This window comes from Oncorhynchus gorbuscha, linkage group LG09, assembly GCF_021184085.1.
Source record: "Oncorhynchus gorbuscha isolate QuinsamMale2020 ecotype Even-year linkage group LG09, OgorEven_v1.0, whole genome shotgun sequence".
Classification (NCBI taxonomy): domain Eukaryota; kingdom Metazoa; phylum Chordata; class Actinopteri; order Salmoniformes; family Salmonidae; genus Oncorhynchus; species Oncorhynchus gorbuscha.
Window position 1 is genome coordinate 65,479,997 of NC_060181.1, and position 137,472 is coordinate 65,617,468.

The window sequence follows — 137,472 nt, forward strand, 5'->3', positions numbered from 1 at the left end:
AATTGCAAAGTTTAACCATCATAATGTGAAACACTTTTACTGCCGCTTATACTTTTTAAAGTAATACTTCCCTAAATCTTGATGCAGAGTTGCAGTGAAAAGATAAAGACAAGACAGATGCTGTGTTTTACTCTGAAGCCTGAAGGTTTATTATTATTATTTTTAAAGCAGTTGTGTGTTCTGTTCACATGTACGGGGCATGTTGAATCCCAACGAATCAATCCTGGATGCTCGCGTTGCAAAAATCGAAGAAAAAAAGAGCAGTGACAGCCGTGGCTAGTGGGAGGAGCTGAAGAACTGGAAAAGCCTCCCGCTTCATTTAAGTCTCATGTATGGGAGCATTTTGGCTTCCTGTCAAATATGATGACAAGAAGAAGGGTGGTGGACAATACTATTACGGTGTGTAGGCCTACTGCAGCCATTGTGCCACAAGAAAGCCGTATGATCATGGATATACATGGAGCATGGCCACACATTTAAAGCGTTATCACCCTGGTGTGTCAGTGACGGGAGCCAACTCAGCCAAGAGACAACTTCTCACTGCGACATTTAAGCCCTTTGCTGCAGAATCCGACCGGACTACAGCCATCACCAAATCTATTGGGACGTTTATCACCGCAGACATGAGGCCATACTCTGTTGTGGAAAACAAAGGGTTTAAAAATATGGTGAAAGTGCTTGAGCCACGCTACGAAATCCCCTCGCGCACCCACTTCAGTATGAAGATCGTGCAAGACCTTTATGAACAGGAAAATATCAAAATTGTCGACGAATTATCCAAGGCATCCTCTGTTAGCCTCACCACAGATGGGTGGACCTCCAGGGCAACGGAAAGTTACGTGACTGTTCACTACACCACAGAGGAGTGGACCTCCAGGGCAACGGAAAGCTACGTGACTGTTCACTACACCACAGAGGAGTGGACCTCCAGGGCAACGGAAAGCTACGTGGCTGTTCACTACACCACAGAGGAGTGGACCTCCAGGGTAACGGAAAGCTACGTGACTGTTCACTACACCACAGAGGAGTGGACCTCCAGGGCAACGGAAAGCTACGTGACTGTTCACTACACCACAGAGGAGTGGACCTCCAGGGTAACGGAAAGCTACGTGACTGTTCACTACACCACAGAGGAGTGGACCTCCAGGGCAACGGAAAGCTACGTGACTGTTCACTACACCACAGAGGAGTGGACCTCCAGGGTAACTGAAAGCTACGTGACTGTTCACTACACCACAGAGGAGTGGACCTCCAGGGTAACGGAAAGCTAAGTGACTGTTCACTACACCACAGAGGAGTGGACTTCCAGGGCAACGGAAAATTATACGACTGTTCACTGCACCACAGAGGAGTGGACCTCCAGGGTAACGGAAAGCTACGTGACTGTTCACTACACCACAGAGGAGTGGACTTCCAGGGCAACGGAAAATTATACGACTGTTCACTGCACCACAGAGGAGTGGACCTCCAGGGTAACGGAAAGCTACGTGACTGTTCACTACACCACAGAGTGGACTTCCAGGGCAACGGAATATTATACGACTGTTCACTGCACCACAGAGGAGTGGACCTCCAGGGTAACGGAAAGCTACGTGACTGCTCACTAAACCAGAAGAGTGGGAGATGCGAAGTCCGGTGCTACAGACACACCCCCTCTACGAGTCACACAGGCACAAATCTGGCGCAGGTACTTCTCGGAGCAGTAGCAGAGTGGAAGCTAGAGAGGCACAATAGCAATATCCCAACCACTACAGATAATGCCAGAACCAAGTAAATGCAGTGATAGAAGCTGGACTGGGGCCACAGATAGCTTGCTTTGCACATGTGATCAATTTAGCATCTCAAATGGGAATCTCAGTGAACCAGATGGACCGCCTCCTTGGGAGGATCAGGAAGGTGGTTTCCTTCTTCCACCGAAGAACAACAGCCGCTCATGTGCTTAAGACCAAGCAGGAAATGCTACAGCTACTGACCCACGAGCTCGTACACCATGTCACAACAAGATAGCTCTCCAACATAAGTGGAATTCCATCTTGAGCAGCAGGCAGCTGTATACTCTGCACTGACAGACAAGACCTTGAACAAAAAAATAAAGACACCGTCTCCTTGTCTGATGATGTGAAAGTGGCAGAGGAGGTCCTCAAACCTCTCAAAACGGTTACAACCCTATTGAGCACTGAAACTGCACCGTCTGTGTCCATGATCCTACCTCTGAAAACAAGGATTCTACAATCCATGGCCCCAAGTAAGGAAGACCGCACCATTACTAGAGATGTCAAGGCTGCCATTACAGAATTTGAAGTTATAAGCTCAGGTCTGCTTTCTTTCTTTCCTTTTGATGATGTGGACACAGGCAATTCTTTTTCATTCACTATTGTTCAAAGGAAGGAGGTATCATGTCTCATATTGCACTTTAATTTAACAATTGAGTATTGAATATTTTATTTTAAGATTTTATTTAAACATTGAAAAGTTCCTTGCTTTAAGTCTTCTTTAAGTAATAAATGGATAGCAAAGTTATATTTGTCTCTTATTTTTTTGCTGATCGGAAAAATAATCCGCTCTGCAACCCAAAACCGTGAGTTTTGTGATCTGTTGCACCACTAGTTATAACATTGCAAAAAAACTTTCAATTAACATAGTTGCCAGCAATTACAATCCATGAATGTGTGATTAGGACATTGAATGTGGAAAGAAAGAAAAAACACAATGAGTAAATGTTTTTCCTTATTATATCCTCTTTAATATATCTTAAAAAATGGATATACAATCTGAGAAAGAAAAGGAGGATTTAAACTGAGGAACAGACAGACCCTCCCGAGCCCCACAGAGAATTAGGCTAGCTGGACCAGTAAAATAAGGAGTGTGGGGCTAGGAACCAGAGCATGCTAAAAACAAGTCACATGAACCCCTGTCCATTTGAACACACACACACACACACACACACACACACACACACACACACACACACACACACACACACACACACACACACACACACACACACACACACACACACACACACACACACACACACACACACACACACACACACCTCTAACATACCTACTGTAAAATACACCACCTCCTGGCCACATACATTTTGCCTCATGCAAACATGTGAATACAATTTTTTAATACAGTGATGACACTGAATCTAACGTTCCAATATGCACACATACAGGCACAAAGCCAGCCCAGGCAAAGCGAAGCAACAAACCCACACACTCAAAGATCTACATATCTCTCAGAAACACACACACACACACATTCAGACATGCATACAGAGGAGACCCCACTCACTTGCCTCAAAACAGAGAACTCTCATACACTACCTAGCAGAGAAGAGAGCCCTCGTATTCCCTCTACCTCCATGGGGGCAGAGGAGTATGCATGAGGGTGGTGGGGCCTAAGGGAGTGGAAGGAGAAACGTCAGGATGGAGGGATGGAGCAAGACAGACAGACTATCAGAGGCACAGTGCCCTCTACGCTTGGCTTCCCCAGAGGTCAGAAGAGCTGAGATAAGGTCAAGGTTCAGGTGTGGTGGTAGAACTTGTACTGTGGTACAGCTTGAGTCTTTTCCTAGGAGCTTGATCTGGACAGTGTTACATTGTGTCTGGGGCACCGGTAAATTGTGTTCCCCCTGTGGATGAGTGAACAGAACTGACAGGAAGTGGGCGTGTCTGAAGTGGTACCCTATTCCCTATGTAGTGCACTACTTCTGACCAGGGCCTATAGGGCTCTTGTGAAAAGTAGGGTAATATAAAGGGGTGCCATTTCAGACGTACGCTGAGTGAAGTGGACAACAGAATGGGGACTGACTGGGTCGGTGGCACTTGTCATTCACATGCTGTCTGATGAGGTGGGTGTGGGCGGGGGAGTGCAGGCCTTGAATGAGTGACATAACAGAGATGTTGTTTTTCCAGCTGTGTGTGTTTTTGTGTGGCTGGGTGGGTGTGCTTGCACAACCAAGTGCTGTGTGTTGTGAGTTACTAGTTGAGTGCGTTTGCTTTGCAATGTGTGTGAAGGGATTCTGTGTGTGTGTGTGTGTGTGCTCGTGTGCATTTTCTTTGCAACCAGACATGGCAGGCACTAGAACTGAGAAACACTAACAGAATCTTTCTCTTTGATTCGTCAATTCTTAAATAACAGCTAAGTGGATTGGTTAAATCCCGGGTCCTCACTGCCACATGCGCTCACTATTATTGGCTCAGACGCACAGAGAGGGCCCGTCATTGGACAATCCCTGCGGTGACGCAGCATGATTACTCTAGGCCACTCAGGGCAATTAAAGCATAATCCCTCAAACTTTTAAAAAACAATTTTTCTTGTAAATCTTTTTTTTTTTCAGCGTCATTGTATTGCAGTCAGGGCGTGTCAGCAATGTGCAGCGGTTGGTTGGTTGACGAGACGTTGGGGGGCGGGGTTCAGCTGCGCAGTCGAAGAAAGGGGGGGTTGCAGGCAGCCGGCGCAGCTGACGCAGTCATCATCTGGCATAGTGCTTGATGTAATCTTGAACCTTATTACGGAAATCCTCCTAGAACAAGACACACAAACAACATCAGTGAGCTTTTCTGGATCTACTGTATATCCTTGTTTCATTTTTTACAAACATCTTACCTCCAACTGCTCTGAAAATCTTTAGGCCAATATACAGTGTGTTCATCAGTTTAAATGACTGAGCGAGACATTCAATAACAATGCAGTAAGCTGCATCAGGGGTTGACGGCAGTGATACAGTGGGATGAAAACATTACCAACAAACCCTGCGCACTTCCTGTCAAGCAAAACATGATACGACCACTGAGGGCACGGCTACAGCAAGAGCTATGAAAACATTACCCGCAGAGCGTCCGTCCGGCCAGGGAATACGGTCCCCATTGCCAGACTGTGGAGATGGAGGTAGATACAGAGGGCCATGCTGCACGGCTAAAGCTCTGGCTCCGGGTAAACAGCCTCCAACAACAAGATGCCTGAGAGGAACCCAGGAGGGCTCAGGATTCCTCAATTAGCTCTGCTGGCCTGTTGTTGTGTACCCGGTACCAGGCTGTAAATAACCCCAGTCTACAGGGAGTCTGGAGGAACACAGTGAACAACCCATCTTTGCCTGTCTGTGACAACCTCTGTTTCCCCAGCCGGTGTACACACAGTATCTGGGCCTAATTGATCCTTCTGAATGGTATGGAACACTATAGTGCAGTACCTCCACTACAGAACTGGAGAGTTAAAGCCTGGGCCAGAGTGTGTGTGTGTGTGTGTGTGTGTGTGTGTGTGTGTGTGTGTGTGTGTGTGTGTGTGTGTGTGTGTGTGTGTGTGTGTGTGTGTGTGTGTGTGTGTGTGTGTGTGTGTGTGTGTGTGTGTGTGTGTGTGTGTGTGTGTGTGTGTGTGTGTGTGTGTGAGAGAGAGTGTGTGTACTCTGTGCGTGGAGTTTAAATGAAATAAAGTCTAATTAAATTAATTCCCATGAGCCTGTCTGGGGACAGTTAGATGATTGAGAGGAGAAATGGAGCCAGGTTGGCATGGCAGCGTACGTAGCGGCACAGGTGGCAGGAGCAGCTCAAGGCGATTGATATCCTTGGCTCTGTTTGTCTCTCCTGGGTCAGCTTGCCCCCTGCCCTTTTCCTTTTTCAGGGCCAGCTTTATTAAACCACAGCAGCTCAGGTCATGCACAGCACAGCACAATACAGAGAGAGCAACAACAAACGCATCCAACAAAAGCCTATTTTCTTCTCTTCTCATTAGTGGTCCAGGAATTGGGTTCGATTGGGAATTGATGAGGGTAGAAGGGGGCGGAGTCCACTAAAAGACTACACAGCCCTGGTATCAGGAAACAAGGCAAGTGAAATAAGTAACTAAACTCTCCTCCAATCTGCACAGGGACATCCCATTGACATCAACACATTATTTACCCATCAAGCTCCAGTTTCAAAGATGAACGTTTCCCAAGATAGGATTAAGTCCTTTGAGAATAAGCTCAGAATGAGGCTTGGTCAGGGCTGGAAAAGGCCAGAAGAGTCTCAGACAACAACATCAACCATGCCAACAACAACTTATGGAGATAAGTGCGAGACATAATGCTTTAAAATGGTGACGACTTAAGGACAATGTGTGTGGCCGACTTACAATTGACATTTTAGTCATTTAGCAGACGATCTTATCCAGAGAGACTTACAATTAGTACAAGACTTAGTTCCTAGCATGCAATCTAAAAGAGCCTGTGCCTGCTACTCAATAGCTTACTTTACCCTCAGGGAAAAACAATTAGCTCTACAGATCTCGCTCTCTGTCTGACATTGCATGAAAGCTTGTATGTAAATGGGGATGAATATCACAATCAGACGGCTGGTGAGTAACCTGCTTTTTGAGTCTTAATCCATCCTACTGGGTCTCTACAGTCCAGAGGGCAGATGAAAGCCAGAGAGCAGATGACCTGGGGGGTAGATTATGACGTTGATCTTCTGTGACACTCCAAGGACGTGGGGAGGACAGAGACAGACACTGATATGAAGGAGGAAAGCAGTGCGGAAACCAACCAAACAAAGCCTGTAGTTGAAGCAGACACTGACTGACGGACTAGCGTTAGCGGCCATCCATTAGTGAACTGAACCATGTAACCTTTCCTACTGAATTAGCTCACATCCTCCCAGCAGGCAGGTACACCAGTGTTCAAAACACCTCTTCTGTTCAAAACACCTCTTCAAGAGGTAAATGAATTAATGCAAATGGCTGTACTTCGCCTTGGGAGGAATGTGCTCCAGCTTTACAGTCAGGCTATAGCGACAGAGCAAAGAAAACATCACTACGTTAAAGAGCCCTCAGCACAGCTAGGCAGACAGAACAGACTTAGAACGAACAGTTAGAACAGGGAGCCCGGAACACTCCAAGCTCAGACCTTGGGGATTCAACTGCTACACCCCCCCCACACACACACACACTTTACATAACTCTGCAGCTTGCTAAATATTTTGGCAGCGAGCTGAGCGCAGCACAGAGCTTGAAATAGCCCCCCCTACGTAGTTCTGCGTATTAATCTGCCCCATTATAACAATCTGAAGAGTTTGTGGTCGTGTGGGCCTTACCTTTTTTCCCTGGCTAAAAGCGTTTTGATATACCTCTGTATGCAGAATGTTACAAAGAAACAGATATTTGGGGGGAGATTTATATTAGGCTATACTACGACATGACATAACACAACATAACAATGGAGATGAATGATGACATCCAGAACAGTTCTTTGACAAACAAGTCAATGTCCTCAAACAAATTCAAAAGTAAAAGTGCAGATATACTCAACCTAGTCCTGCAGATTTATAAACCATTTTCCTCAGGGAATAGGTCAAAACTACATACTGTCCCTTCCCTGCGACAGCGATTACAGGAAAAGAGACAAGTTGAATTCCTGTCAGATCGCATCAATGTCACTGTTTTGACTCCCAGGGACATGTCTATTACACACGACTGGCAGAGACGACATGCACTCTGAAACCCTCAGTCACTCTTTGGTTTGGCCATTGTGACGACCCTCCCACTCTGTCTGCCGTATTCTGTCTTTGTTCTTGTTTCCTTATTAGGATGCCGGTGGGCGGAGTTGAGAGGGTCGTCAGCTACATGGGAAACACCTGGGCCAGGTGTCTCCCAGGATAAATAGACCTCTTCCACATTCATGGAGGAGACTCTCTCCATGCAGACACCCTTTGTAGATTGTGTTGTGGTTCTTGGTGGCCTTTTGTTTGTTTGCTTTGGCACCTTTCATCACCCTGCATTATCACATTCATGCAAAACACTCACTTACACTACTGACTACTGATTACACACACCATTGTATATTATACTTAGTTGCTTTAGTTAATAAATATATATTTTGCTACTCCTTATCTCCACGTTGTCTCCCTTTGTTACGGGCTTTGAGCCGGTTCGTGACAAGTGGGGGCTCATCCGGGATTTGGACCCGGGACCTCTCTATAGAGTTTCTTCAGAGAAACTACGTTGTCTGGATGCTGAGGTCAAGTACATGCTGGAGAGTAAGATAGCAGAGCCTTCTTTCTCCAGTTGGGCTTCTCCCTGTATCTTGGTCAGTAAACCGGATGGAACAAACCGTTTTTGTACGGACTACCGTAAGGTAAACAGTGTCACAAAGCCAGATTCATTTCCTCTTCCTCGGATGGAGGACTGTGTTGATCAAGTCGGTGCAGCTAAGTTTGTGAGCAAATTTGACCTGTTAAAAGGCTATTGGCAGGTGCCACTGACGAGTAGGGCACGTGAAATCTCTGCCTTTATTACACCCTTTGGTCTGTACTCGTATTCAGTTATGAGTTTCGGTCTGCGCAATGCACCTGCCACTTTTCAGCGACTTATGAACAGGGTTGTCGCCGGTCTGACCGGGTGCGCTGTTTATTTGGACGATGTAGTGATCTATGCAGATACTTGGGAAGAACATCTGTCCCGTATTCAAGCCTTGTTCGAACGTCTGGCTGCGGGTCGCCTCACAATCAATCTGGCAAAATGTGAGTTTGCTCAGGCGACCGTTACATACCTTGGAAAAGTGGTTGGGCAGGGTGAAGTGCGTCCTGTTCGGGCTAAAGTGGTGGCTATTGATGCTTTTCCACCACCAACTACTAAAAAGGAACTGATGCGTTTCTTGGGCATGATTGGTTATTACCGTAGTTTTTGTAATAACTTCTCTACTGTGGTCGCTCCTTGACAGATATGCTGAAAGCTAAGGCTGTTTACGTTTGGTCTACTCGTTGTCAACACGCTTTTGAAGATTCAAAGAGGTTGCTTACCTCAACTCCAGTGCTGGCTGCTCTTCGCATGGATTTGTCATTTACCTTGCAGGTGGATGCTAGTCATGTGGGGGCAGGTGCAGTTTTGCTGCAAGCAGATGTGTCTGGGATTGAGAGGCCTGTTAGTTTCTTTTCTAAAAAGTTTAACGATTATCAGTTGAACTATTCGGTTATTGAAAAGGAAGCGCTAGCACTCATTTGGGCGCTACAACACTTCGAAGTGTATGTCGGGTCGGGGTAGTACCTATTGTGGTCTACACCGACCATAACCCCCTCACTTTTTGAGGTCCATGATGTGTCCAAACCAGAGGATAATGCGATGGTGTTTATTTTTACAATCATTCCATCTCGATGTGAGGCACATCCGGGGACTGAAAACGTGATTGCTGATGCGCTCTCTCGTGCGCCCTGTTCCTAATGTTTACGTGACTGACCATTGTTTCGTATTGTCATGTTCTCTCTGTCCTGTCTGCTCCCTCCTGGTCTTGTTTTCTTTCCTCTTAAATGTTGCTTCCTGTGCGAAGGTTGCTGAGGTCTGGGGAGGAGGTTGGCTGGGGCAAATTGTAAGTGTGAACACGTAAACCCTCATCAATTTGGGGCACAGAGGCTGTGTCAATTTGGAACTTGGAGGCTGGGATTTTGTTCCGGGGTCCTTGTTGGTCCCCGGTTTTATGGGGGAATGTGACGACCCTCCCACTCTGTCTGCCGTATTCTGTCTTTGTTCTTGTTTCCTTATTAGGATGCCGGTGGGCGGAGTTGAGAGGGTCGTCAGCTACATGGGAAACACCTGGGCCAGGTGTCTCCCAGGATAAATAGACCTCTTCCACATTCATGGAGGAGACTCTCTCCATGCAGACACCCTTTGTAGATTGTGTTGTGGTTCTTGGTGGCCTTTTGTTTGTTTGCTTTGGCACCTTTCATCACCCTGCATTATCACATTCATGCAAAACACTCACTTACACTACTGACTACTGATTACACACACCATTGTATATTATACTTAGTTGCTTTAGTTAATAAATATATATTTTGCTACTCCTTATCTCCACGTTGTCTCCCTTTGTTACGGGCTTTGAGCCGGTTCGTGACAAGTGGGGGCTCATCCGGGATTTGGACCCGGGACCTCTCTATAGAGTTTCTTCAGAGAAACTACGTTGTCTGGATGCTGAGGTCAAGTACATGCTGGAGAGTAAGATAGCAGAGCCTTCTTTCTCCAGTTGGGCTTCTCCCTGTATCTTGGTCAGTAAACCGGATGGAACAAACCGTTTTTGTACGGACTACCGTAAGGTAAACAGTGTCACAAAGCCAGATTCATTTCCTCTTCCTCGGATGGAGGACTGTGTTGATCAAGTCGGTGCAGCTAAGTTTGTGAGCAAATTTGACCTGTTAAAAGGCTATTGGCAGGTGCCACTGACGAGTAGGGCACGTGAAATCTCTGCCTTTATTACACCCTTTGGTCTGTACTCGTATTCAGTTATGAGTTTCGGTCTGCGCAATGCACCTGCCACTTTTCAGCGACTTATGAACAGGGTTGTCGCCGGTCTGACCGGGTGCGCTGTTTATTTGGACGATGTAGTGATCTATGCAGATACTTGGGAAGAACATCTGTCCCGTATTCAAGCCTTGTTCGAACGTCTGGCTGCGGGTCGCCTCACAATCAATCTGGCAAAATGTGAGTTTGCTCAGGCGACCGTTACATACCTTGGAAAAGTGGTTGGGCAGGGTGAAGTGCGTCCTGTTCGGGCTAAAGTGGTGGCTATTGATGCTTTTCCACCACCAACTACTAAAAAGGAACTGATGCGTTTCTTGGGCATGATTGGTTATTACCGTAGTTTTTGTAATAACTTCTCTACTGTGGTCGCTCCCTTGACAGATATGCTGAAAGCTAAGGCTGTTTACGTTTGGTCTACTCGTTGTCAACACGCTTTTGAAGATTCAAAGAGGTTGCTTACCTCAACTCCAGTGCTGGCTGCTCTTCGCATGGATTTGTCATTTACCTTGCAGATGGATGCTAGTCATGTGGGGGCAGGTGCAGTTTTGCTGCAAGCAGATGTGTCTGGGATTGAGAGGCCTGTTAGTTTCTTTTCTAAAAAGTTTAACGATTATCAGTTGAACTATTCGGTTATTGAAAAGGAAGCGCTAGCACTCATTTGGGCGCTACAACACTTCGAAGTGTATGTCGGGTCGGGGGTAGTACCTATTGTGGTCTACACCGACCATAACCCCCTCACTTTTTTGAGGTCCATGATGTGTCCAAACCAGAGGATAATGCGATGGTGTTTATTTTTACAATCATTCCATCTCGATGTGAGGCACATCCGGGGGACTGAAAACGTGATTGCTGATGCGCTCTCTCGTGCGCCCTGTTCCTAATGTTTACGTGACTGACCATTGTTTCGTATTGTCATGTTCTCTCTGTCCTGTCTGCTCCCTCCTGGTCTTGTTTTCTTTCCTCTTAAATGTTGCTTCCTGTGCGAAGGTTGCTGAGGTCTGGGGAGGAGGTTGGCTGGGGCAAATTGTAAGTGTGAACACGTAAACCCTCATCAATTTGGGGCACAGAGGCTGTGTCAATTTGGAACTTGGAGGCTGGGATTTTGTTCCGGGGTCCTTGTTGGTCCCCGGTTTTATGGGGGGGAATGTGACGACCCTCCCACTCTGTCTGCCGTATTCTGTCTTTGTTCTTGTTTCCTTATTAGGATGCCGGTGGGCGGAGTTGAGAGGGTCGTCAGCTACATGGGAAACACCTGGGCCAGGTGTCTCCCAGGATAAATAGACCTCTTCCACATTCATGGAGGAGACTCTCTCCATGCAGACACCCTTTGTAGATTGTGTTGTGGTTCTTGGTGGCCTTTTGTTTGTTTGCTTTGGCACCTTTCATCACCCTGCATTATCACATTCATGCAAAACACTGACTTACACTACTGACTACTGATTACACACACCATTGTATATTATACTTAGTTGCTTTAGTTAATAAATATATATTTTGCTACTCCTTATCTCCACGTTGTCTCCCTTTGTTACGGGCTTTGAGTCGGTTCGTGACACCATTCAGACGTTTTCAGAAACCAAACTGACCAATCAATGGCCTTCAGTAACCCTGTGACATGATTTGTAACACCAAACAAGGTTACTTCAGAACACAGGGCTGCATGGCTCCTCTCCTCCATGTCCTTTACATTTACATAGTCATTTATAGCAGACACTCTTATCCAGAGTGACTTACAGTTAGTGCATTCATCTAAAGATTGCTAGGTGGGGCAACCACAATGCTTAGACACTACTGTGTCGGGACAGCACCTAAAGTGCTAGACCAGCTGCACACATCACCACTGCTACAGGTAGGGTAGGAGCAGCAGTCTAGCTATGTAAAAGGCAATCACATCCCCTGAACACCAACTCAGCAGACGCTGTCAGGGTAGACCGCAGGGGTGGGAGGGCGGAAGGGGTGGAGTGGTAGAAAACGAGACCTCCTGATGGCACTCATCTCACACTCTATCACTTCGAATCCCCCTCTTCCTCTTTCCTCCCCATCAGGACTAGGGATAGAACATTTCAGAGCCCTCTGGCTCACCTGGTAACGTGATCAGTTTGTACCGATTCAGGTCAGATCACGTCAGGTAGAACTAGCGCTGAAGGTGGCCCACAGCCAGCAAGGTGTTACAAATACTAGATAGTCTAACAGAAGATCACACAGAGGCCAGATGAGCTAGTGATTTCAAATAATTATTGACAGAAAGAAAGTTGACAAAACTACAACATTTCCATACCGTCAAAGTTTTCACTTCACAAAACTGACACGGTCTATACTAAGCGCTAAAGATCACCATGGTTCAACCATCCAGAACCATGTCGAGCCAGACCCAGTCACGTGGATGCTGGTTTTTTTCACGTGCAAACAAACAGCCAGTTGATTGGCTATTGATCCAGTGTGAGACAGATTGTTAGCACAGTAAAGATACTGGTCCTGTGGTGGTTGGAGAGCCATAGATCTGCATTAGAATGCAGTCAGAAGACCACAGGGTCCCTCAAGAGATCATTATGCAAGGCCTTCGTTAAACCATCGGACTGGGGCTCATCAATGGTGCAGTATGGCTGACCATGCTAGAATACCTGAGTGACTAATCATATCAGTCAAGTTTGCTGTGGCCAACCTTAAATCTACCATTTTCTGTGGCATTGCAATAGTTAATGTGATGTCCAAAAGTATTTGGACAGTGACACATTTTTTGTTGTTTTGGCTCTGTACTCCAGCAATTTGAATTTAAATGATACAATTACTAGGTTGTAGTAGAGGTGATCAGCTTTAATTTGAGGGTATTGTCATCTACATCAGGATCAAAATACAGTACTTTTGTACATAGCCCCCCCCCCATTTTATGGAAATAAAAGTATTTGGACAAATTCAGGTATACAGGGTATTCGGGAAGTATTTAGACCCCTTGACTTTTTCCACGTTGTCACAATACAGCCTTATTCTAAAATGGATTAAATATTTTTTTTTTCATCAGCAATCTACACACAATACCCCATACTGTTGCAAATGTATATAAAAAAAATCACATTTAGATAAGTATTCAGACCCTTTACTCAGTACTTTGTTAAAGCGATTACAGCATTGAGTATTCTTGGGTATGGCGCTACAAGCTTGGCACACCTGTATTTGGGGACTTTCTCCCATTCTTCTCTGCAGATCCTCTTAAGCTATTTTCAGATCCTTCCAGAGATGTTCAATCGGGTTCAAGTTCAGGCTGGGCCACTTGAGGACATTCAAAAACTTAGGGTCTGTGTGTTTAGGGTCGTTGTCCTGTTGGAAGTTCAACCTTCGCCCCAGTCTGAGGTACTGAGCGCTCTGGAGCAGGTTTTCATCAAGGATCTCTCTGTACTTTGCTCTGTTCATCTTTCCTTCAATCATCACTAGTCTCCCAGTCCCTGCCACTGAAAAACATCCCCTCAGCATGATGCTGCCACCACCATGCTTCACCGTGTGGATGGTGCCAGGTTTTCTCCAGACGTGACACTTGGCATTCAGGTAAACGAGTTCAATCTTGGATTCATCAGACCAGAGAATCTTGTTTCTCATGGTCAGAGTTCTTTAGGTGCCTTTTGGAAAACTCCAAGTGGGCCACTGTTCCTAGGCCGTCGTTGAAAATAATAATTCGTTCTTAACTGACTTGCCTAGTTAAATAAAGGTAAAATAAAATAAAAATATAGAAAAGGTGTGTGCCTTTCTAAATCATGTCCAATCAATTGAAATTACCACAGGTGGACTCTAATCAAGTTGTAGAAACATTAAGGATGATCAATGGAAACAGGATGCACTTGAGCTCAATTTCGAATCTCATAGCAAAGGGTCTGAATACTTATTTTGAATACATTTGCAAAAATATCTAAAAAACGTTTTTTGCTTTGTCATTAAGGGGCATTGTGTGTAGATTGATGAAAATCAATTTTAGAATAAGGCTGTAACGTAACAAAATGTGGAAAAAGTCAAGGGGTTCGAATAGTTTCCGAATGCACTGTATGTGCATTAAAGTCATCAAAAGTTTAGTATTTGGTCCGATATACATAACACACAATGACTACATCAAGCTTGTGACTCTACAAGACTTGGAATCATTTGCAGTTTGTTTTGGTTGTATTTCAGATTATGTTGTGCCCATTTGAAATGAATGGTAGGTAATTACTGTTCCATTTTAGAGACACTTATTGAAAAAAAAAAAAAAAGTGTTTTAATCTGAACACTTCTACATTCATGTGGATGGTACCATTATTACGGATAATCCTGAATGAATCGTGAATAATGAGTGAGAAAGTTAGAGGCACAAAGATCATACCCCCAAGACATGGTAACCTTTTACAATAACAGGGGAGGTCAGCATTTTTGTGGGGGTATGATATTTATGCCTTTCCCACTCATCATGCATTCATGATTATCCGTAATGTTCAGAAACATATTTCCTTATTTACAATAAAAGTGACTAAAATAACACACTCCATTATTTGCCATTGGGCACAACAATCTGAAACACCTCAAATGGGGGGACTACGTACAAAAAGTGCTGTAATTTCTAAACCGTTATGGATGAAAATACCCTCAAATTAAAGCTGACAGACTGCACTTTAACCTCATATGGTATTATTTCAAATCCAAGGTGCTGGAGTACAGAGCCAAAACAACAAAATGTGCCATTGTCCAAATACATTTGGACCTCACAATGACATGTACCACAATGACATGACAAAGTATAAGTCCAATATGCTTTTGTGTTGCTGACAAAGACATAAGATAAGGTCAAGAAAGTCATCATGCCTGGCTAATCATCGGCCTCTTTAGTTTTAAGGTCAACAGTCAAATGGCAGCCCCGTGTGGGTTCAGTCTGTTCCGTTCTGGTATGTTCCATCTTCCACAGCACTACTGTATGCCCCCCCCCTAACCCCTCCCAGCTGACAATAGAATAACAACGCAGTCAGAGAGCATTGAGCACTGGGGGAGTTCCACTTTAAGCCTACTCTCTCTACGGTTGTTGCTGAACCAACAATAAAGCTGGAAAAAGGGCTGTTTCTCAGTAGGAGGTCAGATCCATTTGACTGGGTGGCTGTTTTTCCTACTGTGGGATAGGGATTCTGCAACACCACTGCTGCAACATGACTCCGTTACTATTAAAAGCCCTAGTTTCCTCTCAGAGAGAGAGAGGGAGGGAGAGAGAGAGTTTGAGGCCAAGCTTCCTGTGACGACACAGTCAGCTGGGAGACCGCTGCATCAGTATGGTGATTACATGGTCATTTAGCATCAGTATGCTATGTGGAGGACGTGTGAGCCGTGGTTTCCCAGTACCCTCTGACACACATCTCACAGTTCCCTCCGCACAAAGACTTGATGTTCAGTCGGCATGCCACAAAGCTACAGAGTCAGGGGAGACCAAGAAATTGGACACTCACGAATGCCACGGCCCTCACGTCGAGAACCACAAACTGTGGACGTCACACTTGGCAGGGGCTTGCGAGAGGCAGCTGGGACAACTACTGTGCATATCTGTGTTAGTGTGAGGGAGTATGCAGAGTACATGAACCCCTGCTCCTTTGCTTTAAGTTCCTTGGCGTCCACATCACTAAGAATTTAACATGGTCCACACACCCGCATAATCGTGAGGAGGGCATGACAGCGCCTCTTCCCCCTCAGGAGGCTGAACATATTTGTCATGTTCCCTTGGCTCTTCAAAAAGTTATACAGCTGCACCATCTCGACTGGCTGCATCACCGCTTGTTATGGCAAATGTACCGTCCTTGACCTCAGTGCTAGAGGGTGGTGCATACAGCCCATTACACCATTGGGGCCGAACTCACTGCCATTATGCTGCAATAGTTTGTGTCTGGGGTCTAGGGTCAGTCTTATGTCTGGAGTATTGCTCCGGTCTTATCCGGTGTCCTGTGTGAATTTAAGTATGCTCCCTCTAATTCTCTCGCTCTCTCTCTCCTCCCAGAGAACCTGAGCCCTGGGACCATGCCTCAGGACTACCTGGCCTGATGACTGCTGTCCCCAGACCACCTGGTCGCGCTGCTGCTCCAGTTTAAACTGTTCTGCCTGAGGCTATGGGACCCTGACCTGTTCACCGGACGTGCTACCTTGTTCTGGACCTGCTGTTTTCGACTCTCTCTCTCTACCGCACCTGCTGTCTCTAACGCTGAATGCTCGGCTATGAAAAGCCAACTGACATTTACTCTGGAGGTGCTGACCTGTTGCACACTCTACAACCACTGTAATAATAATAATAATTATTTGACCCTGTTGGTCACCTATGAACGTTTGGACAGCTTGGCCATGTACTGTTATAACCTCAACCCGGCACAGCCAGAAGACCGGCCACATCTCAGATCCTGGTTCCTCTCTAGGTTCCTGCCTTTCTAGTAGAGGTCGACCGATTATGATTTTTCAACGCCGAAACCGATTATTGGAGGACCAAAAAAGTCGATACCGATTAAATCGGACGATTTTGTATCTATTTATTTGTAATAATGACAATTACAACAATACTGAATGAACACTTATTTTAACTTAATAGAATACATCAATAAAATCAATTTAGCCTCAAGTAAATAATGAAACATGTTCAATTTGGTTTAAATAATGCAAAAACAAAGTGTTGGAGAAGAAAATAAAAGTGTAATATGTGCTATGTAAGAAAGCTAACGTTTCAGTTCCTTGCTCAGAACATGAGCACATATGAAAGTTGGTGGTTTTCAATATTCCCAGGTAAGAAGTTTTAGGTTGTAGTTATTATAGGAATTATAGGACTATTTCCCTCTATACCATTTGTATTTCATTAACATTTGACTATTGGATGTTCTTATAGGCACTTTAGTATTGCCAGTGTAACAGTATAGCTTCCGTCCCTCTCCTCGCTCCTCCCTAGGCTCGAACCAGCAACACAACGACAACAGCCACCATCGAAGCAGCGTTACCCATGCAGAGCAAGGGGAACAACTACTAGAAGGCTCAGAGCGACTGACGTTTGAAACTTTATAAGCACGCCAACTAGCTAGCCACTTCACTTCGTTTACACCTGCCTCATCTCGGGAGTTGATAGGCTTGAAGTCATAAACAGCGCAATGCTTGACGCACAACGAAGAGCTGCTGGCAAAACGCGTCTGTTTCTACCCATCACCGCTCAGTCAGATATATATGCTGCTGCTACTCTGTTCTTTATTTTTAATGTTATTATTATCCATCCTTGATGCATAGTCACTTTACACTTTATATAATATATATATATAATATATATATATATTATATATATATATTATATATAATATTTTATATTATATATATATATTTTATTTTATATAATTTATTTTTATTTTTGATAATATATCAGAAATGGCCAGAAACAAAGAACTCTCATCAGTCAATTCTTGTTCTGAGAAATTATGGCTATTCCATGCGAGAAATTGCCAAGAAACTGAAGATCTCGTACAACGCTGTGTACTACTCCCTTCACAGAACAGTGCAAACTGGCGCTAACCAGAATAGAAAGAGGACTGGGAGGCCCTGGTGCACAACAGGTGCACAAGTACATTAGAGTGTCTAGTTTGTGATACAGATGCCTCACAAGTCCGCAACTGACAGCTTCATTAAATAGTACCCGTAAAACACCATTCTCAACGTCAACAGTGAAGAGGCGACTCCGGGATGCTGGCCTTCTAGGCAGAGTTCCTCTGTCCAGTGTCTGTTCTTTAGCCCATCTTAATCTGTTCTTTTTATTGGCCAGTCTGGGATATGGCTTTTTCTTTGCAACTCTGCCTAGAAGGCCAGCATCCCGGAGTCGCCTCTTCACTGTTGACATTGACTGGTGTTTTGCTGGTACTATTTAATGTCAAAGTGGAATTATGTTTTTTGAGATTTTTACAAATTAAAAATTAAACTCTGAAATACAGTGCCCTGCGAAAGTATTCGGCCCCCTTGAACTTTGCGACCTTTTGCCACATTTCAGGCTTCAAACAAAGATATAAAACTATTTTTGTTGTGAAGAATCAACAACAAGTGGGACACAATCATGAAGTGGAATGACATTTATTGGATATTTCAAACTTTTTTAACAAATCAAAAACTGAAAATTTGGGCGTGCAAAATTATTCAGCCCCCTTAAGTTATTACTTTGTAGCGCCACCTTTTGCTGCGATTACTGCTGTACGTCGCTTGGGGTATGTCTCTATCAGTTTTGCACATCGAGAGACTGAAATTTTTTCCCATTCCTCCTTGCAAAACAGCTCGAGCTCAGTGAGGTTGGATGGAGAGCATTTGTGAACAGCAGTTTTCAGTTCTTTCCACAGATTCTCGATTGGATTCAGGTCTGGACTTTGACTTGGCCATTCTAACACCTGGATATGTTTATTTTTGAACCATTCCATTGTAGATTTTGCTTTATGTTTTGGATCATTGTCTTGTTGGAAGACAAATCTCCATCCCAGTCACAGGTCTTTTGCAGACTCCATCAGGTTTTCTTCCAGAATGGTCCTGTATTTGGCTCCATCCATCTTCCCATCAATTTTAACCATCTTCCCTGTCCCTGCTGAAGAAAAGCAGGCCCAAACCATGATGTTGCCACCACCATGTTTGACAGTGGGGATGGTGTGTTCAGGGTGATGAGCTGTGTTGCTTTTACGCCAAACATAAAGTTTCGCATTGTTGCCAAAAAGTTCAATTTTGGTTTCATCTGACCAGAGCACCTTCTTCCACATGCTTGGTGTGTCTCCCAGGTGGCTTGTGGCGAACTTTAAATGACACTTTTTATGGATATCTTTAAGAAATGACTTTCTTCTTGCCACTCTTCCATAAAGGCCAGATTTGTGCAATATACGACTGATTGTTGTCCTATGGACAGAGTCTCCCACCTCAGCTGTAGATCTCTGCAGTTCATCCAGAGTGGTCATGGGCCTCTTGGCTGCATCTCTGATCAGTCTTCTCCGTGTATGAGCTGAAAGTTTAGAGGGACGGCCAGATCTTGGTAGATTTGCAGTGGTCTGATACTCCTTCCATTTCAATATTACCGCTTGCACAGTGCTCCTTGGGATGTTTAAAGCTTGGGAAATCTTTTTGTATCCAATTCCGGCTTTAAACTTCTTCACAACAGTATCTCGGACCTGCCTGGTGTGTTCCTTGTTCTTCATGATGCTCTCTGCGCTTTTAACGGACCTCTGAGACTATCACAGTGCAGGTGCATTTATACGGAGACTTGATTACACACAGGTGGATTGTATTTATCATCATTAGTCATTTAGGTCAACATTGGATCATTCAGCGATCCTCACTGAACTTCTGGAGACAGTTTGCTGCACTGAAAGTAAAGGGGCTGAATAATTTTGTACGCCCAATTTTTCAGTTTTTGATTTGTTAAAGTTTGAAATATCCAATAAATGTCGTTCCACTTCATGATTGTGTCCCACTTGTTGATTCTTCACAAAAAAAAACAGTTTTATATCTTTATGTTTGAAGCCTGAAATGTGGCAAAAGGTCGCAAAGTTCAAGGGGGCCGAATACTTTCGCAAGGCACTGTATCTTGAATCAATAAGTATTCTACCCCTTTGTTATGGGAAGTCAAAAGTTCAGGAGTAGACATTTGCTTAACAAGTAGCATAATAAGTTGCATGGACTATGTGCAATAATAGCGTTCATCATGATTTTTGAATGACTACCTTTTCTGTACCCCACACACACAATTATCTGTAAGGTCGAGAAGTGAATTTCAAACAGATTCAACCACAAAGAGCAAGGATGTTTTCCAATGCCTCGCAAAAGGCAACATTTAAAAAAATAAAAAGGTAGATATTGAATATCCCTTTGAACATGGTGAAGTTATTAATTACACTTTGGATGGTGTATCAATCACCCAGTCACTACAAAGATAGGCATCCTTCCTAACTCAGTGGCTGGAGGGGAAGGAAACCTCTCAATGATTTCTCCATGAGGCCAATGGTGACTTTAAAACAGTTACAGAGTTATTAAACTGTGATAGGAGAAAACTGAGGATGAATCAACAAAAGAAGGAAGCTTGTACAGAGTAAAAATATTCCACAACATGCACCCTGTTTGCAATAAGGAACTAAAGTAATACTGCAAAAAATGTGGCGGAGCAAGTACATTTTTGGGGCAAATCCAATACAACACATTACTGAGTAGCGCACTCTATATTTTCAAGCATGGTGGTGGCTGAATCATGTTATGGGTTATGCGTGTAATCATTAAGGACTGGGGAGTTACAGGGGAAAACATGTACCTTTCAGCAGGACAATAACCTAAAACACATGGCCAAATATACACTGGAATTGTTTACCAATAGTGGCCTAGTTACTGTTTTGAGTTAAATCGGCTTGAAAATCTATGGCAAGATTTGAAAATGGCTGTCAATGCTCAACAACCAACTTGACAAGAATAATGCTAAAATATTTTACAATTCAGGAGTGCAAAGCTCTTAGGGACTTACCCAGAAAGACTGTCATCACTGCCAAAGGTGATTCTAACATGTACTAACTCAGGGGTGTGAATATTTATGTAAATGACCTATTTCTGTCATTATGGCGTATTGTGTGTAGATGGGTAAGTTTTTATTGATTTTGAATACATTTTTAAATCAGACTGTAATACTGAAAGCACTGTAGGTACAGTGATACTATTAAGGGGAACCTGTTACAATAGTATTAATGGCAACTTAACTAAAGGTGGTCTGACACAGTGCTTCCTAAACTGTGGGTTATACAATCAGGTCCCTATTGATTTTATTAAAATGTTTTTTGCCATGTTTTTTGACATTTGCCATGTCAAAATGCGTACAATTCCCAGAAATTAACGTAAAGACATCAACATTTTCTCTCAGCTCCACAGCAAAATGTATAGAATTGCAGGGAATTCGCATTAAAACAACAACATCCTCTCTTCGCTGCAAAGATGATATTTTTAACTTATTATTTGGTCTGTTGATGTTTTTTCACCGCTCAACCATTATGGTTGGTCTCGACTCAAAAGGCAGCTCAATTGTTGGGTCACGAAGCAAAAACGTTTGGGAACCACTGTTCTAACACAAGAGGACATCTTTCTCCCTTCCTTTTATTTTAACTCACCTTTGCAACAAAAAAACATCCCAGTGTAGTTAAAAGGCAGTGACATGTTTCCCTGAGTGTTTGGAAGCCCACTGTGTCCACTACGCTCTCTGTAATTGGTCGGAAAGGCTCCTATGAACAACAACCAGGCGTCTGCATACTAGGTTTAGTTTGCTCCTAGCAGAACTTGGCAAGGCAAAGTGAACGTCTGTGCCTCTCATAGTAACTAAAATACCCTTTGTTTGGAAAAAATAAATAAAGGTCCCTCGAAACGCCATAGCCAGTACACACTTCGTCAAAACTATAAATCTGTAATTATTATAAGGAAGAGGAAAAGGAGAAAAAGAAGGGAAGGGAGGAGAAGGGAAAGGAGAAGGATAAGAAGAAAGGAGGAAAAGGAGGAGTAAGAAGGAGAAAAGAAAAAGAAAGAAAAGAAAATGGAAGACGAAAAAGCAGAATGAAAAGGAGGACGGAAGGAAGAAGACTGAAGGAGAGATTACTAGAAGTTTTCCCTTTTACCTGTGGATTCATTGTCGTAGTAGAGAACACACAATTTTATGTGTGACTCAAAATTCTACAAAGATCCGGGGGAAAAAGACCTTGTGCATTTCAGGTAAAATAACAACCCAATGTTTATATCCCAGGACAAATTAGCTAGCAACAGCAAGCTAGCTAAATGTCCATGAATGTTTCATGTGTTACGACTTGTCCCCAAATGAATATAGTTGGTTCACAGTTCGTTTTGATATTTCATGTCCTGATCACGTCTGGTGTAGACGGACAAAATCAACAATGCGCGTGTGCCCGGTGAAATCAGCATGTTAGAAGGAACACGGCTCAGGACTGAAGAGACCAGAGGAAACCATCCATTGAAATCAATACTTCCTGTAGGTCTTGCCTCATCTCCTCTCCAACATTAGTTTGGCCTATTCTGTCCTTCACTTACTTTCTCTGGCCTCTTTTCCTCTGGTTTATGTTCCGCTAGCCCAGTCTGGGTTTTTGGACGGGGCTTGGGGTGTTGGTGTGTGAAACCAACCAGAGTGACCATAATAGACTCCACTCTACACAGGCGAAGAGAAGAGGGTGCGCTGAAGACTGTGCAGATATCGACCCGCTGCGAGTGGCAAACAGTAATGAGGCATCAGGCATGAACTTAAATGTAAACCATAGCCCTGCTGTTGACATACTAAGTTGCTCTTGCTCTCTGAAGTTTAGCATACACTGTCTGTCTGGGGACTGGGGAGTACTGCAAGCCCCAGCCGAGCACCACTTGGGAGGGAGAGGTCCCAGAGAGGTCTGTCTCCTGCCGGGCATGGATAGCCCAGGCAGAATGAGACATAGCGTGAATCACAAATGGCACCCAATTCTCTATATAGGGCACTACTTAGACACACAGTGAGACAGACTACACAGTACACAGTACCCAATGATTGTGAACAAAGTGGTCATTAGTGAGTTCTACAGAATAGCCCCACATTCCACTTCTAGAGCTTTCAGACCTTCTAAACACGTCCTACTTACTGCTGCCCATGTAAGGTCATGGACAGGACATAGGGAAGATGACCTCCCTCCAGGTGGGCTGGTTGGTGTCGTTACCTTATCGCGCAGATGATGCTCGGCCGCGTCGATGTTCAATGGGTCATCGAAGTTCAGTAGATCCTGAATGAAATGAAAGAGAAAATGAGCTTGAGTCAGCAAAAGTTGACTAAAAACAGTTTAAGATAAACTAAAACCCGCTAACCCAGATGAAAACAACAAACGTAACAGTATCAGACAACATAATATAATAATAATATATGCCATTTAGCAGACGCTTTTATCAGACAAGTCATGTGTGCATACATTCTACGACCCGGGATAACAGCCACTGCTCTACCAACTGAGCTACAGAAGGACCACAACATGTGCCTGACTAACAGCCACTGGCAGTATGCAATGTCACCCTGGATTTAAATGAAAAGACAAAGTAGTGTAATTAGCCGGTTGCCGTAGAGACGGCGTGCGTGGCGGGCGAGGCGTGGTGTGTTATTAAGGAGATAAAAATGGCGGCTAGGCCTGTGTGTAGAGCGCCTCACTTCCTGATTAAGAGCTAAGCCTCAGGGCATGACTGAGCATCAGGCTACATCATCATTGTGGGAAGCAGCCAGGAGAGGAGCGAAAGAGATGCTATCAACCCAATCAACCAAGCAACAACAGTCGCTTACTGGAACACTTAACACGCTCATTCTCCTTACCTACCTGCTTTCTCCTCAATGTTCACAGAAAATGCTTGGGGAATTGCTCATAAAAACAGCTTTGTATGGTTTTATAAAAATAAAAAAAGATAGGCTTTACAGTAACAACTCAGTCTATACCTGTTTTCATAAGCATAGAAACACATTTGAACATACAATGCTTTTGGAAAGTATTCAGACCCCTAGACTTTTTTCACATTTTGTTAAGTTACAGCCTTATTCTAAAATGGATTACATTGATTTTTTCCCCCCTCATCAATCTACACACAATAGCACATAATAACAAAAGCAGTTTTTTAGAATTTTGTGGAAAAAAATCAAATAAAACTGAAATATCACATTTACATAAGTATTCAGACCCTTTACTTAGTACTTTGTTGAACCACCTTTGGCAGTGATTACAGCCTCAACTCTTCTTGGGTATGACGCTACAAGCGTGGCACAGCTGTATTTGGGGGTTTTCTCGCATTCTTCTCTGTAGATTCTCTCAAGCTCTGTCAAGTTGGATGGGGAGCAATGCTGTACAACTATTTTCAGGTCTCTCCAGTGATGTGCGATCAGGCTCTAACTGGGCCACTCAAAGACATTTAGACTTGTCCCGAAGCCACTCCTGCGTTGTCTTGGCGGTGTGCTTAGGGTCGTTGTCCTGCTGGAAGGTGAACCTTTGCTCCAGTCTGAGGTCGTAAGCACTCTGGAGCAGGTTTTCATCATCTCTCTGTACTTTGCTCCTTTCATATTTCCCCTCAACCCTGACTAGTCTCCCAGTCCCTGCCGCTGAAAAACATCCCCGCAGCATGATGCTGCCACCATCATGCTTCGCCGTAGGGATTGTGGTTTCAACCAGATGTGACACTTGGCATTCAGGATAAAGAGTTCAATCTTGGTTTCATCAGACCAGAGAATCTTGGGGCAGCAGATAGCCTGGTGGTTAGAGCATTGGGCCAGTAACCGAAAGGTAGCTAGATCGAATCCCCGAGCTGAAAAGGTAAAAATATGTATTTCTGCCCCTGAAAAGGGCCGTTATTAACCCACTCTTCCTAGGCCATCATTGTAAATAAGAATTTGTTCTTAAATGTCTTCTCTAGTTAAAGAAACATTAAATACATAAATACAAAACCGTCAGAGTCTTTAGGTGCCTTTTGGCAAACTGCAAGCAGGCTGTCATTCACTGTAGTGGCTTCCGTCTGTTCACCCTCCCATAAAGTGCTGCAGAGATGGTTATCATTCTGGAAGGTTCTCCCATCTTCACAAAGGAACTCTAGAGCTCTGTCAGAGTGACCTCCCTGACCAAGGCCCTTCTCCTCCGATTGCTCAGTTTGGCTGGGCAGCCAGCTCTAGGAAGAGTTTTGGTGGTTCCATACTTCTTCCATTTAAGAATTATGGAGGCCACTGTGTTCTTGGGGACCTTCAATGCTGCAGAAATATTTTGGTACCCTTTCCCAGATCTGTGCCTCGACACAATCCTGTTTCGGAGCTCTGCGGACAATTCATTTGACCTCATGGCTTGGTTTTTGCTCTGATAACTGTGGGACAATATATTATAGACAGGTGTGTGCCTTTCCAAGTCATGTCCAATATATTGAATATACTACAGGTGGACTCCAAGTTGTAGAAACACCTCAAGGATGATCAATGGAAACAGGATGAACTTGAGCTCAATTTCGAGTCTCATGAGCTCAATTTCAAGTCCCACAGCAAAGGTTCTGAATACTTATGTAAATAAGTAATAATAATAATTTGTTTTTTATTTTAATAAAATGTGCAAAAATGTCCCCCCAAAAATCCTGTATTGTCATTATGGGGTAATGTGTGTAGATTGCTGAGGATTCTTCTTTTTTTATAATTTTTTTTACTTAATCCATTTTAGAATAAGGCTGTAATGTAACAAGAAATTGTAGATGTCAAATAGTTTTGATTAAAAAAAAGGTACTTACAGTAAACAAGGAGTTCAATCCCCAGACGACATCCTGAAAGACACAGAAGCAACAGACAAAACATCAGCAGACATCCATAGATCATCATAGTTGTATGTCCCATTAAAAGTCAAACTAAAACTTGTCAGTAATAACCAGGCCAAATCGGTGAACTTTTTTGAGCCAACAAATTAACACAAACAAAATCGTTGAATGCCCTAATTGGATATCATCTGATTAGTTCTATTGTATCTAATGAAGATGGAACATTTTCTGATTATGCAAGTGGTTTGCCCCTGGGAACGTATTAGGCAAATATCCACAGAAAAACACAGAAGAACAGTATGATGGGTAGTCATTAACATATATATTTTGAGGACATAATTATTATTATTTTTTTTTGTAAAAAAGAGGACACTGGCTCTTTTAATTGAGCGTCTCCGTCTTTGCAAAGGGTGTGTTAATTCATGAATCATTAAACATAATGAGATGTCGACGGGCGACGTGTAAACAATTACCCTTACAAAATAACTCTTAATGTATTAATGTATGCTAGCTTCACTTCGAGGACGTCAGTGTGGACATTCAACTCTATTCCCCTGCCAACTGATAATGCCATAGACTTGTGCCACATGGAGGTTTAATACGTATTGACACATTCTGGAGAATAAACAAACTGATGGGGGGGAAACAACATGTTTTTGTTTTCTATTTAGTTGTCAGTTGGCTATGAGCTGAGATTTGTGAGGAAAATAATGATCCAAAGCCCTGTCCAGTTCCAAACGTATTTGTTTGAGTAACAGGGTTAACATGAAGACACTCCTCAGGGAATGAAAGGGTCAAATATAGTGTACTCCACAGGGAGTCATAAGGTTAAATCAAGAACACTCGGTTAAATCAAGTAGACCCCACAGGGAGTGATGTACGGGATCAATATCAAGCCAAATGTATTGTGAACACACAGCATGCATTTTGTATGTGTATCATGATCTGTACAAATGAGTAGCATTGCACAAATGTAAATCACTATCCACAAACAAACCCCTTTTGATTTGTATTTGTAAATCGATATATTGCATTCCAAAAAAAGTATACCTGCAGGTATGCAGGTCATTTCCAAGGGTCTTAATTAAAATGACTGGCATAAAGATTTGCTCATAGGAGAGATATGCGCAAACATGACAGATATGGCAAACCTGCAAATCCATATTTGGAAGCGCTTAGGTCACCTGACTTTTGGCAGGAATTTAACAACAAGAAAATGAATGTTCTCACGCTTAGAAAGGGACTTGAATTAATTGAAAAAAATGTGTACCCGTAGAAGCGATTTCTATAAAATCGCTGGCAGCCTCTCATTCGGCCATGTTGATACCTTCCTTTCAAGGCTGTAGAAATTATAGTGTGGTAGCCATAATATGTTAACCACTAAGTCCAACGTAAATAATTGAAACCCTAGCCCTATATTACTCTATATTTGCAACACTATTGCGGTGTACAGTTGTATTAGCTGGCCCAAATAGTTGAATTAGTTGGCCTGATTTTTACCGGATTTTTACATTTGTGGATTGGTGCTTATTTATACAGATCATGATACACGAATACAAAATGCATGCTGTGTGTTCAATACATTTGGCTTGATATTGATGGGGTTAAACCAAAGACAGCCAATGCATTGAAGGGGAGGATGAGAATGAAAGGCTCATTAGAACAAGGAAACACTACTGGTAATGGATACCGACCCTAACGGCGATTTCTAATGGTAGTAAGTACACATTGTTTTCTGCGAGGCCTATATCTGCTTTTCAAAGGCGATGGGCCCAATTTGCTCTTATCACTTTGCCATTTCATTATAAAATAAAGGATGGTGCCATCCAAAAGCAGAAGACAATTGATTGCAAGTGAAGAAATAAACGTACTTGGGAAAAAAACAAATATTTTCCTGGGCTGTGATGCAAACTGCAGTGCTGGCAGAGGCCATGTTTGACAGTTGGTGGATTTGCATTTAAATGAAATATAGTCAATACCTTTCTCTACAGGACCTGCCCTCTATTTTAAGGATCTTATATCTCCATACGGTTGATCCTCCCCCCATCTGGGATATTTTTTTTCTTGACCTTGAAACAACTACTGTGCATAATTAGCCTGATGTTTAAATGCCTTACAAATATCTGACTGGATTCTAATGCAGGACCCACAGCTTGATGTAGACCATGAGAAATAACAATAAACGGGAGGAGTGGCCTATGACTTGTTACCAATGCACCGTCCATCAGATAGCCTACCGTATCCGTTTAGAATGATGAATAAGAGAATCAACACACATTAACAAATAGGAAGACAGTCACCAGTCATTGCTCTTCCTCTGTTCCTGTTATTTCTAAGGTGATATCCTACAGGGAAACTAACCCGCACTAACAAAGTGATAACGATAACATAACAACTTGCATAAGCCAAAAGGAGTCTATTTTCAGTGAATAGTGAGACCGTGGGAGAAATTGTGGAGGAGGAAGAACTGAGGTTATGAAAGAGAAATGAGAGCACTTTATATTGGCAGAAGTAAGTGTTGGGCATGTGAGTGGTGAATAGGATGGATAGACAAATTAGGAAAAACTATTTTTGCCAGGCATGCTGTCGCTCCAAAATGATTCAAGTATGCTGTCTTTGTGTGTGAGATAGGCATACACACACATTTAGCTTTGTTTATCTATTTGCACAGATGTTGTGCGTCTGAGTGACTGTGTTCATGTGTACAGTCAGTGGTGTAAAGTACTTAAGTTAAACTACTTTTAAATACTACTTAAGTCGTTTTTTTGGGTGCATCTATAATCAACCATTTATATTTTTGACAACTTTTACTCCACTACATTCCTAAAGAAAATTATGTTCTTTTTACTCCTTACATTTTCCCTGGCACCCAAAAGTACTTGTTTAAGAACAGGAAAATGGTCTAATTCACACAGTAATCAAGAGAACATCCCTGGTCATCTCTACTGCCTCTGATTTGGCAGACTCACTAAACACAAATGCTTTGTTTGTAAATTATGTCTTAGTGTTGAACTGTGCCCCTGGCTATCTGTAAATAAAAAAAAACAAGAAAATTGTGTTGTCTGGTTTGCTTAATATTATACATTTAAAATGATTTATACTTTTACTTTTGATACTTAAGTACATTTAAAACCAAATACTTTTAGACTTTTACTCAAATAGTAATTTACTGGGTGACCTTCACTTGAGTCATTATCTTTTACGGTATATTTACTTTTCCTCAAGTATGACAATTTGATACTTTTTTCCCCCACCGTCAGAAAGTAATCATACCCCTTTTGACTTAAACATTTTGATCTGTTACAACTTGAATTGAAAATGGATTAAATATAATTCTCACCCATCTACACACAATACCACATAATGAGAAGGTGACCACATGTATTTAGAGATTTCTGAAAAACGTATTGAAAATAAAATAGAGAAATCTAATTTACAGTGCATTTGGAAAGTATTCAGACCCCTTGACTTTTTCCACATTTTGTTACGTTACAGCCTTATCCTAAAATTGAGGTTTGTAGGCCTCCTTGCTCGCTTTTTCAGTTCTGCCCACACATTTTCTATGGCTTTGTCATGGCCACTCCAATACCTTGACTTTGTTGTCCTTAAGCCATTTTGCCACAACTTTGGAAGTATGCTTGGGGTCATTGTCCATTTGGAAGACCCATTTGCAAACAATCAGTAACTTCCTGACTGAAGTCTTGAGATGTTGCTTCAATATATCCACAATTTTCCTACCTTCACGATGTCATCTATTTAGTGAAGTACACCAGTCTCTCCTGCAGCAAATCATCCCCACAACATGATGCTGCTTCACGGTTGGGATGGTGTTCTTCGGCTTGCAAGCCTCCCCCTTTTTCCTCTAAGCATAAAGATGGTCATTATGGCCAAACAGTTTTAATTTTGTTTCATCAGACCAGAGGACATTTCTCCCAAAAATACTATCTTTGTACCCATGTGCAGTTGCAAACCGTAGTCTGGCTTTTTTAGCAGTGGCTTCTTCCTTGCTGAGCGGCGGCCTTTCAGGTTATGTTGATATAGGACTCGTTTTACTGTGGATATAGACACTTTTGTACCGGTTTCCTCCAGCATCTTCACAAGGTCCTTTGCTGTTGTTCTGGGATTGATTTGCACTTTTCGCACCAAAGTATGTTAATCTCTAGGAGACAGACTGAGTCCTCTTCCTGAGCGGTATGACAGCTGCGTGGTCCCATGGTGTTTATACATGTGAACTATTATTTGTACTGATGAACGTTGTACCTTCAGGCGTTTGGAAATTGCTCTCAAGGATGAACCAGATTTGTGGAGGTCTACAATTGTTTTTCTGGGGTCTTGGCTGATTTTTTAAAGATTTTCACTGAGTTTGAAGGTAGGCCTTCAAATACATCCACAGGTACACCTCCGATTGACTCAAATTATGCCAATCAGAAGCTTCTAAAGCCATGACATAATTTTCTGGAATGTGATTTTCTGGATTTTTGTTTTAGATTCCGTCTCTCACAGTTGAAGTGTACCTATGATAAAAGTTACAGACCTCTACATACTTTGTAAGTAAGAAAACCTGCATAAATTGTCAGTGTATCAAATACTTGTTCTCCCCCCTGTAACTATTCAGACCCTTTGCTATGAGACTTGAAATTGAGCTCAGGTGTATCCTGTTTTTATTGATCATCCTTGAAAGTTTCTACAACTTGATCGGAGTCCACCTGTGCTAAATCCAATTTATTGGACATGATTTGGAAAGGCACACACATAAGGTCCCACGGTTGACAGTGCATGTCAGAGCAAAAACTAAGCCACGAGGTCGAAGGAATTGTCCGTAGACCTCCGAGACAGGATTGTGTCGTGGCACAGCTCTGGGGAAGGGTACCAAAAAAAGTATTGAAAGTCCAAGAACACAGTGGTATCCATCATTCTTAAATGGAAGAAGTTTGGAACCACCAAGACTCTTCCTAGAGCTGGCAGCCCGGCCAAAATGAGCAATTGGGGGAGAAGGGCCTTGGTCAGGGAGGTGACCAAGAACCCAATGGTCACTCTGACAGAGCTCCAAAGTTCCTATGTGGAGATGAGAGAACCTTCTAGAAGGACAACCATCTCTGCAGCACTCCACCAATCAGGCCTTTATGGTAGAGTGGCAAAACGGAAGCCACTCCTCAGTAAAACGCACATGACAGTCCACTTGGAATTTGCCAAAAGGCACCTAAAGGACTCTGACCATGAGAAACATGATTCTCTGGTCAGATGAGACCAAGATTGAACTCTTTGGCCTGAATTCCAAGCGTCATGTCTGGAGGAAACCTGGCACCATCCCCACGGTGAAGCATGCTGTGGGTATGTTTTTCAGCGGCAGGGACTGGGAGACTAGTCACGATCGAGGGAAAGATTAACAGAGCAAAGTACAGAGAGATCCTTGATGAAAACCTGCTCCAGAGCACTCAGGACCTCAGACTGGGGCCAAGGTTCACCAACGACCCTAAGCACACAACCAAGACAACGCAGTGGCTTCGGGACAAGACTCAATGTCCTTGATTGGCCCAGCCAGAGCCCGGACTTGAATCTGATCAAACATCTCTGAGAGTCCTGAAAATTGCTGTTCAGCGATGCTCCCCATCCAAAAGCGATTCAACAAAGTACTGAGTAAAGGGTTTGCATACTTATGTAAACATGATATCAGTTTATGTTAAATACATTTTTTATGTTTTTTCTTTGTCATGATTGGGTATTGTGTGTAGATTGAGGGGAAAAAAAACAATTGAATTCATTTTAGAATATGGCCATAACGTAACATAATGTGTAAAAGGTCAAGGGTCGAATGAACTGTACTTAAGTATTCACACCCCTGTGCTATGATACTACAAATTGAGCACAGGTGCCTCCAATTTCCTTTTATCATCATTGAGATGTCACTACAACTTGATTTGAGTCCACTGGTGGCCAATTCAATTGTTTGGACATGAGAAAACACAATACAAGCTCCCACAGCTGACAGTGCATGTCAGAGAAGAAACTACACCATGATGTCCAAGGAACTGTCCATAGATCTCTGAGGGAAGGGTATACAACTATTTCTAGTGTTGAAGGTTTCCCAAGAGCACAGTGGTCTCCATCATTGGGAAATATAAAAAAATATGGAACTACACAGACCTGCCTAGACCTGTCTGTAAGGCCAAACTGAGCAACCAGGCAAGAAGGACCTTGCACAGGGAGGTGATCAAGAACCCAATGGCCACTCTGACAGAACTACGGAGTTTCTTGGCTGAGATGGGAGAAATTGCCAGAAGGTCAACAATCTCCACAGCTCTTTACCAATCTGGGGCCGGATTCACAAAACCTTGTTAAGAAGACATTTCTTCTTAGTTGAGCAAAGTTGCTATTTCTCAATAAAGTTATTGGAAATGTTCTTAAGGTTTATCCTAAGTTTCTTCCGAAGAAAAAAGTTAAGAAATGGGATTCTTAAAAATAATGCTTTAGTATTTCTTCTTGGAAATGTACTTAACTTTAGGACAACTAAACCCTTGTCATGAGACAAATGGATACTTTTGTAACCATGAACGTTTTCTTGTGCCACAGACACAGTTGGTTACCGAATATTTAAATTCAGCCACAACACAAATGATCTCGATAGCTACATTACATTACATTTAAGTCATTTAGCAGACGCTCTTATCCAGAGCGACTTACAAATTGGTGCATTCACCTTATGACATCCAGTGGAACAGTCACTTTACAATAGTGCATCTAAATCTTAAAGGGGGGGGGGTGAGAGGGATTACTTATCCTATCCTAGGTATTCCTTAAAGAGGTGGGGTTTCAGGTGTCTCCGGAAGGTGGTGATTGACTCCGCTGTCCTGGCGTCGTGAGGGAGTTTGTTCCACCATTGGGGGGGCCAGAGCAGCGAACAGTTTTGACTGGGCTGAGCGGGAGCTGTACTTCCTCAGTGGTAGGGAGGCGAGCAGGCCAGAGGTGGATGAACGCAGTGCCCTTGTTTGGGTGTAGGGCCTGATCAGAGCCTGGAGGTACTGAGGTGCCGTTCCCCTCACAGCTCCGTAGGCAAGCACCAGTAATTAACAATATATTACAATATTCTAGAAGTGTTAAATAGCTAGTGCTATCTCGTCAATTTGCAAAGAAAACTTGGCCAACGTTGAAGTCGTTAGCTATTTTGGCTATAATATCTTTACACGTCAGCTAGCTAACGCAGCTAACTAACTTACCAGTCGCACAGTCCCTCTACCACCATTTCATGATGGACGTCACTTTCTCCTCCAGCTGGTCCACATGAATGGTCTGTCAGCTCCCTTCTTAGCAGCCGACTTGATGTCGGACCACTTCTTTACGGCGTCACTGTCCCTTGCCATACCCCTGACGGCAGAGACGGACTCTGCAACTCACACCGATCCGTTGTTTTTGGTCTGCAGTGACCCCGCAGTTAGAGTCTCCCCAGCAGCAACCTTTTCCTGGCTGCTATTTCCTCCACCATCACTTCAAAAATCTTTTCTTGGTTATCCATTTTTGATTTTGACATCGCTAGTCTGATGGCTGTATGTGAAAATATAACGAAATAACCAAATCCAATCATTCCTGTCACATAGGGTTATTTATTGGTTTCAAGCACATCACTAACGTCAATGCCACATAAGAAGATATTGACGACGTTCCTAAAAAAAAAAAACGAATTCCTAAGAACATTTTGAGGAATTGCATTTACGAACTCTTATGAACTTCTTATGTTTTTTCATAAGTAATGTTTTGTGAATCCGGCCCCTGGGCTTCATTGGAGAGTGCCAGACGGAAGCCACACCTGAGAAAAAAGGCACAACAGTACACCAGGAGTTTGCAAAAAGGCACGGGAAAGACTTCGACTATAAGGCAAAAGATTATGTGGTCCTATGAGAGAAAAATTGAACTCTTTGGCCTGAATGCAAAGCGCTATATATCTGGAGAAAAAGAAACAGACACAGCTCATTACATGTCAAACACCATCCCTACCGTGAAGCATGGTGGTGGCAGCATCATGCTATGGGGATGCTTTCCAGAGGCAGGGACTCAGACTGGTCAGGATAGAGTTGGCAATGAATGGAGCCAAATGCAGGCAAATCCTTGAGGATAAGCTGCTTTAGAGTGCAAATGACAATAGACTGGGCCCAAGATTTACGTTCCAAGAGGATAATGACCCCAAACATACAGCCAAAGCAACGCTAGAATGGCTTCAGAACAAGAAAGTTCTTGAGCGGCCCAGACAAAGCCCCGACTTGAATCCCATTGAAAATCCATGGAAAGACATGAAGATTGCTGTTCCCCGGAGGTCACCATCTAATTTAACAGAGCTTGAGAAAATCTGCAGGGAAGAATGAGAAAAAAAATATCCCCAAATACAGATGCGCAAAGCTGATAAAAACATACTAAAAGCCACCTAAGGTGCTTCTGCCAAGATATGACTAAGGGGTGTAATTACTTATGTAAATGAGATACAGACCTATTTCCTTTTCAATATATATCCAAACATTTCTAAAAACATGTTTTTACTTTGTCATTGTGGGGTATTGTGTGTAGATGGGTGAGAAACATTTAATCCATTTTGAATTCAGGCTGTAACAACATAATGTGGAATAAGTCAAGGGGTATGAATACTTTCGGAAGGCACTGTGTGTGTGTGTGTGTGTGTGTGTGTGTGTGTGTGTGTGTGTGTGTGTGTGTGTGTGTGTGTGTGTGTGTGTGTGTGTGTGTGTGTGTGTGTGTGTGTGTGTGTGTGTGTGTGTGTGTGTGTGTGTGTGAGCTGCATGGTCGAGGAGAGGAAAGGTGACAGTAGCTGCGTGGGTTGGAGCTGTGCTGCACAGGAGAGGTGACAGCGTAAGAGGGACAGTGTCACCCTCTCCACAACACAACACACTTATCATAGAGAATGCCCCAGGCCAACTTCTACAATACAAAAAAAGCTTCAATTTTCTTTACCTGCTCTCTTCTAGAATTAGTTTGACCTTCATTTAAAGCAACCTGGTAGGACTGCAAAGTAACAATATACACTTCTGTCTACCGCAACTACCTGATAAAAGGTGTATGTCGCTCTAGTGAAATCAATTTCTCATCATTCTTTAGCACACATGAGGGGGAGTACAAGGCAGTGGTCAAGGGTAAAACTCTCACCAAACACAATCAAGACCCTCTCTCACACACACACCCTCCTCTCTTTACAGTGTGTAGGCTGGAATAATCAGAGGAAAACATTTTACCCTAGTCTGTTATTAGACGTTTGAGTTCCGGGTCACAGAACAAAGTCAAAACTCACAGTAGACTACAGGTTCAGAGAGAGGGCCAGTGATCCATACTGTATTGATTGGTGGGGTACAGTGGGAGAGTGGTGCAGAGAGTAGCAGGGAAAAGTGCTGGACAGAGGGAGATAGCAGGGTGCTCAACAGAGGTATAAACTCCCAAACAGTGCACCCGAGGCTAGGGTTAGGATGTACTGTATGGATGAACAGTCTGAGGGCTTTATTATACAAAATCTGCTAACCTGGATGTTCCAAAACAGCACTTGCTTGGATTCATCTACCCAACAAGACAGTGTTAGTGTGTGTGTGTGTGTCATCCAGCACCCCCTCTCTCCCCCACAGTGGTTAAAACAGTCAGGTGCAGTCCTCTCATACACTCTCAATGCTCATCGACAAGGGACATAGGATATTGGCCTGTCAATAACTAGGGATGTGACAAATGTACAATTTGTCTTAACATTTAAACTGCCATTTTTTCCTGTTTAACTCATAAGACTCTCGTAAGCCTCGTCTAAGCAGGGGGATGTGGGGTTATACTAAGCTATATGGAATTGTTTTAAGAAGGTCATACCAAAGATAAATTTGCTATTTGATTTGGAATTTTAAGACCCCTTGAAGTTAAAAACAGTTTGGACACACCTACTCATTCAAGGGTTTGTCTTTATTTGTATAATTTTCTACATTGTAGAATAATGGTGAAGACATCACAACTATGAAATAACACATTTGGAATCATGTAGTAACCATAAAAAGTGTTAAACAAATCAAAATATATTTTAGATTCTTCAAAGTAGCCACCCGTGGTCTTGTAGACAGCTTTGCACACTCTTTTGACAGAGGCCTGGGGCCGTTCTAGAGCAAAACAACCAACATGTACGTGTTTGTGAGAGTCTCTCACCTTTCCACAAAGGGGTCATATTAGTGTGTTGACCAAACTGTTCGGATGCTATAGATAGAAGTTGGCAGATCAGCTGTACCGAGTACCGAGACACTTGTGGGGGTCGTAGAGCAAAAACTGCAAAAAAACTTTGCGTTCGTGAGAGTCTCGCTCATAGAGGGGTCAATAGAGGGATCGTAATATTTTGTAGGCTAAACCATTCAGATGTTACAGACGATTTTGACAAACACCATTCTAGCTCGGTCACCTTTCACTGCCGACGTAGAAGCGCGTTACATCCAATGCAAAAAAACACATAGGAATTGATTTATTATGGCGATTAGATTTCCGCGGGGGCGTGGACATTGATGTTAGGGGGTTAAAACGATAAATCATAAAATGACATGTGAATTCACAATGCAGATATGGTCCTGAGTATGACAGCTAGGGTGTGATGCAGTTCAATCTACTGCAGTCCTGGCTACCAAACAGCTGCTGTCCCCCATCCACTCAGCAATGATGGTGATTAATGATGCTTTTTGGTTCTCTGCTGCCTCTCCATGTTCTCAATGGTCAGTACATGGGACTTCATGCCCCACTTCTCATCAATGTGATGGCTCGTTGCAGTGCAGCGTGTTCATAGACGTCCAACAATCTGTTAACACCACGTATGGTGTTTGAGAGCTCGCACTTTGTACTTGCAGACCAATCATAGTACAATTTCTCCACCCGGGACATCACGTAGCATCTTGTAGTCTGGTTCTAGATATGCCATCAGCGCCCATTGAAGCCGACATGCTCTACCATTGACAATGGCTGCAAATCAACTGCAATAATTTCAGTAATCAGCGCTGTGATTTTCTCACGCCATCCCTTTTCGCACTTGTTTGTGTGAAAAACCTGTCTAACGTCTGTTGTTGGGGGGGGGGCCTGCGCTGCTGCCAGCAATGGCTGGGGTCCCATGGTGCCTCCCTTTCAGATGGTTAAGCTACCACTGTAGCTCAATTCCACCTCGCAAAGTTTGCATTTCACCACCTTTTCATTTAAGTTCTCTAAGTATTGCCATACAGGACATCGCTGCCGTCACTTCCCTATCTCACTTTCTGCCATTATTATTGTTAAAGATATGTAACGTGTAGAGCGCTTTATATCCATGGAAAATCATTTGATATATGCATATCTCCTCCTACCATGACAGCGTTGTTGCGTTAGGGTGGCAGGTACAAATCAGCTGGGCTTGACAATCTGGACCCTCTATTTCTGAAACTATCCGCCGCCATTGTCGCAACCCCTATTACCAGCCTGTTCAACCTCTTTCATATCGTCTGAGATCCCCAAGGATTGGAAAGCTGCCGCAGTCATCCTCCTCTTCAAAGGGGGAGACACCCTGGACCCAAACTGTTACAGACCTATATCCATCCTGCCCTGCCTATCTAAGGTCTTCGAAAGCCAAGTCAACAAACAGGTAACTGACCATCTCAAATCCCACCGTACCTTCTCCGCTGTGCAATCTGGTTTCCGAGCCGGTCACGGGTGCACCTCAGCCACGCTTAAGGTACTAAACGATATCATAATCGGCATCGATAAAAGACAGTACTGTGCAGCCGTCTTCATCGATCTTGCCAAGGCTTTCGACTCTGTCAATCACCATAATCTTATCGGCAGACTCAGTAGCCTCGGTTTTTCGGATGACTGCCTTGCCTGGTTCACCAATTACTTTGCAGACAGAGTTCAGTGTGTCAAATCGGAGGGCATGCTGTCCGGTCCTCTGGCAGTTTCTATGGGGGTGCCACAGGGTTCAATCCTCGGGCCGACTCTTTTCTCTGTATATATCAATGATGTTGCTCTTGCTGCGGGCGATTCCCTGATCCACCTCTACGCAGACGACACCATTCTATATACTTCCGGCCCGTCCTTGGACACTGTGCTATCTAACATCCAAACGAGCTTCAATGCAATACAACACTCCTTCCGTGGCCTCCAACTGCTCTTAAACGCTAGTAAAACCAAATGCATGCTTTTCAACCGTTCGCTGCCTGCACCCGCACGCCTGACCAGCATCCCCACCCTGGATGGTTCCGAATTTGAATATGTGGACATCTATAAGTACCTAGGTGTCTGGCTAGACTGTAAACTCTCCTTCCAGACTCATATCAAACATCTTCAATCGAAAATCAAATCAAGAGTTGGCTTTCTATTCCGCAACAAAGCGGAACAAAACTCCTTCACTCACGCCGCCAAACTTACCCTAGTAAAACTGACTATCCTACCAATCCTCGACTTCGGCGATGTCATCTACAAAATTGCTTCCAACACTCTACTCGGTAAACTGGATGCAGTTTATCACAGTTCCATCCGTTTAATCACTAAAGCACCTTATACCACCCACCACTGCGACTTGTATGCTCTAGTCGGCTGTCCCTCGCTACATATTCATCGCCAGACCCACTGGCTCCAGGTCATCTACAAGTCCATGCTAGGTAAAGCTCCGCCTTATCTCAGTTCACTGGTCACGATGGCAACACCCATCCGTAGTACGCGCTCCAGCAGGTGTATCTCACTGATCATCCCTAAAGCCAACACCTCATTTGGCCGCCTTTCGTTCCAGTTCTCTGCTGCCCGTGACGAATTGCAAAAATCGCTGAAGTTGGAGACTTATCTCCCTCAACAACTTCAAACATCTGCTATCTGAGCAGCTAACCGATCGCTGCAGCTGTACATAGTCTATCGGTAAACAAGCCCACCCATTTTTACCTACCTCATCCCCATACTGTTTTTATTTATTTACTTTTCTGCTCTTTTGCACACCAATCTCTCTACCTGTACATGACCATCTGATCATTTATCACGCCAGTGTTAATCTGCAAAATTGTAATTATTTGCCTACCTCATGCCTTTTGCACACAATGTATATAGACTCCCCTTTTTTTCTACTGTGTTATTGACTTGTTAATTGTTTACTCCATGTGTAACTCTGTGGTCTGTTCACACTGCTATGCTTTATCTTGGCCAGGTCGCAGTTGCAAATGAGAACTTGTTCTCAACTAGCCTACCTGGTTAAAAAAGGTGAAAAAAAAGGTAGCCTAGTGGTTAGAGCGTAAGATCGAATCCCCGAGCTAACAAGGTGAAAATCTGTCGTTTTGCCCCTGAACAAGGCAGTTAACCCACTGTTCCTAGGCCGTCATTGAAAATATAAGAATTTGTTCTTAACTGACTTGCCTAGTTAAATAAAAGGTAAAATAAAATAAAAATTGTTTAAAAAAATGTTTTCCCTTTATGATCATGATCTGGACCTGTTAGTTGTATATTTGTGTTTACCAAACTGATTTTAATTGTGTAAAAAATAAAATACACAAATAAAGTTATTTTCGGTTAAAGATTTTTCTCTAAAAGTTAAAGATCCCAATTCAGTTTAAATGTTCACACCCCTAGTCAATACACCAATTAAGCAGGAGGCTAAGTGGCCACCTGTCGAAGGACAGGAACCATGGAATTAATTACACCTGCAGATAGAGCCACGGGCTATTTGTCGGTCTGTAATCGTGCAAGGTTAGGAACTGTGGTCTGCAGAGCACAGCCAATAGTCTGGGAACAGGTTTAAGAAATCTTTGAGCTCTGACTTAAAAGTAACTATCCTGTGTAAATCTCACTTTTAAAACTCATACCCAAATAATTTTGACTTATCCGATACCGATTTGTGTCCAAGGCATAAATTGGAGGGAACCCCACCCCCCACCTCAAAACGTGCATTTAAAATTTCACATACCTCTGATGAGACATTTAATGGAAAAATAATGAAAATGGTATAGTGCCAAAATGACTCATGTTTTGGCCTGTACCGTTTGTCACGGATGGAAGACAGGACAGAGAAAAGGAGGGAAGAGGACAGGAGAGGAAATCCAGACTTCCTCAACGCTCAAGGATACAACAACTGATAACTGTTGATAGCCTTGTGTTTGAGAGAAGACTTTTAGAGGCTGGAGTCATTCTCTCCACTGATTGAATCAATTGATTGGCCATGGGTCACCGCATAAGGATTGAATGATAGTCTCTTTTGTTTCGCTCATTCCAAGCTCAATTGACCCATCGGTGCACAGACCGATGGTTCAATTGGATGAAAAGCATTTAGGAAACATGGAATTAAAGATTTATTTAATGGAGCAGGGGATGCAGTGCACTCAAAGTATTCAGACCCCTTGACTTTTTCCACATTTTATTACATTACATCCTTATTCTAAAATGGTTGAAATCGTATTTTTCCCTCATTAATCGACACACAATACTCCATAATGACAAAGCAAAAACTAATATATATATATATATATCACATTTAAATAAGTATTCCACCCCTTTACTCAGTACTTTGTTGAAGCACCTTTGGCAGCGATAACAGCCCCAAATCTTCCTGGGTATGAAGCTATGAGCTTGGCACACCTGTATTTGGGGAGTTTCTCCCATTCTTCTCTGCAGATCCCCTCAAGCTCTGTCAGGTTGGATGGGCAGCGTCGCTGCATAGCCATTTTCAAGTCTCTCCAGAGATGTTAGATCGGGTACAAGTCAGGGCTCTGGCTGGGCCACTCAAGGACATTGAGTCTTGTCACGAAGATCTCTCGGGACTTTGCTCGGTTCATCTTTCCCTCGATACTGACTCGTTTCCCAGTCCCTGCCGCTGACAAAACATCCCCACAGCATGATGCTGCCATCACCATGCTTCACAGTATGGATGGTGCCAGCTTTCTTCTAGACGTGACACTTGGCATTCAGGCCATAGAGTTCAATATCGATTTAATCCGACCAGAAAATCTTGTCCTTTAGGCTCCCTTTGGCAAACTCCAAGCGGGCTGTCATGTGTTGAGGAGAGGCTTCTGCCTGGCCGCTCTACCATAAAGGCCTGATTAGTGGAGTGCTGCAGAGATGGTTGTCGTTCTGGAAGGTTCTCACATCTTCACAGAGGAACTCTGGAGCTCTATCAGAATGACCATTGGGTATCTTGATCAACTCCCAGACTAAAGCTCTTTTTCTCTACGGTTGCTCAGTTTGGCTGGGCGGCCAGCTCTAGAAAGAGTCTTGGTGGTTCCAAACTTCTTCCATTTTAGAATTATGTAGGGCACTGTGTTCTTGGGGACCTTCAATGCTGCATAAATGTTTTGGTATCCTTCCCCAGATCTGTGCCTCGACACAATATTGTCGTCTCGGAGCTCTACGGACAATTCCTTCGACCTCATGGTTTGGTTTTTGCTCTGACATGCACTGTCAACCGTGGGACCTTAAATAGACAGGTGGAATCCAATTAGGTTGTAGAAACATCTCAAAGATGATGCACCTGAGCTCAAAAGCAAAAGGGTCTGAATACTTATGTAAATATAGCACATTTCTAAAAACCTGTTTTCGCTTTGTCATTATGGGGTATTGTCTGTAGATTGAGGAGGAAAAAACATTTATTTAATACATTTTAGAAGGCAGTAACGTAAAGAAATGTGGAAAAAAGTCAAGGGGTCTGAATACTTTCCGACTGCACTGTCTTTGGCGTGTTGTGTGACTTTGGGGTGACATCTGTCACATTGAAGATATGTGATTGGAAAGCAGCATGCATTGCGTTTCTTGTATTTTCATCTAGCTAATCTCAGAGGGTGATTACACTCATCCAGTCTCACTGTGACATTTTGTGCTGGGATATTTTGAGCCAAAAAATATCTTGAGGGGGGCTGAAGCTGAAAAATTTAAGATTTGACAGGAGCAAGCATTGCGTTCCTGTTATTTTCATCTAGCTAATCTCGCAGGCTGATCACACTCACCCAGTCTCACTGTGACATTTTGTTCTGTAATATTTTGAGGGGACTGAATCTAATAAACACAACATTGTCAGAGACTCGCAACAACATATGCACAGGCAAAGTTGAAACTCTATGCAGGCTAACAAAAGGCTTTCCCAGCATTTAAATAGACTCACATGATTTACTAGAGTAGGAGCTTTGGAACATAAAGGACTGGGATAGTTCCTTCTCATCTTGGTCTGTGTACCCTGTGAGAAAGACAGAGCGAGAGCGAGCGAGAATGAGATGTACCAAAATCTATTATAGCTGCCAACACCTTAGGTGCTGAGGGAGTGTCTAGCTCATTTATCCAGAGCCCTCCTGAATCCTCTTACTGACAGCTAATAGACAGTTTGTTCCTATGGGCCAGCTACTGGCAGCTAATAGACAGCTTGTTCCTATGGGCCAGCTACTGGTAGCTAATAGACAGCTTGTTCCTATGGACCAGCTACTGGTAGCTAATAGAGAGCTTGTTCCGATGGGCCAGCTACTGGCAGCTGATGGCTCAGACACACAAATAGCATTTGCTGGCTGAGAGTACTTAGCACCGCAATGTAATTTGCATACCAAATTTATATGTAGAGTCACATTATTGTCCTGTTGAAAGGTAAATTCATCTCCCAGTCTGGTGGAAAGCAGACTACCGGGTTTTCCTCTGCCTGTGCCTAGCTCCATTAAGTTTTTTTTTTATCCTGAAAGACTCCCCAGTCCTTAATGGTTACAATCACACACAACATGATGTAGCCACCACTATGCTTGAATATCTCTGAGCGGTTTCCTTCCTCTCCGTCAACTAAGTTAGGAAGGATGCCTGCATCTTTGTTCAAATCAAGTTTTATTAGTCACATGCGCCAAATACAAAAGGTGTAGACCTTACAGTGAAATGCTTACTTACGAGCCCCTAACCAACAATGCAGTTCAAAAAAATATATGGATAAGAATAAGAAATAAAAGTAGCACGTAATTAAAGAGCAGCAGCAAAATAACAATAGCCAGACTATATACAGGGGTGTATTGGTACAGAGTCAATACAATAATGTGCAAGAGGCATTGGTTAGCTGAAGTAATATGTACATGTAGGTTGAGTTATTAAAAGTGACTATGCAAAGACGATAACAACAGAGAATAGCAGCAGTGTACGGGGGGGGGGGGCAAATAGTCCATCTTCGTTGTCACTGGGTACATTGATTCACCATCCAAAGTGAAATTAACAACTTCACCATGCTCAAAGGGATATTTAATGTCAATAAATGAATTAATAAAAGCAATTGTGAAAAAAAAGCTGAAATATTTCTACACAACAAACATAAGATATTTAAAAAAACTAAAGAATGACAAACTGAACAACTAAGAAGCAACCTGAAGAAAAGCAAAAGTTAAAGATGTGTTTTAAGATCTCTTAAATATGCCCGCAGTTTCCTCAGTTTCTCTGGCAGGCTGATAACTTAAGCCTGCATCATGGTCCTGGGCTTTGGGATAGTTAAAAGGCCAGTGCCAGAGGACCTGAAGGACCTACTGTGTACAGAACTTAAAAGCATATCTGACATGTATTGGGGTGCACAATTGTGGATTGATTTAAAAACCAATAGAACAATCTTAAAATGTATTCTAAAACTCACAGGCAGTCAGTGCAGAGACCTTAAAACCTGTGTAATGTGTGCTCTCCGTCTGGTCTTGGTCAGTACACGCGCTTCAGCATTCTGTATGTTTTGCATTTGCCCAATCGCTTTCTTAGAGCAGACAGGAGAGCATTACAGTAGTCAATTTTGCTTGTAATAAAAGCATGGATGAGTCTCTCTGTATTTACTGCTCAACTAAGGGACCTTACAGATAATTGTATGTGTGGGGTAGAGAGATGAGGTTGTCATAACAAAATACATGTTAAACACTGTTATTGCACAAAGAGTCCATGCAACTTATTTTGTGACTGGTTAGGCACATTTTTACTCCTGAATGTATTTAGGCTTGCCATAACAAAGGGGTGGAATACTTGATTGATTCAAGACATTCCAGCTATTAATTAGTGAAAATTGGTAAAAATCATAATTCCACTTTGACATTATGGGGTATTGTGTGTAAGCCAGAGACCCAAAAATCTGAATTGAATCTATTTAAAATTCAACCTGTAACAAAACCAAATGTGGAAGAAGTTAAGGGGTCTGAATACTTTCTAAAAGGCACTGGATGTCTGAACCGCTGCTGGGAAGTCTCTCTTGCTGTCTGTGTTCTGCGGTAGGATGGATAGAGTGGATTGACCACAGCTGTGTATCTTGTGTTAGTGGGCAAGTGAGCGTTGTCGAAATCAAAACCCAAACCTCAAGTCATGACAAACTCACTTACAAAACTCTGTTTTGGACGAGACTGACCTTGTGACAAAAATGATCCCCATTTACACTTTGTAGTAAAAAAAATTTTGACAGTAGAATAAATGTTTCTGACTAATATTGATACCGTTTTCTATCAGAGTAGTTGTTCATTGCCTAAAGAAAGCTCTATTTTCTTCATACCCAAAAAGCCTACTATTTAGAACACAAGAAAGAGTATTCAGACACGGCAAAAGTCTCTTCCTGTTGCGGTCCCGCTACTGCCAATAGTAAGTAGGTTACATCCCAAATGGCACCCTATTCCCTATATATTGTAGTACCTTTTGAGCGCTAAAGGACATACAGTGGGGCAAAAAAGTATTTAGTCAGCCACTAATTGTGCAAGTTCTCTGCAAAGGGACCAGGACGACTGATCCGTGCAAAGGAAAGAATGAATGGGGCCATGTATCGTGAGATTTTGAGTGAAAACCTCCTTCCATCAGCAAGGGCATTGAAGATGAAACGTGGATGGGTCTTTCAGCATGACAATGATCCCAAACACACCGCACGGGCAACGAAGGAGTGGATTCGTAAGAAGTATTTCAAGGTCTTGGAGTGGCCTAGCCAGTCTCCAGATCTCAACCCCATAGAAAACCTTTGGAGGGGGTTGAAAGTCAGTGTTGCCCAGCAACAGCCCCAAAACATCACTGCTCTAGAGGAGATCTGCATGGAGGAATGGGCCAAAATATCAGCAAGTGTGTGTGAAAACCTCGTGAAGACTTACAGAAAACGTTTGACCTCTGTCATTGCCAACAAAGGTTATATAACAAAGTATTGAGAAACTTTCGTTATTGACCAAATACTTATTTTCCACCATAATTTGCAAATAAATTCATAAAAAAATCCTACAATGTGATTTTCTGGATTTTTTCTCATTTTGTCTGTCATAGTTGAAGTGTACCTATGATGAAAATTACAGGCCTCTCATCTTTTTAAGTGGGAGAACTAGCACAATTGGTGGCTGACTAAATACTTTTGCCCCACTGTATAGGCGCTGGTCAAAAGTAGCACACTATTTAAGGAATAGGGTGCCATTTGGAAAGCAGACCTTGTACAGCAGCAGATTACTTCAATTACTATGCTGGCTAACTGACACGCAAAATCACAGGTGTCCAGTAGAAAGAGCCTGAACAGGCAAGGAAACAGACCATGGCCATCACTTTAGGGACTGACTTTTAAATCACCTCCTCCTAAAGACTAATGATTCCAATCTTTTCCTCAGAACTGACAGTTAGTATTCCTCCAGTGCATCCTATTCTCTCTAATAGTTACTGTACATCACTGCCTCAAGTCAGGTCCTATCCTTCTTACACACCTTAGCTAAGCTTGGAGGTTATTCTGGATGTTATCACAGCATAAAAACGAACTGAGTCAGGCTAATGAGAATAACTTCATATCATAAGAATTTTAAACATGCCACGGTAACGGCTTTTGAAACAGTCATCATGCAGTAAATGACCCTGGCTGGCTGTGGGTGTCATCGGTAGCTAAGTAAGTCGTTAGTTAGCCAGGGAACCACCTGAGGATGTCGTCATGGGGATATCAGAGCTGTTAATTACACCTGAATTGCAGAAACAGAAGACGATGAGCGAGCCAGGGAGAATGTGCGTGTGTGTGTGCTTGTATCTGTGTTTCCGTGTGCCTGTGTGTGTCTTTCCGTGTGCCTGTATGTGTGTGCCTGTGTGTGTCTTTCCGTGTGCCTGTATGTGTGTGCCTGTGTGTGTCTTTCCGTGTGCCTGTGTGTGTGTGCCTGTGTGTGTCTTTCCGTGTGCCTGTGTGTGTGTGCCTGTGTGTGTCTTTCCGTGTGTGTGTGTGTGTGTGTGTGTGTGTGTGTGTGTGTGTGTGTGTGTGTGTGTGTGTGTGTGTGTGTGTGTGTGTGTGTGTGTGTGTGTGTGTGTGTGTGTGTGTGTGTGTGTGTGTGTGTGTGTGTGTGTGTGTGTGTGTGTGTGTGTGTGTGTGTGTGTGTGTGTGTGTGTGTGTTGTAAGGTATTGCAACTGTGACGTCTAGGAGATGAGCAACCGCACAACAATAACATATTGTCGCCTTTAAGTGTCACCTCATCTCCCTCGCCGTCAATGTAATCAATAGTTTTGAGCTCAGGGCCTAAATAGAGTGGCTGTGACACTACAAACTGAATCCATTCGAGCGGTACTGTATCTCAGTGTGTCAAAGGGGAAGAGAGGAGACGGAAGATGTGACGTAGGCGCTACACAGAGAGATGGGTTGGGTTGTGACTCACAGTGGCTTCTGATAAGAGAAACACCAGTGAGACACAATCAAGGCCTCAGCGTTGACTTCAAAGTCACTTTCCTGTCTCCTGTCTGGAAATATATTAGAATATTACTATTAAGATGAAAATGGTAAAAAAAGCGGTATGTGCTGGTCATAAGTCATATGAAAAGATTTAACACATCTTTAATAGGCCTACAGGGAGGGAAAAAAGAATTTGATCCCCTACTGATTTTGTACGTTTGCCCACTGACAAAGAAATGATCAGTCTATAATTTTAATGGTCGGTTTATTTGAACAGTGAGAGACAGAATAACAACAAAAATGCATGTCAAAAATGTTATAAATAAAGTTGCATTTTAATGAGGGAAATAAGTATTTGACCCCTCTGCAAAACATTACTCATTACTTGGTGGCAAAACCCTTGTTGGCAATCAGAGGTCAGACGTTTCTTGTAGTTGGCCACCAGGTTTGCACACATCTCAGGAGGGATTTTGTCCCACTCCTCTTTGCAGATCTTCTCCAAGTCATTAAGGTTGAGGCTGACGTTTGGCAACTCAAACCTTCAGCTCCCTCCACAGATCTTCTATGGGATTAAGGTCCGGAGACTGGCTTGGCCACTCCAGGACCTTAATGTGCTTCTTCTTGAGCCACTCCTTTGTTGCCTTGGCCGTGTGTTTTGGGTCATTGTCATGCTGGAATACCTATCCACGACCCATTTCCAATGCCCTGGCTGAGGGAAGGAGGTGCTCGCCCAAGATTTGACGGTACATGGCCCCGTCCATCGTCCCTTTGATGCGGTGAAATTGTCCTGTCCTCTTAGCAGAGAAACACCCCCAAAGCATAATGATTGTGTTCTTGGGGTCATGGGCAGCATTCCTCCTCCTCCAAACACGGCGAGTTGAGTTGATGCCAAAGAGCTCCATTTTGGTCTCATCTGACCACAACACTTTCACCCAGGTGTCCACTGAATCATTCAGATGTTCATTGAATAATTTCAGACGGGCATATATATATGTGCATTCTTGAGCAGGGGGACCTTGCGGGCGCTGCAGGATTTCAGTCCTTCACGGCGTAATGTGTTACCAATTGTTTTCTTGGTGACTATGGTCCCAGCTGCCTTGAGATCGTTGACAAGATCCTCCCGTGTAGTTCTGGGCTGATTCCTCACCTTTCTCATGATCATTGCAATTCCACGAGGTGAGATCTTGCATGGAGCCCCAGGCCGGGGGAGATTGACAAGTATTTTGTGTTTCTTCCATTTGCAAATAATCGCACCAACTGTTGTCACCTTCTCAAAAAGCTACTTGGCGATCGTCTTGTAGCCCATTCCAGCCTTGTGTTGGTCTACAATCGTGTTCCTGTCATGATTGGAGAGCTCTTTGGTCTTGTCCATGGTGGAGAGTTTGGAATCTGATTGATTGATTGCTTCTGTGGACAGGTGTCTTTAATACAGGTAACAAACTGAGATTAGGAGCACTCCCTTTAAGAGTGTGCTCCTAATCTCAGCTCATTACCTGTATAAAAGACACACGGGAGCCAGAAATCTTTCAGATTGAGAGGGGGTCAAATACTGATTTCCCACATTAAAATGCAAATCAATTTATAACATTTCTGACATGGATTTTTTTGTTGATATTCTGTCTCTCACTGTTCAAATAAACCTACCATTAAAATTATAGACCGGTCATTTCTTTGTCAGTGGGCAAACGTACAAAATCAGCAGGGGATCAAATACTTTTCCCCCCTCACTTTAGGTTTGGAATTTGAAACACCCAATGACTTTTTGACAAGGGATCTATCTGGAAATGCAAAGCAAGTTCAATGCATAGCACATGTTCAACATCATGGCTCTCGGGTCAAGCACGTGCCATTTATCAAAGGAAAACCATTGGGGTTTTCAAGCAAGGAGCCCTGCTTCATAGTGAGCCAACTCCCCCAGGAGCAATACCTGTTCGCAGCAGACCACCACCACAGAGTAGAATGGGGCCTCGTTCAGAGAAATCACAGTTTCTTTGGTTCAATAACACACACCCCACAACAGAGAAAAGTTTAGCAAAGTTCACCAGGTCAAACCGAGTGAGATTTATCCTACATTCTCAGTTTTGCAGTCTACCAACTGGAAATTAGGGCTAATGGCATTAAACTCTCACACAATTGAAAGTGCCCTCCTTTCAAGAGAAGACTGTGTTCTTTCAGTAGTAGAGATGAGAAAGTCAGGTGGGAAATAGAATGTCATGGTTACTGCTTAGTTTACAGAACACACTGTGCTTGTTGAGATCTTAGAAAAAACCTGAAGAAGCAGGTAAGGGATTTTGAAAGCGCTTCGCAATCGCTACTTCCACAATGAATGGCAATTTCCACTCCTTGCATACTTTTATGACGTACAAAGCTCCTTTTAGACTAGGGCTCCCATGTTCTCCTCCCCCTGCAGCAGTATCCATCTCCCTCTCAGAGCAGGGGTAGGAGGGTGAACGGTGCTTTAAAGATCCACTACTAGTTTAAGAGTGGGGGCGTTGGGACCACAGAGGTTCATTAAGATGGTCACTGATAGTCTGAGCTATAGGTGCTGGTGATGCAGTGATTAGAGACTCACCTTTAATGTTCTCGTAGGGGCCCAGCCAGTGCCGTCGATAGAGTGCTCCCGCAACAAACTGGGAAAATAGAAACCAGAAGAAATCAAAATCTCCATCATCAAGTCAGAAATCACAATATAGAAATAGCCTACTACTACAGTCAGACCTGTACCCCCATGACATTCTCACCTGTGATATTTATTGCTCTGTAAATTATTGGACATCCCAAAAGAAAGTCAGCCAGCCAGGCATCTTAAAATATCTGCTTTTCTTGACCTTTCATGTGCTGATGACTAGATGACTCAGTTTGTTATCATAAAGAGATGTATTTTTACAGCAGCACTCTTGTTGTATGGTCATTAGCTGCTCTCCAAGGTTCTGAGAATAACTAGAGACTAGTCAGACATCAAATCTGCCTGTAAATGTTTTCCTCTCTCCAGCCCCAGCATATATATCTCACACACACACACACAAAACTGCTTGACCACTGCTGGGGCTCCTGTGTCCACTAACCACACTTTGGAATCTGTCCATGTAGTCCATTTCTGAATCGCCATCCTTTAAATACACACACAGAGGATGAAAGCCAATCAGTGTTTGGCAATGTGAGAAAGAGTTCATTACCTCAAACAGATCTCCCCCGTCTCAGCGATGTTGGGGTGCCATATTCTGGTCTGACATTTCACTTTGGGAGGCTGGGGAGAGAAACATGGAACAGATTAGGATTAATCTCGTCCACCAGCCAGCTCTCTCTTGAGCCTGAGGAAGAGGTTAAGACCCGTTTTATCACAAGGTTTGATTGGGACAGTATGGAATACTGCCTGAGGAAAACCAACCTCCACAAACCAACATACAAAGCACAGCATAGCTCAGGAGGAGACATGCTTTCATATGGTGCTGAGAATCTTCAAAAGAAACCCTTGTATATTTTCTCCCCCAGACTGAACCAAACATGAAAACAAAAACAAACAAGACAAAACGCCACAAAAAAAAGCAGTGCCGCCTTCTTTAACATTGTTTATTTGATCATACGTCAGCCTTAGACCTCATTAGTGCTCCTCAAAACTGTGAAAAGAGGGTGGCACCGTGAGAGATAAATACATCGTTATACACACAGTATAGAGAGAGAAATAGAAGCGTCAGTCTGCAATAGTTCTTCAAAGAGGCTTCTAGAAGACAGAGTGCTAGGCAATTTGATAAGAGGACAACACCACTTTGGAAGTGTTTGGGCTCACAACGGACTTTACTTTTCTTAAAATACCACTCTCTGCTCCAGTCAATTTCCCAAATCTTGCCTTTTTTTTTTTTACCGTGCACAATGATATATTCCATGAGAGACATTGAATGAAATAACTTGCTAAATCACAACTTTTGCTCCATCTTCTTTATCTTCTGTTAGGTTGTCAAGCCTGTGAGAAAGGCAAGGGCCTCGGGAACATTAAGCCACTACTTTTCCCTAAAGCAGCCGTTGCCCATTTTCTAACGAAGGTGAACTAGATAGGGAAAGATTCATGAAAAAGTGACCAGTTGGCTATGCCAATACTCGGAGATGACAATAACTAAGTCCTGTGATGTGCAGTGCAAACGTTTCGTCTGAAGTCCCAAAATGGAATTGAGATAACCAGAATTGAATACCATTATCAAACTCCTCAGTTGACCACCTTACAACAACCTGAGAAGGCTTAGAATAACCAGTCAAATTCATTATTAAAGGCTGGGATCAAGTCATTTCAAAATGCATAAATAATATATCAATTGAAAATATTTGCTTAAAACTGTGGCCCAGTTTGCTAGAATGGTCAGATGTGTTGAGTATCTAGGGGCTAGGCCTAAAAAATACTAATAAAACTCATGCTCTTTATGAGTCTCTTTCAGGCCGTTTATGAGCTCTCATAAAAGGCAGGTAAATCCATACAAAGCCTTTACTGCCTGTCTAATTAGCCTCCATTAAGATAAAGCACAGAGCACAGCGTTTTTGTATAAACAGGCTGCAAAGTCACCATTAAGATAAAGCACAAAGCGTACGGTCTTCAATAGAAACAGGCTGTAAAGCACAAGAACGTAAGGTTTTGGAATAAACAGGCTGTAAATTCAAAGCCTGGACTGTTCCTGATGACACACAGGAGTGTGTGCGTGCGTGCGTGCGTGCGTGCACGCGTGTTTGTGTATTAAGACGAGCAGTGTGGAGGTGAGATAAAACGGCATCCAGGATGGATGGGTGGCATTAAAGACAAGGAAGAGAATGGAGGGAAAACTAAAGGCTGAGACTGTTCTGTGTTGGGCTGTAACTCACCCTGCATCCCTGCCACCTACAACTCCATGCCAGGCCGTTTACCGAGAGGACCTGTACTCACTTTCTCCTGATGGAGCTGTGGACGGGAGGCAAACTGGGAGAGTGTAAATTACCCACAGTGCTGCACAGCACCAGGGTTATCTCCACATAACTTTTGTGTTAAATCCAAAAGAGAACCCTATTGACAAGGGCTCTGCTCAAAGGTGGGCATAGGGTGCCATTTCAGACACAGCCCTGGTATGTATTGGCCATGGGGACATTCAAATGGGAGGGAGGATCGGAATGATTTCATGACCCTGAGCTGTCCTAACTTAGGTGGACTGTATGATTGTAAGGCCTCTGGTGTGTGTGTGCGGGTGTTATTAAACTAAGAATTAGCAATGGAAATGGAAACCACAAAACGGAGAGTCCTCCTCTGCATCCCTCATCACCTGTTCTCAGTAGCACCTCAATCGGACCCCACACCACGCACGCACAAACACATAAACACACCATTTCTAATGAGACATGACCACTTACCACCATGTTGTAAGCTTCAGGGACGTTTATTTCAAACTGGAATTTTCCACTCTGATAGTAGCCTTCATCTGCAGATGAAGAGAGCGAGAGAAATAGGGAGCGAGAGAGAGACAAAGAGAGAGAACGAGAAAGAGAGAGAACGAGAGAGAAAGAAGAGGAGAGAGAGTGAGAGATACAGTGAGCAGCAGCAGTTTAGCCGGTGGAATTCCCAGCAGTCTCCTGGGGGACCTGTGTTGTCTATCAGCAGGAAGGTTTGATGGCGGGGCCAGGCTCAAGTTACTCTAGTCTAACGCACTGGTTGAGCAACCATGTCCCAGTAATGAGCTGTTCTCTAGGCACGGTCTCCAGCATACAGGGTTGTCTTAAGAGGTCAATAATTGGGATGACATCCAATAAAATCCTGTGTGATCCTGAGCCATGATGGACCTGTGATTGAGAGATGGCTATAAAACCAGAGCGGTTCCCTCCCTCCCTAACCCTGATCCGAGCAGAAGGAAACGGACTGCTAGGTCTAATTAGCAGCAGCTTGACACCAGACACACTCATTACGAATCAGCATTGGAACCCTTCTGAGAAAACACAGGTTCTGCTCTGTTAAACACATCTTAAGCCCTTAAAAAATATTAGCCAGTTGCTTTAACGACTTTTAATATGTTGTGCAGCCTATTATTAGTGCACGCATGCGCAGGCACACACACACACACACACTGGCTAGGCTATATGGCGTTCAGAATGTGTACAACCTTACGGAGGATAAATAAATCATTGTGAAATAACAGAGCTATCTGGATAATAAAGCATCGACCAATGGAACATCTTCAAACCTGGAAGTGTCTCAACCTAAACAGTTTTCTAAAAAGCTATAATTGACCCATAATTTCAGGTTAAGGCAGATTTCCCTGCAATTTCTGTGGGATATGGAGGTTGGCTGGTTCACAAACAACTTCAGGCACTGTGAAATCATCAGGTCTGACCCCATCACCCGTATCACCAAAGTATGGCTGATGAGTCAGAGCCAGTAGGCATAGAGAGCAGAGACACTGACTGGGGAGTCCGAGCCAAAAAGAAGCAGCTCGATCGCCAGGCCATCTCCTGGCAGAAGTAGCCAGTGTGCTGCAGACATGACGGCTAGAGAACCCTCCTCCTGCTGCACTGGCACATGGGTACAAGGGGTAATAAAGTGCAGGAGTGCACAAATGGCACAGCAAATATGCCAGAAGTGAACGGGGTCCAGGGCCATGTTCCTTTCCAGTTGACACTCCCACACACCAGTAGAAGCCTACCAGATGCCTCCACTGAAGATTCCATGCAGTCAAAGATTGTAGATAACAAGAGCTTTTTTAATGACACTTAGCACTTGGATGCTGTGAGATGCTCTTACATGTTTGGCAACAATGTATTAGTTCGATTCTTTATATTAGCATCTACAGAGAGGGACTAGCTTGATATAAAATAAAACCAACCTACACTGTTGCATTTCACAGAGCGCTGAATCACCTTTGAGAACACTGAATGCCATAACTTTTCCATGTCCAGGTATTCCACAGCCTTGATACCATTGGCCCTGCTCCTTCAAACCTATTTCACTGAGATGTAGGGTGGGTGCAGCAGAACCAGAGGGATCGGATGCCCTGAACGAGCGATCAGCCCCCAAAGCCTATTACATTTCTACAGCCTGGACCACTATCAGGAGAATAGACTGTCTACTGAGCCTGTGGAGCATAAAGGACCCTGCTCTAAAGTCTATCTGAAAGCCGATCTAGTCTCTCGCAGCACGCATGCATGCAATGCACGCACAGGCGTGTACTTTGCTCCTTCCATCTTTCCCCTCAATCCTGACAAGTCTCCCAGTCCCTGCCGCTGAAAAACATCCCCACAGCATGCTTCACCGTAGGGATGGTGCCAGGTTTCCTCCAGACGTGACTCTTGACATTCAGGCCAAAGAGTTCAATGTTGGTTTCATCAGACCAGAGTATCTTGTTTCTCATGGTCTAAGAGGTGCCTTTTGGCAAACTCCAAGAAGCTGTCCTGTGCCTTTTACTGAGGAGTGGCTTCTGTCTATACACTACTGATTGGTGGAGTGCTGCAGAGATGGTGTTCCTTCTGGAAGGTGCTCTCATCACCAAAGAGGAACTCTGGAGCTCCTTCAGAGTGACCATCGGGTTCTTGGTTACCTCCCTGACCAAGGCCCTTCTCCCCCGATTGCTCAGTATGGCCGGGCAGCCAGCTCTAGGAAGAGTCTTGGTGGTTCCAAACTTCTTCCATTTAAGAATGATGGAGGTCACTGTGTTCTTGGGGACCTTCAATGCTGCAGAAATGTTTTAATACCCTTCCCCAGATCTGTGCCACGACACCATCCGGTCTCGGAGCTCTACGGACAATTCCTTCGACATCGCGGCTTGGTTTTTGCTTTGACATGCACTGTCAACTGTGGGACCTTATATAGACAGATGTGCCTTTCCAGATCATGTCCAATTAATATAATTTACATCAGGTGGACTCCAATCAAGTTGTAGAAACCTCTCAAGGATGATCAATGGAAACAGGTTGCACCGGAGCTCAATTAAGAGTCTCATAGCAAAGAGTCTGGATACTTATGTAAATAAGGTATCTGTTTTTGCACAATTTGCATACAATTCTGAAACCCTGTTTTCACTATGTCATTATGGGGTATTGCATGTAGATCAATGAGGATTTTAAAAAATGTAATACATTTTAGAATAAGGCTGTAATGTAAACAAAATGTGGAAAAAGTTAAGGGGTCTGAATAATTCCTGAATACACTGTAACTTTAGTGGCAGTGCGGTACCTAATCAGGCAACACAAAGGGCCTTCATTCATTATGGACGTGTGTAAACGGAGAGCAACGGTCTCGTGGCTAATAGTAAAACAGGATGAATTAATAATGGTGGGCACAAGGATTATCAGTCTTTCCATCAGGGGTTAGGCCAGGGACAAGACTAACTATCCAGAGCCATCATATTCTTCCGGTTTAAAAATAGCTAGATATTGCAACAGGCTGCATAGAGCAACAGCTGTTGAGAGGAAAAGACTGATACTGAGGCCGTTGAAGAACTCATTTATCTTGTGGACTACTGAAAGATCATTCCAGAGGAGCTATCCACACAGCAACAGTTGGTGATAGGCTAAATCTCCTAAACATATAATATTACAATAAAGAGTAGCCTAATATTACCATTAATATTATCTTTACAAAGGAGATATAGGCCTAGTCTAATATTCATGTTAGGCAGGCATTCCTGTACGGCAGCATTGTCAACAGAGACAAAAGCCTGTCGATAAAGTATTTTTAACACCCCAAACTCAAAATGCCAGCCTTTTGTTGCAATTCATTTTAGAATTGTTGGGGATATTCAAAATAACTACTAACTGCAGTCTTTCGGGTGGGACGTTAAACAGGTGTCCTGACTCTGAGGTCATTAAAGATCCCATGGCACTTATTGTAAGAGTAGGGGTGTTAACCCCGGTGTCCTGGCTAAATTCCCAATCTGGCCCTCAAACCATCACGGTCAACTAATAATACCCAGTTTACAATTGGCTCATTCATCCCCCTCTCCCCTGTAACTATTCTCCAGGTCGTTGCTGCAAATGAGAATGTGTTCTCAGTCAACTTACGTGGTAAAATAACGGATTTAAAAATGTTAAAAATTAAACTTAAATGAGTAGGTGTGTCCAAACTTCTGACTGGTACTGCACATTTAACTGGTCGTTCTTATCGGTCTATAGGATCATTTGCATAATTGTGTGGACTTAAATTAGGGCATGTACAGTATGTTCATTATGCATCTTATTTATAACACGCGTACAGCACACAGTCTTTGAGAGGAAACTCTGTCAGACAGCGTGAGAGCTGCTGTTACAAACATTGAAAACATAGGCAATGGAAGGCAGACTTCATCAGTGCATCACACACGACTTTACAATGAGCTGGAGGCAGTACGCATTTTGAAAACATGTAAATCAAATCAAAAATGTATGTCATTTATGTCGAATACAGGTGTAGACTTTTCCGTGAAATGCATACTTACAAGCCCTTAACGCACAATGCAGTTAAAGAGTTAAGAAAACATTTACCAAATAAACCAATGTAAAAAATAAAAAAGTAACAATAACGAGGCTATATACAGGGGGTACTGGTACCAATGTAAATAGTTCGGGTGGCCATTTGATTAATTGTTCAGCAGTCTGAAGGCTTGGGGGTAGAAGCTGTTGAGGAGACTTTCGGTCCTAGACTTGGCGCTCTGGGACCGCTTGCTGTACGGTAGCAGAGAAAACAGTCTAGGACTAGGGTGACTGAAGTCTTTGACCATTATTTGGGCTTTCCTCTAACATCGCCTAGTGTATAGGTCCTGGATGGCAGGAAGCTTGGCACCAGGCACTACCCTCTGTAGCGCCTTAGCAGTTGCCATACCAGGCAGTGATGCAACCGGTCAGGATGCTCTCGATGGTGCAGTTGTAGAATATTTTCAGTCTCCTCTGAGGGGGAAAAGGTATTGTCGTGCCCTTTTCACGACTGTCTTGGTGCGTTTGGACCATGATAGTTCGTTGGTGATGTGGACACCAAAGAACTTGAAACTCTCGACCCATTCCACTACAGCCCCACCGATGTTAATGAGGGACTGTTCAGCCCGCCTTTTCCTGTAATCGACGACCAGCTCCTTTGTATAGGTCACATTGAGGGAGAGGTCAGAGACTGCCAGGTCTGTCTCAATGTTGTCGGTAAATCAGGCCTACCTCTGTTGTGTCGTCAGCAAACTTAATTATGGTGTTCGAGTCGTGTTTGGCCACACAATCGTAGGTGAACAGGGAGTACAGGAGGGGACTAAGCACGTGCCCCTGAGGGGCCCCAGTGTTGAGGATCAGAGTGGCAGACGTGTTATTGCCTACCCTTACCACCTGGGGGGCGGCCCGTCAGAAAGTCCAGGATCCAGTTGCAGAGGGAGGTGTTTAGTCCCAAGGTCCTCAGCTTAGTAATGAGTGTTGTGGGCACTATGGTGTTGAATGCTGAGCTAAAGTCAATGAACAGCACTCTCACATAGGTGTTCCTTTTGTCCAGGTGGGAATGGGCAATGTGGAGTGCGATTGAGTCATCTGTGGATGTGTTGGGGAGGTATGCGAATTGGAGTGGGTCTAGGGTATCCGGGACTATGCCATTGATGTGAGCCATGACCAGCCTTTTGGTAATCATTTAAGCAGGTTACCTTCACTTTCTTGGGCACAGGTACTATTGTGGTCTGCTTGTAACATGTAGGTATTACAAACTTGGTCAGGGAGAGGTTGAAAAAGTCAGCGAAGACACTTGGCAGTTGGTCTGCGCATGCTTTGAGTACACGTCCTGGTAATCCGTCGGAGTTGCTTCCCTCCACTGCTTTGTCACTATTCCACTATTCCAGATATTTGCAACTAAGCTAGCAACGGCTGATACCTACAGTGCCTTCAGAAAGTACTCACACACCTACACTTTCTCCACATTTTGTTGTGTTACCACCTCAATTTAAAATTGATTAAATTGAGATTTTGTCACTGGCCTATGCACAATACCCGATTATGTCAAAGTGGAATTATTTTTTTTCAAAAGTCAACAAGTGTTCAACCACTTTGTTAGGGCAAGACTAAATAAGTTCAGGAGTAAACATTTGCTTAACAAGTCACATACGTGGCACTCTTTGTGCAATAATAGAGTTTAATATGTTTTTATTACTACATCTCTGTACCCCACACATGCAATTATCTGTAAGGTCCCTCAGTCAAGCAGTGAATTTCAAACACAGACTCAACCAAAGACCAGAGGCTTTCCAATGCTTTGCAAACAATAATTGCAAATCAATTATCTCCTTCTATATCCCAGCTTACTTGAAAGATAACCTTTGTTGTTTTGGATCAAGTGGATAATAGCCTAAGCAAGTCTCCCAAAATATCTGTTGTCTAGCACCTCTTCGTCTTCGATGCTGATCGATACTGACGTAACCATGTGGAGAGCTCATACAGAAGGACCGTACCAGTAGAGGAAATCTGGCATGTGCTCCATGTATAGCACTTTGCGACATCTGTTGATGTAGAAAGGGCTTTAAAAATACATTTGATTGATGTTTGAAACTAATTTGTGAAACGTTTTCCCCTCTTCCCCTCTCTCCTGTGGACTTTGCTTCAAGGCGAAATGCCTCAGTCAATAGCCTTCATCAAAAACTTCTCGTTTCCCCAGCCTACCTCTTCAGAGACTGACTGAAGTCCAGTAAACATTCAATCAGCAAGCCAGCCTTGTATTCACCATTCCTAACGTTGCAAAGCTACCGGTAATTTACCAAAGATAATGTTGAATTTTTTTGTAATTAACAGAAAATCTTTAGCAATCTATTGTAACTTTGGTAATTTATACATGAATAACTTTTAAAAATGTAAAATGCACTGAGTGTACCAAATATTAAGAACACCATCCTACTATTGACTTGCACCCCCCCCCTCTCCCTTTCAAGGTGAACCTTAGACCCACTAAATTAAAAACAGAGAGCCAATGAATATCATTCTGACAGAAAATAGTAATGGTTGAATAACAGCAACAAAGAGGTGACCCACTGATAGAAACATGGGGAAATCGTGAAATCTTGAAAAAATTGTGAACAAGAACCTTATGGCGTGGAGAGGTTTAATGATGCATCACATCTGGTACTAGCCTATAGATCAGAGGTACTCAACTCCTATTTTAGTAGGTCAGGTTACACACATTTTCTAGGTGGTAAAGGTCCGGATAGATATGGTCATTTATCGGCATAGTAATAAATCCCCCACCTCGCAAACCACGTGATCCCAAAGAGTTCCACACACCCCTCTTACTGGCAGAAATAAACATTTTCAGTTATGTTCAATTGTACACATTTTGCTTTGGGCGGAGTGAAAATGTTGCAGATTTAAAGCGAATTTCCTACAATTCTACACATTTGGCCATGTTTTGTGTGTGTTCATATGACGCCTGAGCGACTCAACACAATTAGAAAATTGTGGATTTAGATCCACTACATGATCAAAAGTATGTCATTCCAAAATCATGGGCATTAATATGGAGTTGGTCCCCCTTTGTTGCTACAACAGCCTCCACTCTTCTGGGAAGGTCTTCCACTAGATGTCGGAACACTGCTGCAGGGACTTGCTTCCATTCAGCCACAGTAGCGAGGTCGGGCACTTATGTTGAGCGATTAGGCCTGGCTAGCACTCAACGTTCCAATTCATCCCAAAGGTGTTCGATGGGGTTGAGGTCATGGCTCTGTGCAGGCTAGTCAAGATCTTCCACACCAGTCTCGACAAAGCATTTCTGTATGGACCTCACTTTGTGCATGGGGGCATTTTCATGCTGAAACAGGATGATGTAAGATGGTGCCGATACACATGGAAGCTCTGCTTCTAGCTCCTAAGCAACCTTGCAGTATTTCGTTTTTTGGGGGTGTTATTTCTTACATTTTTAAACCACAATGCGTTTTGTGTTACTACATACAGCCGGAAATAACTTTTGGATATCAGGGCAATGGTAACTTACCAGTATTACGACTTTCCCAAATTGGATCCTTTGTTCGTTCCCCCAGGGAGCAGATTTTGAACCCTTAACATTCTAGACCGAAGTCCAGCATGCTATCGACTGTGACCAAATCTATCAACTTGTGTTGGGGCCGATTGTGGCTAAAAACACTTATCTATTGGAATCTTTAACGTGTGGAAAGGGGAAAAATTATTATTCGTTTTTCACAAGCAAAGCAGGATGGGCTATTAGCTGAACAAGACTATTCAACCTTTACTAAAGAATTGTTTAATAGCCGAGCTAGGAGTGAACCCACCCTCCCCAACTTGAGCTAGGACTATCTAGAAAAAACAGCAGAGATGCACAATAGGTTTCTAAGAAGAGGCTATTCTCTGGATGATGCTCTTAATTTGGCATTGGGGGAAAACACAAGATGAACTGCTACAAAAAAGACCCACTAAAGCTAAAGAACACTACGTAATGTTCACAACCACATATACTTTGAACATTCAAAAAGTGGGAGATAAGATCAAGAAAAACCAGCATATTTAATTTTACGCAATAAATTGGTCCATGCCAACTACCAGCCACAAAAGAAAATCAGCCAGAATGTTTTGGGATTTTAACCCTCCAGACATTTCATAAAAGGTCTTAATCATGAAATGCCTATATATGTTATACATTTTTACATTAATTATGACCCCATTTCAGATTACTCTTGACTTTTTTCTTACACTGTACCCAATGATTTATGAAAACTTCCTAGGTCGATGTCTTCATTGTGGTTTTACAGACGTGTTTAATACGTTATATGTACACACTATTTAATATTTATGAAATGCATATAATTATATTTGGTAGCACTTATTTGTTTCTCCTTTGCTTTTGACCCCTTTTGATGCATGGAATGGATGTGGGTGTGGCTATGTCTACATAAGGGTGCACTTAGAAATGCACAAGGCGTGGGCACTATTACTGGACTAAACGCGGGAACAAAAAGGAGGTATTTGGACAATAAATGGACATTATCGAACAAAACAAACATTTATTGTGGAACTGGGATTTCTGGGTGTGCTTTCTGATGAAGATCATCAAAGGTAAGTGAATATTTATAATACTATTTCTGACTTCTGTTGACTCCACAACATGGCGGGTATCTGTATGGTGGCTGAGCGCTGTACTCAGATTATCGCATGGTGCGCTTTTGCCGTAAAGCTTTTTTGAAATCTGACACAGCGGTTGCATTAAGGAGAAGTATATCTTTAATTCCATGAATAACACTTGTATCTTTCATCAACGTTTATGATGATTATTCCTGTCAATTGATGTGGCTATCTGCAAAATCACAGGATGTTTTGGAGGCAAAACATTATTGAACATAACGCGCCAATGTAAACTGAGATTTTTGGATATAAATATGAACTTTATCGAACAAAACATACATGTATTGTGTAACATGAAGTCCTATGAGTGCCATCTGATGAAGATCAAAGGTTAGTGATTCATTTAATCTATTTCTGCTTTTTGTGACTCCTCTCTTTGGCTGGAAAATGGCTGTGTTTTTTGTGACTGGGCACTGACCTAACATAATTGCATGGTATGCTTTCGTCGTAAAGCCTTTTTGAAATCGGACACTGTGGTGGGATTAACAACAAGTTGATCTTTAAAATGGTGTATAATACTTGTATGTTTGAGGAATTTTAATTATGAGTTTTCTGTTTGAATTTGGCGCCCTGCACTTTCACTGGCTGTTGTCAAATCGATCCCGTTAACGGTATTTCAGCCGTAAAAGGTTAATAATGTTGTTTACATACTGCTTTACTCGTCTCATTTCTATATAATGCATTCTATTATACTGTATTTTAGTTAATGCCACCCCAACATTGCTCGTCCTAATTTTGATATTTGGTAATTCCTTTATTTTACTTTTTAGATTTGTGTATGTTGTGAATTGTTAGATACTACTGCACTGTTGGAGCTAGGAACACAAGCATGTTGCTACACCTGCAATAACATCTGCTAAATACATGTATGTGACCAATACATTTAGATTTTTAAAGGACCTTCCCCAAACTGTTGCCACAAAGTTGGAAGCACAGAATTGTCTAGAATGTCATTGTATGCTGTAGAGTTAAGATTTCCCTTCACTCGAACTAACGGGCCTAGCCCGAACCATGAAAAACAGCCCCAGACCATTATTTCTCCTCCACCCAGGTACCGTTTTCCTGGCATCCGCCAAACCCAAATTCATCCGTCGGACTATCAGATGGTGAAGAGTGATTCATCACTCCAGGGAACGAGTTTCTACTGCTCCAGAGTCCAATGGCTGCGAGGTTTACACAACTACAGCAGACGCTTGGCATTGCGGATGGTGATCTTAGGCTTGTGTGCGGCCATGGAAACCCATTTCATGAAGCTCCCAACAAACATTTATTGTGCCGACGTTGCTTCCAGAGGATGTTTGGAACTCGATAGTGAATGTTGCACCCGAGGACAGAATATTTGTTTTACACACTAAGCACTTCAGCACTCTGCGATCCCATTCTGTGAACTTGAAGGGAAGTCCACATACTTTTGTATATAGATTGTAGCTGGTTTTCTAGAACTTAAGATAACATGAGTTAGTTGATCAACCGGACATTTCTGATAGCTATTTATAACCTCTCTAAGGTCTGTCAATGAATGACGATGTAACAAGAGGAAAACTGCCCATGCACTTCCAAATTCGAAATTGCACCTTGTGCATGCTACTATTACAACTAGTAGCATGGGGGGGGGTTAAAGCAGGATAAATTGATAACCTTTTTCTCTGCTACACACATTCATTAGGTAATGCCAACCCTTTAGTCTAGACATAGCACACGTGCATACACTGGCCCTGAGTGTTAAAGTTATGCTCAGCATACAGGTCCATGCCTGACACTAATCACATTGGAACATAGAGGAGAGTCCTTGTATTATCCACAATAGATCTCTGTCCGCTCCCCTGTAGGTTATTATTTGACAGGCTTTACATACGAGTTCCAAATGGAGCCCAATTCCCTAGTGACCAGAGGCATTTGGAATGTATCCAGGGTTCCTCAGACTTGTCGTCTCTGACCATGCATATATTACAGCAGGGGTGTCAAACTAATTTCCCCCAACGGGCTGTATTCGGTCTTCACTGAGGTCCGGATGGCCCAACTCAAATTTTGCAAAGAATAATTACAGGTGACAACCTCTTGAAGCTGGTTGAGAGAATGCCAAAAGTGTGCAAAGCTGTCAAGGCAAAGGGTGGCTACTTTGAAGGTTTTCAAATATAAAATATATTTTGATTTGTTTAACACTTTTTTGGTTACTACTTGATTCAATGTGTTATTTCAGAGTTTTGATGTCTTCACTACTATTCTATAATGTAGAAAATAGTAAAAAATAAAGAAAAACCCTGGAATGAGTAGGTGTGTCCAAACTTTTGACTGGTACTGTATGTTTCTAAATGTGTCATACTATGAATATAGTAGTAAAAAGGTGATTCATTTCAGGGCCCATATTCATAAAGCGTCTCAGAGTAGGATAAGTGCTGATCTGGGATCAGGTCCCCCCTTCCGTTTGTTATAAACTAATAGGCAAAAGTGATCCTAGATCAGCAGTGTCTCCTAATCTGAGTTGTTCTTTGTAAATACGGGCCCAGAGCTCAACGTCACAATGATCTCATAAGAACACCAAACTGGACTGGGCCTATTCAGGCAAGGCACTCCCAGCATGTTGCTCCAATTGTTTAGAACTAATCCCCTGTATAAAAAATCATTGTGATTTCTGCTAATGGCTTCATATCAAACCAGGCACAAATGGGGAAAGGTCTCCACTCATAAATGGCTACACATACCCCAGAACAAAGCATCGAGTGAACCCAAGCTGTCAGTGTCCCAGTTCTGAAGAGAGACACTGAGATATACAGTGATGTAAGAATACAGGGGACAGGGGTTGAGGGGGATGAGCCAGGGAACAGTTTTGCCATCTCCCCTCACTTTGGGTTCAATGTTAGGGTAAACTACATCATGAAACCGGCATGTACTAACTCATCCATCTGAGATTGCTTTAACGGAAGCTAGGTAGATCAAAGCCTGGGTTTTGCAGATGCAAGGAGATTCCGACTTTTAAAAATGTATTTTTAATAACAATTAGGCCTTACTGTTGAATTCAGTCTACGGGAATTGTGTAGCAAATGACGTTATACACCAAAAGAGCAGTAGGCAGGATTGTCATTGAGTGTGAGAGTTTCCTTTCGACCCAGATAGCAGGGAGAGATTGACTCCGGTGTTGTAAAGGGTCAGAGTGTGTAGGGTAATTATTAATTTCCAGAGCTAGGACACAATGGCCAGCCTATTAAGGAAATTTGACAAGATATATTTGTTTGTCTGGAACAAAGTATTATCGGTCTCTCTCGCACTTCATGAGTGCGAGTAGATACGGCGAGTATTTATTTATGTTCCAGTAACATTGCTAGCAAGAAACGCAGATTGGGTTGAACGTGAGACGTCGTTAGTAAACCCCCATTCCGAAATTGAAGGGGTAAGTTTTGAAGGGGTCCCTTTTGTTCTTGATTTTAAAATTATTGTACAAGAACAGCTAGCTTTGCATTAGAATATTAGCTAACGAACAGAGAGAAGCCATTCGCCTTTCTTTACAGCGGAAATCCCACGCTTTGGACAACGGAAGTCCCGCCTTTTCTGGAATCCCGTGTGATTTCAGCATTCAGGGGCAAAAAGTTCACACATCTGTAACAACTGGTTACACTTTATAATATCGTACCAATCTCAACTGATTGGATATTGTCGTCTCGTTCGACTTAACAAGGAAGTTAAATTGACAAACAAACCTTTTTACCAGGTTGATCATTCAGCTAAGGATCCAATTAATTTGTTCCAACCAATGAAACATTTTAAACTTGTCAATCTTAACCTAGATACAGCGACACTTTCAGGTTAAAGTTTAATTCCCAGATAGCAATGTTAATGATTAATCATACCTGTATAGGCTAAATCAATTCAATTTGCAAGTTCATTGAAGTCCAACTCCTACTTTAATGATCCACAAAAGTAAAACAATGAATAATCAAGCCATCAAAGGGGCTGTCCCCCATTCCCCTGCTAATAAGTGAACCCTCTCCCATGGATTGATTGGTCACTGAACTCAGCAGCAACATAAACCCAAGCTCTGCCAAAGGGCTGAGAATGTTAGATCACAACGCCATAAGTGAAAAAAAAGAGAAATAATATGCAAATAACGCCATCCAAAACAAACCATCAGGTTTGTAAAGGTTATCTCCAGTTTAGCCCTGAAGTATGGTCGTCAGCAGAGATTGACATAGATGCAGTACCGCGGTGCACAGCAGAAGCACAAGCTAGAAATGGTTGAGATGAAGGGACAGGGGGAGAAAACCAGGAAACGAATGACAAAAGCCAAAAAAAGAAAAGATACTGCTAGCCGAAGAACGGAACAACAAAGAAATGAAAACTTGACGAAAAACAAGCAAACTCTCGAACATCTACAGGAACAACTCGATTTAGCCAAAATAAAATCCGACGAAGTCCACACCAAACTAGATAAAAATGGATGAGTTAGCTACAAACAGGGGCGTGTAACTTGATAACATCCAGGCAGTTTTGATGAACAACACTCAAAGCAGCAATGTTCTAGTCCAAATGCTGCAGACCAAAGATCATTTAATGAACACAATGAACAAGTTGGATGACAAAACAGCAGAACTCCTTGAAGTTGCTGACCAAATGAATGATGGGAGAACCCAGGTGAGGAATACAGACAAAATGATCTCAGCAAGCAGAGGAAATCTCATTACTGAATCTCTCCCTCCGCACTCAAGACTTTTACCTGCAAACCATGACATTGAAGTATGTGGCCGAACGGAGCAAGTATGACACTCGCGTGTCTAAAATAAGCACTCTAAGCTCCAAACTGGACTCTGCTATGCAGCAGAATACCACCCTTAGGTACCACCTGGAGAAACTCCAGAACAGCCACGCGCTACAGCGTGACTACCCAACAAAGCAACCAAGTTTGCAAACTGAGCTCGGTACACAAAGGAGTGAAGACGACAGAAGGTTTCAGACTTTACCTCTCTCAGGTGTCCCTAGTCTTTTCCTCTTGGCCATTCGGCACAGAGTAATATGGCACCTCGTCACCAACAAAGCCAAAACGCTCTTAGCGTGGAACACCTTGACAAAATCAAAAACTTTTGCACCTTTGACCCCGTTCCAGGGAAGCCAAACGACACATACGTTCTTAGCAAACATGGAGGACGCCTTTGACGGCTACCTGAACGCAACGGGTACTGACAGGCTTTATCTGTTGAAACGACATGGTTAGTCCGTCTACAACAGCAAATCGTGCAAAACTACTCACTGAAACAGGAATGGAAGAGTTATTACCATTCAAACAAATGTTTCCGTAGAAAATGTATCCTAACTTCATTAACTACTTGGGCCCTACAGCCCACGTTGGTTTGCCAATCTCAGAACTCAGAGAGCTGACGCGAACAGCTTTTGAGGCATCAAAAGTGAGCCGCGCTAAGAGCCCTGACATCTTGGTTTTCAATATTGAGCAGGAGCACTCACTCCAGTTAGAGGGTGCGGCATCAGGGATAGGAGCGTGGAGTGATGACTCACAACAATGATATCTACCACAAAACCACCATACCAACAACCACAGAGGTCAAAATAACTATAAAAGAACATTGCCAGTGAAAAGACTACCACTACAATCAACCTGGTCACTATGATCCTGCCCACAACCCACATGGGTAACAAAGAGTTCAATGACGATCAAAACGTAAACCGATGCACTCTAGAAGTTAAGAGAAGTACAGAAGATTTTAAAAAAAATGTTTGAGAAAGAGCCAAATGTTCTGCTGAAATTAACACCATTAGAAAGGATGTAAACAATCAAATTACCCTCGCTCTCACTCGTAACCCTATCCAGGGCCCACTCGATCAAGAAACAAGCCCACAAGCTTCGACTACGGACTCTATAGACACAAACGTTGTGTCACAAGGTAAACCACATCACTATAGCCAATTCCACACAAACTCCGATCTGTTTTCACCATGAACACAAATGGCACATCACATTGGTGCGAATAACCCCTCCACTTTGTGGGGAATATGACCACAAAACACAACTCTGTAAGTTGCTACATGGAAACAGTCCTGGAGGACTGCTTAACCCATGATGAAGGGCTCTACAGTGAGAGTATTTCACTTGCATATGGCCCTAAAAATAGATGTGCGCGAACCAGAAAAAGCTTTTATGAGCAGTGTGTGAGTAAAGATTGCGAATTGTTTAAAAACTACAAGTCCCACATTTTACAAGCGGTATACGCCAACCACCGTAGAGTTTTCTGTGATGACGCAGTCCAGTCAGTCAGAGTGAGAGAAAGGTGAACACTGGAAAAAAAATAATCGGTATAGGCTATAAGTTAACGTGCAGTCATCGATAAAAATGAACCCATTAAATTTTATTTTAAGTGAAAAAGCAATGAGGAGAAAGAGGAATCCAGCGAGGGGGATTCGCAAGTTTCAACTAACTAACTAACTAACTAACTAACTAACCTCTTCACAAGGTTTACCTGAGGCGGCTAATGTTGACATGGCAGCTAACGTAAGGGATGCTGAGAAAAATGTTAGCTAAGCTGCTGAGAACAATGTTAGTGAAGCTACCGTGACCCTCGCTGTCACTTCAACGTCCACTGTAGCCTGGAGGAAGGAGAACATATAGATTTCAATGCGAATTTGCTCAAAATGATCCCATTGCTAGATTTCGAAAACAACGTCATGTTCTGCAAATATTGTAGAGGGCAGAAACAGGCGGGCAGCTAGTCCTTCGTGTCAGGAAACCCGCATCTGAAAAGAGATAATGTAACAAAACATAACATCTCGCAGCGGAATATCCAGTACAGATATCTGTCCCTGTTGAGACAGGAGAAACCATCAGGCACTGTGTCAGCAAGGCAAGTGCTGCTGTCTGAGGAGGAGAAGAGGAGGCATCTGAAATTAAAGATAAACATCGCATACTTCATTGCGAAAGAAGAACCTTTCAAATTTTTCACATTAATCCCACATATGACAATGATGTAAGATGTGCGGAGATGATTGGTAAAATTGCCGACATAATGAGAGGGCCTGTCAGCGAAGCTGAAAGCCGCAAAGCATTTTGCCATTCTAATAGACGGAGACACTGATATATCCAACACCGAATGCGAGATTGTCTTCATGCGCTTGTTGGAAGATGGGAAGCCAGTCAATCTCCTGGTCAGACAGACTCTTGAGCACTCCCATGCCATTGGTAAGTTGTTTCTCTTTACAGGCTTTATTCTTGTGTAAAGTTGAATCATTATTCGTAATGGAGATAGAATTTAGTTTGTCAGAAATACTTTTGTAGAATAGTTTTTTGTGTGTTGTCATTTGAGGTGTTTTGGATGCCACCAAGGCCGCATTTCGTGCTGTTTGCTCATTGGATGGTCATGGATGAAGAATTGCATCTCCTTCGGGGCAGATGGTGCCTCCGTGAACATGGGCCACAATGGGGGAGTGATTGCCCATCTGCAGAGAGAGGCAGGGGGGCATATAATTCCAATCCACTGTATGCCACAAAGATAATTTATTAGTTACAAACCTATGATTGAGTTTTATTTGCAAGCAGAGAATGTTAAACAGTGTGTGTGTGTGTGTGTGCGCTCTAAGTGCTGGAATGGTAAATACCACAGAATGATTGTTTTCTGCTGGCACAAGAGACAGGGGGGGGTTGAATTGTTTGGAAGATTCTGTTCTGACTTTCACAGGCTTGACCTGAATGTATTGCCAGGCTAGGGCTGGCAATACTTTCAGAAGAAAGAGCCAAAAGGTGTCTGCCGTATACGATCTTCTGAATTTGAAATGGAAGATGTATCACTTCAGCGGAAAATCCAAACAAGAGCTCTATGTTTTCGGGCGAGAGTGCTGTGTGGATATTTGCACACAGAGCCCTCAAAAAGTGTTCCTGCAGCATGGAAAAGACAAGGACCTTGCCACTGACAAAGGCCAGTACTCCGTTGTTCTGCAGCACATGGAGCACCTGGCCGTAGCATCAACAACAGCGGAAGTTCAAGGGCGGGCAAAGGAGGTAAGTTTTACACAGAAAATGTAATACCACAAGACTCAAATAAACTGTCAGAATCAAGTAATTGAACAGGTGACAGTTTATTTACTCACTACTTCACAGATAATACGGTAAATGGAGTATGTGTATTCTGCCATTTTCTTTCAGACATGTTTGAGGAGCTATACTTAGCATCCTCCTGCAAAGGAATGACCTGATCCTACCCCAAGCCACATCAGACTTGAGGAAGACAGTGACCAGACTGGAAGCACTAAAGCTTAGGGCAAAAGCAGGAGGCATGCTGGAGAAGATCCAGACCATGCTTGCTCAGCAGCAGGGTGATGAGAGGAGATTCCAGGTGTGTTAGGATGACAGCTTGTTAGGATGCAAGAGAAATCAATGATTAAAATCGATGATTAAGTGATTAAGACAGATTCTCAGTGTGAGAATCAATGTATTCGTATACAACGAGGAGAAGGAGGGAAATGCAGTGGAGAAGTCTTAAAAAAATAATAATTATAATTATATATATATATATATATATATATATATGGGAGACAGACAAATGCCCAGACATTTCATTGTGTGTTGGTGTGTGAATCTCTATGTGTGTGTGTGTCATTTCTGTTAAAGGGAATAACACTGAAGGGAAATCTGAAAGTCTTCAAAGACCTCACCAATGCCCAACTGAAGCAGCACATGGAGGCGGCCATCAACATCAGCGTGGATGATCTCAAAGCCAGGTTTGGTGGTTTGCTGAAGGATGAGGGTGTCCAGACCACAGTGGACTCTTTCAGAGTGCTAAACCCTGACACATGGCCAGAAGACCAGGCCAGCCTTCTCACCTTTTGAGTGGCAGGAGCTGTAGGACAAGTCCTACAGTGGCCTGTGGGAGACCATGTTGACAAAGGACCCCTACAGGCACGATTACAAGGCAGGCTAACAGTCCTGAGTGGCTATGTATGGTATCCTTCTATGTTTGGTTTTGATAAGTTAAATGGTAAGAGTTTAAATGAAATTGAAAGTGATCATATTTTCCCTAGAACATACTGGAGTTGGTACAGCTTATGCTGGTGCTGCCCATTTCAGCCGCCCAGTGTGAGCGAGGCTTCTCTGCGCAGAACCGGATTAAGAATTCGATAAGAAGCTGCCTTGGGGTCTCCACCAGGGAAGACCTGATGAGGATCAGCCTGGAGGGGCCTTCAGTCGAGGAGTTTGATCCCACTCCTGCCGTGGACCTCTGGCTGACCTCTTAGCGTGCCAGACGGCCAACATACAAAAGCAGCTGGCCAACTGATATACTTTGTGACTAGTAGGCATGGGTCAATGTGTGGTTTTGGTGGTATGTGCTGTTGCATAGATGTGTGCCCCTTGGTACATGCACACACACACACACAAGCAGTATAAATATGTATGTAATAAATTCTTTGTTACTTTAACATTTTACACTGTGCGCCTCAATTTCTGGGTGCGCCTACATTTTTTCATTTAAGAGCACATGTACTCCTTGGGGGAAAGAATTGTGTAGAGCCCTGTGATGCACTAATTCATTCGGCTCGACAATAACACTCATCTCTCAAACATGGATAAAATGATCTCAAAAGGGCTGTGAACCTCACTAAACTTTGGTTAAAAACAACACTAAACTTTGAGGTTTCACTCAAACTACTTCGCCACTCACAAAGCGACTCATGCCAAAACTACACTTCCAAAACGTATCGCTTGTTCACCCTGTGTATGTTACCAGCCACAAAACTGAACACCTGCTACTCTGAGCAGGCTTGATGGATCGTTTGGTCCCACTGATTGATTGGAAAAACAACCAATTATGGTCACAAGTAACCGTGCCTCCACCGACCACACTGTGTTCTCCTAATGTTTGCTGCAACACAGTCATCCACAAGGAGTATCTGTCGACAGGACCCCTTGGGGAAAATACTTTTTGATACCTCTTGGTACAGAATCTGACTCAAGCTGATATTACAATATCTCAACACATACAAAATCAGCAAACCTCAAGACTATTATTTTCATGATTTCGAGGAAGCAGTCTGAGTGAGAAACTTCCATCCTCATTGGAATCATGCAATACTGTAGCTAAGATGAACTTCCTTCAGACACTTCTGCAAGCAGTGCAGCAGTCTCAGGAAACTAAGTATCAATGTTCAGAGTGGACTCTGCTTCCGATGATACATTTTACGCTTTGAGGGTGACAGACCCCGGTAACAATGGAACTAACAGCTTCAGTCCCGCCACTGACCCGGTAACTCCAACTAGCATAACACTGTGTGATATCGCCGAAAGATATCCTCGTCTCAGTTCGCAGTTACTGAAACGGTTCCCACACGTGGACGCTGTGGAAAATGCGGGCCATGACCGTCACTAAGCATTTTGAAGCAAAAACACCAGGAGATTTGGTTGAAAGGTTACAGCCAATCTACAAACAACGCAGCTGCTGACAACTCGTACAAAGTGCACAATATTTTTGTTTGTGCCTCGGATACCAACACCAGCCGCTGGTTGGGGTGTCCGGAGACAAAAAGTGGGGGTGAATACTAGCCCAGCTCCATGATGAGCCTTGTCGAGGACGGTGGGTGGGTCGAGGCTACGTGCAACACTGTGCAAGGCCGCCCACGAGAACAGAAAGGGGCGGACAAGCCCCTCGACGGGGATAACCTTGGAATACATATTGAGATATCACAGATATCACATGCGTTCCGGTAGGAGAACAATATGGAATCAAAATCGGTAGAATAGTTAGTCCCCTTTGGTACCAGTACCAATGCCAGAAACAGTCAGCAGGTTAGAAACCTAACAAGTCAAATTGCCCTTGATAACAGCAACAGATGAGGTAGTAGTCACTCAGATTGCACCACGTGGAAGGGAATCGCAAAAACACTCTTCTGATGTTAACACACATGCCTTTAACAAATAGAACTGAAAAAATATCTGAATACTATGAAGTGGATAACACACATGTACTCAATTACATGCTCGCTTACACATACGGACTTACACACACACACCCCTGATCTTGCTCTCTTCTCGCCATCTCTCTATTGCCGAGAACTGTTTTATAATTTAATATGTTTGTTTCTTTTTTATGTATTCGTCTACAAGTTTATATATGTTTACAACAAGCAAGGGGCAGATATCAGGGGCATTGGGGAATAATAACATATTGTACAGAATACATTTGTACTGTAAAGGCATCTCTAGAGTAATGCAAGGTCTCTTTCATGATCATATGAAACATGAATTGCTTTGGAAATGCTGGGATGTTTTTCAATGATGTTAAAGGTAATTATGATGCAACTATGACAGTGATACGATATGAATTACAATTATCCTCATGAATATTAAGGCTATACCCACTACATGTTACTATTTATTTGGAAATCACACTGTCTTACTCTTACACAGACATTGTACACACTCTCACTAAATCACATCCAATACCATACACATCAACCTACTCAGAATTACTACACATAAAATATCTTGTCTTAATTTTGCAACATCTGTGGCATTGGCTCACAGGCAAACAGGCAAGGGAATAAAACAAATATTGCTAGAACCTATTTCTTGAATTCTAAATATCAGACATTTGAAAGCTCTAATTTTGACCATCACAATTCCTCTGATGGCAGTAACTTCACAAGCACTAATTATGGTCAATTTAGACTGAGAATAGTATCTAGTTATGGTAAGGGGGGAAATAAGCATAGCCAGTTCTAATTATAACGGTTTAGCAGATTATAAAAAAAGATGATCAGTCTTTACGTGGCTAAAAGAAAAGGAATATAACATATACTGTTTACAGGAAACTCACTCTACATCCTTAGATGAAGTTGTGTGGAAAAAGGAATGGGGTGGTGAAATAATTCTCTGTCATGGACAAAGGAACTCAAAAGGTGTGATATGAATTAACAAACATTTCAATCGGAATGTGCAAATAGTCAGGAATGATGATTCGCAAGAAAGGTGGATCTTTTTGATTATGAAAGTGGATGAAAAAGAGATTTGGCTCATTAATCTAAATCAGGATGATCCATGCTTGTTTGAAAACATTTATAGCAATTTGTTGAACTTACAGGCAACAAATGATCAAATCATTATGGTAGGAGACGAACACAGGTGTTAAGTTGGACGTAAAGGTAATCATTCTACAAACTATTATCACCATGCCCTTTAGGAAATCACAAATATTATGGACACATTAGAAATAGTGGATATTTGGACACTAAAAAAAACCCTGACCTAGTGAGATATACATGGAGAATTAATCAAGCTAGTCGTCTTGCCTACTTTGTCTCTCTCTTGCATAAAGGTTCAAAAAGTTTTAATAGGAGACAGAATGTGATCGGATCACCATCTAATTGGCATTCACACAACTCAGATTGTCCACGTGGACGGGGATATTGGAAATTTAATCAAAGTTCACTGGAGGACAACATTTTTAACGAAGACAAAATAATTTAGAACTGAATTTTTCCAGTATAACATAGGTTCAGGAAATCCCCTTATTGATTGGGATACCTTTAAAACGTACCTTCAGGGGTCATTCAATATTCATCAATAATAACAAAGCAGTTTCTGGCTAAAGGGACTAACAAGGGAAATCCATGAACTAATAGTACATGTAGATAGCAATAAAAATGATACCACAGAGATGCAAAATAAGTTGGAGGAAAAACAAAAAGAACTTGTGGAATTTATTCAAGCAAACTGGATAGAATATGGAGATTTTTTTTTTTTAATTCTTCCCAAATCTCCAATACAGGAATGCTAACAAAAATACATTTACTGAAGACAGTCATCTATATATCATACTCTTCGAATTATATTTTAAAATATTTTAGAGAGATGTCCTCTTTTCCGTCTCATCCTCTCCCACTGAAAGAAGATTACGGTAAGGAATTCTTTCCAAATAATATTTAAAAAATGGAAAATTAACAAATCTACAGAAAGATCAGTGAGAAGGCCAAATTAGAGGCTATTAAATTCTTTCAGCCTGGAAAAAAACCCCAGGGCTTGATGGCGTAGAGGTATATCAAGCCTTTTTATATACTAAAAGCTCCATTGTTAGATGGTTTTAACTACTCCTATAGAAATGGTAGTCTGTCAGGTACTCAGCAGGAAGGTCTGATTTCTCAGGGTATTGCCCTCAGGTAGCCTGTTTCTGGTCTCAGGTTCAGGAATGGCTGAAAATGCATAGCATTGATCTAAAATTGACCCTGGAAATAGTACTGTTAGGAGATTTGGAGAGACTGGGTCAGTCAATTACTAATATTCTTAATGAAAATAATCATCTTCAATTCGTAATCTGTGGATTCTATTCGATTAGATATAAATTGTAAGTTAAACATCACAGCATAGTTGAATGATATGTTGCATAGAAATCCGAAGAGGGTGGCCAGCAGAGATAGGTGGGAAGGGCTGAGGGAAGCTGAGGGTTGGGATCTGGTATTGGAGACAAGTGGGAGTGAAGTTGATGTGCGGGAGATAATGATGGTCAAAGATTAAAACTAGTAAAGTCAAAGTCAAAAATAAAACATAATAAAGTCAGTTTGAATGACACTGAGGGGCAGTGTTTTTACAGCTAATGCCGGTTTGCCTGAGGCTGATGCTGTGCAGGTCTTTGTACACATGTACACACACCCACTCATTCAAATAAACGCATACAAGACCACACACATACAGTGGGGCAAAAAAGTATTTAGTCAGCCACCAATTGTGCAAGTTCTCCCACTTAAAAAGAAGAGGCATGTAATTTTCAAAGGTACACTTCAACTATGACAGACAAAATGAGAAGAAAAAAAATCCAGAAAATCACATTGTAGGATTTTTAATGAATTTATTTGCAAATTAGGGTGGAAAATCAGTATTTGGTCAATAACCAAAGTTTCTCAATAATTTGTTATATACCCTTTGTTTGCAATGAAACGTTTTCTGTAAGTCTTCACAAGGTTCACACACTGCTGCTGGTATTTTGGCCCATTCCTCCATGCAGATCTCCTCTAGAGCAGTGATGTTTTGGGGCTGTTGCTGGGCAACATGGACTTTCAACTCCCTCCAAAGATTGTCTATGGTGTTGAGATCTGGAGACTGGCTAGGCAATTCCAGGACCTTGAAATGCTTCTTACGAAGCCACTCCTTCGTTGCGCGGGCGGTGTGTTTGGGATCATTGTCATGCTGTAAGACCCAGCAGTGTTTCATCTTCAATACCCTTGCTGATGGAAGGAGGTTTTCACTCAAAATCTCACGAAACATGCCCCCATTCATTCTTTCCTTTACATGGATCAGTCGTCCTGGTCCCTTTGCAGAAAAACAGCCCCAAAGCATGATGTTTCCACCCCCATGCTTCACAGTAGGTATGGTGTTCTTTGGATGCAACTCATCATTCTTTGTCCTCCAAACACGACGATTTGAGTTTTTACCAAAAAGTTATATTTTGGTTTCATCTGACCATATGACATTCTCCCAATCTTCTTCTGGATTGTCCAAATGCTCTCTAGCAAATTTCAGACGGGCCTGGACATGTACTGGCTTAAGCAGGGGGACACATCTGGCACTGCAGGATTTGAGTCCCTGGCGGCGTAGTGTGTTACTGATGGGAGGCTTTGTTACTTTGGTCCCAGCTCTCTGCAGGTCATTCACTAGGTCCCCCGTGTGGTTCTGGGATTTTTGCTCACCGTTTTTGTGATCATTTTGACCCCACGGGGTGAGATCTTGCGTGGAGCCCCAGATCGAGGGAGATTATCAGTGGTCTTGTATGTGTTCCATTTCCTAATAATTACTCCCACAGTTGATTTCTTCCAACCAAGATGCTTACCTATTGCAGATTCAGTCTTCCCAGCCTGGTGCAGGTCTACAATTTTGTTTTTGGTGTCCGTTGACAGATCTTTCGTCTTTCGTCTTGGCCATAGTAGAGTTTGGAATGTGACTGTTTGAGGTTGTGGGCAGGTGTCTTTTATACTGATAACAAGTTTAAACAGGTGCCATTGATACAGGTAACGAGTGGAGGACAGAGGAGCCTCAACCTCTTGGTGTTAGGGGGCAGTATTTTCATTTTTGGGAGAAAAAAAAAATTCCCGTTTTAAATTGTCCCGACGGATATATTACCGAATAGATATTAGAAAAAAACATTGAGGATGGATTCTAAACAACGTTTGCCATGTTTCTGTCGATATTATGGAGCTAATTTGGCGTTGTGGTGACCGCAATTTCCGGGCGATTTCTCAGCCAAACATGAAGAACAAACGGAGCTATTTCGCCTACAAAAATAATCTTTTGGGAAACAAATGAACTTTGGCTGTCTACCTGGGAGTCTCGTGAGTGAAAACATCCGAAGTTCATCAAAGGTAAACGATTTAATTTGATTGCTTTTCTGATTTCCGTGACAAGGTTGCCTGCTGCTAGCAAGGCATAATGCTATGATAAGCTATGATAAACTTACACAAATGCTTGTCTAGCGTTGGCTGTAAAGCATATTTAGAAAATCTGAGATGACAGGGTGATTAACAAAAGGCTAAGCTGTGTTCCGATATATTTCACTTGTGATTTTCATGAATAGGAATATTTTCTAGGAAGATTTATGTCCGTTGCGTTATGCTAAGTAGTGTCAGATGATGACAACGGTCCCGTTCACAGGTTGGAGTGTCACTACAGGTTAAAGAAGAAGTTATAGGTCTGAGAGAGCCAGAAATCTTGCTTGTTTGTAGGTGACCAAATACTTATTTTCCACCATAATTTGCAAATAAATTCATTTAAAATCCTACAATGTGATTTTCTGGAATTTTTTTCTCATTTTGTCTGTCATAGTTGAAGTGTACCTATGATGAAAATTACAGGCCTCTCATCTTTTTAAGTTGGAGAACTTGCACAATTGGTGGCTGACTAAATACTTTTTTTGCCCCACTGTACATGTATGTGCCAGACATGCACACAAACATATACAGTTGGCATTGCTGTTATGATTTTAGTTGTCCTTGATGTCTTTCGCTTTTTTGTGTGTTGTTTTTGGCATTGTTGTTTGCTGTTCTCTATTTTTTTTTCTCTTTAGTTCATTCTCTTGGTTGTTGGTGTAAAAGTAAAGATAAATTAATAGAAAAAGACTCAAGTTAAATACCCCAGTAAAATACTACTTGAGTAAAAGTCTAAAAGTATTTGGCTTTAAATATACTTAAGTATCAAAAGTAAAAGTATGAATAATTTCAAAATCCTTATATTAGGAAAACCTGATATAATTTATAAACAAAGCATGTGCTTAGTGAGTCCACAAGATCAACGGCAGATGACCAGGGATGTTCTCTTGATAAGTACGTGAATTGGACCCTTTTCCTGTCAAAATGTAACAATAACTTTTGGGTGTCAGGGAAAATGTATGGAGTAAAAGGTATATCATTTTCTTTAGGAATGCAGTGAAGTAAAAGTAGGCAAAAATATCAATAGTAAAGTACAGATACCACAAAAAAAACTACTTAAGTAGTACTTGAAAGTATTTTTACTTAAGTAGTTTACACCACTGTCCATAGGTCATCCCTCTAGACTGTCCGAAGCTGGTGCCTTACAGCTGTAGTTATCAACTTAGGATAGTGCCCTAAGCATGACCGCCCTAGATATGACAGACAAAATGTTATGATAGAGTAATTTAACCACAAGCATGGACGTATAGAGGAAAGTCCAATTAGATTATGGTGTGGTACATTACCGTTCAAAAGTTTGGGGTCACTTAGAAATGTCCTTGTTTGTGAAAGAAAATCAAATCTTTTGTCCATTAAAATAACACCAAATTGATCAGAAATACGGTGTAGACATTGTTTATGTTGTAAATAACTATTGTAGCTGGAAACAGATGATTTTTAATGGAATATCTACATAGGTGTATAGAGGCCCATTATCAGCAACCATCACTCCTATGTTCCAATGTCATGTTGTGTTAGCTAATCCAAGTTGATCATTTTAAAAGGCTAATTGATCATTAGAAAAACATTTTGCAATTATGTTAGCACAGCTGAAACTGTTGTCCTGATTAAATAAGCAATAAAACTGTCCTTTATAGACTACTTGAGTATCTGAGGCATCAGCATTTGTGGGTTCGATTACAGGCTCAAAATGGCAAGAAAAAAATACATTTCTTCTTTAACCTCTCTTGGGTAGGGGGCAGTATTTTCACGTCCTGATGAAAAGCATGCCCAAAGTAAACTGCCTGTTAGTCAGGCCCAGAAGCTAGGATATGCATATAATTGGTAGATTTGGAAAGAAAAAACTAAAGTTTCTAAAACTGTTAAAATAATGTCTGTGTATAACAGAACTGATATGGCAGGCGAAAACAGCAATCTACACACAATACCCCTTAATGAAAAGCGAAAACAGATTTTTTTATATATATATATATATATAAATATATATATATTATAATTTTTTTAAATATATTTACAAAAGTAGGGATAGTGTATTAATAATAAAAAATAGAAAGTATTCAGAACCTTTGCTATGAGACTCAAATTGAGCTCCGATGCATACTGTTTCCATTGATCATCCTTGAGAGGTTTCTACTACTTGATTGGAGATCTGTAGTAAATTCAACTGATTGGAAATTATTTGGAAAGGCACATACACCTGTCTATATAATGTCCCACGGCTGACAGTGCATGTCAGAGGAAAAACCAAGCCATGAAGTCGAAGGAATTGTTCGTAGAGCTCCGAAACAAGATTGTCTTGAAGCACAGATCTGAGGAAGGGTACCAAACATTTCTGCAGCATTGAAGGTCCGCAAGACCACAGTGATCTCCATCATTCTTAAAATGGAATACCTTTTGAACCACCAAGACTCTTCCTAGAAAGTGTGCATTCAGGGGAGAAGGGCCTTGGTTAGGGAGGTGGCCAAGAACCGGATGGTCACTGACAGATTTACAGAGTTCCGATGTGGAGATGGGAGAACCTGCCAGAAGGACAACCATCTCTGCAGCACTCCACCAATCAGGCCGTTATGGTAGAGTGGTCAGACAAAAGCCATTCCTCATGACAGCCCGCTTGGAGTTTGCCAAAAGGCACCTAAAGACTCTCAGACCATGAGAAACAAGATTCTCTGGTTTGAAGAAAGCAAGATTGAACTATTTGGCCTGAATGCCAAGTGTCACGTCTGAAAGAAACAGCATCATGCTGTGGGGATGGTTTTTTGCGGCAGGGACTGGCCGGCAAAGACGAATGGAGCAAAGTACAGAGAGATACTTAATGAAAACCTGCTCCAGAGCGCTCAGGACCTCAGACAGAGGCAACGTTTCACCTTCCAACAGAACAATGGCCCTATGCATGCAGCAAGTCTCTGATTATCCTTGAGTGGCCCAGCCAGAGCCACGGACTTGAACCTGATTGAACATCTCTGAAGAGACCTGAAAATAGCTGTGCAGCAACGCTCCCCATCCAACCTGACAGAGCTTGAGAGGATCTGTAGAGAAGAATGGGAGAAACTCCCCAAATACAGGTGTGCCAAGCTTGTAGTGTCATACCCAAGAATACTCGAGGATGTAGTCACTGACAAAGGTGCTTCAACAAAGTACTGCATAAAGGGTCGGAATACTTATGTAAATGTGATATTTCCATTTATTATAAATTCACAAAAATGTCTAAAACCCTGTTTTTGCTTTGTCATTATGGGGTATTGTATGTAGATTGAGGGAATGTATTAAATTGTAGAATAAGGCTGTAACCTAACAAAATATGGAAAAAGTCAAAGGGTCTAAATACTATCCTTAGGCACTGTAATTCTGAGGCTGAGACTCCCAGACAGTCACTCACCTCTCTACCGGTCATTAGAGGTCAACTCCAGAGCAGGGGAGCCATGCCTTTAGTAAGTTAATACAATAGCCGGCTCAAGAGGAGAGAATACACTTGACTCAGCGTTAAAAGGGCTCAGAGAGCACCCGTGCACAAACAGACACGCACACACACTAAAATGACTGCTCAGCATATAAAATATGCCTCCTTTCGAGAGTGACTGGCTGACAGCACTGCAGAAATAGAGAGGTGATAGAGAGGTGGCTCCGAAACACACCACATCCAAATTCATGACATTACCTCTTCTCTTGGGAGAAGCCGGGAAAACCTGTGGGTTTTGCCAACAATCACCTGTGTAGTAGAAACTCGAAGGATAATTTATCTACGGGTCATTCCGCAATTAATCACCATTATCATTCCCACAAGCTGTGAATTGAAAGAGAGTCAACTGCTGGGGCTGGGTGGTCCTCTCAATCGTGCTCTGGGGCACTGACACAGACTGTGAATGAGGAGCTAGTATTAGAGGGCTTTTCACACTGCATGATCTTAGCCCTGGGCTTTGTGCAGAGCAGATTATTTAGGTGCTCCCAATCGGAATCTTTTCAACCAAAAACTTAATAGACCTCGAGGAGTGCGGGCCTGACAGCATAGGGACATTTTGGATCTTGTCGTACCAAAGTACAGCATGAAGGTAATTGTTAAATCACCCCTCGAACAGGGACTATGGAGGCACCTCAATGTTCCAACCCATGCAAGGTATTGAGGAGCTTGGTTCTAAAACAGTTCAGTTGGTGAAATGAGATGCTATCCACTATCTCCATGCTAGATTAAGCTCTAACAGAGTTGAGCATTACAGGTGCCCCTGCTGACACGGAAATATTACTGAAGTAGTAAAGGCTCTCTTTAAAAACAAAAAAGGTCTGAGAAAAAAAAATGCAGCAGATGTGAGGAAAGTGGCAAAACATTACAAATGCACTGCATTAAACATGCATGTTGCTGTGCCCATCCTCCTGAGCCTGGACAGGGCAGGCTAAACACATGGGGCAGCTAGCCAAGTCTCCTGGCTCCACAGAGGGAGAACAACAGCTATCCTGTCCCCAGTTCCTACTACTCACTCCCCAGCTAAACCACACTGCCCTCTGTGATCTCCAAACAGGCTGTCTTTGAATACTCCAGAACAACACTGCTCTAATGGTGACAACCAACAGCGCAGTATCAGAGAATCTGCTGATACTGCACTTTATGAAGGCTAAAGGAAGGAACTGAGCTCATTTAGCAAGAGAATAAATGAGGTGCACATACCTGGAGAAGGGTGGGTGTGTGCGTGATGAAATTCACACAAGCAGGCACACACACACACACACACACACACACAGAGTTAAGAGAACAAAGTCTCCTAAGGCATGAATAATTCCAGGCTGCTCCAGTAACAGTACGTCTTCAGACTACAGTATACAGGGCAGGTATGCACTAGGCAGCGCTCTAAGACAGGACCTGCCTGGGGAATAATGATGGCTGCCTGCCTGCCATCCTGCTGGAGACAGCCTGCATTTAAATACAGGGAACAACCACTTAGGCTAGAACAGGACGTGCTGTCACAGACGTGATCCAGGACTCTCAATTACCTTCCTGAGAAGCAGAACTTTTGCCTGGAGAGCAGTTCTCAATAGGGGACTATAGAATACTCAATAATAAGTTTGTACTGGTACAGCTTGTCATTGGTGTGAGCTACAACTTTGGATAATGGTGACAATAGTCAGAAAGAACAGCACATGATTTTATTTTTATCAGTGTGATACTCAGCTGGCATGGAGTTTATGCCCTTTAAAAGCACTGCAGTCTGCAGCAATTAGAGAAATCGCTGATGTAGTCCATCTTAGATTTGACCTCCTGACCTCACTGATCCAGTTTAACTCTCAGAGGAGGTCAACGGTTTGGAGAATACAATTACTTAAGCGCTGCCACTTATTAAGAGCCTACTTCTAAAAGGTTGACTGAAGGGATTAGAAACAGCTTCCAGACTGTCATCATACCTTACTATCCTAGTAACTAGCTCACTGCACACTTGTGTTATACAGTTGTTATTTATGTAGGTTTACATACACACAGGTTGGCTATGAGTGGGATGGGGCTGGTGGGGTCTTACCTGGAGAGACAGCCAGCTGAAAGTGATGTAGCTTGTTCTCATCAGGGAAGCTGGCTTTACACGTACCTAAGGTGGGGAGAGAGAGGATAAGGGCATATCTCTCAGTTGTTATTAGCCAACATTTACATTTGAATTGATATTTTCTGGGAAATGTACATAGTTATCTTAATTATTTTTGAATCTATGTGTACATTATAAATCTTGGTCTACACCATCTTTGTTATCTCTATGTTATGATAATACAGTACCGGTCAAACATTTTAGAACACCTACTCATTCAAGGGTTTTTCTTCATTTTTACTATTTTCTACATTGTAGAATAATAGTGAAGACATCAAAACTATCAAATAACTTATGGAATAATGTAGTAACCAAAAGCATTGAACAAATCCAAATAAATTGTATAATTAAGATTCTTCAAATTGCCACCCTTTGTGCACTGCTGTCATCAAGGCATTCTTGGCATTCCCTCAACCAGCTTCACCTGGAATGCTTTTCCAACAGTCTTGAAGGAGTTCCCACATATGCTGAGCACCTGTTAGCTGCCTTTCCTTCACTCTGAGGTCCGACTCATCCCAAACCATCTCAATTTGGTTGAGGTCTGGGAATTGTGGAGGCCAGGTCATCTGACGCAGCACCCAATCACTCTCCTTATTGGTCACATAGCCCTTACACAGCCCGGAGGTGTGTTGGGTCATTGTCCTGTTGAAAAACAAATGATAATGGGACCAAACCAGATGGGATGGCGTATCACTGCAGAATGCTGTGGTAAACCTGCTGGTTAAGTGTACCTTGAATTCTAAATAAAATCACTGACAGTGTCACCAGAAAAGCACCCCCACACCTTCTCCTCCATGCTTCAGTGGGAACCACATATGCAGAGATCATCCGTTCACCCACACAATGTCTCACAAAGACACAGCAGTTGGAACCAAAAATGTCTAATTTCGACTCCAGACCAAAGGACACATTTCCCCGGGCTAATGTCCATTGTGTTTCTTGGACCAAACAAGTCTCTTCAGTAGTGGTTTCTTTGCAGCGATTCGACCATGAAGGCCTGAGTGTCACAGTCTCCTCTGAACAGTTGATGTTGAGATGTGTCTGTTACTTGAACTCTGAAGAATTTATTTGGGCTGCAATTTCTGAGGCTGGTAACTCTAATGAACGTCTCCTCTGCAGCAGAGGAAACTATGGGTCTTCCATTCCTGTGGCGGTCCTCATGACAGCCAGTTTCATCATAGCGCTTAATGGTTTTTGCAGATGCACTTGAAGAAACTTTCAAAGTTCTTGAGATTTTCTGTAATTACTGACCTTCTCTTTGCTTATTTGAGATGTCTTGCCATTATATAGACTTAGTCTTTTACCAAATAGGGCTATCTACTTTGTCACAACAAAACTGATTGGCTCAAACGCATTAAGAAATTCCACAAATTAACTTTTAATAGGACGCAACATTAATTGAAATGCATTCCAGGTGACTACCTCATGAAGCTGGTTGAGAGAGAACGCCAAGAGTGTGCAAAGCTTTCATCAAGGCAAAGGATGGCTACTTGAAGAATCTCAAATATATTTGATTTTGTTTAACACTTTTTTGGTTACTACATGATTCCATGTGTTATTTTATAGTTTTGACGTCTTTACTATTATACAATGTAGAAAATAGTCAAAATAAAGAAAAACCCTTTGATGTTCTAAAACATTTTAACGGTGGTGTATATATCAATGGAGCACTGTATTTGGCTATAAAAGTAAGAAATAACTGGTCTATGATCATCATCCATTTTCCAGTGGCTCTTAATCTCCCCCTGGTGTTCAGACAGGAGCACTACAGCCGAGCCATCCATTTACATCCACCGCTGCCTGCAACTGACTTTTCAGTTACTAATGAGCCATGGGAACATCAAACACATCATTCACATGAATCCGCAACTTTTTTTATGTTGCACTGCATACACTTACTAGGAAGGTTGGCTTCAAGTTCTGCAACTTCTGCAATATGAGAGAGAGAGAGAGAGACACGTCAGACTAAAACTAAGAATCCTGATTGTGTGGGTAGCTAGGAGAGCGCAGTCAGTGGTGTGCACCAAATCCTAAGGGAACAACATCATATCCCACGCTCCCTTACCTTCTCTCAGCCCTGTGTTGTTGGAATGCTACAAATTTACTAGACACCCCTGCAAAAAAGTTACCTTATCATTCATAGGCTGAATGCATGACTGAAACAAATATTATGAAATGGTAGCTACAGTAATTATCTCATAAATCAGGTTGTAAATTAATCAAAACAAAGACAATATGATTGATAAACCTGCAGACAGTTCAGCAAATAATTTGTACCACAGTCAGTTTGTCTACAGTTTCAAGTTAATGTCACAGGCATTTCACTGTACTTGTGTACTTCTTGCAAACTCCAAATCCAAAAATACAGTAATCAATATAGGACTAAACATTAGAAAAAACAAAACAAGCAATAAAAATAAGAACACAAGTAAGTATATATAGGGTCAGTTCCAGAACCATAATTACAATGGACAGGGACACTGGAGTGATGGAGGGAGATGTACAGTACAGTGGTGAGGTGACTAGGCATCAGTATATACTGTATGATAAACAGAGTAGCAGCAGTGTATATGATGATTGTATGAAAAGTTGAGTATAAATGTAAACTCATCAAAAAAAGGAACGTCCTCTCACTGTCAACTGCGTTTATTTTCAGAAAACCTAGCATCTGTAGATATTTCTATGAACATAAGATTCGACAACTGAGACAAACTGAACAAGTTCCAGAGACATGTGACTAACAGAAATGGAATAATGTGTCCCTGAACAAAGGGGGGTCCAAATCAAAAGTAAGTCAGTATCTGTTGTGGCCACCAGCTGCATTAAGTACTGCAGTGCATCTCCTCCTCATGGACTGCCCCAGATTTGCCCGTTCTTGCTGTGAGATGTTACCAAGGCACCTGCAAGTTCCCAGACATTTCTGTGTGGAGGGGGGGCCTAGCCCTAGCCCTCCCTCACCCTCCGATCCAACAGGTTCCAGACGTTCTCAATGGGAGAACTCTCTTGAGTGCCGGGCTCTCCGCTGGCCATAGCAGATCACTGACAGAATGAGCAGTATGGCTGGTGGCATTGTCATGCTGGAGGGTCGTGTCAGGATGAGCCTGGATGAGCCTGCAGGAAGGGTACCACATGAGGGAGGAGGATGCCTTCCCTGTAATGTACAGCATTGAGATGGCCTGCAATGACAACAAGCTCAGTCCGATGATGCTGCGACACACCACCAAAATCTGGACCCCTACAAATCAGCCGGGCTAGACAATCTGGACCCTTTCTTTCTAAAGATTATCTGCCGAAATTGTTGCCACCCCTATTACTAGCCTGTTCAACCTCTCTTTCGTGTCGTCTGAGATTCCCAAAGATTGGAAAGCAGCTGCGGTCATCCCCCTCTTCAAAGGGGGGGACACTCTTGACATACTGCTACAGACATATATATATATATATATATATATATACACACATACATATATATATATATACACATATATATATACACACATATATATATACACATATACACATATATATATATACATATATATATATACACATACATACACATATACATATATATACACATATATATATACACATATACATATACACATATAAAACATATACACATATATATATACATATACATACATATATACACATATATATATACATACATATATATACATATATACACATATATATATATACATACATATATATACATATATACACATATATATATATACATACATATATATACACATATACACATATACATATACACATATACATATACACATATACATATATATATAGCCTGCCTTTCTAGGATCTTCGAAAGCCAAGCAAACAAACAGATGACCGACCATTTCGAATTTCACCATACCTTCTCTGCTATGCAATCTGGTTTCAGAGCTGGTCATGGGTGCACCTCAGCCACGCTCAAGGTCCTAAACGATATCATAACCGCCATCGATAAGAAACATTACAGCCGTATTCATTGATCTGGCCAAGGCTTTCGCCTCTGTCAATCACCGCAGACTCGACAGCCTTGGTTTCTCAAATGATTGCCTCGCCTGGTTCAACAACTACTTCTCTGATAGAGTTCAGTGTGTCAAATCGGAGGGTCTGCTGTCCGGACCTCTGGCAGTCTCTATGGGGGTGCCACAGGGTTCAATTCTTGGACCGACTCTCTTCTCTGTATACATCAATGATGTCACTCTTGCTGCTGGTGAGTCTCTGATCCACCTCTACGCAGACAACACCATTCTGTATACTTCTGGCCCTTCTTTGGACACTGTGTTAACAACCCTCAGGGAAGCATCAATGCCATACAACTCTCCTTCTGTGGCCTCCAATTGCTCTTAAATACAAGTAAAACTAAATGCATGCTCTTCAAACGATCGCTGCCTGCACCTGCCCGCCTGTCCAACATCACTACTCTGGACGGCTCTGACTTAGAACACGTGGACAACTACATATACCTAGGTGTCTGGTTAGACTGTAAACTCTCCTTCCAGACCCATGTCAAACATCTCCAATCCAAAGTTAAATCTAGAATTGGCTTCCAATTTCGCAACAAAGCATCCTTCACTCACGCTGCCAAACATACCCTTGTAAAACTGACCATCCTACCAATCCTCGACTTCAGCGATGTAATTTACAAAATAGCCTCCAATACCCTACTCAACAAATTGGATGCAGTCTATCACAGTGCCATCCGTTTTGTCACCAAACCCCCATATACTACCAACCATTGCGACCTGTATGCTCTCGTTGGCTGGCCCTCGCTTCATACTCGTCGCCAAACCCACTGGCTCCATGTCATCTACAAGACCCTGCTAGGTAAAGTTCCCCTTATCTCAGCTCGCTGGTCACCATAGCATCACCCACCTGTAGCACGCGCTCCAGCAGCTATATCTCTCTGGTCACCCCCAAAAACAATTATTTCTTTGGCCGCCTCTCCTTCCAGTTCTCTGCTGCCAATGACTGGAACGAACTACAAAAATCTCTGAAACTGGAAACACTTATCTCCCTCACTAGCTTTAAGCACCAACTGTCAGAGCAGTTCACATGTTACTGCACCTGTACATAGCCCACCTATATAATTTAGCCCAAACAACTACCTCTTTCCCTACCCTATTTATTTATTTTGCTCCTTTGCACCCCATTATTTTTATTTCTACTTTGCACATTCTTCCACTGCAAATCTACCATTCCAGTGTTTTACTTGCTATATTGTATTTACTTTGCCACCATGGCCTTTTTTGCCTTTACCTCCCTTATCTCACCTCATTTGCTCACATCGTATATAGACTTGTTTATACTGTATTATTGACTGTATGTTTGTTTTACTCCATGTGTAACTCTGTGTCGTTGTATGTGTCGAACTGCTTTGCTTTATCTTGGCCAGGTCGCAATTGTAAATGAGAACTTGTTCTCAACTTGCCTTCCTGGTTAAAAAACCCTGGGCATCTTTATTTTGGTGTTTTTCTGAGTCAGTAGAAAGGCCTCTTTAGTGTCCTACGTTTTCATAACCGTGACCTTATTTGCCTACCGTCTGTAGGCTGTTAGTGCCTTAACGACCGTTCCACAGGTGCATGTTCATTAATTGTTTATGGCGCATTGAACAAGCATGGGAAACAGTGTTTAAACCCTTTACAATGAGCATGTGTGAAGTTATTTGGATTTTTACAAATTATCTTTGAAAGACCGCGTCCTAAAAAGGGGTCTGTTTCTTTTTTTGCTGAGTTTATGTGTGTGAGAGCAAATGATGGAATGAGTGCTTGTATGTGTGTTGGAGTGTCAGTGTGTGTGTAGGGCCCTGAGAATGTGCATAGAGACAGTGCAAAAAAAGTAAATAAATACAAGGGTCAACTCAAATGACTGTACAGTAACTGTAACCTCAACCTCACTAGGGAGTCCTGTGGGGAGAGAAGGGGTTAATCTTTTGTGTTCCCCTTTCCTTAACATCTCTGCCAGTGCTGAGGTGAGAAGTAACTTATCTTGCTCTAGGTACATCTTACGAGCTTCAATACAGTGCTGTGCAAGCAATATTAAAACAATATATCATGACAGAATTGTGAATGGACTGTCTGTACTGCATATGTATTATGAATGGGTACTGGGCTATTTCCACCAATTCAATTCATTGGACTGATGCAGTTTCAGCTCCACACCTTTACAGAAAGAAAAGCATGTTCCCTCCCTCAGAGGGAGTATTGGACTGTGTACTTTGTGGCAAACTGCCTTCAGTGGATGTTAGGGTGAATGATTAAAAGAGGATAAACTCTGGACATTATGCCCCAGTGGTAAGACACAAAACAGTAATAGCTACGGACAAGGAGGGAGGTGGAGAAAGAGGAGGGAGGACACATGCGAATCTGTCAGGGAGTCTAGAGGAGCGGATGACGACAAAGCTACATCCGGACAGTGTTCCTGTTCTGCTAACGTTCAAAGCCCACCTCCTCAATCACTAGACAGAGAGGCACAACCAGAGATGTTTGACTCTAGCTAGCTATTCAGGAAACTCTAGAGGAAGTGGTAAAATGTGACCTTGCGACGGTATCGGCTCTGCACTGTGTAGGCTAAGAGCATCCAAACATAACAGACAACTCAAATGACAGAGAGAATTTGACAACTTTTTCTGCCCTTGAGGGGGAATTTGTCTTGACCTGACCAACACAGGAAATTAACAAACAGAATAAAAGCCATTAATGCAACTCAAAGAAAGAAAAAACAATACTTGGAGGAATCACAGAGAAGAGACTGATGAAAGAACATCCACAGTGACTGAACAGAAAGACATCCATTCTCCTTTGCATAAGATGGGCTTCTGACCTTGACTTTGAATGGATTTTTAAAGAAAGCAGAACTACACAGCTTGAAACAGAACATGGAGTGTTGAGGAATAAAATTAGAGGAGATTGGTCAAGGACAGACGATTAAGGGACTGGGATGGTGAGACTATAGAGAAGAAGAGTGAGCAAGAGGAATACAGTGATCAAAATGTAAAGAACTGAAGACAGTATGAAAAGATTAAAAAAGAAAGACAGATTTGAATTTCTTTGAAATTCATGAGAGCATTAGGTTCACCCAGATGCTAGAAGTCTGAAAAGACTAACTGGAGGAGATGGGTAGAAACATTTATAGAAGGTCATGTGTGTTGTACCTTTGATGAGCAGCCGGTCCCTGATAGAGACCCTGTGAGAGGAGTCGGAGGGGCCGCCAGGGGCCCTGCCAGTCTTCACCCCCTCGTCCCTCTTCAATTTACTGGCCAACGTCAGCATGGCTACCCTAAGCTCTCTCTTGAAAACACACAATAACAGCAGTGGATCAGTGTGTGACATGATGCATAAGAGACAGGGATGTAGTGATATTACAATAAAATATGACCAATTCATAATAGTAGTAGGCTATAGACAACATGAAAGGAGAAATAAAAGAACGAAATAAGCACTCAAAACCCTGAATACACTTCCCTTTGCTTGATGTTCACATTACATGAAGTGGGGTCTTGCCAGAGCATGTACAGGTGCTAACTGCTACCCACAAAGCCCTTTGTCCCACCAGCGTGTGGCTGGGTGTGTTAGTTGTGGCTTCCTTTCCACTGGGCCTGCAGGGGACTTGGGACACTTAGCACCCCTGGGACTCAAAAAGTCACTGCATCCCCCAAAATCCACTGCAGCAACTAAGTTGCTGAGAACAGCAGTGGCTGCTCAATCACATAACCTGATGACTTATTCATGCACCTGCAACATTCACTGTCGATAGGAACTACATGGGATGTGAAACATGTCTGATAGACTGGCGCAGTGGCACACCTAACGGAATTAATCCAAAAATCACTTAGCTTGGCCACCGGCAGCCAGAACCCAAGTCAGCTACTTGATGTTAACACTGTCATGCGAGACCACAAAATCAGTGGTATTCAGTTATAACAAGACTTCTTTGTGGAGCTACCTTCCATTGTACTTTCGCCAGTGCTGTTGCTTAGCCTACATAGAGTTTGACAGTTTAATAGTGATTAGTCATTTAAGTCAGAGTTAATTCAAGCATTACTCTAAAACACAAAACCCATGTCTGATAGCTCCTGTGTGTTTTAATGGGCTGAACTTCTCCTCAATCACTTCCCTAGGCTACATTCTACCACCACAGAGAAGAGACCAACCAAACAGCACTTGACCTTCAGCCAACAGAAACACTGTTGTCCAAAAGAACAACTCTAGCTAACAACTTACACCTTGCATTCCCTTTAGGTGTGCAGTTGGATATGGGCTAGGTGTAAGCAATGTCCCAGTGGCTTGGGCAGGAGGCAGGCTAGGGTAAAGGCATAGAGGTTAGGTGTTGTTTCCAAACCAAGTCCCAACAGTAACCATTTCCCAAGTCAGTCCTTATGGACCCAGATTCGTCCTAGTCTAATTCATGTTTATCCCAGACATAACAGAAAACGACATAACTGCTTAAAAACATTAAGGGGAGAGGTAGTATAAACTTCCCAGCTGTTCCCGCCTTTGATCACAATGAGTAGACTAATCCCAGCCAGGCTAATTAAGAGGAAATAATAAAGAGTTTACACTGTAGTTAGAAAAGTAACATTTGCATTCCTGAAACATTATTTTGTTGAAATATAATTAAAGAAATTAAACTAATTGATTGCACCGAACTCACATAATCATCCATCCATCCATCTATATAATATATATATAACCTAACAACCGATTTGGACCATTGGTCTAATTCATCCCAACAATGAGGATTCTAATAAAATCATCAAAAGCTGCCAACGGACCCCACACCAATCCCACCCCAACAACCTGTATACAGTATCAGTTATGTCTCCGTGTCATCCTTCGTAATGTAATCCATGTGAAGTTGGTGATGTTATATTTCCTGTTTGGAGAAATTAGCCATTGAAGTCGATTGCATTATTTAACGTAAATGTGTTAAATAAAACAGTGTGTTCGGGCCAGCCTTTTCCTGTAGTCTACGATCAGCTACGTAGTCTTGCTCACATTGAGCGAGAGGTTGTTGTCCTGGCACCACACTGACAGTTAGTTCTCCGACATCCTCCCTATAGGTTGTCTTATCGTTGTTGGTGATCAGGCCTACCACGGTTGTGTCGTCAGCAAACTTAATGGTGTTGGAGTCGTGTTTCGCCACGCCAAGTCGTGGGTGAATAGGGAATACAGGCGGGGACTAAGTACACACCCCTGAGGGGCCCCAGTGTTAAGGATCAGCGTGGCAGACGTGTTGTTGCCTACTCTTACCACCTGGGAGTGGCCTGTCAGGACATCCACGATCCAGTTGCAGAGGGAGGTGTTTAGTCCCAGGGTCCTTAGCTTAGTGGGCACTATGGTGTTGAACGCTGAGCTGTAGTCAATGAACAGCATTCTCACATAGGTGTTCCTTTTGTCCAGGTGAGAAAGGGCAGTGTGGAATGTGATTGAGATTGCGTCATCTGTGGATCTGTTGGGGCGGTATGCGAATTGGAGTGGGTCTAAGGTGTCCCGGGGGGATGCTGTTGATGTGAGCCATGACCAGCCTTTCAAAGCACTTTATGGCTACTGACGTGAGTGCCACTGGCGGTAGTCATTTCGGCAGGTTAGCTTCACTTCCTCGGGCACAGGGACTATGGTGGTCTGCTTGAAACATGTAGGTATTACAGACTCGGTAAGGGAGAAGTCGAAAAGGTCAGTGAAGACACCTGACTGTTGGTCCTCACATGCTTTGAGTACACGTCCTGATAATCCGTCTGGCCCAGTGCCTTTGTGAATGTTGACCTGTTTAAAGGTTGTTTTTTTACACAAAGTTGCAAAGAAAAGATTTTGATCCATTTAATAAACACAGGAAACCACTTTCACACTGATTTATGGTAAATGATGCAAGCAACTTCAATGGCTCATTTCTCTAAATGGAGGGGGGGGTGGTAAAAATAAATAAACATTTAAATCACCAGGAACACTTCAAAGGATGAAAAAGCTATACTTCAAGCTGGAGCTCCAAACGACTTGTCAGATACAGAGAAATAATACTGTCGTGGTTGTTGGGGTGGGATTGGCATGGTGTGTGAGGGGGACCATGGGTGGCTTAGGACCATTTTATTGGCTACCACACATTTTACTCAATGGCAGGAAGAAGTTTGGTCCATATTGGATGTTGAGTACTATATTTGTCGAATATTATGCGAATCCTATATTTTAAAAGGGCTAAAAGGTGTCCAATGCTCCAAAAAGCCAACTCCACCCACGAGCGTAGATCAACTGAGGAAAGCTTGTATGGGCCTTTGGACTCTTGACTTTAATCAGCTTGTTTACAGTGTTCTCAGTAGTCAGCTCAGTCTTACAATGAGAAGATGGTTGGCATGATGCAGGTTTAAAACTCTGTCAACAGACCTGGATGCACTGTTATTTAGGGCCATTGAGGAGCTGTGTTGCTGAAATCCCCACAAAATGCTTGGCAGCAGACAACAAACTGTCGGGGGTGATGCAGCACAGAAGCACAACAATAGAGCGGCTCAGTGACCAACTTGTAATTTCTGTATGAGTCATTCGCCCGCTATGAGACTGGCCATCCTGATAGGGTTGTTCTCTTAGTTCAGCTCTGAGTGGATGTCATACTTGGCTAGGACTACTACCCGGGATAATTAAAATAGTTCAGCTTGATTTGAAGAATCACTGACTGACTAGCCTACTCAGTTTCAAACAAAGGAATGTGTCTGAATCGGCATGCATTCATGCTGCACTAAGAACTGCAGTCAAGCCTGTTCTTGAACAAGTTCAAGGCAGAGTTTATACCAGACTATGATTAAGTTGTTTCAATCCATCAAATCATCCTTGTTCTGAATGTAAAAGGAACAAAAACCACCAGGCCTGGGATGTCTGCACCTGAACCAGAAAATCAACCCCAAAATCTTAAAATGAATAGGCCCTGCCGCACTAGGCTGCCTGTGCCTATGTAGAGTGAGTGCTTGTGTTTATAGGAGTGACAGAGGCCTAGGTATCAGATATCAGTGTGTCCATGAAATGTGCCCAGTATGACCCCCACCTGCTTCAGCTGTCACTGCCTGCATGCCAGCACTACAGGGCAGGCTCACGTACTGTAGCTTTGTCCCCCGACAAGGGATTCTGTTGTTGGGACATTGGGCATGTAAAAATGGCTTGGTGGAGCCATCTGAGCGGTTGGCTATAGATTCCCTTACCTGCTAGTGACTTAATGCTGATTGACTACATTTCTGACTCACTACAGGTTGTCCGGCAAGAACAAGGCAGATGTTCCATATCCAGAGTTTTATTCTCACCACCACACAGTTGTACACACATACAACATAGAAGTAATCTTGTGGTTCTATAAAAGGAAGGAGAAAAAAACCACATTAATGGAAGCTAATACAACTGGATCTACACATAGCCAACGATCTGTATCGGCCCAATGTCCCATCAAAATCTCTCGTTGCGGCACGAAGCTAGCTCAAAGTGCAGTCTGCACAGAGCCTACATTTAGGCCTAACTTAAAAGCCACTTGTCCTAGCTATGTTAACAGACAGACAATGTAAGTAATTCCACAGCATGTTCACAATAGATTGGTTGTTAATTTCCCATAGCACAGCTACCAGTGTCTTTATTTCTTAATTTCATTGCATTGTACTTACTTTCCGGTTGGTCCTTTTGCAGGTAGGAATGTGAGACAATATATCGACAGGAAAGTAGAATGAAATACAATTTTCAAAGTACTGGCAGTGCTTTCAGATTTCTATCACCTGAAGCATGGGCAAAAGAAGAAAATACATGCACGCCACACAAGGATACTTGCCAAGTTTAAATGGGTCTGCACAAGCTTCAGGTGATAGAAATCTGAAAGCACTACCAGCACCTTGAAAAGTTGATTGAATTATACTTTCCTGTGGAAACCACAGACAACAGGTAAAGTAAGATAAAATATCATTGTATTCAACATTCTGGTTTGTAGAGATAGTGCAAGGAAACGTTTGCCTGTTCCTAGCACTCATTTATGTCAGACGTTGAATCCAATAAAATTCACCTTTGGGTCTCCAGGCTACTAGTTTCTCAGCTAAATGAAAGCAGGGCAGAGCTGCACTGCACCAAGGCAGGCAGTCAACAAGCGAAGACTCCCCATATAGTTATGTAATGCCAGGATTAGGATGCTTTTGACAAATAAACAATAAGTGAAACTCAGGACTTAGTTAGGGTGTGGCAAGCAAGGAAGGCGATACTTGCACAGATAGCTAAAGCATAGCTAGTTACACCGCAAGAAAACCCTGATAAATAACGTTAGCTAAGATTAGTTGTGACATCAGTGTAGTAAACATATTTAGCTAACGTTAACTAGCTAACTTTACACAATGTTTCCTGTGTAGTAGCTAAAGTTAGCTACTGTAGTGCTAAAAATTCAATGACATCACATATGAAGCTAACTAGGTAGCTAGACAAGTAAAAATTTAGGAAGCTACTTATTTAATCACTCCCGCAATCTAGTTAGCTATGGGTTTAGTTTAGCTAGCTAACTTTAGTAAGCTACATACCAACATAGTAGAGTAGTTAAGATGTTAACGTTAGCCGCTAGAAACCTAGGTAGGTAGCAGGAAACGTAGCTACCAACTGGCTAGCCAACGTTAGCTATCGAAATATGCACTAACTTTCAGTTTTACAATGTTAGACTGGGATGACAACTGGAGCGATTCATAAAAACACACCTAAGGGTGATAGCTATGTTTCTACCAGATATATCTAGTTATATAGCTATTGTTTTTATCGAATGAAATGTCACTTGGCTTGCTAGCAAGCTAGGCGAACATGCTAGCTAATGTCTGCCCCGTTGTTTACCTGCTGTCTCAGAGAAACGCTCCCTCTACACCATAATCAACGACACTCGGAATCAAGCCTCTTGCTGCACCTGCAGCGACAGATTAAAACTGAATTCCCGTCGCCAAACAACCTCTCAAATATATAATGAGAAATGTTAATACTGAAATGTAAAAAAGCTGACAATCAGTTGTAACAACTCCGCTGCCGGTGTCATTAACGGAAGTGCAGGGATTGTTCCGTTAAGTTATTGTTGTCCGGCCAAATATCAAATAAAACATGTGTTCCGCTAGACAAATAAAATGAAATAGACAACACAGTTGGGCAAAATATGTAACACATCATTATTATGTTATGTAGACAACACAATATGTTATTGTTTTTTTAAATGGTAAGGTGATTATTTGTTGGAAAAATATGCCAGCATGTTCATCATGGCTTTATCTCACAATATGTTGTCATTTGAAGCACATATGCTCATATGCTTAAAGAGACGGTGCATAAAACATGAAAACACAGAAACGACACAATATAATTCATTAAAAGTGCTTTAGCTAAACATTTAAAGTGAAAGTGCAATATACTGTATACTCGAGGGACCAAAATACTATCTATTACACAGCCTAATGGCAGTTGGAATAAAATAGTCTATATAGCTATCCGTTTTAATTTACTTTGAAGAAGTCTCTTTCCTCTTGTCCGGCTCCTGTTGTGACTGAATTTTGAATGAAGATGATGAGTACTGTCCTGTAAAATGCTTTCAAGTTTTAGGAGGATGAGTTTTGTGTACAGATTGGTAGCTGATTCTTGATCTATACCAATTATCCTTACCACTGTCCTTATCAAGCGCTGAAGCTTGACTTGGTCTTGCACTCGCATGTTTAAAAACATGCATATCAGACCAAAGGACAACACACTCTGTTTTTATTTCACCTTTATTTAACTAGGCAAGTCAGTTATTTACAATGACGGTCTACCAAAAGGCAAAAGGCCTCCTGCAGGGATGGGGGCTGGGATTAAAAATAAAAAATGTAATAAAAATATAGGACAAAACACACTTCACGACAACAGAGACACCACAACACTACATAAAGAGCAGACTAAGACAACAACATAGGATGGCAGCAACACATGAAAACATAGCATGGTAGCAACACAACATGACAACAACATGGTAGCAACAAAACATGGCAGCAACATGGTAGCAGCACAAAACATGGTACAAACATTATTGGTTACAGACAATACAATACATCATACGAAGCAGCCACAACTGTCCGTAAGAGTATCCATGATTGAGTCTTGTCTTTGAATGAAGAGATGGAGATAAAACAGTCCAGTTTGAGTGTTTTTTGCAGCTCGTTCCAGTCGCTAGCTGCAGCGAACTGAAAAAAGAAGTGACCCAGGGATGTGTGTGCTTTGGGGACCTTTAACAGAATGTGACTGGCAGAACGGGTGTTGTATGTGGAGGATGAGGGCTGCAGAAGGTATCTCAGATAGAGGGTTGTGAGGCCTAAGACGGTTTCATAACTCTGCAGGACAGATTTATAGAACATTTGTAAGACATGGCAGTCGACTTTATAATGGTTCAGTTTGTGTTAAAAAAAACATTGTTGCAATTTCTTCATCTTTGCAAAGGCACAGTCATTTAATTCAAGTTTATTGTCTGTTTCAATTCCCAGGTACTTATAGGTGGTCACTCTATCGACTGAATCCCCATTGATCTTCGTAGAGGGTAGTGGAGTTTTGTTTAATCTGAAATCAATTTCCTTCTCTTTTGTTTTCTTAACGTTTATTTCAAGAAAGTTATCTGCGCATCACTAGACACATTTTGCAGTTTCTCTGTCAAAACATTGAACAGAGGCCTGGTCTGGGTGGAGGAAACCCACAACAGCGGTGTCATCTGTATATTAAAAGAAATGAGTGGGCTGTGTCGTTTGAGTACAGGCTGTACTGTATCGGTGAAAGTACACAACCTTGAGGGGCTCCCGTGTTCACCGTTCTAGATGTAGAAAAGGCGGAGATAAACTTTACTTGTTGAGTATGGTTCACAAGGAAACCCCACCAGTAAGTGGGGTTGGATGGTGTTAAACAAGCTATTGAAGTCAATTAATAACATTTTCATTAGGCTATTTGCCTTTTTTAACTAAGCAATAAGACCAGAGGAGGTTTGGTATATGACCAATATACCACGGCTAAGGGCTGTTTTTATTCACGATGCAATGCGGAGTGCTAGAACACAGCCCTAAGCAGTGGTATATTGGCCATATATCACAAACCCTTTGGTTCAAGCCCTGAATGCTGATTGTCTGAAAGCCATTGTAAATCAGACCGTATACTACAGGGATGACAAAACATTTATTTGTACTGCTCTAATTACGTTGGTAACCAGTTTATAATAGCAATAAGGCACCTCAGGGTTTGTGGTATATGGTAAATATACCAAGGCTAAGTGTAAGGACCGACGCTGAAGATGAGAAGTAAGTACAGGGAGTGATGGAAAACGGACATCAAACAAAACAAGAACGGCGTCTGGATGGGGGGAACAAAACGACATTACGACAATAATGCTGACACAGGGAACAAAACTGAGGAACAGACAGATATAGAGAGGGCAATCAACAACGTGAAGAAGTCCAGGTGAGTCCAATGAGCGCCCATGTGAGTAATGATGGTGACAGGTGTGCGTAGTGATCGGCAGCCTGACTCCCTCGAGCACCAAGGAGGGGGAGCGGGTGCAAGTATGACACTAAGGCCTGTTTCCAGGCACTCCGCATTGAGTGATGAATAAGAACAACCCTTAGCTGTGGTACATTGGCCATATGTTCAGTGACAGCTGGAACATCTTCTGGAACAGTTAAGCGAGATGGTCTGCGCATGCCTGAAGTGCCTTTCTGCTGACGCCGTCGGTACCATATGATTATCGTGGGTTGACACGTTGAAAGTATTGCTTGACGTCATTCACAGAGATCTGTATATCAGCAGCTGGTATGCTGTCTATACTGTCCAAGGCCACTTTCTGCTGCGATGTAAAATCACACGTCAAACCTACAGCCGTGGGTAAAAGTTTGAGAATGACACAATTAAGAGAATGACACAAAGTCTGCTGACTCAGTTTGTATGATGGCAATTTGCATATACTCCAGAATGCTATGAAGAGTGATCAGATTAATTGCAAAGTCCCTCTTTGCCATGCAAATAAATTTAATCACCAAAAAAACATTTCCACTGCATTGTAGCCCTGCCACAAAAGGACCAGCTGACATCATATGTCAGTGATTCTTTTGTTAACACAGGTGTGAGTATTGACGAGGACAAGGGCTGGAGATCACTCTGTCATGCTAATTGAGATCCAATAACAGACTGGAAGCTACAAAAGGAGGGTGGTGCTTGGAATCATTGTTCTTCCTCTGTCAACCATGTTTACCTGCAAGGAAACACATGCCGTCATCCAAATCAACCATTTATCGGATCATCAAGAACTTCAAGGAGAGCAATTCAATTGCTTCAGGGTGCCTAAGAAAGTCCAGCAAGCGCCAGGACCATCTCCTAAAGTTGATTCAGCTGCGGAATTGGTGAACCACTAGTACAGAGCTTGCTCAGGAATGGCAGCAGGCAGGTGTGAGGCGAAGACTTTTGGAGGATGGCCTGGTGTCAAGAAGGGCAGCAAAGAAGCCACTTCTCTCCAGGAGAAACATCGGGGACAGACTGATATTCTGCAAAAGGTACAGGGATTGGACTGCTGAGGACTGGGATAAAGTAATTTTCTCTGATGAATCCCCTTTCCGATTGTTTGGGGCATCTGGAAAAAAGCTTGTCCAGAGAAGACAAGGTGAGCGCTACCATCAGTCCTGTGTCATGCCAACAGTAAAGCATCCTGAGACCATTCATGTGTGGGGTTGCTTCTCAGCCAAGGGAGTGGGCTCACTCACAATTTTGCCTAAGAACACAGCCATGAATAAAGAATGGTACCAACACATCCTCCGAGAGCAACTTCTCCCAACCATCCAGGAACAGTTTGGTGACGAACAATGCATTTTCCAGCATGATGGAGCACCTTGCCATAAGGCAAAAGTGATAACTAAGTGGCTCGGGGAACAAAACATCAATATTTTGGGTCCATGGCCAGGAAACTCCCCAGACCTTAATCCCGTTGAGAACTTGTGGTCAATCCTCAAGAAGCTGTTGGACAAACAAACCCCACAAATTCTGACAAACTCCAAGCATTGATTATGCAAGAATGGGCTGCCATCAGTCAGGATGTGGCCCAGAAGTTAATTGACAGCATGTCAGGGCAGATTGCAGAGGTCTTGAAAAAGAAGGTTCACCACTGCAAATATTGACTCTTTGCATCAACCTCATGTAATTGTCAATTAAAGCCTTTGACACTTATGAAATGCTTGCAATTATACTTCAGTATTCCATAGTAACATCTGACAAAAATATCTAAAGACACTGAAGCAGCAAACTTTGTGAAAATGAATATTTGTGTCATTCTCAAAACTTTTGGCCACGACTGTACAATAGAAACTGTTCAAAAGGTTTGGAATAGCAAGGTTATATTCGACGGTCACACAATGTCTCTTTGGTTTGTAGCCTGTGATGATATGTAGCACTTACCAGGCTTTCCAAATGTCCTTGTCCTTGAAAAGGTTTTCTAATGTGTCTTTGTATGCTGCCTTTCACTACTTGATTTTGCCTTTGATTTGCCTTAATATTTTTAATTTCCTCTTTCCTGCCACCTGGTTTAAACACGTTTGTTTTCTGGTTGAGGAACTCTTTTAATTCCTAAGTTACCCACAGTTTATTATTGGGGAAGATGTTGACGTTCTTTTGAATAATGAGATCCCCACAGAAACGGATGTCCTCAGAGACGGTATCCGCTGCCTCTTCCAGGTCATCGGCGCTGTCCGCCAGGACCGCCCAGTGGGTGGCCTCAAAACAGTCAATAGAGATAACATTTTACTTTTTTTATTAGAAAATGTAAATACTTTTGTGGGAAAAAACTTCCTTCTCCTCGCCCATTCACAAAAGCTAACAGCCTCAGCTAACTTCTAAACACTAGAAATGACCCAAACCTCACAATGCTACATAAGCCTACTATATTCACATACACTGACACAAGACTTTGAGTGTTTGGGTTTCCGTACCAATGTCAGTTCTGATTCCCAAGCAACAGTGCCCTCTTGCTCTGACTGTCAAGGCCAGCATTTGGTGTCTCATGAATGGTGCTTCACTGTCTGTTAATGCCAAGTCATAACTTTTCTGTTTTACCCAATGTTACAGGCAGCAGAGCTAAATAAACACTCAGAAATTATGAGCATGAGAGAATAGGAGCAATACACGATCCAAATAAACCTACAATAAAAAGTTTTGCGAGCCAGCACTGCTTTTCTATGTTGTTTTTGCCACTTGTTGGAATCAGACGAAGATTTTGGAGAGAAGTGCTGTTATAATTGGAAAGATGTTATCAGGAGGCTGGCCAGCCAGTTTCTCTTTGCATTTCATATCATAGTGCATTTGCAGCAGAGAATCCCTCAATCCTGAACCGCTCATTCTAACAATGACACAATGGTCTTCAGCTACCTACCCTTTCCAAAGGGATTATTTCTTCAGCAAGGCTGCCACCCTTAGTTTACATTTTGGGAATAATGATAAGAAGGGCCTCGGTGCAGTAGCTGAAACAATGTATTTCTTATCTCTAAAATCCCTATTTAGCATCTATGGGGGTTTCAGCAGTATTCAGGCATTTCAGTCATTGCTGAAGTGAGGAACTCATACTTTTTGTTTGTTGAAATCTGCTGCTGTGAACAACACATAAGAATGCCATTCAATCTATTTTCTTAAAAGTGTAATCTTTTCACCAACATTGAATGAGATGTCAATGCTTTCCCCTCTATGTCATCATCAGTTCCATGATAGAAGCTACTAGCCAATTGGCCCCCTCACAAAGCAAATACGACTTGGTGCAATGAGGGTCTGCTCTCTGCTCACTCTCTCAAACAACATGTGTTCACGACAAGTCAGTGTCTGATTAATGGCCATCCACTTCCACGATATACAGCCACAGAGCAGGCTAGGGGTCAGATTTATTATACTTTTGTTCTTATGAGTCAGCATTATTCTGTAGACTCTGAGGCCCCAATGACAATAAATGTCCCAGAACTGAGGGTGTATCTATACATGTATTACTCCTGTGGTCTGGTCCTGGTCTGGACTCACTCTTATCCCCTGGTGTGACTGTGGCTCCAGAAGTGATGTGGGACTGAAGGATAGGAGTTCATCCCTCTTTTGCCCCAGTTTGGCCCCCTTATTGAGAGAAAGTATGGATGCGAAACAACCTGCTGTTCCCTGCCCTATATCACACACAAACACACACATGCACAGACACACACACTTTCCATGATTTGTGGGGGTGGAAATCTGGCACAGCAAGCTGCTTATTTTGTTCCAGGAGTGGAACCCACTTTCTATTGAATGTTCTGGTTGGCTATATTTTACCAAACATTGTGATGGACTCAAGGGGTATTGAGAGGCATATTTTCCTAAGGCAATGTTATTTACTGTTTCTTCTGTGATTGTTTCTACAGATGGGGGTAATTATGTCCCCCGCTATGCCCATACAGGTAGGACAAGCTCCCGTGACATCCTCTCTCTCTCTCTCTCTCTCTCTACATCTTATCACACAGATACACACATGCAGGCTTATACACACAGAGAGATCTTCATTCATCCCTATTTATATTGGTGATAATACAGAGCTGTGAGAGACTTTCCATGATTTTGTATCATAAAAAAAATATCTCAAAGGGAAAGAACAGATGATATGAGCATATAACAATGGACAACGCCATGTTTGAATAAAGAAAAAAAGGAACCAAGGCTGAGCCATTGAAAAGAGAAGGTGACCGACTTTTAAATCAAATATATCCAATGATGGATTATTTTTATTGCATCTGAGGAAATTGTATTCACTGAATTAATAAAAAGCATAAGCTAAACAAATAAAACCTCTGCAAAAATACAAACTGTTTTCATCCTGTTTTCATCCTAAGAATGAATTATAGAACAGGACAGAGGGCAAAGCTTGTTTTCAGATGGTGAAAGGAAAAAAACTCATTGCATTTCTGCTATTGAGTATTTGCAGTTTTTTCATTTTGAAATGATAATAACAGGCATGGAAACTTATTTTTTATACAGTCAGTGTCATCAGTCATGAACCAAAAACTCAAATTTAATAGGCAATCAAAAACAGTATTTTGTCAAACTGTGTTTGCCTATGGTATTTCTGCTGGTCAGACCACCATTGTGACATTTCAACACACTGTGATACTGGCAGGCAGGGGGAAACAATTTAATATTTACACCCCAATGTGGATTTGACCCAAGTTAGATTAGAAACAAGCCAACCAGTCAGTCAGTCAACACTGCAGCCAACATCATTTCCTGCTACAAATGAAAGTCACCAGCACTCTCTCTTGCCTCTTCCTCCCTGCCAGGATTCAGTTTACAGAATATTAAGATAGGCACTATATAGGCCAATGTTGCTTAGGAAAAGGGTATGACGATAAGGTGAGATCTGGGTGTAGACAGACCCCTACTGCAAATTTGGCTGATATGTGTCACAGTTTTCATTGTGTTCGCTAGACAGTGTTTCCACTAAGAGGGGACAGGACAGCCCTTTAGAAGAGTGACAGCTGTCTGTCATACAAGATTATGTTGTGACAACCTGATGAGGACCGTAGTCTACTGGTCTAGGACCAGAGTAAAACCTGTGTGTCATATAAGATCATGGTCATAACTTCAGGACGTGGACTGTATCTAATGGTCTAGGACCAGGCTTTACCAAAGGCCTGACAGACTCATATGACCCAGTTGAAGAAGACTAGAGGTCTGTCACTTTTGGGCATCTGTGGATAGTGTCATACAGGATCAGAGTCAGAACACATGGCTAACACAGACAGATTCACTAACTGGCTAGCTACAACAATAGAAAGTAACATAGGTAGCCTGAGAAGTACAGCGGGGAAAACAAGTATTTGATACACTGCCGATTTTGCAGTTTTTTTTGCAAGTATTTTGCAAGTATTTAACACATCAGAAAAGCAGAACTTAATATTTGGTACAGAAACCTTTGTTTGCAATTACAGAGGTCATACGTTTCCTGTAGTTCTTGACCAGGTTTGCACACACTCCAGCAAGGATTTTGGCCCACTCCTCCATACAGACCTTCTCCAGATCCTTCAGGTTTCGGGGCTGTCGCTGGGCAATACGAACTTTCAGCTCCCTCCAAAGATTTTCTATTGGGTTCAGGTCTGGAGACTGGCTAGGCCACTCCAGGACCTTGAGATGCTTCTTATGGAGCCACTCCTTAGTTGCCCTGGCTGTGTGTTTTGGGTGGTTGTCATGCTGGAAGACCCAGCCACGACCAATCTTCAATGCTCTTACTGAGGAAAGGATCTTGCGATACATGGCCCCATCCATCCTCCCCTCAATATGGTGCAGTCGTCCTGTCCCCTTTGCAGAAAAGCACCCTCAAAGAATGATGTTTCCCCCCCCATGCTTCACGGTTGGAATGGTGTTCTTGGGGTTGTACTCATCCTTCTTCTTCCTCCAAACACGGCGAGTGGTGTTTAGACCAAAAAGCTCTAGTTTTGTTTCATCAGACCACATTACCTTCTCCCATTCCTCCTCTGAATCATCCAGATGGTCATTGGCAAACTTCAGACGGGCCTGGACATGCGCTGGCTTGAGCAGGGGGACCTTGCGTGCACTGCAGGATTTTAATCCATGACGGCGTAGTGTGTTACTAATGGTTTTCTTTGAGACTGTGGTCCCAGCTTTCTTCAGGTCATTGACCAGGTCCTGCCGTGTAGTTCTGGGCTGATCCCTCACATTCCTCATGATCATTGATGCCCCACGAGGTGAGATCTTGCATGGAGCCCCAGACCAAGGGTGATTGACCATCATCTTGAACTTCTTCCATTTCTAATAATTGCACCAAGTTGTTGGCTTTCCACCAAGCTGCTTGCCTATTGTCCTGTAGCCCATCCCAGCCTTGTGCAGGTCTACAATTTTAGCCCTGATGTCCTTACACAGCTCTCTGGTCTTGGCCATTGTGGAGAGGTTGGCGTCTGTTTGATTGAGTGTGTGGACATGTGTCTTTTATACAGGTAACGAGTTCAAACAGGTGCAGTTAATACAGGTAATGATTGGAGAACAGGAGGGATTCTTAAAGAAAAACTAACAGGTCTGTGAGAGATGGAATTATTACTGGTTGGTAGGTGATCAAATACTTATGTCATGCAATAAAATGCTAAGTAATTACTTAAAAATCATACAATGTGATTTTCTGAATTTTTGTTTTAGATTCCGTCTCTCACAGTTGAAGTGTACCTATGTTTGTTTTTTTAAATGACAGACCTCTAAAATCAAATCAAATCAAATGTATTTATATAGCCCTTCGTACATCAGCTGATATCTCAAAGTGCTGTACAAAAACCCAGCCTAAAACCCCAAACAGCAAACAATGCAGGTGTAAAAGCACGGTGGCTAGGAAAAACTCCCTAGAAAGGCCAAAACCTAGGAAGAAACCTAGAGAGGAACCAGGCTATGTGGGGTGGCCAGTCCTCTTCTGGCTGTGCCGGGTAGAGATTAATACAGAACATGACCAAGATGTTCAAATGTTCATAAATGACCAGCATGGTCGAATAATAATAAGGCAGAACAGTTGAAACTGGAGCAGCAGCACAGTCAGGTGGACTGGGGACAGCAAGGAGCCATCATGTCAGGTAGTCCTGGGGCACGGTCCTAGGGTTCAGGTCCTCCGAGAGAGAGAAAGAAAGAGAGAATTAGAGAGAGCATATGTGGGGTGGCCAGTCCTCTTCGGGCTGTGCCGGGTGGAGATTATAACAGAACGTGGCCAAGATGTTCAAATGTTCATAAATGACCAGCATGGTTGAATAATAGTAAGGCAGAACAGTTGAAACTGGAGCAGCAGCATGGCCAGGTGGACTGGGGACAGCAAGGAGTCATCATGTCAGGTAGTCCTGGGGCATGGTCCTAGGGCTCAGGTCCTCCGAGAGAGAGAAAGAAAGAGAGAAGGAGAGAATTAGAGAACGCACACTTAGATTCACACAGGACACCGAATAGGACAGGAGAAGTACTCCAGATATAACAAACTGACCCTAGCCCCCTGACACATAAACGACTGCAGCATAAATACTGGAGGCTGAGACAGGAGGGGTCAGGAGACACTGTGGCCCCATCCAAGGACACCCACGGACAGGGCCAAACAGGAAGGATATAACCCCACCCACTTTGCCAAAGCACAGCCCCCACACCACTAGAGGGATATCTTCAACCACCAACTTACCATCCTGAGACAAGGCCGAGTATAGCCCACAAAGATCTCCGCCCACGGCACAACCCAAGGGGGGGGGGGCGCCAACCCAGACAGGCTGACCACAACAGTGAATCAACCCACCCAGGTGACGCACCCCCCCCCCCCCCCCAGGGACGGCATGAGAGAGCCCCAGCAAGCCAGTGACTCAGCCCCCATAACAGGGTTAGAGGCAGAGAATCCCAGTGGAAAGAGGGGAACCGGCCAGGCAGAGACAGCAAGGGTGGTTCGTTGCTCCAGAGCCTTTCCGTTCACCTTCCCACTCCTGGGCCAGACTACACTCAATGATATGACCCACTGAAGAGATGAGTCTTCAGTAAAGTCTTAAAGGTTGAGACCGAGTTTGCGTCTCTGACATGGGTAGGCAGACCGTTCCATAAAAATTGAGCTCTATAGGAGAAAGCCCTGCCTCCAGCTGTTTGCTTAGAAATTCTAGGGACAATTAGGAGGCCTGCGTCTTGTGACCGTAGTGTACGTGTAGGTATGTACGGCAGGACCAAATCAGAGAGGTAGGTAGGAGCAAGCCCATGTAATGCTTTGTAGGTTAGCAGTAAAACCTTGAAATCAGCCCTTGCTTTGACAGAAAGTCAGTGTAGAGAGGCTAGCACTGGAGTAATATGATCAATTGTTTTGGTTCTAGTCAGGATTCTAGCAGCCGTATTTAGCACTAACTGAAGTTTATTTAGTGCTTTATCCGGGTAGCCGGAAAATAGAGCATTGCAGTAGTCTAACCTAGAAGTGACAAAAGCATGGATTAATTTTTCTGCATCATTTTTGGACAGAAAGTTTCTGATTTTTGCAATGTTACGTAGATGGAAAAAAGCTGTCCTCGAAATGGTCTTGATATGTTCTTCAAAAGAGAGATCAGGGTCCAGAGTAATGCCGAGGTTCTTCACAGTTTTATTTGAGACGACTGTACAACCATTAAGATTAATTGTCAGATTCAACAGAAGATCTCTTTGTTTCTTGGGACCTAGAACAAGCATCTCTGTTTTGTCCGAGTTTAATAGTAGAAAGTTTGCAGCCATCCACTTCCTTATGTCTGAAACACATGCTTCTAGCAAGGGCAATTTTGGGGCTTCACCATGTTTCATTGAAATGTACAGCTGTGTGTCATCCGCATAGCAGTGAAAGTTTACATTATGTTTTCGAATAACATCCCCAAGAGGTAAAATATATAGTGAAAACAATAGTGGTTCTAAAACAGAACCTTGAGGAACACCGAAATTTACAGTTGATTTGTCAGAGGACAAACCATTCACAGAGACAAACTGATATCTTTCCAACAGATAAGATCTAAACCAGGCCAGAACATGTCCGTGTAGACCAATTTGGGTTTCCAATCTCTCCAAAAGAATGTGGTGATCGATGGTATCAAAAGCAGCACTAAGGTCTAGGAGCACGAGGACAGATGCAGAGCCTCGGTCCGATGCCATTAAAATGTCATTTACCACCTTCACAAGTGCCGTCTCAGTGCTATGATGGGGTCTAAAACCAGACTGAAGCATTTCGTATACATTGTTTCTCCTCAGGAAGGCAGTGAGTTGCTGCGCAACATCCTTCTCTAACATTTTTGAAAGGAATGGAAGATTCGATATAGGCCCATAGTTTTTTATATTTTCTGGGTCAAGGTTTGGCTTTTTCAAGAGAGGCTTTATTACTGCCACTTTTAGTGAGTTTGGTACACATCCAGTGGATAGAGAGCCGTTTATTATGTTCAACATAGGAGGGCCAAGCACAGGAAGCAGCTCTTTCAGTAGTTTAGTTGGAATAGGGTCCAGTATACAGCTTGAAGGTTTAGAGGCCATGATTATTTTCATCATTTTGTCAAGAGATATAGTACTAAAACACTTGACGGTCTCTCTTGATCCTAGGTCCTGGCAGAGTTGTGCAGACTCAGGACAACTGAGGTTTGGAGGAATACGCAGGTTTAAAGAGGAGTCCGTAATTTGCTTTCTAATAATCATAATCTTTTCCTCAAAGAAGTTCATGAATTTATCACAGCTAAAGTGAAAGTCATCCTCTCTTGGGAAATGCTGCTTTTTAGTTAGCTTTGCCACAGTATTAAAAAGGAATTTCGGATTGTTCTTATTTTCCTCAATTAAGATAGAAAAATAGGATGATCGAGCAGCAGTAAGGGCTCTTCGGTACTGCACGGTACCGTCCTTCCAAGCTAGTCGGAAGACTTCCAGTTTGGTGTGGCGCCATTTCCGTTCCAATTTTCTGGAAGCTTGCTTCAGAGCTCGGGTATTTTCTGTGTACCAGGGAGCTAGTTTCTTATGAGACATTTTCTTTTAGTTTTTAGGGGTGCAACTGCATCTAGGGTATTGCGCAAGGTTGAATTGAGATCCTCAGTTAGGTGGTTAACGGATTTTCGTCCTCTGACGTCCTTGGGTAGGCAGAGGGAGTCTGGAAGGGCATCAAGGAATCTTTGTGTTGTCTGTGAATTTATAGCACGACTTTTGATGTTCCTTGGTTGGGGTCTGAGCAGATTATTTGTTGCAATTGCAAACGTAATAAAATGGTGGTCCGATAGTCCAGGATTATGAGGAAAAACATTAAGATCCACAACATTTATTCCATGGGACAAAACTAGGTCCAGCGTATGACTGTGACAGTGAGTGGGTCCAGAGACATGTTGGACAAAACCCACTGAGTCGATGATGGCTCCGAAAGCCTTTTGGAGTGGGTCTGTGGACTTTTCCATGTGAATATTAAAGTCACCAAAGATTAGAATATTATCTGCAATGACTACAAGGTCCGATAGGAATTCAGGGAACTCAGTGAGAAACGCTGTATATGACCCAGGAGGCCTGTAAACAGTAGCTATAAAAAGTGATTGAGTAGGCTGCATAGATTTCATGACTAGAAGCTCAAAAGACGAAAACGTCATTTTTTTTTTGTAAATTGAAATTTGCTATCGTAAATGTTAGCAACACCTCCGCCTTTGCGGGATGCACGGGGGATATGGTCACTAGTGTAGCCAGGAGGTGAGGCCTCATTTAACACAGTAAATTCATCAGGCTTAAGCCATGTTTCAGTCAGGCCAATCTCATCAAGATTATGATCAGTGATTAGTTCATTGACTATAATTGCCTTTGAAGTAAGGGATCTAACATTAAGTAGCCCTATTTTGAGATGTGAGGTATCATGATCTCTTTCAGTAATGACAGGAATGGAGGTGGTCTTTATCCTAGTGAGAAGTAGTGCTAAGGCGAATATCGCCATGTTTAGTTTTGCCCAACCTAGGTTGAGGCACAGACAAGGTCTCAATGGTGATAGCTGAGCTGACTACACTGACTATGCTAGTGGCAGACTCCACTATGCTGGCAGGCTGGCTAATAGTCTACATGATTTGTAAGTAGGAAAACCTGCAAAATCGGCAGTGTATCAAATTCTTGTTCTCCCCACTGTAATAGTGCTGTACAGGGTCTGTGTTATCACACTGAATAGTAAAACTTGTTTTACTGCACTACCATTTGCCACTGATATCTCTCTACTACTGAGAATGATAGTAATTAGTATACAGCCTTGAAGTGGGCTTGCAACATAGCACCTTTTGTGAAGCCATTGAGCGAGCATCTTTCCGAAATGGAAATCAATCACAAAGCGTCTGCCTGCTGTCGATGCATACTGTAGTTATTCATCTGATATTCACAGTGGATTATCATATATATCCTGCAGAAAACATTGAGGGTGTATGATATTTCATTTAACCTTGTTATATAATGGTTTTCAATTAAACAAATGTTATATGTCAGGAAAAATGTAGACTTTAAGCATATCACACAATATGGAAAATACATATGTATTGTTATCGCAGGTAATGGATAGAGCACCAAGAAAACCTTGAATTGACCAGCTCCTCTGCCTTGGGGAAAGTTGACAATAGTGTCATGGGAGATCAATGTAATTGTAACGGTTTTCTTCTGGGGAAGGAGAGGCGGACCAAAATGCAGCATGGTTAGTTTTGTGCATCTTTAATAAAGATGAAAGTACAACAATCTACAAAACAGTCCTATCTGGTTGCACAAACACAAAGACAGGAACAACCACCCACAAAACCCAACACAAAACAGGCTACCTAAATATGGTTCCCAATCAGAGACAATGACTAACACCTGCCTCTGATTGAGAACCATATCAGGCCAAACATAAATAGACAAACCCGACACACAACATAGAATGCCCACCCAGCTCACGTCCTGACCAACACTAAAACAAGGAAAACACACACGAACGATGGTCAGAACGTGACAGTAATGTATACTTGGGTAAAGAAACATTTATATTGCCATTAAATATTACTATGATTATATCACCTGGTGCCACATTATTTCAGATTACAATACCTCTCTAGCGGAATTCACATATTTTGTGATAAAAATAAATAAAAAAAATGAATCACTAGGATATTTGATATGTAGAGCTAATACAAACCACAGACTATTCTGTTTCTCTAGGTCAGCGCATCTTCACTTGGCCCCACAGAAACTCCATTAATGCGTATCAAATGCAACGACGTGGAAAGTAATGGTATGATCTGGCTCATAATCTGAATATGTGGACATATACTTCTCCAAGGCAGTCTGTGTGTGTGGGGGGAAAACATGCCACTTTCATCAGAGGTTGTGTTGCTACTGTAGATCACTGTGATTAAACACTGACCTCTAGTGACCATAGTTGGAACGGCACCATCGTCAGTAGAGTGCTAATTTGAAACACCCAGAACTAAAATCTCACATAATTGCATATGATTATGTAAAAGGGGATCTGTTCAGGAGAGATTATTCGAGCGCAGGTAGCAGCTATACAAATGGCATGGAAGCAGACGCAAAAAGACACATTCAATAATGGCAACAATAAAATGTCATGACAATATTTTGTAGTTAAAGACACTGCATCATTGGAATATAGCAATTGTAAATAGAGAATTGTGTGATTGACTTCACCCTCCTATAGAGGCATAAACACACACACACACTCACACAAAATGAAAACCCATGCTGGAAAGTCATCTAAACAAGCTTGTATCCACGAAGCAAAACCTCTAGAGACTGAAAGTGCTATGCTAGGTACTTTTCCCTGTACATACTATTCCCTCTGCTTTGAGGCCCAATGTCCTCTTGTTTCTGTGATATCATGTTAACTGACACCTTGATATTTTTACACAATTACTAAATATAACAGTTAATATAACAGCACAACCAGCATCAACAAGGCCTTGGGAGGTTACGTTGTGAGGGACCAACCTGTGGGTGACGTCTGTGGACAGTCTCCTGGTCTCTGGGACTTTCTTTAGTAGTTCACAATAGGACTTGGCAAAAGAGCAAGAACCGATTGGGAACCAGGCCAGCATTTGCAGGCAACTTTGTGATTTGGTTTGGTTCCTGAGATGTATTTCAGATGGCACTGTTCCAAAATAGTATTGGAAGTTGTAGCTTTATGTGGTCACCAGAGGGAAACATGCACAAGTCTGAGCAGACAAGAGTCCCATTGTCCAGCTTGGCTGTTGGCCTAATTTCACTGTGTCCCCATCAAGAAAGGACTTTAACCCTACAGTCCCCATCACACTGTGGTTTTGACCACCCGTCAGACGGTATTGGTAAATCCATGTCACACTGAATAAAATTATTGTGTACCTACAAGTCTAGTAGGCCTACTTATAAAAAACTAATTATTTGACTGTCATGTAAAGGGTTTGAGTCCACGTTAGTGTTACTCAAAACAAAACATGATCCTCAGGTCCAGTCCACCTTTCTCCTCTCCCCTCTGGGGTTGGCTCTGACCTGTAAGAGATGTTAGGGGCGGCGTCTCTGACCTGTAAGAGATGTTAGGGGCGGAGACTCTGACCTGTAGGAGATGTTAGGGGCGGTGTCTCTGACCTGTAGGAGATGTTAGGGGCGGCGTCTCTGACCTGTAAGAGATGTTAGGGGCGGAGACTCTGACCTGTAAGAGATGTTAGGGGCGGAGACTCTGATCTGTAAGAGATGTTAGGGGCGGCGCCTGACCTGTAAGAGATGTTAGGGGCGGCGACTCTGACCTGTAAGAGATGTTAGGGGCGGAGACTCTGACCTGTAAGAGATGTTAGGGGCAGAGACTCTGACCTGTAAGAGATGTTAGGGGCGGAGACTCTGACCTGTAAGAGATGTTAGGGGCGGAGACTCTGACCTGTAAGAGATGTTAGGGGCGGCGACTGACCTGTAAGAGATGTTAGGGGCGGCGACTCTGACCTGTAAGAGATGTTAGGGGCGGCGACTCTGACCTGTAGGAGATGTTAGGGGCGGCGTCTCTGACCTGTAGGAGATGTTAGTGGCGGCGTCTCTGACCTGTAGGAGATGTTAGGGGTGGTGGCTCTGACCCGTAAGAGATGTTAGGGGCGGTTACATGCTCCAGGGCAGTTGGGCAGGGATCACGTCGGTCCCCAACACCGAGGAGAAGTGAGGAGGCCATGAGCACAGTTCCCTGACCCGACCCACAGCCTACTTCTACTGCCAGGTCAAAGGCCTGCATGCCCCTCTGTCAAACAGGACACATCAACGTCATACACATGTATGTGACATTGTTAGTACATGCACACATTTTTAAAGGAATGAGAATGTCAATAGACCATCTTTTTCTGCAGCAAAAAAATGTAAACGCAGGAATGAAACATGCATTGATATTCAGTATCAGTCCACAGTTTGGACACCTACTCATTCAAGGGTTTTTCTTTATGTTTACTATTGTTTACATTGTAGAATAATCGTGAAGACATCAAAACAGCCATGCTGGTTAATTGTGCCTTGAATTCTAAGTAAATCACTGATAAGAAAAACACTGGTTTAATGTCCATTGTTATGCGTCCTTTAGTAGTGGTTTCTTTGCAGCAATTCAACCATAAAGGCCTGATTCACAGTCTCCTCTGAACAGTTGATGTTGAGATGTGTCTGTTACCTGAGCTCCATGAAGCATTTATTTGGTATACAATTTCTGAGGCTGGTAACTCTAATGCATTCATCCTCTGCAGCAGAGGTAACACTGGGTCTTCCTTTCCTGTGGCGGTCCTCATGAGATCCAGTTTCATCATAGCACTTGATGGTTTTTGAAACTGCACTTCTTGAAATTTTCTGGATTGACTGACCATGTCTTAAAGTAATGATGGACTGTAGTTTCTATTTGCATAATTGAGCTGTTCTTGCCACAATATGGACTTGGCCTTTTACCAAATAGGGCTATCTTCTGTATACCACTCCTACCTCGTCACAACACAACTGATTGGCTCAAATGCATTAAGAAGGAAAGACGTGCCACAAATTAACAAGGCACACCTGTTAATTGAAATGCATTTCAGGTGACTACCTCACGCAGCTGGATAAGAGAATGCCAAGACTGTGCAAAGCTGTCAAGGCAATGGGTGGCTACTTTGAAAAATGTAAAATATATTTTGATTTGTTTAACACTTTTTTGGTTACTACATGATTCCATATGTGTTATTTCATAGTTGTGATGTCTTCACTATTATTCTACAATGTAGAAAATAGTAAAAAATAAAGAAAAACCCTGTAATTATTAGGTGTATCCAAACATTTGTTTGGTACTGTAATGTATTGCAATAATTTTTGCCATTGTAACTTTACTGAACAAAAATACAAACGCAACATTTTCAATTTTTTTACTGAGTTACAGGAAAGAAATCCAGAAATCAGTCAATCTAAATAAATTCATTAGGCCGTAATCTATGGATTTCACATGACTGGGCAGGGGTGCAGCCATGGGTGCTCTTGGAAGGGCAGAGACCCACCCACTTGGGAGCTAGGCCCAGCCAATCAGAATGAGTTTTTCCTCACAAAAGGGCTTTATTACAGACGGACCTCCTCAGTTTCATCAGGCAGGGTTACACGTGGTCTGCGGTAACAGTTCTGATGGAGATTCCTGCAGTCAGCATGCCAATTGCACGCTCCCTCAAAACTTGGAACATCTGTGGCATTGTGACAAAACGGCACATTCTGGTTTGGCATTTTTATTGTCCCCAGCACAAGGTGCACCTCTGTAATGATCATGCTGTTTAATCAGCTTCAGGTGGGTCATGACTGTCTTGATCAGGTCAGGTTATAGGAGACCACTACCCTACAGATTATCTCTCAACCCCAACAGAGGAGAGATCTAGGGGTCTGATGGAATATGAAAATGTATGTCATTTTTGTTCTGTTATTAAAGGTTAATAGATGACGTTATTACGAAAACATTGTAATGTTGTTACAGGAATTTAATTCCTCTGTTCTAATACCCAATTTAAATGAAACACTCTGTCAATTCATAAGAATTTGTAAGACCCTTATTTTATAGAAATGGACAGAGCCCGGTCTTAAAGTCAAATAGCAGCCTTTATTCACGAGAGTACTGAATACGATACAGTTTACCACAGGTTATAAACTGAAAATGACGTCATTAGTTTCAACACCAACCCGTGCCATCTCCGTTCCAGTACAAAGGCTGTATCTCAATCCTTCCACCATCCGTCTCCCTACCAATTTAATATAATTTACGAGTCAAGGTTCGCATGTAGATAAGCATTCTAGCCAGTCTGAAGATATCGATCATTCATTTGTACCAAGGAACAGACCGTCATTGTTCTAACTCTTGACCACATTCACACACATTATATTCAGTACTGTGATCAAGAAAGACAATTCATACATGTACAGTAACATAATAGTATTCTGATTAGCACATATACAGTAACATAATAGTATTCTGATTAGTACATATACAGTAACATAATAGTATTCTGATTAGTACATCCTGATTGAAATGTATACATAATTAGTCATTATAGATTTAAAAAATTCCCTTAACAAATGTGAAGGGTTTTCCTAGTATATGTTTGATGTTTATACATTGTAAGTTGTATGGAAAATATCCAAATCAAAGAGAATGTTTTGGGGAAGATGAAATGTTAAGTTAGTTGTCTAAAATGGGATTTGAGAAAAACCTAGCCCTTGCCTCATTAACTTGGTACGCCCAGAGAATTGCCCTAAAGGCGGCTACGCCCACTTCTGACCCAAGGGTATAAAACCTGTGAGTATAGAATTTACGACAGGACTACGTGACCCCAGCTGCTGCAGGATCTGAAAAGGTCAACCAACCCAGAACACAAAGCAAGTTTGAGGACAAAGACATCCTTTTCTACCCAAGCTACGGTCTAAGCGGGTGAATTCAAGTTGAACCACCTAGCCTCCATCTCCCATCAAATCGTGGTATCTAAAGGGTTTCATTCCTATGCTGTGAGCTCTGAGCTACAGAGCTGTCTGTCCTCAGAAGACCCCTTCCAGAGAAAGGGGTGAGGGAACAGACTCCTAAGCCAAAAAGGACACTGACACCGGGAGGACGAGCAGGGAGGTGCGCAGGAGAAGTGCGTCATTGAACAACGGAACGGTCCATGCAGAGAATCCCTGGAGATCTTCCCCACGTAATTACATCATTATATTCTGACCCATAAGAGCGGCAGTTTGGGCAAGGCTAGGGTTAGAATAGCATAGCTGACAAATTCACCCAAATGTATATGTCTCTTGTGTACTTCTTTTTCTCTCTCTCTTTTGAAATTCCCATTGTGGGTAACACGTGCCACAGTGTGTGTGCCCATTTATCATCATTTTAGCTTTTTAGTAAATAAATATTCAACTAAGATTGGTGTGGTACGAATTCATTAGTGAGACCCAGGTCCGTGCAGATTCACGGGCTATACGACATTCAGAACGAGATTGTTAAAGGCAACTGGTTAATTAGCGGCTGCTGTAAAATCGATATTCTGATATTCTTTGAGTTAATTCGGAAAATAGAAACTCAATAAAAACTAGTTTTCCCATGGTGCCCCAGGTTAATGAGTTATTAATTGCTTGATTCAGTTAATCACGTATTTAGAAACTTGTAATCATTTGACAGTCATCACATTAACTAATACAAAGTCACAACAGGTGGCTGGAGTATCTTGGCAAAGGAGACATGCTCACTAACAGTGAACTAAATTTGTGCACAAGAGAGAAATGCGTATGGAACATTAATTGGATCTTTTATTGCTGTTCATAAAACATGGGATCAACACTTTACATGTTATGTTTATATTTTACATCCACAGAAGACCATAACCAAATAATCTGAGCAAGCATATTCCATGGTATTTGATTCAAAAAAATAAAAAACAGTCTGCTTCCCTGTAGCGGTGCGTTGGTAAAATCACTGGGGAAGCCAAGGCCCCCCCCCTGTATTAAAATCTGTGTTGTGATAACAGGTTATAGAGCAAGCAGTGTAATTAATTAACAAGCCTTGCGACCGTGATATATAGGCCTAAAGACCGAGGTAAAGACAGTTTCAAGTTCGATATTTGACGGATATTCGCGCTTTCAAACCTCAATAGCTTTCAAACCACTTGAGCCACAGACTCCAAATAAGTGTCATGATGTTGGAAATATTGAGCACAACATTGCACAGGTCATATTTTCACGATTTAGACATGCATTTGCTTTCCAAAGCTAATAAACATGTGGAAATGTGAGCAGCGTCTTGTATTCCTAGTTGAATTAGTTAGGAAGCATGAGCAAAGTACAAACTTTTTTTTGCATTCAAATTTCAATAGCTCCTTGGTCATGTGACATACTTACTCCAAACAAGGTTCAGAATGTCCACTGACTACTCTTCTATATTGCACACCCTTTAGTTTGTCCATTTTCATCTCACACGTTTTTACATGAATTTTTCAAAATGTAGAATTTCAATAGCTCCTTGGTCATGTGACCTAGTGACTTCAAACAAGGTTCAGAATGTCCACTTGGTGGGCCTACACATTGCACACCCTTTAGTTTGTCTATTTTTTTCTCACATGGTTTTACATGAATTTTTCCAAATTTAGAATTTCAATAGCTCCTTGGTCATGTGACCTACTGACCTCAAACAAGGTTCAGAATGACCACTGATTATACCTTCATATTGCACACTCTGATGTTTGTCTACTTTCATCTCATGCTATTAAACTTAAATCTGTAAGCTTTGCAGGCCTTCATTTTACATGGGTGATTTAAAAAATATATTTTAAGGCAACAAATGTTCCATTATGTCCTGTGCTGGCCCCATTGTCATATCCATTCTGGATTCTGAGTGGTAAAATCATAGCTGAAAAATGCCTTTATGTATGTGTATACAGGTCTGCCAAAGGGGGTGGAGTTGCAATCTACTGCAGAGACAGCCTGCAGAGTTCTGTCATGCTATCCAGATCTGTGCCCAAACAGTTCAAGCTTCTACTTCTAAAAATCCACCTTTCCAGAAATAAGTCTCTCACTGTTGCCGCTTGTTACAGACCCCCCTCAGCCCCCAGCTGCGCCCTGGACACCATATGTGAATTAATTACCCCCCATTTATCTTCAGAGTTTGTAATGTTAGGTGACCTAAACTGGAACATGCTTAACACCTCGGCCGTTCTACAATCTAAGCTAGATGCCCTCAATCTCACCCAAATTATCATGGAACCTACCAGGTACAACCCCAAATCCGTAAACTTGGGCACCCTCATAGATATCATCCTGACCAACCTGTCCTCTAAATACACCTCTGCTGTCTTCAACCAGGATCTCAGCGACCACTGCCTCATTGCCTGCGTCAGTAATGGGTCCGCGGTCAAACGACCACCCCTCATCACAGTCAAACGCTCCATAAAACACTTCAGTGAGCAGGCCTTTCTAGTCGACCTGGCCCGGGTATCCTGGAAAGATATTGACCTCATTCCGTCAGTAGAGGATGCCTGGTTGCTCTTTAAAAGTGCTTTCCTTACCATCTTAAATAAGCATGCCCCAGTAAAAAAATGTAGAACCAGGAACAGATATAGCTCTTGGTTCACTCCAGACCTTACTGCCCTTGACCAGCACAAAATCCTGTGGTGTACTGCATTAGCATCGAATAGCCCCCGTGATATGCAACATTTCAGGGAAGTTAGGAACCAAACACAGGCAGTTAGGAAAGCTAAGGCTAGCTTTTTCAAACAGAAATGTACATCCTGTAGCACAAACTCCAAAAAGTTCTGGGACACTAAAGTCCATGGAGAATAAGAGCACCTCCTCCCAGCTGCCCACTGCACTGAGGCTAGGAAACACAGTCACCATCGATAAATCTATGATTATCGACAATTTAAATAATAATTTTTCTAAGGCTGGGCTTGGATTCCACCTGGATACCCCTACCCCAGTCAACAGCTCTGCACCCCCCCACAGCAACTTCCCCAACCCTCCCCCATTTCTCCTTCACCCAAATCCAGATAGCTGATGTTCTGAAAGATGCTAAATCTGGACCCCTACAAATCAGCTGGGCTAGACAATCTGGACCCTCTCTTTCTAAAATTATCCGCCGCAATTGTTGCAACCCCTATTACTAGCCTGTTCAACCTCTCTTTCATATCGTCTGAGATCACCAAAGATTGGAAAGCTGCCGCGGTCATCCCCCTCTTCAAAGGGGGGAGACACTCTAGACCCAAACTATTACAGACCTACAGTGGGGCAAAAAAGTATTTAGTCAGCCACCAATTGTGCAAGTTCTCCCACTTAAAAAGATGAGAGAGGCCTGTAATTTTCATCATAGGTACACTTCAACTACGACAGACAAAATGAAAAAAAATCAAGAAAATCTCATTGTAGGATTTTTAATTAATTTATTTGCAAATTATGGTGGAAAATAAGTATTTGGTCACCTACAAACAAGCAAGATTTCTGGCTCTCACAGACCTGTAACTTCTTCTTTAAGAGGCTCCTCTGTCCTCCACTTGTTACCTGTATCAATGGCACCTGTTTGAACTTGTTATCAGTATAAAAGACACCTGCCCACAACCTCAAACAGTCACACTCCAAACTCCACTATGGCCAAGAACAAAGAGCTGTCAAAGGACACCATAAACAAAATTGTAGACCTGCACCAGGCTGGGAAGACTGAATCTGCAATAGGTAAGCAGCTTGGTTTGAAGAAATCAACTGTGGGAGCAATTATTAGGAAATGGAAGACATACAAGACCACTGGTAATCTCCCTCGATCTGGGGCTCCACGCAAGATCTCACCCCATGGGGTCAAAATGATCACAAGAACGGTGAGCAAAAATCCCAGAACCACACGGAGGGACCTAGTGAATGACCTGCAGAGAGCTGGGACCAAAGTAACAAAGCCTACCATCAGTAACACACTCTGCCGCCAGGGACTCAAATCCTGCAGTGCCAGACGTGTCCCCCTGCTTAAGCCAGTACTTGTCCCCCTGCTTAAAACCTTGTGAAGACTTACAGAAAATGGTTGACCTCTGTCATTGCCAACAAAGGGTATATGACAAAGTATTGAGATAAACTTTTGTTATTGACCAAAGACTTATTTTCCACCATAATTTGCAAATAAATTCATTAAAAATCCTACAATGTGATTTTCTGGATATTTTTTTCTAATTTTGTTTGTCATAGTTGAAGTGTACCTATGATGAAAATTACAGGCCTCTCATTTTTTTTAAGTGGGAGAACTTGCACAATTGGTGGCTAACTAAATAATTTTTGCCCCACTGTATATCTATCCTAACCTGCCTTTCTAAGGTCTTTGAAAGCCAAGTTAACAAACAGATCACCGACTATTTCGAATCCCACCGTACCTTCTCCGCTATGCAATCTGGTTTCCAAGCTGGTCGTGCGTGCACCTCAGCCACGCTCAAGGTCTTAAACGATATCATAATCGCCATCGGCAAAAGACAATACTGTGAAGCTTATCCATCGACCTGACCAAGGCTTTCGACTCTGTCAATCACAGTATTATTATCGGCAGAAGGAACCGCCTTGGTTTTTCAAATGACTGTCTCTCAAATGACTGTCTCTTCAGTGTGTCAAATGGAAGGGCCTGTTGTCCAGACCTCTGCCAGTCTCTATGGGGATGCCACAGGGTTCAATTCTTGGGCCGACTCTCTTCTCTGTATACATCAGTGATGTAGCTCTTGCGGCTGGTTATTCTCTGATCCACCTCTACGCAAACGACACCATTCTGTATACTTCTGGCCCTTCTTTGCACACTGTGTTAACTAACCTCCAAACGAGCTTCAATGCCATACAACTCTCCTTCCGTGGCCTCCAACGGCTCTTAAATGCAAGTAAAACTAAATGCATGCTTTTCAACTGATCGCAGCCCGCATCTGCCCACCTGCATAGCATCACTACTCTGGACAGTTCTGACTTAGAATATGTGGACAACTACAATTACCTAGGTGTCTGATTAGACTGTAAACTCTCCTTCCAGACTCACATTAAGCATCTCCAATCCAAAATTAAATCTAGAATCGGATTCCTATTTCACAACAAGGCATCCTTCACTCATGCTGGCAAACATACCCTCGTAAAACTGACGATCCTTGACTTCGGCGATGTCATTTACAAAATAGCCTCCAACACTCTACTCAACAAATTGGATGCAGTCTATCACAGTGCCATCCTTTTCGTCAACAAAGCCCCATATACTACCCACCACTGCGACCTGTATGCTCTTGTTGGCTTGCCTTCGCTTCATATTCGTTGCCAAACCCTCTGGCTCCAGGTCATCTATAAGTCCTTGCTAGGTAAAGCCCTGCCTTATCTCAGCTCACTGGTCACCATAGCAGCACCCACCCATAGCACACGCTCCAGCAGGGGTAAATTTCACTGTTCACCCCAAAGCCAATTCCTCCTTTTGCCACCTTTCCTTCCAGTTCTCTGCTGCCAATGACTGGAATGAATTGCAAAAAACACTGAAGTTGGAGACTCATGTCTCCCTCACTATCTTTAAGCATCAGCTGTCAGAGCAGCTTACAAATCATTGCACCTGTATCTTGCCCATCTGTAAATAGCACATCCAACTACCTCACCCCCATGTTATTTATTTTACTTACACATATATATATATTTTTTCCGCCTTTGCACCACAGTATCTCTACTTGCACATTCATCTTCTGCACATCTCACTCCAGTGTTTATTTGCAGAATTGTAATTGTTTTGCCACTATGGTCTATTTATTGCCTTACCTCCCTAATCTTACTTAATTTGCACACACTGTATATAGACTTTTGTATTGTGTTATTGACTGTACATTTGTTTATTCCATGTGTAACTCTGTGTTGTTTGTGTCACTGCTTTGCCTTATCTAGGCCAGGTTGCAGTTGTAAATGAGAACTTGTTCTCAACTGGCTTACCTGATTGAATAAAGGTGAAATAAAAATATATTTTGAAAACACTGTATGTGGGAATGTCTTATGTCCGTCCTACATGTAGTTTTGGTACATGTTATATTCCTCAACTGCATATATCATCAATTGCTATTGTAAATAGAAGTGTTATGTTCAACAACTGACATTTTCAGATATTATCTTGACAAACACACTTTGGTGCTTACAATTCATTCTCTATTGTCATAGATTTGGTGGGCACTGTCATCTGTGATCTTTGTGATATGACTTTCTTTAAGCACGTACTGATGAAACTGTCACTTAATTTATTTTTCTTAAAGTCTACAAACGCTCTACAGTCGTGGCCAAAAGTTTTGAGAATGACACAAATATTAACTTCCACAAAGTTTGCTGCTTCAGTGTCTTTAGATATTTTTGTCAGATGTTACTATGGAATACTGAAGTATAATTACAAGCATTTCATAAGTGTCAAAGGCTTTAAATGACAATTACATGAATTTGATGAAAAGAGTCAATATTTGCAGTGTTGAACCTTCTTTTTCAAGACCTCTGCAATCCGCCCTGGCATGCTGTCAATTAACTTCTGGGCCACATCCTGACTGATGGCAGCCCATTCGTGCATAATCAATGCTTAGAGTTTGTCAGAATTGTGGAGTTTTGTTTGTCCAACAGCCTCTTGAGGATTGACCACAAATTCTCAATGGGATTAAGGTCTGGGGAGTTTCCTGGCCATGGACCCAAAATATTGATGTTGTGTTCCCCGAGCCACTTAGTTATCACTTTTGCCTTATGGCAAGGTGCTCCATCATGCTGGAAAAGGCATTGTTCATCACCAAAATGTTCCTGGATGGTTGGGAAAAGTTTCTCTTGGTGGATGTGTTGGTACCATTCTTTATTCATGGCTGTGTTCTTAGGCAAAATTGTGAGTGAGCCCACTCCATTGGCTGAGAAGCAACCCCACACATGAATGGTCTCAGGATGCTTTACTGTTGGCATGACACAGGACTGATGGTAGCGCTCACCTCGTCTTCTCTGGACAAGCTTTTTTCCAGATGCCCCAAACAATCGGAAAGGGGATTCATCAGAGAAAATGACTTTACCCCGGTCATCAGCAGTCCAATCCCTGTACCTTTTGCAGAATATCAGTCTGTCCCTGATGTTTTTCCTGGAGAGAAGTGGCTTCTTTGCTGCCCTTCTTGACACAAGGCCATCCTCCAAAAGTCTTCGCCTCACTGTGCGTGCAGATGCACTCACACCTGCCTGCTGCCATTCCTGAGCAAGCTCTGTACAGGTGGTGCCCCGATCCCACAGCTGAATCAACTTTAGGAGACGGTCCTGGCGCTTGCTGGACTTTCTTGAGTGCCCTGCAGCCTTCTTCACAACAATTGAACCGCTCTCCTTGAAGTTCTTGATGATCCGATAAATGGTTGATTTAGGTGCAATCTTTACTGGCAGCAATATCCTTGCCTGTGAAGCCCTTTTTGTGCAAAGCAATGATGATGGCACGTGTTTCCTTGCAGGTAACCATGATTGACAGAGGAAGAACAATGATTCCAAGCACCACCCTCCTTTTGAAGCTTCCAGTCTGTTATTCGAACTCAATCAGCATGACAGAGGCATCTCCAGCCTTGTCCTCGTCAACACTCACACCTGTGTTAACGAGAGAATCACTGACATGATGTCAGCTGGTCCTTTTGTGGCAGGGTTGAAATGCAGTAGAAATGTTTTTGGGGGATTCAGTTAATTTGCATGGCAAAGAGGGACTTTGCAATTAATTGCAATTCATCTGATCACTCTTCATAACATTCTGGAGTATATGGAAATTGCCATCATACAAACTGAGGCAGCAGACTTTGTTAAAATTAATCTCATTCTCAAAACTTTTGGCCACGACTGTACATTTATTCACTCTGTGATAGGGTTGGATCCTATATGCTACTTTTATTGTCCTGTAAATGGTTCAGTGCCTATAATTTAGGCTGTGTGTAGAATGGGGCATAAAGGAAATGACCTCTACTAATAATTTACTACTAGATTATAGTGTTAAACAATAAGGAAAACAGCATACAAATGTGACTTGTGTATTCATTTGCCTATAACTAATCATAATTCCATTATTTTTACATAAAAAAAGAGAATACTTCAAAATGAGAAGATCCTGCCATGGAAAAGATGACTGGGTGGACATAAAGTGTAAATGAGGGGAAATAACTCACACCATGCAGCAGGACACTTTCAGCTGTGGGGTCTTTATAATGCAGGTTTGAATGTTATATTTTCAATAATTAATGGTTAGCTGTTATGTGAAATTAGGTTTTTACAAAACTATATTTTATTTTGTGGTGTAGATGGCCAAGGAAGTTGCACAGAACTTGCCCAACATCCCCTCCCAAATTGATATAGAACCTTCAAAAACACACAGAGCAACTGCGAAAAGAAATTGCTGAGGATATACTAAAAATGTCTGGTAATGACATTTAATTAAAAGTGAATGTAAATTCTTTATTTTGATGTAGATGTGTGGGAGAGCCATATGTTCAGTTCATGCCTATGATTTCAGAGTTCAACAAAGCCAACAACTGCTTCATGTGTACCACTGATAAAGAACCTGGATGTGGCCCAAAGACTGACTGGGTTAGTAACTTTATTTAATATGCTTAAAATCTTTTGACAACAGTGACAGCATGTATGGCAATTTATGATATAACACAATGGATGGCTAATTCGTCATACTGCATTGATATTATTTATAACGTGTTACACTTTGTCTTGCATGCCAACTGAGGTTCCATGTGCAGTAACTAGGAATGAAGACAAAAGAGTTAAACAGAGTAAAGAACACAAACTGGAAGTGCAGTCTTTGTTGTTGAAAATGTATGCTATACCCCATCCACACTGAAGAGACTCTGAAATGTACATCAACCAGGGTTAATGTATGCTATACCCCATCCACACTGAAGAGGCTCTGTAATGTACATCAACCAGGGATAAAGAGAAAGTTAACACTGTGAAATGTTTCATACTTATTTCAAATCAAATCCAATTGTATTTGTCACATACACATGGTTAGCTTCTAGTTCCGATAACGCAGTAATAACCAACACTTGAAGTTAAGTGTCTGTTGACATGTTGGAAAAGATTAAAGTTCTACAATGTTTAATTTGTCAATATTCATTGTTTTACTGGCCACCATTACTGTGGTTACATGTTCAGTATATGTATTAACCAGCCTACCTCACTCTCCATCCCTGCTTTGGACAATTAATAGCATGACTCTCGTACTTTGCCCTTTTCCTTTATGGTTGATATTAACGACGAAAGGAGATATCTGTCGCTCTCCTATTGTTAAAAATAAGTACTTAGAACTAGCAATTATTGTAGATAAATATTAAAGAAAAGGGTAAACAACACTGGACTGAACCCCTTAATTGTCAAACTAATATTAATGTACAACAATATAGAAGATACATGACTAGAGGTTATGCAATATGGGTGTATATCCACTGCACGCTTCTTAGGTGTAATTGACATGACCAAGGAGCTATTGCAAATTCGAAACTATGAAAAATGTACGTTACATCGCGTGATTTTACAGTACACAAACAAGAGTGTGCAATATAGAAGAGTAGTCGGTGGACATTAAGTCACATGACCAAGGAGCTATTGTAAAATGTTGAAAAATTCAAGTAAAACCACGTGAGATGAAAAAGGAAAAAATAAAGGAAGAACAATGTGTAGGCCCACTGAGTGGACATTCTGAACCTTGTTGGATGTCACTAGGTCAGATGACCAAGGAGCTATTGAAATTCTACATTTTGAAAAATTAATGTAAAACCATGTGAGATTTTTAAAAATTCAAAAACAATGAACAAACTAAAGGGTGTACAATGTGTGTCTATGCCATCGGGTAAGCTACAACCAGTTTTGAAAGTGTTTGGAGTAATGGTTAAAGAGCTATTGAAATGTGAAAAATGTGATTTGTCACTATGTTGACGGTCCCCAACTGCTGTTGGTGGACATAAGGAAAACTGTAGGTGAATATCTGTCGCATATCCAACCTGAAACTGTCATTTACCTTGGTGGCCTAAAGGCGGAGACAAAACAGTGGCAGAATAAATTCAATTACACCTTTGTTTTATCACAAAACCGGATACCAACCTCAGTCCGGTGAAGTCCACAAAGAATATTGCATGTAACAGACAGTTACATGACCTACAGCATGGTCAAGCAAGTTAATGTTTCCGCCGTTTTCGGACCACTAAACAACTATTGATTTAGAACCACAATTACCGAAAGTCGCAAAGAAAACAGGAGCTGCCTCTTGTATGCCAGCACCATTTCAACATCAAATAATCTCTGCCAAGTCTAATACAGTGACAACTAAAAGATACCATCAACTATTTGGTCAAATGAACGTAAGCCGAATATGGTTACATGGTTCTGCTTTCTATATGTGTGTGTGAGTGCAAATAGAACATGTTCTCGCCCTACTTGTAGAGAAACGCCAATGCAATCCACCTCTCATGTTGACGAAACGGTCTATCACTATGTCATACAATACAATATTTAGGTGTTTTGTTATCCTAGGCTACCTGGCTAAATGCTTGCTCGCTAGCCTATCTTCCATCAATGGGCAACATTAGCTAGTTAACGTTAGCCTTCTACGCCGAGCTACATATTGAACTTCCATCCTCTCATGTCAGTAGTACAACAATGTATGAATTCCTGTTTAGTTCAGAATAGCCGTTATAAATCATTGGCCAGTACGGAGAATTAAGTAAAACCACAAGTCCAAATCCCTATCTACATCCATAACTAATTTTGGAAAGGCCCACATTTAGCTAGCTAGCGAGACACTGAAGAACAGTAACACAACGCGATGCAACAATTCAAATTGTTTCTGTCATTGACGTATGCCCTCAATGCGATTTGAAAAATACGACAAATCCAAACTCGCTTCCCTTTCCTTCAGCCAGGACAATTCACATGTAGAGACAGGGGACGCTGTTTCGCCCGCTCGTAGTCTTTCTTCTGTGAGATTCATTCAGCCTCTAGCGAATTGAAGGAAAATTATGAAACCGAGGCGAAAGATACATTATTCTAGATTTAGATTTTTTTCTAGGTACATTTTTGGGGGAAGAACACACACAACTGATCCTACCTTTTCTTCAGGAAGGACACAAACTTTATTTCCAGTAGGAGGCAGCATGCTCCTTACCTTCATGCTCCTTACAGACGATTGGCCATGCCACTGAGCTGTACTACAGGAAAAAACAACAGGAATACAAAAGGTGTTCTCCAACCCAGAAATAGACGTGCTATTCATAAGTTGTTTTTTTAAATTCAGGAAAACTTTCTCACTGGGGTGTGGAGGCCACATTAAAGAATGTGATCAGGAGATTCCCTTACCTCACAGGGCCAGTTCAGGGAAACCACTAGGTGCTTGGCCAGGCTAATATGAGAGAGATAGAGAAAGGGGCGGTGCAGCGGCTTCATAAGGAATGTGGGTTGTTTGCTAATGAGGCTGTTTATGAAGGGAGCCAGGGTTACATGGGTTCAAAGAGAGCTGTGTGGTGTGTTAGAACCAATAAGAAGTCCCCTGGAGATGGGAGAGGGAGGGATCAGAACCTTGTTTTCCCAAAGGGTGTTTTCTCTGTTGTGATTGATGTGGGAAAATACAAAAGCCTGATGAGTTCAGTTTCCTTCCTCAGATAAAAACCCTATTCCAACTGATCACTAAGCCATAGATCAACAACAATAGGCTTTGTACTGAGCTGCACTACTCCTACTAGCTCACTAAAAGAGTTAATTATAAACAGACAATATCTGAAGGACTGGTCCAAGAACCGACCCAAGGTCTTTCAGTTGGCATAATGTAATGAATTGGGTTGAACCCATGCATACAGCATATTAAAAAGAAACCAACAAAACCATCTGCGGCCGTATGGCTGCGTTTAGACAGTCAGCCCAATTCTGATATTTTTTACCAATCACAACCACATCTTTTTCAGACCTGATCAAAAGACCAATTAGTGAAGAAAAAAAATCAGAATTGGGCTGTGTAAGCATCAATTGTCTCAGATTAGGAGTGCTAATCTTGGATCAGATACCCCCTTGCCCATGTTATATTTTTCATTGTGATCTAAAAGGAAAAACTGATCCTAAAATATATTACTCTGAGACACTTGATACGGCCCTGAAGTTAAATCATATTCAAAAGTTACAATTGTGTCTACAGACACATTTTATTGTCAATCTCAGCCAAGGAAGATACTAAATGTGGCAAGCATTTTGATAATGATGTGACTAAGGCTAATAGTTTGCTCTACATTACAATGCATAAAAGAGACAACCAAAGGGACTTCAATGACTTCTTATGTGAACAGAATACTACTTATCAACACCTTAAACATGATTGACACAAGCTTAAGAAACATCTGTCTACACACAAACGCATTCACACTGTAAAGAGTGTTCACTCCGGTTTAGACGCCAGGACACAGAAATACTCCAGCGTCACTTCCATGAGTGTGTCTGGTGATGTGACTCCCATCTCCTTCAGAAACCTGCAATATGACGTCAATATATTTGATAAAATAATTCCATGTGGGATGGACCATAAAAGTGGCATACAAGTAAATAGAATTAATTATTTTGATTATTTGTTCATTTCCTCACACATTTGTTTTGTTCATTTAATCTTTAGTCTAAGACTGACAGATGGAATTGTTTTAAGTTGGTCATACCTATGGATCATTTAGCTATTTGATTGAGAATTTTAGGACCCCTTTAGGTATAAAAAATATATATATATGATTTTTTGAAGTATTTATTTTGGAAAATGACTACTAAAGCTGATAGAAATGCATTGAATAACACATTCATAAATGGCTAAAAGGACTGTCAAAAAATGTATCAGAAGAAACAAGGTTTTGAAGTGTCCGTCCTAAACCTAGGAGATATAAATAAATAAAAACTCAGGTATGGGGCCTCCCGAGAGGCACATCGGTCTAAGGCTGGAGGCGGCCTCCCGGATCTCGGTCGTCAGTTGAACAGTGTTTCCACCAACACATTGGTGCTTCCGGTTTAAGCGGGAGATTGTAAGGAAATGCGGTTTGGCGGGTCATGTTGCAGAGGACGTGTGACCCGACCTTCGCCTCCTGAGCCCGTTGGGGAGTTGCAGCGATGAGACGGGGAAAAGTGTGTAAAATACAAAAAAACAGAATAATAATACAATAAATTTAAAAACTCTGGAAATATATTTTTTACACATATTTAACCCATTTTTTGGGGTAGGCACAAAACTACCTGCACACTTCCATCCGTTTTTTAAACCGGTACTGGTTACCTTCAGACCAGTCCCGTGACACTTGTGGGCGTCCATTAGATTGTAGCCCAAATGGTCCGGACGTTACCAAACAGAATTTAGCACATCGACGGTACGGACTTCAGACGAGACTCCTGGCACTTGTGGGGGTCGTAGAGCAAAGAAGAGAACACCATCGTGTTCATGAGAGTGGTACAATGGTCAATAGTTTGTAGGTCAAACTGTTCGGACACTACAGATGATTTTCGGGATGTCTCATTTACATTTAAGTCATTTAGCAGACGCTCTTATCCAGAGCGACTTACAAATTGTCTCATGGTCTGACAAACACCACTCTAGCTCTGTCACCTTTCACTGCAGATGCTGAAGTGTGACACTGGCAGATGCGTATCTCTAGCGTAAACTGACAGATTTTGATGGGGATTTTTTTTGTTATGCAACTTAGACCGACACACCGGTTTATCAATCGACTCCACCAGGTTAATTTGTTAATTAGCTCATTAGTTCATTAATTCATCCATTCAGTAATTGGTTCATTCATCCATTCAGTCATCCATTGATTGATCAGGGTTGTTACCTGTCGAGTGTTCTCTGCAGCAGTGCGGTGGCAGCATCAGGCTCGGCCCTCTGGAAGGCCTGGTACGTGGAGAAGGACTCCATGAAGCCCACTATGTTCCTCACTGAGATCTGCTGCTTCAGTGGGATACACTCAACCCTGAAAGAAGAACAGATACACACACACTGTTGAATTGAGAGGAGAGTCATAGTGGATGCCCTATTTACCCAGGGGGGCCAAGAGGTTTAAGTCAAGTAAGTCATAATATTGAATACACCTGCAGTTTATTGAGTACAACATTTGATTTTGACCACCTGAGAGTCACTAGATGTGAGTACATTACTTCTGTGTATGTATGTGTATATATATAACAGGCTGTTCTACTGGGTTCTCACAGAGGCTGTATGAGTTACCTCTCTTTGTCAGGGAAGGGGATAGCAGTGTAAAGCTCCTTTAGTTTGGTGTTGGACACGGCTACCTGTGTGCTGGTGTATGGTAACAGCACCTTCTTGAACTGGGGATAGCAAAGTCAAATCTCAGTCAGGAAACTAACAAACATTTTGTAAGCATACTGTAGATGATAACAACTATTGTACCTAGTACCCAATGAAAATAAACATGACACACTAAACAGATTAAGTGGCATTGGTTTGTCCCCATAAAAATAGAATGTCATTCTAGTTCTGTGTTTTTCACCTCATCACAGATGTCAGTAAGTCTGTCCCCTCATGAGCCGTAATGCAGTCTGAAGTTATCAGCAAAGCCAAGCAGAGCCATGCAGCCGCAAGGCTTCAGGACCCGGCCTGCCTCCAAGAGGAACCGCTGCTGGTCAAACCAATGGACCGCTGAGGCTGCAGTCAGTAGGTCCACAGAAGCATCCGGAAACGGCAGTTCCTCAGCTGTCCCTTTCCTGTATAGTAAGTATTAAGACACAGCACCAAACATTGAGGATTTCTACATAAACTAACATATTAACTAGGGGCCTATGGAAGTGGGAAGCTCCTGCTGACCTTTGTCCTGAGTGTAATTGACCGTCTCTGCAGATTGTCATCACTGTTATCTTTAAACAACATACAAATTGGTTTTACGAGCCAAGTGTGGACCAAAACATTTATTCCCATTCAAAATCATATTATCCCTAAACCCTAATTCTAACCCTAACCAAACTCTAAAATAGCAGTTTTTCTTAATGTATGGGGAATGCCAAAATGTCCCCACTTGTCACATTTTCCTTGTTTTACTATCTTTGTGAGGACTTTTGGACCTCAAACGGATAGTAAGGTTAAACACACACATAGACACATTCAAATACCTGTAGGTGATGTTGTTGAACCCTGTCACTGCCCTGGCCTCCTCCAGTTGGCACTCGCTGATGTCGATGCCCACCACTTCCTGGAAGTGTGGGGCCATCAGGCGTGAGTTCTGCCCCGTCCCACAGCCCAGGTCCACAGCTAGGGCATGAGGCTGGACTTTCTGAAGAGAGGAGACCAGTGAGACACTATAATTAGCCTTCACTAAAGGAGAGTGATAGCTAGTGATAGTGTAAATGAGATGTTCAATACAGATAATATACAGTACCAGTTAAAAGTTTGGGGTCACTTAGAAATGTCCTTGTTTTTGAAAGAAAAACACTTTTTTGTCCATTAAAATAACATAATTGATCAGAAATACAGAGTAAACATTGTTAATGTTGTAAATGACTATTGTAGCTGGAAACGGCTGATTTTTAATGGAATATCTGCATAGGCGTACAGAGGCCCATTATCAGCAACCATCACTCCTGTGTTCCAATGGCACGTTGAGTTAGCTAATCAGAGTTTATAATCTTAAAAATGCTAATTGATCATTAGAAAACCTTTTGCAATTATGTTAGCACAACTAAAGGGTTTTCTAGATATTCTCTTAAATTCTGCCGTTTCCAGCTACATTAGTCATTTACAACATTAACTATGCCTACACTGTATTTCTGATCAATTTGAAGTTATTTTAAAATGGACCAATAAATTGCTTTGCTTTCTAAAACAAGGAAACTTCTAAGTGACCCCAAACTTGTGAACGGTAGTGTGTGTGTTATTATATATATAACACTCTGGTCTTTGCTAAATAGGTATTTCAAGCTTACGGTAATAACGTAAGAAAATGGATGTCAGTGTTTAGTGACCTATTGTCACAATACTCAAAAGCATTTAGAAACAGGAAACGGTTGAGATAATGTTTATATCTGATTTAAAATGTCATAATCCTGAAATATTATGCAATAGAAATGAAAGTAAAAAATGCCCTTCTCAGACACTGTGTGGAAGCATTACACCAAAGACTTACCTTAGACAACCTAAGATTTGTCAACTGTAAAAATCTAACGTTATGTAAAAGACAAAGTCTATAACAGTAATATTGTCTTTGCTTGGCTCACCTTCCTTTCCAGGTAATGCAGGATGATGTCTCTGATCTCCTCTGGGGGTACAAAGCGGTACCTCTGGTAGATGGAGGCATGGTCTTTCTCCTCAAACAGCCGGTAGGTCATGGTGCTCTGCTGTCGTCTGCGCCGCTAGCCTAGTGCTCTTTCCTGCTTGCAGTGACTCAGCAGACAGACCTGCTCCTTCACTTAGGACCTTTTAATCATTACATGAAAAGAGGATACACATGAGTTGGACAGAGGAGGCTACTGGTAGTAGTCACTCAGCCACATAGAGAGGTTTAAAGAGACTCCTGGGTTGCTAAGATCAAATAACTTGTCACCTCTTGACAAATTGCAAAACACTGATTTGTGTGTGATGTTGTGTGGAACAATTTCAAAGATTTTACTGATTTACAGTTCATAAAGAAATCAGTCAATTGAAATAAATGTATTACAGCCTAATATATGGATTTCACATGATTGGGAATACAGATATGGATCCGTTGGTCACAGGTATCTTACAAAAGGTATGGGCGTGGATCAGAAATCCAGTCAGTATCTGGTGTGACGACCATGTCTCATGCAGGGTGACATCTTCGCAGAGTTGATCAGGCTGTTGATCGTGGGATGCACTAACGGCTGTGCGAAATTTCTGGATTTGTGGGAACTGGAACACGCTGTCGTACACATCAATTCAGAGCATCCCAAACATGCTCAATGGGGGACATGTCTGGTGAGTATGCAGGCAATGGAAGAATTGGGACATTTTCAGCTTCTAGGAATTGTCTACACATTCTTGCAACATGGGGCCGTACATTATAATGCTGAAACATGAGGCGATGGTGGCGGCTGAATGGTACGACAATGGGCCTCATCATGGTATCTCTGTGCATTCAATTTGTCATTGATAAAATGCAATTGTGTTCATTGTCCGTAGCTTATGCCTGCCCATACCATAACCTCACCACCACCATGCGGAACTCTGTTAACGAGGTTGACATCAGTAAACCACTCGCCACACACGTGGTCTGCGGTTGTACAGCCAAATTCTCTAAAATGACGGAGGATTATGAAAGATATACATTAACATATCTGGCAACAGCCCTGGTGGAAATCCCTGTAGTCAGCATGTCAATTGCACACTCCCTCAACTTGAGACATCTGTGGCATTGTGTTGTGACAAAGCTGCACATTTTGTCACCAGCACAAGGTGCACCTGTGTAATGATCATGCTATTTATTCAGCTACTTGATATGTCACACCTGGCAAGTGGATGGATAATCTTGGCAAAGGAGACATGCTCACCAACATGGATGCAATCAAGTTTGAATTTGGAAAATGTCTGGGATCTTTTATTTCAGCTCATTAAACCAACACTTTACATGTTGTGTTTACATTTTTGTTCAGTGTAGATTATGCATTAAGACAAAATGTGAAACTAGACTGGGTACTATAATGCAGCGATTAGGTTAATGAACAGAACATTTTCTAAACAATAGCAAAACAGAAGAACAAGTGCAGACATTTAATTAGTCTCATGAAGTTCTGCAATGAAGAACTCATCAACTCATCCCTGACCGCTGGCTACGTCCCTTCCGTCTTCAAGAGAGCGAGAGTTGCACCCCTTCTGAAAAAACCTACACTCGATCCCTCCGATGTCAACAATTACAGACCAGTATCCCTTCTTTCTTTTCTCTCCAAAACTCTTGAACGTGCCGTACTTGGCCAGCTCTCCCGCTATCTCTCTCTGAATGACCTTCTTGATCCAAATCAGTCAGGTTTCAAGACTAGTCATTCAACTGAGACTGCTCTCCTCTGTATCACGGAGGCGCTCCGCACTGCTAAAGCTAACTCTCTCTCCTCTGCTCTCATCCTTCTAGATCTATCGGCTGCCTTCGATACTGTGAACCATCAGATCCTCCTCTCCGAGTTGAGAATCTCCGGCGCGGCCCACGCTTGGATTGCGTCCTACCTGACAGGTCGCTCCTACCAGGTGGCGTGGCGAGAATCTGTCTCCTCACCACGCGCTCTCACCACTGGTGTCCCCCAGGGCTCTGTTCTTGGCCCTCTCCTATTCTCGCTATACACCAAGTCACTTGGCTCTGTCATAACCTCACATGGTCTCTCTTATCATTGCTATGCAGACGACACACAATTAATCTTCTCCTTTCCCCCTTCTGATGACCAGGTGGCGAATCGCATCTCTGCATGTCTGGCAGACATATCAGTGTGGATGACGGATCACCACCTCAAGCTGAACCTCGGCAAGACGGAGCTGCTCTTCCTCCCGGGGAAGGACTGCCCGTTCCATGATCTCGCCATCACGGTTGACAACTCCATTGTGTCCTCCTCCCAGAGCCCCAAGAACCTTGGCGTGATCCTGGACAACACCCTGTCGTTCTCAACCAACATCAAGGCGGTGGCCCGTTCCTGTAGGTTCATGCTCTACAACATCCGCAGAGTACGACCCTGCCTCACACAGGAAGCGGCGCAGGTCCTCATCCAGGCACTTGTCATCTCCCGTCTGGATTACTGCAACTCGCTGTTGGCTGGGCTCCCTGCCTGTGCCATTAAACCCCTTCAACTCATCCAGAACGCCGCAGCCCGTCTGGTGTTCAACCTTCCCAAGTTCTCTCACGTCACCCCGCTCCTCCGTTCTCTCCACTGGCTTCCAGTTGAAGCTCGCATCCGCTACAAGACCATGGTGCTTGCCTACGGAGCTGTGAGGGGAACGGCACCTCAGTACCTCCAGGCTCTGATCAGGCCCTACACCCAAACAAGGGCACTGCGTTCATCCACCTCTGGCCTGCTCGCCTCCCTACCACTGAGGAAGTACAGCTCCCGCTCAGCCCAGTCAAAACTGTTCGCTGCCCTGGCCCCCCAATGGTGGAACAAACTCCCTCACGACGCCAGGACAGCGGAGTCAATCACCACCTTCCGGAGACACCTGAAACCCCACCTCTTTAAGGAATACCTAGGATAGGATAAGTAATCCCTCTCACCCCACCCCCCCTAAGTTTTAGATGCACTATTGTTAAGTGACTGTCCCACTGGATGTCATAAGGTGAATGCAACAATTTGTAAGTCGCTCTGGATAAGAGCGTCTGCTAAATGACTTAAATGTAATGTAAATGTAAAGTTATACGCAATTGTAATGTCACAACAAAATCACCGTACACAATTTTAATGCAGCTTGTAAAACTGTTTCTCTCATCTGAAATTATCACAAACATTGCCAGGACTGGTTGGTCTTTTTGCAGGTAGGAATGCGAGACAATACATCCACACGAAAGTATAATTAAATCATTTTCAAACCCCTGGTAGTGCCTGAAATGCAAACAGAATGAAAATACATGCAAGTCATGCATGGACATTTGCCGAGATGGTGCACGTGTTTACATGGTTCTGCACATCCTTCAGATGACAAATCTGAATACACTACCAACACATTGAAAAGTTGATTTCATTATACTTTCCTGCGGATATATTGTCTCACATTCAGACATAACTGACACATTTACGAAAGCTCAACACCCCTCGAATTTGGCCGGTGTTAGTAATCCTCGGTGAAAAGGCGTAATTAAATTGTTGCCAGCAGCACAGTAACCAATGCTCTGGATAACATGAACAGCCTAACCAGCTCTGTTAGGGCAAGTAAAATTGTCAGAGGTGTTCTCATGTGTCTAACGTTAGCTAGAAAGCTAGCCAGTTAGCTTGGGTACTTGACTGCGTTGTTTGGGCAGAACGCTCAGATCAACACTACTCGTCCAGAGTGCGCTCTGAACACAGAGAGCGAAATGCTCTGAATTTACCGCAAGAGCGCACTCTGGCACTCCAGATTTAATTTACGAATACACCCTCAGTTATGTGGACGTAGTTACATTAGAGCGTTGCAAGGATAGGGAGACTTGCAACAGATAGCGAAAACAATTGCTAGTTACATAGCTAGAACATAATTCACGTTGATGCGGTTAGTTATGCGACATAAAAACCAAACTAATTCATGTCTGCACGGTTGTTTACCTGCGGTCTCACATAAAGCGCTCCGTCCACACCCTAATCAACCACACTCGGAAGCAAGCCTATGGAAATAAACTTCAGTCGCCAAACAACCTCACGAATATAAAGGCAAATGTTAATATTGAAACGTAAAACAGCTGTAACAGCTTCTTTTTCGATGAGGTTTAACGGCGATTGGCATCCAACAAAAGTTGCATTACCGCCACCTACTAGACTGGAGTATAACGCTCATACGTTTCTTTAAAAAAATACAACATACACCCTACCATCTAACGCTACACTCACAAAAAATACCATACTCCACTATTTAGTCCTACTTCAAGCCAACAGCCTGAAAGGACACACCCCTGTCAGGCAACTCCAGTCCTCCAGGGCCTGATTGGTGTCACACTTGTTCTCCATACCTAGCAAACACAGCTGATTAATCAAATTGCATTCTAATGAATATCATGATTAGGTGAGTATTGGAGTCAGGTGTGTTAGCTTGGGCTGGGGCAAAACTGTGACACCAATCACGCCCTCGTGGACTGGAATTGCCCACCCCTGCATAACTCTTCTGATGTCAACCGTCACAACCTCTATTTTCTGCGACTTACGGTCCATCCCTGCAGTACAGTTGATAACCATTGCTATAAATGTCAAACGTATATCACTTGTTGGTTTATCCCTCAGTACTGGTAAAGGTTGCTGGATCGAATCCCCAAGCTGACATGGTAAAAATCTGTCTTTGTGCCCCTGAGCAAGACAGTTAACCCACTGTTCCCCAGGCGCCGAAGACGTGGATGTCAATTAAGGCAGCGCCTCACACCTTTCTGATTCAGATGGGTTGGGTTAAATGCGGAAGACACATTTCATTTGAAGGCATTCAGTTGAACAACTGACTAGGTATCCCCCTTTCCCTACTCACACCATTCCTCTCAGGATCCCTTGACCCATCTTCCTCTACTTTCTTCACTGCCTTAGCATATGACAACTTCTGCACTACTCTAACCCTGGAAACCTCAACCTGCCTCTCTCGCACAGGACATTTCTGATACCCAGCGCCATGGGCACCCCTACAATTAACGAATACCACTACTTTTCCCAATGCTACACATTATTTTATCTCATGCCCTTCTGCACTATTCTCACACCTAGGAACCTCCCTCCTACACTGCTGCCACATGCCCATAAGTTTGACACCTGTAACAACGTAATGTATTCAGCACTTTGTTGGGCAAAGACTCAACATTAAAACTCAAAAGAACAGACAATGACTATTCTGTTTCTCCACTCATGCCACCCTTTCTGCGTTGCAGAAACGACAAACATCACAAACACCGGGAATCTTCCCCTTCAGTTGGTCAGCTCTCACATTTACTTCTACCCAGTAATCACGCCTTTCAATGGCACCCTTTTCTTGAGAGCAAAACAATTCACATCTCTTGACCCCATTTGTTTAACACGGAGCGCCTGCTCCCTCTGACCAGCAGAAACACAAACAATTATTACAAGACCACTTCTGGTTACCTATACTGATTCCACAGCACCCAACTCTGTTTTCACCCACCCTGAAACCACACATGGATCAGCTAAAAGGCAAGGGTACACTTCTTCCACAACTTCACCTACTGTCACAGACTCATCTTTATCCTGACCCTCAGTGCAAGCCTCGGGCTCTGAGAACTTCACACCTGCCACCTTCGATACTTCACCCTCCCTCTCTCTCTTAGACCTCCTCTGCCACTCTTGCCTCCATTGCTCCTCTGTATTCCAAGTATAATTCTCCTTATGATAATACTGCACTTCTTCTGACATACATCTTGTTCTTGCCTTGTCAAGAGATGCCATTTAACCAGCTGTCACAATCTCCGTACAATCATAAACCCCTTGGGATGCAGCGCTCAACAGTGCATCCCACTTGTAAAGCCAGCTGTAACAACTCTACTGCCAGTGTCGTTAAAGGAGGTGAGGGATTGTTCCGTTTGTTACTGTTGTCCGGCAAAATATCACGTGAAAACATTAGTTCTGCTAGACAAAGCAAAGAAAATAGGCAACACAGTTGGTCAAAATAAGTAACACATTATTATGTTCAGTTACGTGAAATCGCCCTAAGAACTGTTTTGGAAATGATGGTTTCTAGTTACATACCATGTAAAAGTTCCTATTAGACTAAATCAAAAGTCAAACCAAAGAGACAACATTATACGTTTTGTTATTAGAAAAAAAAAATGTGTTTCTCCTCACCCATACACAAAAGCTTACAGCCTCAGCTAACTTCTACACACTAGAAATGACCCAATCCTCACAATGCTTCATAAGCCTGCTATATTCACATACACTGACACAAGACTTGCAGTGTTCGGGTTTCTGTACCAACTAGCCTTCTGATTCCCAAGCAACCGTGCCCTCTTGCTCTGACTGTCAAGGCCAGCATTTGGTGTCTCATGAATGGTGCTTCACTGTCTGTTAATGCCAAGTCATAACTTTTCTGTTTTACCCAATGTTACAGGCAGCAGAGCTAAATAAACACTCAGAAATTATGAGCATGAGAGAATAGGAGCAATACACGATCCAAATAAACCTACAATAAAAAGTTCTGCGAGCCAGCACTGCTTTTCTATGTTGTTTTTGCCACTTGTTGGAATCAGACGAAGATGTTGGAGAGAAGTGCTGTTATAATTGGAAAGATGTTATCAGGAGGCTGGCCAGCCAGTTTCTCTTTGCATTTCATATCATAGTGCATTTGCAGCAGAGAATCCCTCAATCCTGAACCGCTCATTCTAACAATGACACAATGGTCTTCGGCTACCCACCCTTTCCAAAGGGATTATTTCTTCAGCAAGGCTGCCACCCTTAGTTTACATTTTGGGAATAATGATAAGAAGGGCCTCTGGGCAGTATCTGAAATAACTTATTACTTCTTATCACTAAAATCCCTATTTTTCCATATCTGGCACATGAACATTTATGCATCTATGGGGTTTTCAGCAGTATTCAGGCATTTCAGTCATTGCTGAAGTGAGGAACTCATACTTTTTGTTTGTTGAAATCTGCTGCTGTGAACAACACATAAGAATGCCATTCAATCTATTTTCTTAAATGCGTCATATTTTCACCAACATTGAATGAGATGTCAATGCTTTCCCCTCTATGTCATCATCAGTTCCATGATAGAGCTACTAGCCAATTGGCCCTCTCACAAAGCAAATACGTCTTGGTGCAATGAGGGTCTGCTCTCTCTCTCAAACAACACGACAAGTCAGTGTCTGATTAATGGCCATCCCCTTCCACGATATACAGCCACGGAGCAGGCTAGGGGTCAGATTTATTATACTTTTGTTCTTATAATAATAATAATATATGCCATTTAGCAGACGCTTTTATCCAAAGCGACTTACAGTCATGTGTGCATACATTCTACGTATGGGTGGTCCCGGGGATCAAACCCACTACCCTGGCGTTACAAGCGCCATGCTCTACCAACTGAGCTACAGAAGGACCATGATTCAGCATTATTCTGTAGACTGAGGCCCCAATGACAATTTTTATTTTATTTATTTATTTCAACTTTATTTAACCAGGTAGGCAAGTTGAGAACAAGTTCTCATTTACAATTGC

At 42.5% G+C, this 137,472-nt stretch overlaps 1 protein-coding gene and 1 pseudogene across 3 annotated transcripts; both read right to left on the bottom strand.

Annotated features, from left to right (window-relative positions):
- Positions 1-2,720: 2,720 nt before the first annotated feature.
- On the bottom strand, positions 2,721-94,207 carry LOC124043955 (NEDD8-conjugating enzyme UBE2F). Of its 3 annotated transcripts, none has more exons than XM_046363137.1 (11): positions 93,994-94,207; positions 92,394-92,497; positions 88,323-88,458; positions 83,057-83,086; positions 81,098-81,163; positions 51,510-51,577; positions 49,322-49,392; positions 48,718-48,775; positions 25,546-25,578; positions 22,974-23,036; positions 2,721-4,537 (listed from the first exon to the last, which is right to left on the bottom strand). In XM_046363137.1, exons 3-11 carry the CDS (start codon positions 88,438-88,440, stop codon positions 4,487-4,489), a joined length of 558 nt encoding a protein of 185 aa, XP_046219093.1. In that variant the 5' UTR covers positions 88,441-88,458; positions 92,394-92,497; positions 93,994-94,207; the 3' UTR covers positions 2,721-4,486. The 3 variants fall into 3 exon arrangements, with proteins under 3 accessions (XP_046219093.1, XP_046219091.1, XP_046219090.1); XM_046363135.1 differs by having other exon boundaries at positions 92,352-92,497; XM_046363134.1 differs by lacking the exon at positions 92,394-92,497.
- Positions 94,208-125,804: 31,597 nt separating this feature from the next.
- On the bottom strand, positions 125,805-131,530 carry LOC124043958 (annotated as a pseudogene).
- Between the last annotated feature and the right edge of the window lie 5,942 nt (positions 131,531-137,472).

Excerpts from the sequence above, each read along its gene's own strand:
- LOC124043955 (XM_046363134.1), bottom strand. The coding sequence starts at position 88,440 with ATGCTGACGTTGGCCAGTAAATTGAAGAGGGACGAGGGGGTGAAGACT. Across the intron at positions 81,164-83,056 it reads ACTTGAAGCCAACCTTCCTA|GTACGTGTAAAGCCAGCTTC; the intron begins GTAAGTGTATGC and ends TCCCCACCTTAG. Across the intron at positions 25,579-48,717 it reads CCCCTACGAGAACATTAAAG|GATGTCGTCTGGGGATTGAA; the intron begins GTGAGTCTCTAA and ends TGTGTCTTTCAG.